General features: G+C 47.2%; 1 protein-coding gene and 1 long non-coding RNA gene across 4 annotated transcripts; both read right to left on the bottom strand.

Moving 5' to 3' along the window:
* Positions 1–5,007: 5,007 nt before the first annotated feature.
* Positions 5,008–107,187, bottom strand: HS6ST2 (heparan sulfate 6-O-sulfotransferase 2). The gene is made up of 2 exons (XM_052672904.1): positions 106,616–107,187; positions 5,008–7,660 (listed from the first exon to the last, which is right to left on the bottom strand). Exons 1-2 carry the CDS (start codon positions 107,125–107,127, stop codon positions 6,961–6,963), a joined length of 1,212 nt encoding a protein of 403 aa, XP_052528864.1. The 5' UTR covers positions 107,128–107,187; the 3' UTR covers positions 5,008–6,960.
* A 5,357-nt stretch (positions 107,188–112,544) lies between these two features.
* Positions 112,545–119,420, bottom strand: LOC128075958 (uncharacterized). Of its 3 annotated transcripts, XR_008204168.1 has the most exons (6): positions 119,310–119,420; positions 118,654–118,844; positions 116,878–117,701; positions 116,448–116,496; positions 113,934–114,281; positions 112,545–112,568 (listed from the first exon to the last, which is right to left on the bottom strand). It is a non-coding gene; the product is annotated as an uncharacterized LOC128075958 (long non-coding RNA). The 3 variants fall into 3 exon arrangements; XR_008204166.1 differs by lacking the exon at positions 112,545–112,568 and having other exon boundaries at positions 113,839–114,281; XR_008204167.1 differs by lacking the exon at positions 112,545–112,568 and having other exon boundaries at positions 113,839–114,281; positions 118,654–118,787; positions 119,310–119,401.
* Positions 119,421–126,109: the final 6,689 nt, after the last annotated feature.

Here is a 126,109-nt window from a genome sequence, read left to right as displayed (position 1 = left end):
ATTCCTGGCGTGCCAAAGGGAGCGGAGCGCAGGGCGCAGGGCTCGCTGCTGCTGCATTGGCTTTGCCGGGGCTCCCTCTAGCGTGCGCAGCCCGGAACGTGGCGAGATGCTCTCGTCCAAAGGATGGATTTGTTGCAACTCGAAATAGATCCACGTACCCGGGCACTTTGCTTGTATTTCCAGAGAAAACGCTGCTCCGGGAGAAAATCCATCATTTTTTGAGCTGGAAAATGGAACAACTGACGGCTGTGTGCTGCATGTTCACCATCCTGCAGCTGGGAACCGAAAATTCAGAGGTCAGAAAGATTCCTCTGTAACAGCAGCTCTGGCCTAATTTTCACCTATCACTTTTTCATTTATTCCTATCTTCCTCAGGGACTAATCTACGTATTATTATAATAAGGTTATTTTCTGAGTCTAATCTAAGAAAATAAATTAAAAAGGCTGAACTTTCCATTAGATCTCGGAGAGACGGCATTTCTCGGTCAAGGAGAGTGGAGACACTCAGGAATGTACGGGTGGCAAATCACAGTTATTAATGATGCATCTGCACACACACAGCCTCGTCAAGCTCAGGGAAGGGGCCTGAAACCTGTGTTAAGTAAATAGCTGCTTTGTTGGTCTAAGGAGTCACACAGCAAAGCAGCTCACATTTCCAAGAAGCCGTGGAGCAAAATAATGCAAAAGCTATTAAAATCCAGAGGAAGATAGATTGCATTATGTTGCCTAAATTAAAGCCTAAATTAGTACGGATGTAAACATTAAGGTCCCTTCTTTCCTCCAGTTCTGAATACTAAGCAGAACTTGGCCAGCAAATACAATAAATCTCTTCAACGAATGTTGTTGGCTTTTTTTCCCTGTCATTTTTTTTTTAATCTTTGCATATATTCTAAAGCCAAAGGCGTGACTATACTGGAGAGAGCCTTTGGGTAAATGAAGAGCAAGGAGCAGCTCCCACTCTGCACCCAGTGCTGGCAGCTGAAGGATGGAGACAGAGAGGGGCTCTGAGGGCAGAGAAGCCCAGCACTGCTGCCCAGAGCTGTGGGTGCCCCATATCTGCAGGTGCCCAAGGCCATAGATGGGACCTGGGCAGCCTGAGCTGTGGAGGCAGCCAGCCCATAGCAGGGGTGAGACTGGTGGGCTTTAGGTCCCCTCCAACCCAACTGTTCTATAGCTCCATTAAGGTTCATGTGTGAACCCTTCCCCTCTGTGCGAATCAGCAATGTAAAATTAATGATTTCTTTCATCTCTATCCTTGGCAGCTCGCTGGGGCTGCTTGTTTTACTGACAGCAATGATTCAGGAAGCTGGAAAACATTGTTCTTCATTTACAGTATTAACAGCTGAGTGTACAGACACAGAGATGGCAGTTATCCTCAAGGAAAGGCTGTTCTGCAGCCTGCAAAGGTGACAGGATGAGTCACCTTTACATTTTCACTTCTAATGTTGCCTCTGCAGCTTTGGGACAGAACAGCAGCGGGGTCAAACAGGCTCCTTTGGGGTTAGGATCAGGGCACAGTTCCAGCCTTTCTGGGGCAATTTGGGAGTTTGATGCTTCCATTACGGGTTTCCTCTCCCCCCATCTGTAACGCAATTCTCTGCTTATAGCAAATCAATGCGGCAATACCAGATAATGCCAGCCCTCCACCCTGAGATGGGAAAGAGAGAGAGATGAGCTTTGACAAACGCAGAGAGCCACAAATTGTGCTGCCTTAAAGAGGCATCAAAGTAATTTTCAGATCAATGTGATGCTTGACACAGAGCCGGCGCGACACCTTCCAGATGGGCAGCGACATCCCCACAGAGCCCGGGAGCAGTCACAGCTCACAGCAGCACTCTGTGCACTCGGGAGCCACGCAGCATTCTCTCAGCCATAAGGAAAAAAAAAAAGAAGAAGAAGAAAGGGAAAATATAAAGTGCATTGCAATGTTGTGTCCGGCTGGTGCGGGGCGGTGTGCACTGCAGCACTGAGTGCATCTCTATCGGTGCTCTCGTCAGTGTGAGGTTTGAGCTCACTCACCTGTGTCTTTTCTGCAGCAAACACCAACAGGGCCTCTGCCTGTTTCCCTGAGCACCACGGCTTGCAGCCATCCGCCCCTCTGCCCACCTTCATCTCTCCAAAACTGAGTCTCTTCAAAACTCTTCATCTGAGTTGAGAAAGATCCAACCGTTCTGGGAAAGGACTCAGCGATGACTTGAGCCATTTGCCTGAAAGGAGCCAAAGGAGTTAAACAGGGGCCCAGAGCCTCTGCTGCTCCCCTGCTCCACGGAGAATGAGGAGGTGGGCACTTTGGCTGCGTATCACAGTCCCATCAGGATCTGTCTGTGGTCCCACACAGCTGTGCCGTGCCCCGGTTGGTTCCCATCCTGGGGAGGACAACAACCTCCCCAAGTTGGAAATAGAGCTACAGAGCTGCCCGTGGCACATCTGTGTGCGCAGGTCTGAGAGAGATTTATGATTCTTCACTGCTGTTGCCATTCCTTATGCCTAAAATGGGCAGCGTTTCAGACATTCTTCTACTGAATGAAAATAATATGTCCATAAAATCCTCTGAGGATGACATCAAATGGGGCGATGCCAGCAGCAAACGCACTGTCCAGAGCAGCAGCAGCAGCAGGAGCAGCACAGGTCATCTTCACGGTGTGACTGCACCAACAGTGCTGGGAACGGGGAAAGGGAGATTCTGACATCAGCCTTCAACCCAAAACAGATCTCAGGAAAAGGCAAAAAGGCACCAGTGATGTAGGTTTGTCCCTGCCCCATTATGGGATGTGACCTGGTGGTGTGCATAGCAGGCAGGGCACACGGAGTGGTGCTCAGCTCTGCAGGGTTGTTGCCTCCTCCTGCAGCAGAGCAACCCCTGCTGCCATGACCTGTGCTGGCACTGCCCTGCGACAGCAAAGCTGCGTTGATGCTGTGTTTGTACAAGAGGACGGCTATGCAGGAGGTCGGGATGAGCTGAGATGAGCCTGGAGCCCCATGCTGAGCCTCAGAACCCTGTGCACAGCACAACACAGAGCTGCACCTCCCCGGGGTGCAGGATCTGGTCTGCACCCTGTGCTGCTTCAAAGAGGTTTGGCTTCAGAGGACGCAGAGAGCTGAGGGTGCTGCGACCATTCCAGCTGCTTTATCCTTTAGTAATTAGGCAGGCATTGTCTGGCTTCGAGATTAATCCCACTTTTAATTATTTTGAAACTGCGTGAGATTTCCCAGGCATTAAAGATTATGTACACGCTTGCTGATTCCATGGCAATTATTCTAATGTAATGATGTCTATTAATACGCTTCCCAGCTTGCCATGCCCAGAGGGAAAATTCCCAGTTTTCCCCTCCAGATCACACATCTCCTGCATGGTTTAGGACCATCCACCTACCTGTTCAGAGCGCCTGAATGCTGGACTCCAAGATCCCAATTCAGATATTCTATGTTTGAATTCTATACTTGCTTTCTGTGCAAGTAACAGCACAGAGGTGCAGCTATGGCACAGCATCACGTTACAGGATGGAGAGCAAAAGGAAATGAAAAGCCATTCTGAAATCTCCTTTTGTTTGCTCTAAACATCCCTTGAACGCATCCTTACTGCAGCTCTCATCAATTCTAAACTTCATTACCAGAAATCTTGTTACTCACTGACAGAATGGATCTTGTGCTGCTGGTCCCCAAATCCATGCTGTGGGGCTCACCACTGCTCACAGACATCCTCACAAGACTTTATTTGCAGTCCTGTGAGGGAAATGTGAGTTCAGAGAGTCGAGCTTTCATATTTTGAAAGTGAGCACTCAGTCCTCACCATACACGCTTTGCTTTGCATGCATTTTGTTGCAGCATTTCATTGCTCATAGTACGCACAGACATCAAACTTCACCTGTCTGTCCCACAGCACCATGCAGAGCTGTGCTGCACACAAAGCTCCTGAGCAGAGCCCACAGGTCAAAGCTCTCAAAGCTTTGAGCCAAATTTGGTCTGAACTCATCACTCGGGTCCCTGGAGATGGCTGAGCAGTGGTGCTAGCATTGAGGCAACGAGGTTGATTCTGAACTCAAGAAATGGATTAAGAGAGACGATGCTTTCTCCTGATGAAGCTGCTGGAACGGGGGAAGCACTTGAGGAAACACAGAGCTGAGTTCCACAGGGCAGTTTGGGTGCTGTGCCACAAGGGAGGAGAAGCAAGGAGCTCAGCAGAGAAGGGGCACTGACTGCAAGGAGAAGGTTGATATCCATCACCCACTTGGAAGTGGTCCTTGGCAGTTCGGGTCCATGCATGGCCAAGCCAGGCTCCTGCAGTTCCCGCATGGTTCTGCCTGCAGTTGGATGGATGCATTGCTTTTCTTCTCATTTTCTTGGTGATTTCGTGATCTGCTGCACTGCGTCCTTCAGGTCCTGTTCATGTCCCATCAGTTTTGGTAACCCGAACATTTCAGGGGTTAGATGAAATAGGAAACCAGTTCACTTTTACTCAGAAAAGACTGGAATCAAGTACATGTTATGCTGTGCTAAAATACACAGCGATGTTGTATGAAAAGATTGCAAAGTTCACTGACATCCATCAGCAGGGCCCAACAACCCCTGTGTTGAATCACAGAGTCATTAAGTTTGGAGAAGACCTCTAAGATCATCCAGTCCAACCCCCATGCCCATAACCACGTCCCTCAGATGCCCACGGCTCTGGAACACCCGAAGGGTCGGTGCACCCACTGCTCCCTGTGCAGCTGTGCTGCTGCAGCACCACTCCTCCTGCACAGATCAGTGGCAGAAGTCTTTAAATCAGCAGAAAGCACCGCTTGTTCTCCTGAGCAGCTCAGAAAAGCAGTAAAAACTGAACCTATCACTGAAGCAGAGAGAGTTCAGCCCTCAGAGGCTGCAGTTCAGACACACTTCAGAAAAGCCACGATTATAAATTCACATATTTGCCTGTCAACAGCTATTGCATTTGTGTCAAGATCAGCGTTCGCTGTGAACCGCACCGTTCCCAGCACATCTTCAGATAAGGAAATAATCACAGGGAAATCAGAAGACTGCTGTTAAGTTTTATTTATCGGTTCTATTGTTCAATTACACAATCAAAGTCAGTGGATTGTAAATCTACACGGTAAGACAGCATCTACAGTGGGAATCAGCAGAATTTGATATGATTATGACAAAACGGTATCCTTATATTGGTACATCCTCTATATACAACTGACAGTATACACAAAGGAAATGCAACTAGTCGCTGTAAACCATGCACACCACAGCAGGATAACAAAATGCACCTTCTGCAATGGGCCCTCAGCTCGCCCCCGGTTCAGCCCCGTTTACAGCAGCGCCTTTCATTTTAAAGAGCGACTTATTTCCCCCCTGCCAAAACCAAAATCCAGCCGAGACTTCATACTGGCAACCGTGGTTCTCATTAAAACAATAACAATTAAAAACCAAACACAAAGAACTGCTGTATGCGACGCGGCGCTCTTTTCCCCGCTGCTGCTGCAGGGTTGGGCTGTGCCCAGGCTGTGGCATGGCACGGAGCACAGAGCTGGGCCACGTTCCTACAGCCTCTGTCCTCACTCTGTGCCCCTCTTTGCTCACCTACTGTTACAGGAGAAAGTGCAAGAGAGCCGAGAAGCACGGCGCACACCGGGGCTGAGATGGTGCGAAGCTCGAGAGCGCCGCAGCCCACGTGCAGAGCCTGCGACCGCGCTGACTCCAGGACCAAAGTCTCACAGAGGTGGGTTTCTTTTTTTGTTTTGTTGGCTTGTTTTTTTTGCATAGAGATTACAGGAGCCCCTCACCTCCTGCTCCAGCAGTGCCCGCGTCCCGCCTTGCCATCCCGTGCAGCTATGGCTGTGGAATACTTCTTCCCATCGTTCCAGTCATCGCTAACCTGTCGGCACTAAGAAGGGCTCGAGAGCGTAGAAAAAAAAGCCCTATTTTTACACTGTGTAGCAAAGATTTACTGGAAGTAAATCCTAATTCAAGTTTAAATCTACTTCTTCAGTCGAGCGATTCTCTTTATAATATTGCTGGGATTAGAGAGCTTTATGACTTCTTATAGGCGCCATACAAAGAGCCGCAACACGATCTCATCTAGTTTATATCACCAATTATTAAAGAATGATAAGCTCAGCATTATGTACTCTAATGGGTAAGAAGGACTTCCAGTCAGATACTGTCATAAGATTGTAATTTGGAAAAGGCTTTATGAAACACGAGGATGTAACTCCTCCAGAATGGCTAAAATCACAGCGCCCTGCAGGCTCTGGAAGCTGTGTCTTCAGTGTTGGCACTGAGCTCAGAACAGCGTGATTTGGGTTGTAAGTATGAGACAGACAGAGCTGAAGACTCTGAACAGTGGTAGGTAGAAAAAGTTTAAAATTTTTAATATTTATATAATGAGAGAAATTACTTCTATACCTTTTTGAAAGCCAATATTGTTCATAAAACCGGTCGGTATTGTTTCCCAGACCTTTAACGTTCCCTTCATTGTCCACTCATTAACTCAGTAAATACCATAATCAGTCGGTGCCCTTCGAAAGCCCATTAAAGAAAAGATAAAACCAAAAGGAAAAGGTTTGGCTCGTATACTGCATTGTGAGAGTATGCGAAATGCCCACTGTTAGGAAATGAGATTGCTTCCCAGATGGATTTCAGCAGAGCATCATAAACATATGCCAGCATCCCGTTTTGTATTCATAACTAATTTAAGGATTTTGTTTGTTTTAAATGAACGTCCAAGCAACCATTTCCGATGAGCTTCCTTGGCTCCCGTATCCCATAAATAATCCAACCAACCTAAAAAGGACAACTTAATTACACACTAGGATTAAGTGTTCCACGTACAGTACGACATTTACTGCAAAGGCAACTGCAAAGGCAACGTTTTCACTTCTTTTTGCTTCCAGAAGCATCTTCCATCTGGACCACTGCCGCCTCCCACGTGGGCGCTGGGTTCCTCTTTGCTTTCGGTGTCCTGAGAGCGTTCCCCTACCGCCACCGCTCCACGTTCCCCAGATAGTCCGTGCTGGAGCTGTTCTCTCCCTGCTCCCGCAGGTGCGCCTGCTTTGCCCGCAGGATCTTGCGCTGCTCCTGGCGTTTCCGCCGCGCCTCCTGGTGCTCCTTCTGCCTCATGTACTGGTAGCGCTGCAAAAAGAGGTCTTTTGCATAATCGTACAATTCCATGTCTAAAAAATTGAGGGCCTCGATGCGCTGCTGAGTCTGCTCGTCTATCTCCACGCTGGAGGCCCTTGTGCTATTGTACTGCGTGAACGGCGAGATGAAGTTCATGTTAAAAGTCTTCTCAAAGAGATACTGAGTCTTCCTTTGAAATTCGGTAAGGCCGAAGAAGGCCATGCGTTTCAGGTTCTCCTTGGCACTGTCCAGCAGAACCTTGTTTCTCTGCTCCTCCGGCATGACCGACAGGTTGTAGCATCCCACCAGGCTGAGGTCGGACAACATGCGGACCTGGCGGTTGTTGGCGAGGTTGTAGGGGCAGTCCATGAACTCCTGCAGGGAGCAGCCCGACCAGTCGTCCCCCGTGTAGCAGCTGGGCAGCTCCTCGGTGGTCGGCGAACGCCCGTCACAGACGTGCAGGGATGCCTTCCACGTGGCTCCTCGCTGCACGTGCCGCCATTCGCTCAGGTACCGCGAGACGGGGTCACGCAGGATGGTGATGTAGTAGAAATTCCTGCAGAGGGGAGAGAGGCAGAGCGGTGAGTTCTGTGCTTCTCGAGCACAAGTGAACACCCAAAATCGACAGAAACTCGGGGCAATCTGCCCAAGGGAGGTGATGGAGTCACCGTTCCTGAAGGTGGTCAAGAACAGTGGAAATGTGGCACTGAGGGACGCTGTGGGTATGGCGGGGGTGGGCTGGGGTTGGACTTGGGGATCTTGGAGATCTTTTCCAACCTGACCACTAGAGAAGTGAAGGGAACCCCAGATTTCCCTGTGAGGCTGTCCACGTGGCAACAGGCCCATGCTGGGTGCTTCAGGAGATGACCTCGATAGGAGAAGCGGAAATGGTTTCAAACTAAAAGTTGGGAGACTTGGACTGGACATAAAGAAGAAGTTTTTTACAATGTGGGTGATGAGGCAGTGGCACAGGTTGCCCAGAGAACTGGTGGGAGCCCTGTGAACACCCAAGGTCAGGCTGGATGAGGCTCTGAGCACTGATGGAGCTGTGGGTGCCTCTGCTCAGTGCAGAGAGTTGGACCAGATGGCCTTTCAGGGTCCCTTCAAACAATTCCATGATACAACGACCTCAGAAGCACTGCCAATATAGCTCCTATGGTGGAAGCCCCAGGCCATGCAGGGCACTGGTTCTGGCCATTCCATGGCCACTCCACACCACTCACACCTCCAGGAGAGCAAGCTCAGGCTGCTCCCCAGTTACACGGGAGCTTCACGTGACAACAAGCTGTGGTTTCATGACCAGTTTATGTTGTCTGCAAAATGCTGCTTGTTTGATGTTTGTGATGGGCTGCTGCACAACCCTTACAGCAGTGCTACATCAGCAAGGAGGGCATTTCCTACAGGACATTTCCTTTCTCAAGCCAGATAAATGATGTGCCTGCAGATACCCCAACCTCCTTACAATGACACGCAGAAAAACCCCAGGCAAATCCCAATGCATCCACCTGCTTTCATCTGATACAAAGACAAGAGAGGAAAGATAAGTGAATAACAGGAAATTAAATATGCTGCAGCATTTTGTAACAGAAATGCCCAAGGGAAGTGGTGGCTTTTGTTTGGTGCACGGCGGCACACGGGGAACTTGTATGCATTGCTGTGATATGGGAGACCCCACCAGGATAAGGGCAAATTGCTTAATTAAACTGAATTAGAGTGGCTCAATAAACAACTGCCCTGCCTGGGAAGCCCACTCCTCCAGGACAGGGATGCCAAACACAGTGATGGCCGTGTCCTCAGTGCTGTGGAAATGTGAAGTGTTGGTTTGCTCTCTGAGTGACATCACAAGCGGCCACCCTGCAGCTCAGCCTCTGATCCGCGCCGTTTCCTTCAGCAGAAAAGCCACTAGATGTCAATGTTTTACAGAAAATTGTCTCTTGGATGGACTCGAAAGTGAATCACAGGCACCGAACGCATGCAAGAGCACGAGGAAAAAGGAAAAGCAGAGAGTCACCGTTCCTCTTCCCATCTAGGGCACTGAGCTTATAAATAAAGGAGGAAGCACAATAAACTCACCAAACCAAATAAAGCCAAGAAGCCCAGGAAGGCATCAGTGGCTGGTCATGGTGGCACCTGCTGTCTGGAGGGCGAGGACACAGCCATTAGCACAGCCATGTGCCTGTGGGCTCACCTGGCTCCCAGAGCTTTGACTGGGGATGTAAACACACCAGATGAGCCAAAGCCTCAGCCCATGGCCCAGAAGAAAGTACTTCTGGTCCAAAAGTGCCATTGCAAAGAGTGGGGACACAGGGGAAAGGCAAACCCAAACCCCTTCTTTAACACCTGCCAGGACTTCTCACCACTGGACCCAGTTTGTTGGACCCTGCACTAAAATAATGCCTCGATTCTTAAGCAAGGATAAATTGGTGCCATAGCTGAGGCATGCCCTTTGTGTAACACACAGCAACAAACTGCAAAAAAAGAGGCCACAGCAAAGCTCTGCTCACCCCTCTGTACAAAGATCGTGCTTCTGGATGGAGCCACGGGGTGCTGCTGGCAGAGTGAGGTGGCCACAAACCCATGCTCTGAGGTCATCACAGCAATTGATGGAGAGTTCATGCACAAAGGGAAACAAATCCTGAGCCAAGATTGATGTACCGAGCATCTTATCATAGCTCCTATTCCTCAACTTCTCTCCTTTTGTGCTCTTTGGTCATGGGCAGTGACAAAGTGCCCCACTTGGCTGCTGCTGTAAAAATAAAATGTGTATGTTGGTGGAAAAAACCGTGCTGTAATGGAGCACCGTCACTCTGGGGGGCTGACGGCCTCAGCCAGGCAAGTCTCTCCATCAGGAGCTGTCAGAGAAGTCAGAGGAGAGCAGCTGAAGGCAGCTGCACAGTGCTGCTCACTTGGCTCTGCAGAGAGGTGGCAGTGGCTGGGCTCCCTGCAGCACCATGTGCTTATGGGATGCCCCACACAGGGCTCCTGCCTTGCATGGGCTGAGCACAGCATCCTCGAGAAGGTCAGGGCTGTACTTTTTCCTTGTGCCACACTCCCACTTTTCCCAGCTGAATCCCACTTTCAAGACACGGGGTCAATCTCAGATGTTTTGAGCATTTCTCCTCTTCTTCAGTTTCGCCGTTAAAGTTCTACTGGAAGAAGCAGCGTCCCTTTTGGGAACACCGGCTTTTGGGTCAGCCCCAAGCCACGCTCATCCAAGTTTGAAATCACAGCAGATCCCGAAAAGCAGCTCTACCGCTGTGAACTTATCTGAACTGAGCTTCAAATAGTCCTGAAAGCTTTAATGTGTCACCAAGCCAGGGCTGGATTTGGCCATCAGCGCCCAGAGCATCCTCCTGCTGCAGCTGGGAAGCAGATTCAAAGCCTGGCAATTATTTTTAGCTCTGTGCGTAACGGCTTGTTCCCTCTGCTGCCTTAACGAGGGGGTGTGGAGTTCCTGCCCATTCCTTGAAGCTCTTGCTTCAGAGCCCCAGACTGCAGGTAGAGCTCAGCCTTCGCTGCGCATCGCTCCTCTGCCTTACGGAGCTGTGCTCACTGCAAGCACAGCGTTCTAACGGAGTTGAGCTGGGTGCCCACACAGCACAGAACAAAAGCTGGCAGGCAACTCAGAAAGCAGGCTGGCCATCAGGAATCTGAGGTGTGTGACAGCCCTTTGCTCCCGGTACCCCCCTGCACACAGCTGTTTCCCAGCTCCACAGCTCCCTGTGCATTCAGCTGTCTGCTCCCTCAGGAAGATGGCTTTGTGTTCACAGCGGTGCATCTGTGCCACCCCTCCCACACCTCTGCTCAGCACAGGGGCTGAATAACAATTTTTTTTCCCCCAATCTAACGATTTTTTTTTTTTTTAAAGCTTCTTAAAACAACATAAAAAACAAAACAACAAACTGAAGCCAAACAGAGGAGGTGTGACAGCCTGGGGGGATGACAGCACTGACAAAGCCAGAGATCTGGGGAACTCACAGCTCCCTCACTACTGCTTTGCTGTGCCACGAGAGCCCTGGCAAACCCACCATGGCCTGAGCACAGCAGCTCTACCTATTATACTTGCTCCTGGGAAAGGAAAAGGATGACTTAACTCCAACAGAAAAGCTTGATCCCAGCAGACAGCACCTCCACAAGGACTACACCAAGCTTCAGCTCCGCTGGTGCCAAGCAGAGGGGTATCGATCCCCACTGGAGGACTGAGGCTGTTTAATTGCTGGTGGAGGCAGAGGAAGAGTGGAGGTCAGTGCTGGCAGCTGCCATGCCTTCAGCCTGGAAACCTGAGCCTGGCCCGATAGAGCTCTGAGCTGGGGGACTCGCAATGCAAGCTGAAAGCCAAGCATTCACTCAACATTACATCCATTAGCAGATGGGTCACGGGGGGAGGGACTGAGCAACCTTTTCCCATTTCCCTTAAGAAATGAGGCTGAAGCAAAAGGGGCTACAGGGAGGGAGAAACCTGCATCTACACACAGGGAGCAAACAACCTGGGGACAGCCCAATCTCCTGCTGTGGTGGAAGATAACACCATTTTGACACAAAGCCGAGGAAACAGAGCTGTGACTTCCAGGGGACATGCTGGGACAGCCCCACTCTCCCAACAAATCTAAGGCTACCCTAGAAATTTGCTCAAGCACATCAGTTTGCATCTAGGTCAGGCTCGTCCAGGTGGCAAGGGCGGTTGGACACACAGATGGGCTTGTGCAGTGAATGGGAGGCAATTCCACACGGGTGTCTCCGTGTTGGCTGGAGATGGGGGAGGAGGGGAAACTTGAGAACATTCCTCTTCTGGGAGATTGCTTCCCCAGAGAGGCCCATCTGGGGACTCTGTGGCTAACAGCAGAGTGTGCAACCCATTTACACTGCAGGTGAGGATGGACGTTCTGAAAGACATTCAGATGTGGCACTGAGGGACGTGGTTATTGGGCACGGCAGGGATGGGCTGATGGTTGGACTCAGTGATCTCAGTGGTGTTCTTCAACCTTAATGACTCTACCGAAGTTCCCTTTGAATAGGGCAGAGGGACAGACGAGATCTGCATTGTGTCCAGTGAGAAAGCAAATAAAATTGAAATCAAACCCTGCAGCAGGGATGCTGCATATGGTACTAACAGTGAAGGACTGAGATACTCAAAAAAGAGAAGCACTCGCGTGCTTGGTGACCCGGCCCCAGAAGCACACAATCAGAAGAAGTGACCAACAGCACATAGATGGCCGGCGTCCTCCCCACCGTCCCCATATGCTGCTCATACTCTTGAATTAAAGAACAGAGCTCATGGATCAGAGCACATTATTTTTGTCTTCTGAAGCAGAAGAGTTTGGGTTTCTTTTTCCTCTCCTGCAGCACATGGGATAAGAGGCATACAGCTCCCTTCCTCTGCACAGCTTCACAGCAGCTCCAAAGCCACCTGACCCCTGCATTGGTGGGTTTTAATTTTCAGTAGAAGGGGCACGAGGCCGGTGTGGGTCTCCCTCATCCATCCATCATCCCCAGCACGTCTCACAGAGAAGTCAAACTCAATTACACCAGGACGGGTGCCCAGCGCTCCTGGCTCCCACTAGGTGAGGTTAATTCCCATAAAGAGCTGCTCACAGAGAATTTGATTTGCTAATACCTCAAACTGCTCCTCAAAGAGAAGCACTGCTAATTTGAGGGAGGCAGGCATCTGTTCAGAGGTCGTCCAGAGAGAAGCAGAACGTTGATATATAACACTGCAACTCACACAGAGGCTTTACCACCTATGGACACAACTGTAAGGTAGGGGGAGAGCTGCAACTGAGTGTGCTTGGGAAGCCCCACCATTGGTAAACCACCAAAGGGAGCAGCTCTTCAGGTTGGGAGGTGCCCAGGCCGGATGCCCTGCAGCGGTGAGCCCAAAATATTTGCTAAGCTCACTCTCAACAGAGCATCGGCTCCAGATTGGCCCCAGATGCTTCACATCAGCGAGCTGGATGACAGCAGCAGCCAAAAAGCATCCCACAGTGCCTCCCTGTGCTCCCAGAGATGGCAGGGAAGGAGGAACAAACACCACTTTTCCCTGCAGCAGCAGACCTATACACATTGGGATTTCTATCCCTTTGCTCTGGTGTCAGCATGGCGCTGGAGAATCATAGCATGCATTAGCTCAGAACAAGGGCCTATGAGGAAAAGAGATAAGTATTTCAGAGCTGTGAATTAAAGCCTTTAGCAAATGTAAATTTACATTTCCTCTAAGTAATCATTATGTTTTCACTTCTATCAGCACCCAATGACTCACAGAGATGTTTTGTCTAGAAACACTAATGGTGGGGGTAGGAAGCCAGCAGCCTGCCCACGGTAACTGCCGCAGGAGGAAAGTGCCAAAGGAACCCATAAAAACGAGCTGGAAATTGCAAGAGTGGCAATTACACCAGCTCACCCATCGCCTGTGAAATTATCAAATGGGAAAGGCTCGCAGCATTCATCAAATGGGGAAGATTTGCAGCATTTTAGGGGCAGAGGAAGCCTGCGTCTTCATATCTTTCAGCTGAAGATGCGCGTTCATGTATGTGTGGGCATGGAACCCGCATGCTAATGTGCTGACAATCAGGCTTTAAATAAGTGAGAAATATGCAGCCTCACACAGGCCCGTGCCCCCAGGCACCCTCACGCACCAACCCATCGCCCACAGCACCTCCTGCGCAGGGGAGAGCTGCCCTGCAGATCTGCCAGAGCGCTATTAATTTCCTAATTACCTATATTATTAAGATCTCTGCAGGACACCCGAGCACGCAACTGATTCAGCAAGAACAGCAGCCCTCTTGTTTGTGCTTATAGATACATATCTCAGTGGTTGTTTGTGGACTCGGCCAACACAAGGTGAGTCGGCGGTGCGCCTGGCCCCAACCCCACTGCTCCACCCCATAGAAAAGGGGATGACGTGCCCACAAACACCCACCTCCCTCCACAACCAGCACTCCCCGCTCTCTCTTTGGGCTTGTTGCTGCAAAGCATGGCAGCCCTCCCATAAGGAGCTGGTGAACAACCACGGTATTTACTACTCTCCTCACCCTGTCTAAACGCCGTCGCAGGAATTGGTTTCTGCTTGTAACTGATATTCCTGTGGCGTGGCAGGCAGAGGTTTGCAAAGCCGACACTCCATAAGCGGTGGTTTACAGAGATGGAATAGTGGCAGTTTTTCATTTTCCAGAGTCCACTCACCCTTCCAAAAATCTTAATGCCTCATTGATTCATAATGCAGTACATAAAGATTTCATTTTTTCCTGCACACAGTGATATATTATGGAGGCAATCTATTTTGCTACTGAAAAGTTTGCTTAGCAGAAAAATTTGGAGTTTTGACATTCAGGAAATTACAGCCATCTGTAAAGCACGACTGATGTGCCAAGGCCAACATTTTCATTGCACCTACGGAGCCAGGATAATGATGCTAAATATTTATCATATTCTAAAAAAAAAAATTTTTTTTAATCCAGATTCTTGTGTATAAAAAGCATGCACTTTGTATGAATGAAAAAGGCTTTATCCTTGCACTTGTATGCATCTTCGCTACACCTTCAGTGTGCTACACCACGCTGTGACTTCCTAATGGCAGTAACACTCCTCGCAGCTCCTCCAGGTACAAAGCCAGGAGCCATGTGAGCAGTGATGGGCTGATGGTTGCCCTGTGTGAGCTCACTGTCTTTCCCAGCCTCAGTGGTTCTGTCAGTCTCTGCTTTACCACACCACTCCCCCCACGTTGGAGGGATCCCAGAGCTTTCGAGATCACCCACGTTAACTTCCAGAACTTCACATATCCCACAGCGGGGAATGAACTCCGGACAGGCATTCATCATGTACCTCAACCAATTCTCTTCAATCCATGCAGGAACGAGGTTTGGCTCCTGTGAGGAAACACACAGCTGCTGCTAATTCCATCTGCAGATACCAGCTATACACAGGTTACACCAGAGTGCTTTTAACAGCTGCACCAAGGACACGCACAGCGCAGTGAAGGCACGCGGATGCAACTCACACATTGCTTGTTGTAACTATCAGACAGATGGAACCCAAGGAAAACCTCTCTCAGCCTTTCTAAAATATAGTCCAAGGAAAGCATTTATTGAAAATGCATCTAAAATGTAATTAACGAGCTGGCACTAATATATTCTCTTTCCTACTGCTGGAAGGGATGAGGACGGACAACGTGCCTGCAGCTGCAGCTTGCTGCAGTTTTCATTTCGGCTTTCATTGATTTCATTTAGCGCCCTGAGACCAAATAATGAAGAAATCTGTATCAATGGAAAGCACCAAGTGTGCTCCTGTCCCACCAGGGCACTCCAGCAATATCGTGGAGTGGAAGGGGATTCTCCTTTAATTGAATTGGAAATGAGACACACATTAGCTAAGAAAACTTAATCAGCGCAATAATATTAAAATGGGCCACTCAGACAAACTATACTGATTAAGTCACTTGCAAACATTTCCTTACTCATCAGCGAGACTTGTGGCGTTAATGATTTAAACTCACTTTCCTACTCCAGGGAACAAAACTGTAATTTCGTAGGAGATGATTAGAGTGCTCTAAGCCTTCCCTCACACATCACAATGCAGTCTCCTGGCAAAAGCACAGAACCCGACCCTGCAAGGACACGTGCAGAGGCTCAGGAAGCCTGCACAGATGCCAGCACGTCATCAGCTCCTTTGATTTAAGCCAGGAGAGCCTAGAAGGCACCTCCCTTACTCGCTTGCTGCTGAAGCATTCCCAGCAGCTCCTCTGCTGCCTTCATCTCTAATTGTAACTCGCTGCACCGTAAAGCTGTGAGCTCTGTGTACCTCCCAGCACACTCGGATTTTAACAATCTCACTCACCCACAGTTCACATAACTGGATTTAAAATGTTTGGGAGATAGCAGAATGCATTTCTATTAAAGCTCTGCCAATGCATTTGTTGTGCCAGAGCTCAGCTGGGAGGGGTTTTATTTCAGCTGAGCAATCAAGGCTTTGCAGGTATTACAAGAAGAGCAGAGCACCCCGTTTCCCACATCCATTCGTTGCACCACATACACTCAGCTGAAGAGCACATCACTCAGCCTGAGCAGTGCTACACTTCTGCCTCTCCCACAGCCCTGACCCAACACTGGGATGTGTCCATCGTGCTCACAGGAGACCAGCATGCCAGGACTAAGCTGGCAGCCCTTCATCCCAGCTTTCCTGGTGGCTAGCAAGAGCACAGCTATCAGCTAAGACACATTGTGCACCTACGGATCTCAGCAGCTTCCTATATTGTTAATTAATCTATAGCATTACGATGTTCAACATCCTATTTCAGGACAGACAAAACCAAATCCCATTTTTGCTTCTTTTCAGTGCCATGAAGGAAGCTTCAGCCAAATGTCAGCTGCTCTGAGGTCACTGCAGAGAGGAGATGCAGCCACTAGGCCAGGCAAGACCAGGAGCCCCTCTCCCTTCTGTGCCAGCTGAAGGGTGACGAGCAGCATCACCATGCAAAAAGCACAGAGATGCACTGCCCACACACAGCACTGCTTGCTTCAGCTTTTGCCCAGCTCTCCCGCAATGACAACGACACAAAGATGGACCAAAGCCTGGCCTTTCTCTCCACATCCTCTTGCCGTGGTCCTCGAGCCGGCTGCACGCACCACCCCCAGCTTCACACTCACAGAGCTGACCAAAGGCTCTGCGCTCTGAGCCGGCTGGAGGAAAAGCCTTGCTTACGTTAGCTGGAAATCCTTACAAACGAACTGATCTCAGCTGAAGCCCAAGGTAAGCTACAGGCCTGCACAAAACCAGGAGAGGCACTGCCAGCCCCAGCGTGATACAGAACAAACCCTCAGCCAAGGAGCACCTGTATACGAAAAAGACTGGAAGCCTCCACTTGGGTGTCTCTCTCCAGGCTGCACGCAGCCCTGCTGGTGCTCAAGGGAAACAGATAAAGAGTGAAAAGAACAAAGCTCAGGAACTCCAGTTCTCCACTCTGAGGAGACAAGAAGCAAACCCAAGCACTGAATGAACACACTGAAACCACAACAAACCACAAACGCTCAGGGTTATTGGATGAGATTGATGAGCTTTCAAAAGGAGCTGCCAATGATCCCATCTCTCTGCCTCACTTCTCAAAATAAGAAACAAAAAAAGGCAAAATCCTCTCCTTAAGCAGCAGGAAATGGTTCAAAACAGCACTGCTCTACCTGTTAGCATCTTCCAAATGATTTTCATAAGACACAGCTCCACTCCTGCATGGATTATGCTGGCTAAAAATGTGTGTGACATTTTAATTATCAAGTACAAATGTTACTGCGAGCAAGCAATGAAACAGATGGTGTCCTGAATTTTACAGTACAGCCACATTTTCCAGCTCAAATTTCCAGTTCACCAATCAGTGAGCTTCAAGTCCTGCCTTTGCTGTGTTTCCCCCAAACATCTGAGCTGTTGTAACCAAAGACACTGGGAGCCCAGCTCTGGGAGCAGAAACACAACGCGAGTCATCCTCCTCCAGGATGATACACGACGTGTTTCCAACAAAGCACAAACACTGAGCATCCATACACCCCAAAAACATGGGGTGCGTGAAGTGAGAGAGCACCGTTGCCCTGGAAAAGAAGTACAGGGATAAAGGAATGACCATCCTACTCAAGAGGGAAAAGCAGTGACCTCGCTACTTCCATCTCAGTGAAGGGCTTCACCTGTTTAACTCGGTGAATCCTACCTGTGTCAGTGGCAGCCCCTCATACTGCCTTCTCTTCCCTTCTGTGTGCTCTGTCCAAAAGGGGAAGGGATGGGAATGGATGTGCGTTCCCTTGGCTCCTGCCAACGGAGAGTCTCACAGCTCTGGGGATCAGAAGGGAGCAAAGCCAAAAGCTTTTCCATTCCTCCTTACTGGTCTAAAAAATGGAACTTACTGCTCCCTGTGTAGGCTGCCCTTTTGTGTGTTTCTTTTTCCCTCTGCCATAAAAAAATAAAATACAAACAGAGAAACAAGCCACAGAGGAGCACAGCCACGAGTGCTATGCAACATGGGAAGGGACAAGGACCTGGAGCCCCTTCCAGCTGACCACAGCTCCACAGACATGTCCAGCTGTGCCTATGCATGACCCATAATGGACACAGCTGCAGACTACAGGAGACCCAGCTCAAGCTGGATCTGTCCTGTGGCTTGCACATGTCTTCTGCAAAGCCCTGAAGAGTTTACAGCCCCCTGGCAAACAGGAGGAGCTTGCTGTCCTGCTCAAGCATTGCACGAGGAGAGGGAGCTGTGTTTTTGGCTGTCATCGTGCTGTGTGGGCTATTTCCCCTGTCAGCCTGAGCTGCCCTCTCCAAAGGGGCTCTTCATTTAATAAGCTGTGGCAAAACTTCATCTCAGAGAGCTTTCCTGATACTCTGCACCATTCATCTTCACTACCACAAGCCTGAAACACTGAGGGGAGATGCTGCCCTGGCTTATGGCATCATTGCTGTAATTACCACAAAGAAACATCTCTGGGAAGGTGTCCCAGAAAATAACACGCTGAACATTTCCTTGCTTTGGAGCACAGGTGCCCTCCTGAGCACTTCTCCCCTGCAGAACAGGGAAGCCCACCTGGGCGTTTAGTTAGCAGGGTGGAAGGCAAAGCACCAGCCTTACTGCAGACCCTGGGAGCAGCCTGGTTTGCAGCAGACGTCTGCAGCAGGGTGGAGACGTGCATGGCAGCAGCATGGGTTCTGCTCTCAGCCACGCTGGCAGCTGGAGCGCTCAGATAAATAAACCTGGAAATTGACTGCTTCTGAGTGACAAAGGGCTCCCTGCTAGGTGTTCATCCCTGGAGGGGTTAATATAAAACAATCTGATTTCTTCCCCAAATTGCACAAAATCCAATAAGCGCCAGGCAGCGGTGTCTTCTCCCATTTAGAAGATTAAGAAACTCTGTCCTACCGACTTTATCGGAACAATTCATTCCCACAAAATTACGCTGGGTTTTGAACCTGAGGTTGACACACTCCATTCAAGCTGCAGGCTGAGCCATCCGCTGCGGTGCTGCATCACAGCTCTGCCAAGTGCCACCTGAGCCGGGTTTGCTGCCAAAGCACCTGAGCAGGGACAAGGATGAGAGCAGTGGGGGGGCAAGAGGCTCCCCCTGCCCCCAGCTGCCATGATGTGGTCCAGCAGCAGCACCTTCAGCCACATCCCAGCCATCCTGTTGTTAAACCAGCAGCAGCCACGTAACTCATTTTGACACACCGAGACGGGGCTTCTCTTGGCTTTATTTGAAACAAAATGACACTTTCTCTCGACACCGAAATGCATCCTCGTCTCATCGTATCAGCGGAGGAAGCATATTTTTCCTCTTTATGTGAAAGGTGATATTGGGTGCATCATGCATTGAAATCGTTTGCTGGCTCCCTCTCTCAACATAAATAAGGGAAAAGTAAGTCAGGGAAGATTGATTTTAAAGATGTATACATATGCATGCCGTTCTCTAACCCAGAACATTATTAAATTCTTTCATATATTCACGCCAAAGATTGTGCAAGTGGAGATGCTATCACTAGTACTCTCCCAGAGTGAGGATTAGGGAGCTTTCCTTCTACTGAAAGCAATGTGTTTAAACCACCTGTGCTCAGCCAAGCCGTCCTGAGCAGCAGTGTACCCTGACCAGAATCCCTCTGGGCTGCCCAGCAATGCCTGCAGGGAGCAGCAACCCAAGGAACCCAAGGCCAGGCTGAGCACGAGCTCTCTTACACCCATCAGAGCACTGAGTTTTCTGATGGCTATGAAATGCCTTCTAACCTCTGCAGCCTCCCCAGTACGCATAGCAGCAGCCCCATCCAGCAGAGCACAGCTGAACCCCACTGGGGCAGTGCTGCCCAACGGCAGATCGGGATTGCAAGCCATGCTACATCCAGCCAAACATCCAGCTTTATTTACGAGCAGTGTGACATCCTGCTCCCCAGACAGGCACATCCGCCACAACACTGCCCTCCTGCCTGCACAAACTGCAAGTTTGCAGCAATGTTGCACAATGACCTTAAAGATGCTATTCAGACAGCTCTGTGGTAACGGACACAAACACAAACCCCAGTCCTGCAGGACTTGCATAGCGGAATTTTTATCGCGCTTCTTAAAGATTAATAATTTAAGGCAAGTTGTAACTGTGCTAAGATTTAGTCTTATGTTTTCATCACGGCTTTATATTCTCATAAATATCCAACATTCCCAAGTATATAGAAACGTGAAATGGTATTCAAGAGGAAAAACTGCACCCAATATATCTTCCATTTATGGAATCGAATGTAAGATCACATTCAAAGCGCTGCATTTACTGTCTGATTTTGAATACATAAAACACATAGCCATTACAAATTCACCTTTCATTGCAAAGCTTTGTTCTAGCACTGACACAACTTACGGCCGGATCAGAGCCCTAAGAGCAACTCGGCCGTTTTTCTTCTCCTCCGCTCCCACAAACACGACTCAGGGAGACAGGTCGTGCTCTCTATCAAAGTTGCACTTGCCACACAGCAATACTGCAACACGTCCCATTATAGTTATGTCTGCAGAGACCGTGAGCACAGACTTGGCTGCAGGCACCTCCTAATGGAATTACATAATTGGAGGCATGTCATCTAAATCTGAACAAATTGGATTCTCTTGTCATGCACTATTGAATCAAAACGGAAGGAACACTCCACGCTGTTATCTACGGTAAACCAAAGGCGGCAAATCCGGCGTCACTAATATTTTGGTAATGTGATGTGTGTTAAAAATGGGGCGGGGGGAGGAGAAGAGAATGGGTTCACGTAGGGCACGCCAAAACCACGCTGCGTGCAAGAACAACCCATCCCTGTTTGGCTGGGGAGTCACATTAATGGCTCATAATGCCCGAGAGGAGAGAACAGCAGCAGAACCGTGCAGGGCTGGTGTCCTGGCGGAGCTGGGGAACGGAGATGGGGACCTCAAGGCTCTTCCATCACCTTTGTTCTGGGAAAAGCAACAGCCACTAAGGCATCTCCCCAGCCCTGGTCCTGCTGCTCCTTCCCCCCCAAACCCGCTGCTCAAATTAACATTCACATCCCCTGTGAGTTCTCCAGCCCTCGTAATTCGTAAGCGTGCCCTGCTTTACGTTTACAAGTACATGGACTTTCATTTGGAATTACTGAAGGAATCATAACTAGGGAGCGAGAGCTGAGCTTACCCAACTGTGCATTCAGGGCAGATTTTCACTGAGCACTCAGCTCGACCTCCAGCTCTGCACGTATGAGAGAACAGAGGCATTAATTACATTACCAGAATCACTAATCAGCTCACTGCATCTTTATATTTCATCAGCGAACCGCCGGTGCAAAATCAGAGCCTTTCTCTTCCTTTAATTTCTTCAATCCTCACTACAGTATTTCCATGCATGCACACAGAAGAAAAACACAAACACACGTTTAAAGAACACCGAAGCAGCACAGAAAAAGGCATTCTGATGCTATGTGGAATTCACAGCTGCCTCAACTGGAGGAGTCACACTGCTGTGCACCACTGGGGAGCCCTGAGGACAGAGCAGGGCACGGCACAGGGAGAAGCACAGGGCAGCATCCCACCAGCAGCCATCCCGATGGTAAGCAGGTCACTGCTCTGACAGCAGCAGGGGGTATCTGCAGTACAGCTCGCACACAGCTAGCACACTGCAGAAAAGCAATTTTTAGAATGACATCAGCACGCTGCACTTTAACTACAGAGGTATCAGCTGCTCTGCCCCCCACCTCCAGCACCGCCGCGCTGATGCAGCAGGTGTGCAACACGCCTGTTTCTATTTGGTGTGAGGGAGAAATGCTGTCACATCACCCAATACCACAAGTTGTGAGAGCACACAACAGGGGAGACGTGATGACTGCCCTACCCTCTGCCTGCAGCGCGCCCCCAGAGGAGCTGGCTCAGCACTCACCTTGTGCTGGCAGGGGCTCTGTGTGGGCATTGGGCATCCCCAACCATGCAGCCCTCTGGCAGCACTGCAGGTTGCCACGTGTGGAATCCTGGTCTGCAGATCTGTCAGTGAGTGCAACTGCTCACTGCTGGAAGGAGCCGCTCATCAAGGAAGCACATGAAGAGCATTATGGAACAGAAGGAGTGGTGAGGTACTGGAACAGACTGGTGCTGCAATCAGCCCTGGAGGTGCTCCAGAACCATGAGGATGTGGCTCTGAGGAATGTGGTGATGGGAACGGTGGGGTGGATTTGGGGACCTTATGAGTCTACTCCAACCTGAATGATGCTATGAAAGCAATGCGTACTGTGGAAATGGGTACTGATTTAAACGGCAGTTTCCCAGGGCAGGCAGAGGAGCAGTGACAGGAGGGCTGAGGCTCCACCTGGGACCGTCCCACCACTGCTTCTCAATGGCCACATCACTGCACTCAGATTTAGTGACGTTTCTAAATCTAAGTGAGGGAGAAGGGAAAGGAACCACCCCTCACTAGCACAGTACCTTGTGAGAGCTGCAGAATATTCCACCGACTCCTTGTTCTCTACTGCACCTTCTCCTCACTAAAAGGGTTACTTTGGATATTTGTGTGGAGCCAGGAGCTGGATTCAGTGATCCTTATGGGTCCCTTCCAAATCAGGATATCCTATGAGATGGTCTGCTTTTGGGTGGCCCTCTATGGAGCCAGGAGTTGGACTCAATGATCCCCTCCAATCCAGAGTATTTATTCCATGTTTCTATGGTTGCTTATTTGATTCAGCTTAAACAGAGCCAGGGCAAACACACAGGTTACAAACCTCCTTCATGCACTCAGCCCCCTTAATGTTAGCAATATCCGTTCATAATTAATATATTACAACTAATTAATATCACTAATTAATGAATCGGAACAAGGGCAGGGAGATAGGAGAACATTCCTTCTGATAGCTGTGAAATGCACTAATGGGAGCCAGTCAGGAGTCAGCTCTTCTCTTTGGGGAGTTTTGAACAGTTTGATTTTCAATCAGAAAAGCTCTAGTGAATATTCAAAGAATGAATTATAAGAATAGGATGAAGAAAAGCTATCAAGCATTTTGCATCTCTGCCTCTAAGAATAACGATGGGGGAACCTGTGCCATCCTGGCCGGGTGGGCAACCCAGCAGTGGAGTCACTGCAGGGGACCCCAGCCTGGGGATGGCTATGGGCAGTGCTGGGGTATGCATCGTTAACAGCCAGAGGGAACAATAAATTAGCACCTAATTAACAGGAGCGCTGGAGGCATCTGGGAAGTTGGACATGAAAGGCCAAGGTAAGCATTTGGGATGCAGAAAATACGTTCAGGACAAATATTTACTGGGTCAGTAGTTGCTTGCAAGGAACAGAAGCAATAAAGTGGAGATAACAAGGAATAATGCTGCCACGATGGGAAATTGCACTAATGACTTAACAGCTCTTTGCACCTCTCTCTAAAAAGCTCCTAAGGGAAATCTCTTATTCAGCGCCGAAGTAGCAGTGGTGTAAATCTGCTGTCATTACATCTGACCCCCTGCACTCACAGCAGCTGCTGAGCCCAGCGCTGCACTGCCCTGCTGCTCACCCACTGCCCGCTGCCACCTCCCTGCCACCCAGTGCAGGGCAGAGCAGGACAGGCATCCCTGGGATGGGGAACTGCCCAGGCAAGGCTAAGGGACCACCAGCAAAAGCTGTGTCTCCCAGCAGCTCAGCCCTTGCCTGCCACGGGATCTCACACCGAAGGGCATCGCAGAGCGAGCAGCTCCACCAGGCAGGAGAGACTGCAAACACAATTTTAAGAAACGCAGCTTAACTGTCTTGTTAATTAATATTCCAAACTACGTGCGAGCCTTTAACACACAGCAGGATTGCGGTGAAAGATTTATGAGATTGGTTCACCTTTCCTGAGCACTGCCTTGGGTCATCAGCAGAAACTTATCAGCCCGTGTACCAGCGGAGAGCGAGTGTGAGGGGAAGGGTAACATCTGCAGAAGACGATGTGACCTACTTTTACAGTAATTTGAATGCATATCTGGGAGAAAAAAAAAAGCCTCTAAAATTTTAAGGGAGAATTATAAATCAAGGCATGACAGTAAACAAGTAATTTGTGAAGTCGCACTGTCTACTCCGTGCAAACAAGGGATTCATCAAATAATAAAATACTACTTTAGAAGAAAACAAGCACAATTATTTTATAATTACAGCTGCTCTCGCCTTCTGAGGGCAGGAAACCTTCCTACCTCCATAGAATCATAATCAAGACTCATCAAAGTCCTGTAAAAGCAAATCAATATCTGCTCTTGGCAGGACGAGTTAATTAATAGCGGAGCGCTCTGCTGCTGTCGTTCTGACCGCAGTGAACACTCCATGCAAAGCACCCAGTGCTGCTGCAGTGGCACTGCTGCTCTGCCCCATCTGGGCATGCAGATCCCCCATCAGCATGTGGGCTGTGCATGGTTTGAAGGGCTCCACGCTCACCTGGTCTGTGCCCAACACACTGGAGGGAAGACGGCTCAGGCAGCACCAGGCAGCTCATCTGCTGGTTTATCTACCAGCATGCATGCATGGAAATCAAAGCCACATCCTTTTCATCACTGCTGCACCAGTGGAGCTGGCTGGTTCTGTGGCACCCACACTGAGCAGAGCTCCTTGCTGTCCAGCCAGCGGTGTGCACTCTGTCCCTGGGAGGGCTCACGCTGTGCAGATGCCTCTTCAAACATTGGCAATCAGAGCACAGGCTTCCATCTTCCCCAGGTGAACCCTGTGCTATTTACAGGATGCCTGCTTCATTTTATTTTCTTTTTCCCTTCTTAGGAGACCTTTACAGCAGAGGTCTGCTCAGCCCTCTGTGATTAGCAAAAATCTCACAGCCCTTCTGAAAGAGCAGGGGCTCCTATGAGCTGGGAAATTATAGCCAAGAACATGACAGCAGTCAGATGCACAGAGCAGGGCGGAGTGAGACGCACTCAGCAGACTGCTTTGAAGCAAAAGCTCAGTAAAACATTATTAAATTTATTTTTAGCCTTATTTGCTAAAGAAATCAGGCTCTCCTGAGCACGCTGTCTGTCCGTCTCTCTCCCCGCCACCAGCCTCCTCATAATTATTTAATCAGCCTCTTCATCTGAGCATCCCCTGTTCTGCTAAAGTGGGGCACAAACAGGCACAGAAGGGGCACAGGGACCCCCCTGGCAGTGAGGTGCCTCTGTGCTCACATGCTGGTCCTTCCCACATGAAAGCAGAAGAGGGAAAGAGTGGGGAATAACACAGCAGAAAAGGAGACAAACTGCAGAAACCCACAGGAAAGCGGGGATTCGTGTATTGCTTTGAAATTAAACACGTGCACCCCACAGAGAGCATCTCCAGCCATGTATTTCATCTTCCCTGCCTATGTTACATTTCTCAGCCTCCACCTGATCTGCAGCTCTCGGAAAACTCTCTGCGACCCAAATCTGAGCTGTTCAGCAAAACAACACAGACTCAGGGAAGTCACAGCTCTGCTGGCACACCGGCACCCACTGTAGGAAGGGCAGCAGGCAGGAGGCATGCTGCACACTTCTCAGTTGGAGGCGATCCCTCCCTCTCCCCACGCTGTCTGCCCTTTGGCTGTTTACTTTAATGGAGCTGCAGTCATTTTTAGCACAGAACTGTCAGCTGCAGCTCCCACTCGATGGCTCTGCAGAGTGCTTACCATGTCCCAGGAGCAGCAGCGATGTTCCAGAGACCCCACAAGGACTGTGCCCTTGCCAACAGGAGTTGATGTGCCACCTCAAATCAGGCGTAAAAATGGAACGAGACCAGGAAAAGCCATTTCTGCAGAGCAACACTATTTAACTGCATTATTGTTTAATGCTTGGCAACACAAAGCCAGCAGGTTATGAGAGCAGGAGGGGAGAAAAGGGTGAGAAAAGGCCCCCAGGGTACGGCGGTGCAGAGGACAAGCACCTCCTTGTGCTCCCCTGCCCCACAACACTACCATCACACTGGAAGAACACTCTGCTACTGTAATGAAGATGCAGGTCCTTGGTGCTCTCATACACAGACTTTGCATCCTTGCAATGCCAGGCACTTCTGCTCCCAGCAGGCAGAATGCTCACCAAGCACTCAGTGCCCCTGGACCCAATGCCCTGACCGCTGCCTGAGGCGGGCTGGGGGGATGGGAAACGCTGCAGGTATCCATCTTCTGCAGGGCTCATCTTTCCTGAGGATTTGGCAATTATTGCAAACAACACAGGACAAACTCAATAGTAGGTGAGTGAAAAATTGGATCTGACAGCACTAATTGGGACTGAAGTCCCATTTTCTGAAAATGATCTGGCATAATTAAAAATTCACAACTGATGACCAGTTGCGGCGAACACGGTACGTTGTGGTTAGTCTGAATGACTCCAGGAAAACACCCTCCCCAGCTTTGGACTTGCAGCCAAACCAGCTGGTGCCACACCAATGCAGTCACTGGGAGGTGCAGCTCCAGATTCTGGGTAATGATGCCCTGCTCACACCAAGCACAGGTCTCCAAATACCCCTTTCCTTCCAACACTCCTCTTGATGCACTTTGTTGCCGTCCCTACACTAAAGATACCCTACTACCAGTTCAGGCAGTAACAGGACAGCTGCTGCTCTTCTATTTTAAGTTTTTTGTTCTCCGAGTATACAGCAAAGGGACAAACCAGCAAGCACCAGAAAGAGCTGCTCTGCATGCACAAAGGGGCTCTCAAACCTTTGCCCCATGCTAACCACAGCTAACAACTTCCCTGTAGCTCTAGCATAGACACACATGTACTTTTGCAATTGCCTTTTCCTTATTAGCCTAATTGGGATTTAATTCCAGCACGTAACTTGCAAGCTTCACTTAGCCTGTGACAACTTAGAGGGAATGCAATTGGAAACACCTTCACTTCTACTTTTAACGAGTCACTCTGGTAAACAGTGTCTTTTGCATAAACTCATGACAGTCTTCAGCAGGGCAGGATGCGCTCGTAGGGATATAAAGCCTCGAAAAACAATGCACATTCTGCTCTGCATACAAACATACCAATCACAGCTAAATAACAGGCCTTGGATCATTTATAATAACCTATAACTTTCCATTTTTAAGTGTTTTTAAGAGCTGCCCTCAACCAGGAGATTTAGCGGAGCACTGAAGGTATAATCAAATGCTCTGTTGCTGTGCCACACTCAATAGGTAGGATGCTCGCAGGAGAAAAGGAGTAATTACTTAATCATTAGCATTTTTGAAAGCCAATGTACCCACAGTGGTTAACGCTGTTATATTTTTATCTAGACAAGGCTGCTGATCCTCCCATCCAATACCTAAGGCTGAAATGGAGATAGCCTTGTGGCCCTCCTCCTCCGATGGGTTTTGTTGTCTTTCCCCCCCTCTGGCCCTGTCAGTTGCTCAGAAGCAGCACAGCAGCCCAAACTCTGCACTGAACCACCTGGGCAGCGACTTGTGCAGAGCCCTCACTTCCGAGGAACAGTGAGCCATCATCTCAGCAGCACTGCGGTGTTCGTTAGCAATGAGACGCCGCGATCCTAAAATAGGCCATCCTAAAATAGGCCCTGCAGGTAGGAGAGGAGCAGATCTGCACACAAAACTGGCCCTGGCTAGCACTGCAGGGCAGCTGGATCCCTGCTGTGATGCTCACCTGAGCACTGAGGTGTGAGAGCAGCAGCACTTTGCCCATCGGATGCCAGCGGACAGCAGAGCATCCCCAGGGCTGACCCTTAGGGTTCTGCCCAGCTGTGATACCCTAGGACCCCTCCTTTAAACACAGACAACTTCCCCAGAGGTGCTGATGGATCAAGTGCCTCCTCAGCAAGGAAACCCCGTGCTCTCCGGACTCATACTCCCCTTGCAATGGATGGTGAAGGGGAAAAGCAAAACAAATGCCCTCTTACATTTCCTCTGGGATGTTCACCATCTAAGGGCACCTCGTGACACAGAGGCAAGGTGAAGTGATGGGAGTGGGGCTCACACCGCCCAAGGGTCTGTGAAAGGATTTTGGAACACACAACCTGTTAAGAACATGTTCAGGTATTCTGCCCATTCCCTGGGCTTGCTGGGGGCTCTGCAGAGACAACAGCCAGAAGCAGCTCTGCCTTCTGTAAAGGACCATTCAAGTGTGGAAATGCCTGACTTAGTACATCCCCAAACCACAGTGAGCAAGGCACATGGGAGTCCAGAAGATCCAAAAAAAAACCCCAATCAGAGGAAAACCAACCAATCAAATTTGCTCAGCACAAAATACTCTCCCTTGGCATCTTACAACTACAGGTTTTCATTACGGTTGCTGCTGTTCCCTGGCACAACATTCAGGACAGTGGAAGTGACTGTTCTGCATAGCTTCTGCCATTATCACATCTGCAGTTTATAAGCTTGAGTATGGTTTATTGCTTATATTCCTTCTCTTGGACAAAACCTCCTCCTGACTGAGGTTACTGCTGCCTCAGCTAAGCTTTCATGTTGTCCTTTAAGATGTCAGCAGATGTTGACAACAAAGTACCCTCCCAGAATCACACGGCCTGTCCTCATCAACTGCTGGCAAGGATGCTTCTGAGTTTGCTCAGGAAGATCTTGCCTTAAACAAATCCATATTTATAGGCTCCAGATATATTTTTCAGCTAGAGTTTATTACAACCAAGGCCAATAAAACAAGAAAATTTAGGTCTACGCGCATGTTGGATCTGATGAAGAAAGCAAAATTTGCATAGCTTTGAACCATAATCTCCCACAGTAACAACTAATCTGCCAGTGATTATCTTTCTATTTGCTTATCACTGGCTGTATTGACAGGGAGATGAAACAGGACAGCTCTGCATTAGCAGAGGGAGAGCCGTGCCAGAGCTCCCATAATCCGTGTGAAGGCAGCTATCCAGGTGCTTAGTTCCAGTTAGGCTGGAAGCTATTCCCTCTCCCAAATACCTGCCCTTCCCCAAGCTGCTGGGTACCAGCATGCTTTACAGTCTTGGAAGAACCTCCAGGGTGCCCGGTTGGGCTGCCAAGTGATCAACTTTCTATCTATTAAGCATCTGAAAACGAGCTCAAATCTGGCGAGCAGCCACCTCCCAAGCCCACAAAATAACAAGCTCATTGTAAGTCCTTTTAGCATGGATTAATTGATGCACGGTGCAAGCAATGCGAAGAGGGCAAGAAAACAACCCAGCAGCTCCCCCTTGGAAAAGGCAAAAAGCTCATCAAATTTCATTTGCTCCAGATACCAGACGGGTAAAGACTTCCGTACGACACAAGCAGGCACAGGCTGTCGGTGAGTCTGGCATTAGATTTGCATTGCCCTGCTTCTCCACTGCTATTTGAACATTTCCTGCCGTTCCAGCGGTTGTTTAGGAGAGGAAAGAAATGTAAAAGCATCTGGAAACGCTGCAGCTATCACTGAGGTAATTAAAAGAAAGGAAAACAGCCTGAGGTGCATCCGTAAAGACAGGGAAGCAGAAAGCTGTGCTCCCGGGGGTGCTGGCCAAGCCCTGAGGCTCTGTGTTCCCCACCTCATCCACGTGCTGGAAAGGTGTCAGTGGCTGAAAGTACAGTGGGGACACAGGGAAGAGCTTTATGGAGGTACCTGCAGAGTTCTGTCTGTCACTGCCCTTTTAGGAGTCCCAATTGTGCCACGCCAAACCCAGGAGCTACCAGCTGTTCTGCAACTCACAGAAACAAACCCCAAGCGTGCTGCCAACAGTCTCCTATGATAACATCAGCAGTACCATCATCCATTTTTGGTTAAACCTTCAATAAAAACTTGAACATCCCTTCCTAAGAGCCAGTCTGAGCTGAATACACCCACTGCATCCCTCCAAGATGCACTCGCTATTTTCGTGGCCTGAATATGGCCAGATGAATACCTTCAGCTCAGCAGGTCGTATCTGTTAGGAAGGGCAGATCCATTCCACACCACCTGGGGCACAGGGTTGGACCGCCAGAGCAAGACCTGTTCTTTTTGGATATGCAAAAGCCCCCAGTGCACTCACATGGGCACTGCACAACTTGGTGTGCAATCCCAGCGAGCACTGGAGAGGAGAAAGCGCCGTGATGAGAAACAGGGCAAACATTTTGACATCCTGAGATGCATTTTTCCTGACAGTTCACTGGGCAAAGGACAGTCAAAGGATTGTGTTGTCTAATGAATCAATACTTTTGGGGAGAATTTCATTAGCTGTGACACCTCTTCCCGATACAGGGGGAACTGGAAGTCATTCAAGTCACCAGACCCCGTGATAGCATCTGCATACTGATGGAGGGCTGATTGTATTTGGGACATTAAAAGGTCATAAATCAAACCGCCTTCCTCCTGGGAACACAATAACTTGATTCATACACGAAGGACTTTTTAAATTTAAACTCATGATCAAACAGGGAACTACATTTATTAACACTTCTTCCACTGTGCTTCAACCTCTCAGTCAAGTGGCTGAATTGTCCAAATGGGCTTAAAACTACAGTTAATCAATACTGAATGTGTTATTAAGCAGCATGCGGCCAGCAAACTGCCTGCTGCTCCATGTCAGCCCATTCTTCTCCCAGAGAACAAATGATGAGAGCCGTCCCTTCATTTCATGCAGACAACTGTGAAAACCCAGCACCAAACTTCAGTTGGTTTCATGCCTCTGCCTGCCTTCTCGTCCAGAAGCCTTTGGCAGAGGTTGGCCCTGCTGCACCCCATAGGCTGGAGGGAAGAGGAGAAAGTTCTGCTCTACCAAGAGGTTTCACAGCACGCCAAGGATGCTGAAGGTCCAGCAGAGCCTGCCTTGGGGATAGGATGGGAATTAACTCAGGAGTGTGGCAGGTGAAGTTTTAACATCAAGAACAACCCCGGTGTAAGGCAGCCCTCGAGCTTGCACATCCATCTGCCCACGTGCTTTGGGAAGACCCTCCTGCTGTAAAGCAAGCCCCGCTAACTGGCTTCTGTGCAACACCAGCTCTGCAGCTGCTGCCTTCCCCTGCAGGGTGCCTGCACTGTCAGCAAGCAGCTCTCACCCAGGGGTGCTGGGAACAGTGAGCACACAGATATACAAGGTGCTGTGCTCTGCATGCTCCGCTGCCTGGTTTAGGGCTGAATCAGCTGTCATATGCTGTCTGTATCACAGATGAGTGCCCCCTCCCCTACCCCCCCTTGCAGTAATCTCTTTTTCACTATGCTGAGCAACAAATATGGCCCTAAATACAGCCTCATAAGGTCACCGATCCTCTTCTTTGCTCACAAATCCAAAGGAAAATTCCCACACTCTAATGACAGCTCATTCAGTTCACCCTCCTGCAGACACCTGAGCAGGAGTGAATTGACACTTCTGTGGTTACAGCTCTGCACACCCAGCACGCCCAGGGCAGCTCCAGCATCGCCTTGCTTTGGGGTACAGCAGGGAAGCGCTCCACAGAGCAGCAGCTTCTGCCCTGCAACACTGGGCAGGATCCTTTCCTCCCATCCAATGTATCACTGCTAGCAGCCCAAGCACAGGGCAGGATGCTGGGCTTGATCCTGGAAGATCGGGGTGAAGGTGAAAGGAATTAAGCCTGTAGAAATGTACACGTTGCCCTCCCTTTCTGCACAGGAAGCCTCACTGGGTAGACTTTAAATTCCAGGCAGCTTCTTGACACCGAAAAGGTCATGGGGATGAGCTCCTCCCACTCACCTGAGACTGCCTGGGGAGCAGCATGTTTATCTGAAGTGCTGGAGTAAACTTGCACACAGAGATTGTGACACCTGTGCAAAGTGTGAGAGCAGAGACAGCTGCGTTCCTGCAGCACAGCCTTTCTGCAAGCAGTGGGAGCGCACGGCAATAGATGCAGTCTGTGCTGGCAAGCCAGGAAGTGGAGCTGTGTCTGGAAAGGTGAATGCCCAGAGCTGCTGAGCCCAGCAAGTCCCTGAGCCGTCTAAAGCTCTTCCTTGCACTCTCAGGGTATGCTTTCAGAGCAGAAATGTTGCAGCCACAATGCAAGCAAAAAGTGCATGGAAAGTGATGCTCGATTCCTGTCACCCGCTCACCCATCAAGGACCCCATCCCTGAGTGCAGGTGACAGTGCAGGGGACAGAGCACAGCCCATGAGCTGCCCTCACTTCCCCCTTCCTTTGGATCCACATTGCAATCATAGCACCAGCCTTGTACAGCTTCCACGAGAGGCTCTGAGAAACACTTTCTGTTAGCTGCTTTATTGCAGACTGGGTAATTTATCTTCTCCCTCTTCATTTTTTAATTAAATCAAACTCATACAATCTAAATAACAAACTCTTTTCTTTTTTTTTTTCTTCTTCTTTTAAGCAAACCATCACTTCTTGATGTCAATCTATGCAATGACTACTTCCCCCCTACACGATAACACTGTCTGAGTATTCCCAGACCATCCCTCCATATTTTTTAACAGCCAGGGTAGTCAGCAGAACATGAATTTATTATTTTAATGGTTTCCAAATGGGCAGGTGCTAATTTGAAAATCACAATCAGACGGATAGCAGAGAAGCTGCAGGTGCATTTACCTCAGTGGCTCACTTCCAAGCTCACACAGCTTTGGAAACCTCATCCTGCTAAGGGCAGGGAGGAGTGAGCACAGCTCTGTGCAGCGTGCACCTTTTGGTGGTGCATGCAAGCTGCAGGCCAGGTTGGTTTGCAGAGGGACTGACACAAGAGGAATCAATTGCAGCTCGTTCGCTGTGCACTGCTCTTACTGCTGGAAACACAGCCCGCTTATTCCACTGCCTTATTCCTCGTGTTACCCCCAAGTTCTCTAAGATCAAAGCAACATCTGACATCGATAAGCTGCAAGACTCTAAGCTCACACGATGCCTTCAGCATCTGCAGATTGATAACGTTAAAGAATAAATGGTTGGGGTTTTTTCGGGCAATCTGTGGAGAGCCCTGCAGAGATGAGACACTGGCTTATGAGGCTCATTACGATCATACTGCAGCAGTGACCTTCAGCATGCAGCAAAGGAAAGCAGGATTTAGTGTTCATGTCAACAGCATAATGAAACAACTCAGAGGAAGGCCAGACTCAGCCACAACTTTCATCCTGCTAAAGAACTCACAAAGCCACGGCGGCGTGCAGGCAAAAATAAGAGGAAGCTTTCAGCCTTTTTATCCCAGGCTCCCACATTACGGAAGAAGTCATAAATAAGGCAACAAAACATTTTGCTGGATAAAAAGGCATGAGAGGAAACGATTCACAGCTTTCTGGGGCCCTGTGCTGCCCTGCAGGGTGAGCCTGGTCCCACAGCACCTGCACTGAGCCAGCCCCGACCTCTGTCTGCCAAAGAGGAGCACTTCTGTTTGGAAATTTTGTGCACAATGCCTACTTCAAAATTATCATCTGAGTATTAATGCTTGTCCAAACTTACACAGCCAGAAAATGCCAACCTCCCTCCAATGCCAGTTACTGTCACCAGGCAATGAACAAGCCATGGCAGGGCCAGTGACAATCCCTTTTAACTGTGAATTAGCATCCAAATTAATCAATCCTAACACAAGTGATTTCAATAATTTGACAGAATAGAGTCAAATCTGCATTGCTGATTTGCTCTGGCTCTGATAGTGATTTCCTAAGTGTACTGCAGAACGAGGACAGCAAGGAACCATCTGCAGAGAAGCAATGGTATCCTCTGCATTCCCTTACTCAGGTGGGTCCACTCATGGCCAGATCAGTCACAACTATGAAGGAGAACAAGAGGAGACATTGGATGACAGCTTTTGTTCTTCTGTCAGTCTATGGATGAAAATAAGATGCAAGAAGATGGAAACTGCAAGCTTGTCATGAAGGTTGGGATGACCAGAGATACTGCCAAGCTTGGCTGCAACTGTGAGATTTCCTTTCCCTGCCAACGCTGAGGACAAGAAGCATGTTTCATCAAATGTACTCATTTTCCTTTATATATCTTCCACCTTTGGAAACACAAATCCCAATTATCACAGGAATTTAACAGCCAATTTTGATTTAAGACCGGCTCACTGAGGTAGATGACTGGCAGCACTGGGGACACCAAGCTGCAGCCCATCCCTCAGCTGCAGCTCCAAGGGAAGTGGGTCCCCTTACCGCAGCTGAGTCTCTGTGTTGGGTTTAGTGGTCAGAAACCAGTTCTGAGCGCCTGCCAAAGCAACAGTGGCAAAGCTGCAACAAAACAATGACCCAAGCAGTGTTTTTTAATTATACAGATGACACAATCCAAGTCTTAAGTAGTTTTAAATGCTCGCCTTGGCCGTCTTCCCTCTTGTATAATGAGAATCTGCCATCGAAATGGCAAATCATTTATTGGGTGAGGGGGAACAAAGAACCTGTTGTGTCTGAGTGGCTGGCAACCCCTTTGCAGCCAACAGGCTGCCTGGAGAAGAGAGAGATATGCAAAAGAAGACTAATAGGCAAAGGAATATCTTTATTATCTCATCTACGGTCCTTTATAAGCAATTATTAGAAAAAATATCTCAAAAAAACATAGAACTTTTAACATTAGGCTGGACTGAGCTCCGAGCACCTGACCAAGCTGTAGGAATCCCTGTTCATTGCATAGGAGTTGGAACAGATGGCCTTTCAGGGCCCTTTCCAACCCAAAATGATGCTATGATCTTTATCTCTACCTACACGGACTTCAGAGCTGTTTCATAAACCCACAGTGCTAAGAGGCAACGATTTCCACTGCCACAACACCACATGAGCATCCCACAGCTCCTTCCAAGAGAACACTGGTTTTACCACACGTCCCCATACACCACTTTCATCTTTGCAGGACTGCACTTGTTTGGTGATGCTGATGCTCCCTTTCAGTTTGATTAAGGTGCTTTAATGCAATCCAGTTAACAAAGTATTATGACTTCCAGCATCACAGCTCTCACATCCTTTCCGAACTAGGAAACATCTGTGCCATATGATACAGCCATTAGAAAGAAGCTGATAGCTTTCACTTCAAATGCTTCCCAACACCTGACCCAGAGCCAGACAGGGTCACTGCAAAGACATGCACTGACTCCAGCAGTCATGGTTCAGGCATCAGAGAGGAAACCTGCATGTGCCCTTCCTCTGGCAAGTCACTGAGCATGACTGCCTCCAGGGCATCAGAGGGGAAAAATATCCTGGGTAAGAGCTGCAGTGTTTACACGTGTAAATGAACGATTCCACATCTCTGTCTCAGATACAAAGAAAAGCTCTTGGGAATTGGAGGTGGGGGGAACAGGGACTGCAAATGACTTTAAAAGAATTACTGTAAGACGGATTAGCTGGAGCACCAATAGGCCAAAGCTGCACAGGAACATTAGACAAGGAGCACTTGAAAGCTAGCACAAAGTCTTCCCTGGATTAAGTCCTTCCACTGTTCTTCCTTTCAGCATCAGTAAAAACAAGGTAAGATGAATTCCTTGTCAAGCTTGAGAAGAACAGACTCCAGCACAGAAATAAACACAAATTGAATTTACTTTTGTGGCTTCAGATAGGTCACATCGAGCCCAAACTAATGCGGTATTGACCCGGCCTTACTTCAGACTACATAACAAAGCAGCAAACAAGATTGCAGGCGCTGCGAATTCGTTTCATTTAATATCGTCTGGGCAGCCAAGTCTGTGCTACAGGCTGCATTCAATAGACACCTATCTGCCAGCAGGAAGCAGGATGAATGCTAAAGTTGGACGCTGAAGCAGTGCCTGGCAGCCAGCACTGCTCACCGCAGCCCGACGAGCTCTCAGACATCTCTGCAGACCTCAGTGGGAACCAACCACAGCTGCCAGGGCTGTGCTGGGAGCCCATTCACTCCTTTGTGCCCTGGGAAGGAGGTGGCCTTTGAGTCTGGGGGGTTTGTTTATTGATTTTCCTATGAGGCAAGGAAACATGCATGGAAAGATCTGAGAAAGCAAAGCACTGAGTGGTGTTGAGTTGACAGCAGGAAGTAGTTCTGAGCAGCCTCTCCTCCACCCTGCCCTTGTACCGAAGGTGACATGGCACCAATTACACAAGGGATCTCTCATATTTTTCCTCCTCCACTCGTAAAGCACCATAAAATATTCATCATATTCCTCACCTCCTTTCATGGAGCCATGAGCTGTTAGAGTGAACGCCACAAAAACACCCGAGGTGCCCTTTGGTACCAGACACAGCTCCGTGGGCATGCACCTTCTTGCTCTTATCACAGAATCATTGAATGGCCTGGGTTGAAAAGGACCACAATGATCATCTAGTTCCAACCCCCCTGCTGTGTGCAGGGTTGCCAACCATCAGACCAGGCTGCCTAGAGCCAGAGCACTGGCATTATTTTAGCCACGGAATGGAAACCACAGTTTGAAAATTGTAACACACCGATGAGCAGAGTTACCACCATACCTATAACATGTCTGTGTTGGTGCAGATGTTAGATTGATGTTTTCCAACTCATTTCTGCCAGCTGTGACTCCACCAGCCAGCCCTCACGCCGTGGGCTGCCCCACTCCTAAATGCAATGGTGGGTACCACCAAAGAGTCATTCCCACGGGTACCACCAAAAAGTCACTTCCACAACTCATTCACAACTGCAGCAGCTTCCAGTGGAGTCAGACCATACAAAGGGCAAAATAAATCACATCTGTGTGTGCAAACAAGGGAGAAGTGAGACCAAGGATGCATGTTACTATGAAGTTTCCATCGGAGCGCTTTTGAAGGAAAATTGGGTTTCTGACAAAACTATTTGTCACCAAGAGCTCCCTTTCCTCGGGGAGCTTTGGAGTATTGGTGAAACAAACACTGGAAATAAAACAACCAGGGAGCTTCCAGCCAAGGGGAGCTTTACATGGCACCATCCCTCTGCCCAGCCCTTGAGCTGCCTCCTGCTCTTCCCTCTGGATGAGCCTCCCCAGTTCGAGCTGCATCCCTCACAACCTGCAGCAGCAGGCGAGCAATGGGGATTCCTCTTTCTAATTCTCCTCAATAAAAGCTAGATTTCCAGGAGGAAAACCACAAGTTTTCCCTGCCCTGGTTATTGCTACACTAAGATGCTAGGGGTGCTCATTTCTCCCCTTTGCTAAAACCACAGCACACCCCAAACAAACAATCTCTGTTTTGTCCTTATTCAATCCACCACCCCTATAAAGTCCATCTGTTCGGGCATTCAACCTTGTAGGAGAAAAGGCTCCAGAAAAGGAAAGAAAAAAAGAATTGACAGAAAAAAACCCACCACTGATTACGGCCCCATAATACCCACTTCAACCCACATGGTCAGAGCAAGCCCTGCTTGCAGAGGAAATGCAGTGCCAAGCTGCCAGAAAAGCACCTCAAAGCCACGCAGAAAACCTGCCTGACGAATCACCTGGGTGCCCTGCTGAGCTGGCTCTGATCAGCACTGCAAATACGTGGCCTTGCAGCATTGCAAACACAGCCTGCCTGCAGGACTGGATGGCAGCCCCACACACACAGCTCTGCAACCTCGTGCCTCTGAAGAGAGCATTATTTATAGGCTCACACTCAACCTGTAATAAATAGGAATCCGATTAAAAACCCGTTAATAGTTCATATTTATTAGCAGTGCATAAAAATAAGTAAATTACGTTGGTGCCAGCCTGCACATTCACTTCTTTAAATGAGATTTTGGGTTGATTGCATATTAAATCATTCAGCTCTTAGATTACACAGTGTTATCGTGTTTCAAGCTCTGCCATTTCAGTGAGCATGTGTTCAGGCTCCTGGGTAGGAGCACCCTCAACCTTCACAGAATCACAGCATCGCATGGGTTGGAAGGGACCTCAACAGATTGAGTCCAACCCCCTGTAGCAGGTTCCCTGCTGTAGGCCACACAGGTTATCTCCAGAGGAGACTCTACAACCTCTCTGGGTCGTGAAGAGGTTCTTCCTCATGTCTGTATTTCCTTCATGGAAATGTTTGGAGTCTAGACATGCTAAATATCTGCAATAACATGCAACATGTATTCCACTGGGTCCTAACAGCTAAACAACCAACACAGCTGGGCTGTATGCAAGGAATCATTTTAGGAGACATTCAGAAACAGGAAAGTTCTCACAGGTAAGGCTCACACCAATGCATCCGTAGTTCCACCTTGCCAACACAGCCCTACATCACAAACTCAGGCTGTGTGGCACAAAGCAGGACTTGCCTAAGAAGGACATTTCAACAGCTTTGCTAACAAGCACAACCCCTCAGACTGCTCAGAAGGGTACATCTCCCAAGTGCAAGCACAGCACTTGCTTTGTGCAACACCACCCTGGTCCTTCACACGTGCCAAAAACCAGGACCACGTGTGCAAAGTTCCTCTGCCAAAGTACACTTTATCTGCTGGAAGCTGTCGGCAGACACAGAAAGCAGGGGCAGATCCCCAGGAGCAGCTACCTGCAGCGCTGCCTGGTCCCTCAGCTGAGCCTTTGCTTGGTGTGACAACAAGAGATACAAGGAGCCATTGTTTGGGAGCTGAAACGCAGCCCTGACTACATACATTTACATACATTTCACTGCTCAGACAGAAGCCTGGGAAAAGGGAAGACTATGGCTAACGATACACTGCAAACACAACAAATACAATCTGGTTACAACCAACTGCAGACTTCATGATACTGCTGGCTGTGGGGAAAGAGAGGCACTCTGAGAATTAATGTTCTTCCAGTCTATAGAGAAACAAATGAGTTTCTGGTGCTGAACAATTAGTACTCCTGTTAATTATGCGTGCGGGTTAGAAATAACACCAAGCTTTTGGGACTGCTTCCATTTTGATTGTTTTCTTTCTGCACCGGATAACAAAAATACATTCAGACAGCTAAATAAATCCTTCATAACACTGATGGGACTTCTTGTTCACAGCAAGCAGTTATGCAAATTGCTAATTATGAGGCAGAGATAATCATAATCTAGCACATTTATGCAACTGCATGTACAAGAGGGGAAGCTAAAGCAATAGTTGCCTCCTTGTCCTCGCTGCATGTTTTTAATTTTGATGTTTTCTAAGCCATGCTGATGAGCCAACTCGCTGCACACCATCCCAGTTCAATGCAGCTCCCCCTTGCACTGAGCCAGCAGACACTCACCTCGCTTCTTGTCCTGTTTCCCAGCCCTGTCATTCCAGCTGAGAAAAATCAACGTTGTGCCACTGTGTTTTTACTTCAAGTTCTCAATTCAGAACCTTCCACGCTTATTGCAGAGAAATAAAGATAAGAACACAAGCTGCTGTAATGCTGGGGAAAGCACGTGACAACATCCCAAAAAAAAAGGCAAGAGCCCAGAGGACGGCCAGCTTCTGCCCCAGTTTGCTACTGCTTTGGCAAGAGGAAGGGAGATGCAGCACAAAAAACCCTGTGACTTCACGCACCCAAAACTCAGAGAGAAGCTCCGGATGGGCTCTGAACTGGAAATGATGGATGTAGCTCACTTGCACTGTAATTACATCTCCTTCCACGGAATAAGAACAGCAATCTGTGTCCTGACGAAAAAACCTGCTGCATCATGGAAATGGGAAAAGAACGATCAGGCGGACCTGGAAGAACTGCCAAGGAACTGAGGTGAGATATTAAATGCAGAGAAAGAAAGAAAAGCAGCTCCTAGGCCATCACAGTGCCCACAGGACCATCTCAATGACTTGGAGAGGGTGCAAGGCAGCAGCAGGGAAGGGCTGCAGAACCACAGAATGGCCACGGTTGGAAGTGACCTCAAAGATCATGAATCTCCAACCCCCTGCCACATGCAGAGCCACCAACCTCCCCATTTAATGCTAGACCAGGCTGCGCAGGGCCCCATCCAACCTGGCCTTGAACACCTCCAGAGAAGGGGCATCCACAGCCTCTCAGGGCAGCTGTTCCAGCACCTCACCACTTTCACAGCAAAGAACTTCCCCCCGACATCCAACCTAAATCTTCCCTCCCTCAACTTAAACCCATTTCCTCTTGTCCTGCTGTTATCTGCCCTTTCAAAGAGTTGGCTACACCTAAACACAAGCCCTGGAAGACCAAAACCAGCAACATTCCAAAAGTGAATGCTGTGTAGGGGAGCAAATGAAGAATGGCATCCAAAGGGAAGCCAAGATCAAGCCTTCAAAAGCTAAGAAAAGCCCCAAGAATCCTCAGATCTTGAAAACAATCATTCATGTTTCACTTCTGCTCTCAGAGCACTTAGACACTTATCTTAAAGTTGTCCTTAGGAGCTAGAGAATTAAAAACCTTGCTTGTTCCTGGCAGAAGAGCGATGCAAGCAGAACCTTAATTCATAGCAAAGCCCATCAAGAAATACCCACACCAATTCCAAGACATGATGGAATCCCGGGAGCTGGAAATGTACAGCAGAGCCTGTTATGCTGTGTTTAACTCTTTAACATGGCACACTAAGCTGAATTTTAGCCTGTTTGGTGAGTGCTTTGCAGCATCACTGTCTAATCCTAGGGAACTGAACGGAGTATGTCACAGACTGATCAGTTCCAGTTGCTGGCAGTTTTCTTCCCAAGCTGTAATGTAAATTCTAGGCTAGACCAAAGACACAGATCCAAATGCTGCCAATAAAAATGGCCTTACCTTGGAGCAGGAATTTCCATAAGAAGAGTTAAGATGAAGAATGCAAAATGCCCGATATCCAGCGATTTCAAGCATTCCCAATCATTGCAGGTGAAAGACATTAGGAGAGAAACAAAAAGAGACTGATTAGCATCACGAGGATAGCGTTTGCAGAACAGATTTTTATCACTCTTAATTGTAGCCATAATTCCACTACAAACCAAGAGTTCTCATTCCAGTTTTGTATATCTTTTTTTAAAGGCTTGCTTGTATTTAACGTTGGTTTATACACTGCTCAGAAGGCTGGGCTCTATCTTACAGCTCTTAGACAAAGCTCCCATAACAGCCATGGCAATGCACAGAAAGCTTTGCCTGAAGGCCCAGATCTCCCAGCCAAGAATCCCCCCCCCCAATAACCAGTAAGGGGGCAGCTGTAATTTATACCCCGTGGCAAGCAGAACTTCCAATTCAGAGTCTGCTCTGCTTCTAATAAGATTTCTATCTGCAGCTGGAAGGTGCATTTCAAATTCATTCTTTTTTCCTTGTGGAAATCAAAACAAAGCCATAAGAACCTCATTTCAGCACCAGTCTGTTGGCTGCCTATATAACTTTATGCGATCAAGCCTCACATAGCCGTAATAAAAAGAACTCTGTAAAACATAGTTTTATAATACTTGAGCACACTATTAAACAGCTGAGGGGTTCCTCCAGCCTGATGGAACGTTCTGTTTCCCATCTATTCCTAGGGACAACAGTATGGGATGGCTTTCATGGCTTCTCCTCTAAGGAGAAGATAGACAGCCATTTCAAAGGATCCAGGACAAACAGGTCGCTCATTGCAGGGTTGTTATCTCTATGCGTTCTATTAAGTGCCAGGCAGCTCTGCTCTGCAGTTGGGTGAAATGAGAATATGAACTGCCATAAAAAATTACTAATTTCCACTCCCTGATAACTGGGAAAAGCTTGAAAACACGATCCCTGAGTGCTCAGTATAAGCAACTAAAGCAAACTCAAGTTTGGCTCTGATCCTACAAAGCACTTAAGCACATGCTTAATTTTGTGAAAATCAATGGGACTTGGTGAGCTTCTGGAGGACTCCAAGCACAAGAGAGATTTGTGGGATCAAACTGAGGAGAAAAAAAAAATGACAGCCTTAAGCCTTCACTTAATGGTATTTCAGATACTCCAAAGCCTAGCTCATGATTTTTAATTTAAATGCGGAGGGCTGAGCTTTACATGCTGGCATAAAAACATTTACTCAGAAGGCTTTAGAAAGGTGAGAGGTCTTTGCAGACCTTAAGAAGGTGAGGGAATCTTAGCAGACGCTCCCCAAACCCCCACTGCCCCTCTCTGTAATCACTGCCATGCATTCCGTGCGCTGCTTCAACCCTGCCAGGCTTAAAATGGGAAAAAAACAGACAGGATTGTTAACGCACTTCATCCCAAGGCATCACGGCTTCAGCTACAGCCCTGAAAAACAACAGCAACTCTCTACATTATGAAACTTGGGGAAGTAAAGAACGTGCAAGATTCCATTCAAACGTCTGACCGGCACAGTAGGCCTGCAGTCAAGGTTGTTGCATTCATAGCAGCTAACAAGGAGTCATTATGAACATGACCTCGGAATTAGCTTCAACACTTAAAAAACAAAACCAACAAACAAACCGCACTTCTCTCAGAACTGCCACGCTTCTGACGCCAACTCTATGTTTTGTTGTCTCCCCAAGGGTCGTTCCAGCCAGATACTGACAACTGAAGACTCAATGACACTCAATGCCTTCTCCCATTACTTCTCATTTTTAATGAGTTCTTCCACAGGGTTCTTTAGTAGATCAAATGGAAGTTGATATGGTGCAAGGAGAGGGAAAACAAAACAAAACAGACTGCACTGAAGCAGAGGAGAGACGAAGAACAAGCAAACAAGAAGAAGTTATATGGTACGTGCTGAAGTACTTTCCAGCCATAATGAAGTAGACTAAACCTCTGCTGTACCCTTTTTTTTTTTAAACCTATCTGCAATCAAAACCAGGAGAGAGCAGACAGTTAAAAGCCATTAACAAACTACGTTTTGAATTATTGCTTTATCATAGCCGTTAAACTATAAAAATGCATTCTACTAATGCTCATTTCTCACTTCTCCCCCAAATGTTATTTTTACTGCTGGATCGCTGCGATAAACACCAGCGACTTTGATATTCCTGCTACTGACTCGGAGAAGGAGAGGAGCGTTCCCCCAGCAATGCATTCACCAAGGCACCAATCACATCTTTTAAAATAAGTGGATTTGATGATGAGAACTGCTGAACAAATCTTCAGCAAATGGTGTTTATTGCTTATGCGAATGTTAAGCACGCCACGCTCGCTGATATACGGGTCCTTAAAGCACTCTGCTCCCTGTATTTATAGGTACAGCTCTGCCACTCTGGACTGCGAATTAGCTGAGCAAAGCCTGGTGTTCCCAGGCCATCCCAGCACCCACCAGTGTTCTGGTGTTCTTGCAGCCTGGGGCCGGCACAATTTGCATTGCAGGCTGCTGCTCAGCCGAGCACCTTTGCTGTGAAATTTGCTCCCGCCTGCAGCTTTGCAAAGATTAAAGTCTTACGTGCAGAAGTTGGCTTACCTCAAGTGCTTCCACACTACCTTAGGAAGATACCTGCCTAAGCAGACAATTCAGATGCCTTTTCTGATGGCAGACTGTGTGACTTGCCCAAGTGTAAGATGCATATCTGCACATGAATGCATTTTCCCCAAGAAATGCAAACTGCCTTGCATTTTCTTCAGGCGAACTCATTTAATTTTGAAGCCGGCCCTGCTATGAGCAAATGGTCAGAAAAGAGACAGCAGACATCCCTTCCAATCCAACCCAGCCAACGTCCCAACCTCAACCAAGACCCAGCCAAAAGCCAGCCTTCAAAGCACTCTGCTACGGCAGGAACCACTCTGTTCCCATGTCAGAGGCAGCTCCCATATACTGAGTGCTTGTTTTACCACCACCAGCACAGAAATGGAGCCAGCAGTATGGTCTGATTGCCACTGGACTTGATCTTGAAGGTCTTTTCCAACCTGAGCAATTCTGTGATCCTAAGAGCACCCACTGCCACATTTGCTTTGGGCATGGGACAGAGCATGCACTTTCCTCATTTCCTCCACAAAACCAGTTTCTCCAATGTTTGCACACTGCAAGTTAGGAGGAAAAAAAAAATACTGAAAGGACATCTGAATATTAAGAATTTTGAAATTATTAGCTGAATGCTATCATTTAAAAGGATTTTTTTTTTAAAGCCTGGATCGTGGAACCATTAAGATTGGAAAAGAGCTTAAGACCACCAAGTCCAACCCTCAGCCCCTCCTCACTGTGCCCATAACCCATGCCCCTCCAAAAAACCTCTTTCCCAGCCAACTGGTTTTCTCCAACAAGAGCCTGTGCTTGCAGCAATCCAAGACAATGCAGAAATCTCACACAGTAAAAATAAAACAAGCCAAGGACAAAGCTACAGACCTCATCTCTGATGCGGATTTTGCAAGAATTTGGGAGATTTTTTGTTTAGTCAAGCTGATTAATGCTATTTTAATGCGCAATAGCTTGCGTTCAATAACCCTGGCCTTCCTTCTGAAAGGAGGAAAGCATTTCACAGTTCAGCTTTTTACAATGGGTTTTGCAAAGGGCCACCACTAGATTGCAGCTATAATTTTTTATGCTGACAATTCAGACGGCCGATGGCAAGCTGCCATGACAGAATGCAACCACTTCCCTGAAACTGTAATGTTTTTGGGTAAGAGGGGACACAACACAGCTGCAAAAAGAAGAAATGTGAGAAAAGCAAAGAACCTTAACTTGGCCAGGGCTGCCAATGGGAATTACCCAAGTACACAGTTATTTCTGAGCTCTCCATCCCTTCTGAGCTCCTTGGTCCTCTCGCTTCTGCTTCCTTGGAAGCTGTTCACAACGCATCAGCAATTGAAACCAAGCTCCGAGCAGACATGCTGAAGCTGCACATCAATCTAAAAATGGCTGGCTTTAGTTAACACATCCCTGGTTCTGAAAGGAGCAAAGCAAAAAGCAAGGGTTTTCTTAGGATAAATTCCTTCCACAGTGAGGGCTTCTCTTTTAATTACATCACTTTAAGGTTACAAATTGTTTTCCGGCTCTTATACATTATTAAATATAGATGTTCTCTGAGCTTAACGTCTGCTTAAATTCAAGGCCAGAGAAAGTAATTTGTTTGCATGTTCAATGAACAAACCACTTCTTGCAGGTTTCAAAGAACGATGCTCATGCATCATGTATAAAGGTTGCCTTTCTCCAAGCTGAAAGGTCAAGCAAAGCAGACCTGAAATTACACTCGGTCCTCTAAGGAGGAACTGAAGGCCGCCGAAAAACAGAAGTTAAACTTTTTATCTAACTATCTTAAAAACAGAGCAGTTCCAAATTTCCCAGGCCAGCTAACGCCAGAGTTGGTAGCATGATCCCAAATTCTCCTACCCAGGCTTGTGCTGATGTGAGCTGCAGACAGCAGGATAATCAAGTTTGTGCTGCATCTATCAGGACAACTGTGCAATAGTTAAGCAGGGCCCTGCCTGGACTTACAAGCACCCCACACCGAAAGATGCTGCCTCAAAGCTTCAGAGAACCTGCCTGCTCCCCAGTGAGCATCCCTTCTCCAGCACAGGGCTGCCAGATCATCCAAAGTCAGCCCTGGTTCTCAGCATGCAAAAAGGCACAAGAAATGCTTCTCCTGCTGAGTTATTAATCCCAGGTTTCACCCACCCTCTGCACGCACATCCTTTCCTAAAAGCATTGTTCGATCCCCCTAGAAAGAGCACTGGAAGGACACCAAAATCGCTTGCTTCTCACTAATTGCTACTGCTTTTGCATAGCTTACATAAAAGATCTTATTCTTTTTATTTCAATACCACAGCAAAAGTTAGCTGGCATTTGACAGCTTGGCTCATTTCTTCATTATTTTGCATCATTGTTGGAAACAAATGTTTTATCACTCAAGCCCTCCATCAGGGCAACACAGGCAGCCTGTCTGCACTGTTTCCTGCACATGGATTACAATGTCCCTCAAGATCAGCCCCTTTTGCCACCCAACCCCTAACAAACCAGGTCTGAAAACCACAGTGAGCTGCAGCAGACCCTGACCTGCCTTCCACCTGCAATGCTGCTGCCATTCATTACCTGCTGCCTGCTGGCAGCTTCCCACATGTACCAGCCTGACGGTGAGCCCACAGTTTTTGCCCTTTGCACAGCACAGGATGCATCACTCTTTCTCCCTATGCCTGCAGCTCACCTTTCCCTGCTACCCAGCAGATTTTTGACCACCTCGCATTGCCTGCTGAGTCACACTGCTAACACCATCCGCCCCGGCTCACTGCTCCCTCCCCTCACTGCCCTGAACCTTTGCATTTTATCTATTTCGAAGCTGAAATCCTGCAGCTGGAAGCACGCTGACAGCTGTGATGCTACATCAGCATTTCTTCCAAACGTCCAATGAGAGACACCACAGCCTTCCAAGCTAGCAGGAGTTTGACAAAGAGAGAGGGGCTCCTGTCCTGTGTAAAAACCAGCAGCATTTCTCTGGTACTGTTATTTATTTATTATTTCCTAGCTGGCTGCACTGTAAAGTTTATGCCACACCATTCGTGATGTAATACTGGCAACATACCTTAACTTAGGTTGATGATGTCAATATTTCACTGTTCTGAAGGCGCCGTCACGACGTCAATGCCAACATTTAGTCTGAACATGGAGCTTCACTCACAGCAAAGACTTCAGCACTTTGGATATTAACTTTAAGGAAAAACACTTAAAACATCCCAGTGAAACCCCTCACTGCTGAGGCATTTCAGAACCTGTTCTTTTGTAAGGGCTCCAGGGTCTGCCACAGTTGAACCATCTGGGGTTAGAAGGGAGATGATGGAGGAGCACTACATCTTGCTATCAATAGTTAATCTACTGTGTCACATTTCTTAGAGAACTAAATGAAATGCAGCAAGCACTGTGTAAAATCGGAGCTAGGGAGCAAAATGATTTTGTAGAGCAAATAACTATCTCATACTGGCTGTTTTATGCCCTATTGAACAACCAGCAGTTTATGAAAACAAAGTTCCATAAATATCATAGCAGGTTCCTGGTGGAGGTTTCCTTCTCATGCAGGAAGGACTCCCTGTGCTTGCAGGGCTGGACACCACCAATACTGCATTCACAGCTCAATCTCAAGGCTCTACCCAGAGCTTCAAACACTGACCCATCTCTTCAGACCTGCATTTGTGTCAGACAGCATCACCTTAGAACTTAGGTGGCTCAGGAACATGGGCACACGGTGCCTTCATCTCAGACAGAAGCCCACCACCTCCAGCAGCAGTCAGTCTGCCTCTGCTCACCAAACCAGGAGTTCTGCAGGATGCTAGCAAAATTAGACATTCTATTTTAAACATCACAAGTGCGGCCAATTTATTTTGTGAACCTAAATTAACATCTATCAAAGGTGTTGGAAACAAACACCCAATGCAGCAATCAAACGCTTCCTCCGCTCCTCTCTCCTGCTCCTCAGCATTGCACACACACACAACACTGTCACACAACAACTCCCCATGTGGATCTGCAAACGATAAGAGAGCTAAAGAAAAACAAACAGTTACTGTGAACCACTTTGGAAATGCTACAGACAACCCACTGCCAAATCGGGATTGAAGAATCATTCACTCCAAAAGCCATTTCACTGCAGAAAAAAACACAATCTGAACGTCAGCCGGTCTGAAGGAGAAACGCTAACTACCAAAGTAGCAACAGCCCTAAAAGCAACCCTATAAAACGCAGCTTTTATGAAGTTTCCTTGCAAAAAGTCTTTATTAATCACAGGCCCCGTGGGCAGTGGCAGATGGCCAACGGGAAGGGCCAGGTTCTTGCCATGCTGTGCTGATGCCAGCTATGTTTTATAGTCTCTGGACGACACGACGCAATCCCAGCCCTCTGCCTTGCAGGACGTAAGGCAGGCATTAAGCATAATGCCATTTTCAAGTCTCTCCAATAGAGCTGCAGAATGAACTCTCTTGAATCCTTTCTGTCAGCATTATTAGAAGACCCCTGGCCCACCTGCTGCAGCCTGACCCCGGCATGGGGCTGCTGGTTTGGGTGCCAGGACAGAACACACTCCAGTGCATAATTCGGAGTGTGCCCCATGGGGGTCTCGTGCCCCACAAGGGTCTCTGCAAACACCCTTTGCACTGCAGCAATGAGCAGTAAAGCCCAGCGCAGCCCTGGGCACTGAAATCCAGCCCCATTTCCCCAGAGCTACGGCCAAACAGCCCACAACTCTCAAATGTGTGCCTGCATTGGAGAGGGGACCTTTGCTCAGCCCCATTCCCAAAGAGTGGGACGTTAGAATATGGGCAGCAGTCCTTCACTGTAGTCTGCAGGCTGCCGTGCCTGCAGGATGCTCGTTGCTGACACATTTGGGATGGAGGAGGGCGAGTGAAGGAAAGGTAACTGTCAGCAGCTGACTTTCTTCAGTTGACCCTTTGACAGCTTTTTTTTGCTTGTTTGTTTTATTTAAACGATGTGATAAAAATCAGCAATGAATTATGCAGCACTGCTCACTAAGTCCAGCCCCAGCAGCTCTTGAGAATCCCATTTTAAAGTTAAATTTAAGTTCAACCCTTTATCTCAAAGCTTTAAGAAACTCAGCCAGCTGCCTTCTAAACAGGTACTGCTCTCCTTGCCATGATTCACCCTCCGAGTGCCCAATTCCTCCTTTCCCAAGCACATGGGAGCCATAGGAAGCTCTCACAACCACAATCCTACCCATCAGCAGCATTGTCATGAAACACCTCCAGGACCATCAGTTTTCCTTGGCCTTTGCCCACTTTTATTGCCTTTTCCAAGACATCTTTGCTGTGTCCAGGTCAGCAAACCTCACACCTGATTCATGGCTCAGCTTCATGCAGGTCATGCTGAAGATCTCCTGCCCCAATGCTGCCACATGTGAGGGACACAGCTGCCTAATTGATCCCAGGGCAACTGGCCACCCTCTGCTAGGTGGCAACATCAGCAAGAAAACAGCTGTAGCCATTAGCAGGACAAGTATTTTGATGGATGAACTGTCATGACACTGCTTGCCATAATGTTTCATACTGCACCCACCTCGTTTCTTGCCAAACGATGGAAGACCAAATCAGCAGAAATGTTTTTTTTTTTTCATTTGTCCATCTGCTTTACCCACTACAGGCAGCACTTTAGAAGTCTTCAGCCTTAAATGCTTTAAGAGCTCAGTTTCCAGTCCTCTGGGTCTGCTGTGCAAGCACCTTTCAGAGACAGGAATGTAGTGATTCAGGCAGGATTACTGGGCCAAGAGGTGAGCTACACCACTACAGCAGTGATGCTGCCTTCTGGTTTCATATCAACAGCTGGGAGCCTGAGGGACAATGCATACATAAGACATTCTCTTCTCAAAAGAAGCCAGCCTTGTGCATAGGGTTAAGTGCAAGAACAGTGTGACCACAGGGCTCAGCAATGCAGCACAGGGCCCAGGAAGCTCAAATGTTGTATTCTGAAAGCTGAGCAGAACCTTGCTGGGGAATGACTTCCTATTTGGGAGCTGGAAACAAGAACACCACGTAGCATGAACCTTACATGCAGAATGGGAATGCTTAACTCTTCGTTGCTGCAGACCAGCAGACTTAATGGAGCCACTCCAGAGGGGAAAACAACAACCCATACCTCTAACAAAAGCCTTTTCCAGATGCTAAAAGGCTGCATGCTGCAAGCAAGCCAGGCTGCTCTGCTGCGGATCCTGGCTTCCTGTGCCCTGCCACTGATGCAACATAAATGGACAATTTAATTAATGAAATTCAAATGCATTAAGCAATCCAGCAGGAAGGCAGGGCTGTCTATTTCAGTTCTTCTGAAGCATCAATTATTACAGGAAGGGGAAAGAAAGCAGCCATCATCACAGCCCCGGTGGCATTAAAAATAATATCCAGGGAAAAAAGTGAGAGCAGCATGGGGACAGGGGCAATGCAAGCAGAGCTGCTCTGGGACAACATCAAAGCACAGTGGTGAGAGGCACCTTGCACATTCCCAAAGACCAATAATGACCCAATTCCACCTTAATTTGAAGCTAACAAATCATTCTGACAAAACCAAGGAGACAACCTGGCAGGGGGAAGGGACCAGCCTCCTTGTTGAGAAAAATCTGTCTCTATGTCAAGAGCATTTTTAAGGACAAAAATACATTTGGAAACGCCAAACGAAGGCACTCTCACACATCCCAATCTGAGAACTCAAACATCACCCTCCACCAACCTGCTGTCTGATCTGCCAACAGATGTGAAAATAAAACACATCCTTGTCAGCTGATGTTGAACGCAGAAAGAGATTCACTGGGCACAAAGAAACAGCCCTCAAGTTAGAGCCAGTGCCTTGCAATAGAGCTATTTGATCTCTCATCTAAGCTGCCTTCAGTGCAGGTGCTGGGAGCAGTGAAACTCAACAGGAACCTGAATGAAGATGATCTCCAGAGCAGAAAGTCTCCTCCCGAGAACATCAGTGCAATTCTACTGAGCTCACTGACTCATCAGTGCAATCCTGTGCTCCCTCTCCTCCCTGACCCACCATGTTTCCCCTTCACTCTGCAGGGCTCCAGCAGGGCACAGTGAGGCAGACGAGCACACTGCTTTTATTGCACTCAGCTTCCCTGCTGCGCCTGGAGATCGAGGTGCACAGCATCCATTATTAGAACATTTATCTTCTGGTGCAAGGTGTGTCATACGTATCTCCATGAGAGCCACAGGCAAAAGATGCAGGCACGAGGAAGGAATACGTTGCTGATATTTTACTTTTTGCAAATAAAACAAGAGAAGAGACTGCAAATGCAGGATGCCAAGTAGGAGCTGAAAGGATGGATGTCGACTGACAGCTATGGGCTCCTGCAGCCACCAGAGAGAAGTTGGGGCACCAAAACACTCTTTAAGATGTCATTTTATAACAGGCACCTGTACTATTATTTTATATTTATAATAGGCACCTGCACCATCCCATCACCCCTACCTTTTTACAATAGTAATAATAATAAATGGTTTCTCCATTATTTGCCCATTTCTCATCTGGCACAAAGCAACACCACCACCAAGATCAAAAAGCAGCTGCAAGAGATCGTAGAACTGATTCTTCTCCTGTGTCCTGCAGACTTCTGATGGAACCTGCAGAGCCATTATCAGGGCTGGCTCCCATCAATGAGCCTTTCATCTCCTAAAGCCTCCTATTGACACTCACTTATTTATAGCAACTGCACTGCACCATTCATTTCAACACATCAGCGTTTCGAATAAAAGATAAAGTGGACTTTGAAGGATCAGCCTCAGAACACACCACCCTGAAATGGGATACCGAGCTCTCTATAGGTAAAGCTGCCACCGCCTCTCGTCCCCCAACTCTCCTGTGAGCTGACCTGTATCTGCAGAGGGTGGATCTCCACCATGCAGGCTTCCATCTTCCCAGACAGTTGGTACAGCAGTGAAGGGCTGCAATGACTCCAGTATTTCCTGGCTTCGGCTTGTTCACCTTTACATGACAACTGCTTTTATATACTTTTTAATATATTCCAGATATGCTTGCCACAGACTCTTCTGCCATTGCGTTCAGCACTGCCAGTCAACTGGTCTGGGAAAACAACTCTTCTCCCCAGAGCAAAGCAGCCAAAGAGAGAAGGAAGAGCTCTAATCCCCTCCAGCTGCAGCAAACATAACTGTAAGCTATGAGAGCGCAAGAATAGAACAAAAACATTGAGAAAATCCAGGGACAAATGGAAGCAAGATTTAGAGACCATGGCCTGGAGGACCTGTGCTTTCCATTACTGCTCATGCATTGGGGAGGTCAGTTTCTAACCAAGCAGAAAGCAGTGCTGGAGCTCTAAACCAAACGTCCGAGTGGCAGGAGGGCAGAATTGATGCTGAGGACATGGGGGACGAACAGCACTCAGATGGGAGCACCCGAGAGTCTGGGGTCTTTTCAAAACCCCTCTCTGCAAACATGAGAACCTTCTCAATGCCACAGTCAAGGCTGGTCTCATGCCAGCTTCCAGCAGCTGAACTGGGGTTAGTGTGGATTTAAGTGAGTGCAAAGGAAAAGATAATCAAGTTTCATTGACTTTCACGTGACCTCATGACACATCTCACAACATTTTATATTCCTATAGCCTCAGCTTTTGGCATCTGAATTTTCACTTAGAAAAACATTTGGGTCTTTGTCATTCTGGAAGCAAGTAAGAGGAAAACTACCAAAAACTCAGTTAACCCAAGCGCATCCAAAAGTCCACAATATGAAAGGAAAAAAGCCAGAGCAGCATGATTTCTATGTTTCAGTCAAATATAGGCAGAAGCTGCCACGTGTCATTTTGCTGCTGCAAAAACTTCAGGAGAGCAAAGCAGAGGGGGAAAAGAGACCACGTGCATGAAACATGCATCTCATCTCCACGGTACAGAGACCCCAATCTCACACTCCGTCAGGCTGTGTTACACAATCTGGTGGGTGTCACTGATGCACCACACGAGGAACAGTCCATCAGGATCAGTTCTCACACATACATCAGCAAAATGGCCACACTCACAGGCACTGTGTTTCAGCGGAGCTGCCTTGCTCACACCATAGCAGGTTGGGAAGCACTTCCCTTTAGGATCTTGTTCTTTCATGACTAGTACCTTGCTATTGCTGGGTAGCTGACCAAATCCATTCCTGCATGTAGTTGACTAGTTGTAAGTGTTCTTTTTTAATTCTTTTCCTGCAGCACCACAATATGTGATGTAATGCTATGCTTTAAAAAGAAGGCATTCTTTTCATTCATTGGAGGCAGCTGTCAGCACAAAGACCACTGGTAAGCACTGCCTTTCACTGGGGAGGGCTTTGTGCAGGAGCAGAGCAGGTCCGAGTTCACCTGCTTGGCTCTGCTCAGCAGCACTCTGGTAGCTAGCATAAGGGGCATCAATGCTGTGAGCTGCTTACCTGGCACAGACAAACAGAAATCTCCCCTTTAATTCACTATCAGAAGATGCTTAACAGTCTGCAGTCTACACCCTCGTTCACTGAACAGTAAGTGCACTACTTTGTGCTAATGCACAATCCTGGGTGCACAAGAGAGCCGCGATCCTGCGGCCAAGCATAGCAAGCAACTGCTGCCGAGATCGATATTGCTTATCAATGAAGGGGAAAATACATCCAAGCCTTTGAAGACATCTAAGCCTATCGTAATGAAGCTTCTTGCTCTAATCTAGCCTGTGCACACAACAAAACCAGCCAGGCTTCTGTTTGCAATTCCTGCATTTTAAATAATTCACAAAGAAATCAAGAGAGCTTATCACAGTGTGCTGGGAATCGCAGCAGGTGCATTTCGCTGCAGCATTCCTCCCCGGGATGCTTGTTGCTCATGGTTCCTGTGTGCCACTCAGCAGCCCCTACCAGACCACAGGCTTTGGGGCTGACAGCTCACCTGAAGGTCTGGCTGCTGCTTGAGAGTCCTGCAGCACACCACCACTGCCGCCTGATGCACAAGGACACAATGCTGGCGGATTGGTCCCCACATGGGGAGACGTGCAGGAACGCGAGGCAACACCAGAAAACCCCCCCAAGGAGATACAGCCCAACCACACACTGAAAACACATCTTAAGCGCAGTGTTTTCCCTTGTTCTCCTGAGCGTTAGCACTGCCACTCAACCATGTCCAGCCAAGCTGTCTTTACTGGCCACGGCACTGCTGCCCTAGGGCTGAATTAGTGCATGCACTGCAGCCAGCTCGCTCTTGCCTGAAGGGCTGCCAAGAGGGGGTGGAAGAAGGCTCCTTCCAGCAACCACCCTCCCAGTGTGGACGTGCAATGCTTGCATAATTCACTTTGAAGTTCCCAGCCTCCAGGCACGAAGAAGCAACCAACATAGAGTCGCATTCTACATTCGGTCAACAGAAAGCATTTCTCAGCACAGCCGTCCTCCCTAGGTTGGCAAACTCTAGAACTGCTTTGCCTTTCTCAAGGAGTGGCTTTTGGGGAGGTAAGGAGGCAGCCAATCTTTCTTGCTGGTGTTCTCGCATGCTACAGAGGTGGGTTTGTAGCTGCAGGAGGCCTGGCCCACATCTGCAGCTCTTGCATCTTTATGTTTTGCTTTCCCATGGCATGCTCTTGCAGCCAGCAGCTATTTTTTAAATGTAAAAACTGGAAGAAGAAAAACAGGAAAAAGTGTGCTTGCTTTCCTGATAACAATCAGAAAGCCTCAGAAGCAACTCAGCCTAAAGGATCTGCTTTTTCTTTTTCCCCAAATGATGAAGAACTGGAAGAAATTGTTCCCAGCAGAACATCTCACCTAGCTTGGAAACAACTTTCTGGTTCCTCTTTCCCCAGAACCCCTGAGTATGCTCATCACACGCACTGCAGCAGCTGAGTGGGACAGGAACAAGGCACAAAGCCTATGGCCTCTCCTTCCAAACTGCTGCAGGGGCACTAAGCCTCAGAGCAAGCTGCTGACGTTGTGCAACCCATGTGCGTAAATCTCACATGTTATCCCCTCCCTTGAGAGCCACAGCACCTCTCGGCCCCAGCCTTTTAATCTGCTGTTTGCATTTAAGCATTCTGCTAATTAACAAATCCATTGTGAAGCTGGGCTGTGATGCCTCTCCCTCACGGCCCAAAGCAGCGCAGCACCATTAAGTGACACGAGCAAGCTGGCAGTGCTAATAGCTTTGGGAATAGGATGGCATCAGCCCCCAGAACACCAGTCCCCCACAGCTCGGGGATTATGTTACACTTCAGCTTGTCATCCATCAACCCCCAGAAACCGATCTCACTCGGTGGAACTAAAATCAATAGCTTTCTCTCCCAGCGCCAGGGGATGTATTTTGTCTCTTCTCCCAGGGTCTTAATCAAGGGACATGATCCCAGATAATGCATCAGGGTGGTTGTGCAGCGGCTATGGACATCTGGCATATCACAGTAGGCTTTAACCACGGACTGCTTCTCTGGGTCAAAATCCCCTCCTGCTGAGAGGCTGTGGTCCTGCCATGAGAGCACAGAGCAGTGCAGGTAAAGCCACGCAGGGCAAAACAGCTGAGCTGCAGGCAGCACCACTGACACCTTTAGTTCTGGAGATGCAGAGAACTCCTTGGCAGGAAGAAAGCACTCGTAACCTACCACTGAACACCCCGGCGAGGCTAATTGCTACATTAGACATCTGAACAAACAACACTAATCACCACATTAAACAACTACAATTAATGCTGTGCTGACAAGCAAAGTGCCACGCTGCTGCACGTGAGGCCTCCATCCCCAGCACCCTGAGCAGCAACCCCTTCTGCAAGTCACATCCCCTGTTACTGCCCATAGCCTGCACAGCTCTTGTCCTGCTGCTGGTCCTGGCACTGCAGCACTGAAGGCAACGCACTCACAGCTCTGTCAGAGCACCACAGAACAGCTGAGCCTCCCATCAATGGGGAGATTCCAGGGCTGCTCTCAGGGCCTGGGGCTCAGCCATCGGTTTCACTTGGTTTGTTAACAAAACCAGCGTTTTTATGGCGAGGCCAGGTGAAAAGCATAAATAAAACATTTTATGTCATGTTGGATTTTCACACAAGGAATCAATAGAGTTTTGATTTAGTAATAATGAGTAGGAGAGCCCTGTTTATTACTTGTCAGCAAGGCAACAAAAAAGCACCAAAGGGTCTTGCTCACTCTTTCAAGCACTCATTTCACACTGGCAGTGTGCCTGCTATCCCTCCACATGGCGAGGAAAACACCCCATGCTAAGCAAGCAGACATGCAACTTTCTTATCCTTTTTCCTCCCTTAACTTTCCCCCATGTGCTCGATGGTTTGAGGTCTCCAGCCTTTTTATATCATGTTCTACTCATGCATGGATTAGAGATGAGCAAAGATACTTAGCACACAGCCACCCCCACCACAGCGTGCCATAGCCACAGCCTGTGCACACTGCCTTCTCCTGCACTCCCCAGTGCCTGCAGAACCCCACCTCTGCGACTGGAAGTTGTGCTTCCAACTAGAAGATGTCCAGATGCAGGACAGGTAGGCCAGACAGATGTTAATTTGTTCCATTTACTTCATTCCCCAAAAACACATCTGTGAGTTGACCACTGAACCCAACGGAGAATCATAGCAGACCTGCAGAAAAGGAACCACGGGGCTGTAAGGCCACAGGGTGAGGCATCAGCAGGCCTCCTGGCTCTGAGCACCCCCGTTCCCCTAGCGCTGCTACTGCTGGATAAGGCAGAAAGACAGGGAAAAGGGAAAAAAAATAAATCATGGTGCAATCCCAGAGCCACGGCCGTGCAGAGAGAGGGACCTGCAGGGACCGAGGGCTGGCTGCAGCCAGAACCAGAAGCCTCACTGCTAATTAGACACAAATCACAGTTCTGCTGCGCTTCACGCTGCCCTGCTGGCAAACATCACCCAGCGAGGTGTGGGTGCAGGGAAGCACGAGAGCTGGCACTGTTGTATGAGTGCAGAGCAAGTCCGAGCTCTGCACGTCCTCTTCCCCGGGAGATGCTTTTAGTTCCCAATGCATCTCATCCCATCCCTGCAAGCATTCAAGGCCAGGCTGGATGTGGCTCTGGGCAGCCTGGTCTGCTGGTTGGTGACCCTGCACACAGCAGGGGGGTTGAAACTAGGTAGTCCTTTTCAACCCAGGCCATACTATGATTCGCTGCATATCCCTCACCAGGGAGCAAAAACACGAAAGCTCTCACACATGGATAATTTATTTCCTCCACTGAATGTTTCTAGGAGAGGTTGACGAGGGTGGAACCAGCAGATGCAGGACAGGCACCAGGACCCTGCTCAGGGCTGCTCCAGCTCCAAGCAAAAACAGGTACCCAAAGACAACACCCCAAACCCCTCCACTACCCCCAGAGTGACTTGCAAGTCAAGTTTGCTCACACAGCCATCATCAGGTAGGTACATGGCACTTCCAGTTAATTGGTTTCTAACGTTTTTAATTACCTGTCTAGCAAGCGTTTTACATCAGACGTACAATGTTTAATTTCATCCATAAGAACCCAAAGCACTCAACTTCCACTATTAATCGGGAGGACTTTTTTTAATGCCTGTCTCATTTTCACAGCACAATGCCAGTACTCACGGAAGAAAAGCTCTGCTACACCCTATCATCTGGCACTCTCTTATCATCCAGCAGCACAAGAACCACATGCTGTTGCTTAATTAAGTCCCCGTAGCACAGGGGGATGTGGGGGGGCTGTTTTGTTTTTTGTTAGGAGAGGGACCCCTGGGGGCTGGGCTCCCTGCAGCGCTGCTCCTGCAGTGCCCTGAGCCCCTCCGCACAGCGCAGCCCTCAGCATTCAACAGGCAGCCTTTTCTTTCTCCCTCCCCTTCTTATTTTTCTCAGCCTGGAGTCAGGTTTGCACTCACTGCCTGCCCTGAGCGAGCTGCTTTACAGTTTATTTTGCAAGTCAGAATGCTGCACACGGAGAGCACCTCACAAAACACTTGTATTCCCCTTCCTCACAGACCTCGGTGCCCTGTCCTTCATTAACTCACTCAAAGCCTGAAAGGAGGCAGGAGGCAGCGAGGCTGTGGGACAACAACGCATCTCAGCACTGTCAGTAAAGCAAGAAGTGCAGCTCTCCATGGGTGCAATGCAATGAGATTTGGGGGGCTCAGCCCTCACCAGGACTGCACAGCCCAGGCTCTCCTATGCTCGATGCTCACTCCAGCTCAGTTTCATCCTTGCCAACTTCAATGGAGAATCCCTACAATATTCCAGCCAAGGGCTCTCCACTGCTTACAATAGCACTACAATGGGGTAAATTATGAGAGCATTGGCACAATTTTGACTATGAAGTGCTATGAACTACGTTTCTATGGCAACATCATATCACAAAGCTATCTGCATGTTCATTAGGATTTTTCTAATTCTGCTCAATCTGCTTGGTTCATAATTCCTATTTTTTCCCAACATAATCTGTGTGATCGGTGCAAGCCGTGCAGCAGCCACTCACTATGAAAGGCATCTCTCCCTCCCTCTAGAGAAGAAACCTTCACTCCACCTGTGGCAGGACTCATGACCCAAAATTTTGCTCAGTATCTCAGCGAAGGAAGTGAAGAAAATAATGGCATCCTGCAATGCTCTATGAAACTGTGAACGCTATGAAACTATGGCACACAAAACAACTCAGTCTTCAAACAGACTGAGAACAAAAGGCTAAGATCATTAACAACAACAAAAAAGGACAGTAAAAGCATGAATCAGGAGGACAGAAGAAACGCTCATCAAATCTACAGCACATTCAGACAGTTATCAGAGGACAGAGCACAGCCAGCTGCCGGATGGGTCCCACTGAGTGCAGTGGGATGGTTGGACTGCATGGTCTTAGCAGTCTCTTCCAAGCTTAATGAGCTTCCAGGGTGGGAGCTGGCACTTGGCTGGCTCCTGTCAGCTTCCTGCCTCAGGAGAACCCTCCTAATTTCATGTCACAAGTAACACTAAGCGTGCATAAGTATAAAGAGTGAGGTCCATAGATGCAAAAAGGGATGCAGATGTGAACAGTAGGGCTGGCAGGGCGCAGTCAGAGTGCTCCATGCCAGGAGACTGACACCATGCCAACATCCGTGGCCTGGCCGCCCAGATAGGCCTCACCTGAGGAAGAGAAGCCAGCTGTGATCCCAAGAACTTTTCTTCCTCCCACATCAGGGCCCTGGGAGCAACCTCAGAGATGAATTTCGGAGCGCACAATGCACTGGAGATGCTGAGAGCCAGGCCTCCATGGGGCCGTGCTGCGCCAGAACAGCTTGCGTTGATGTGCAGCCATATCAACAAGAGAAAACACCATCTGACTGTGAGGAAGCAACAGATATTAACAGGGAAACTAGATCCACAGATTCTATTTCTCTGGTCTACATGCACAAAATATCAGATACTTGCTTTTAAAACGCTAAGGAAAAAGCCTTTCCCTTGCAACACATGCTGCAACTGCGGAGTGCAATGCTGTAGAGCAGAGGTCTGCCACACATGGGCAGGACTACCAGACCATACAACTACCAGCAACAAAACCCATCATTTTCTGGAACAAAGAGCATGGCCTTGAACCTTGTATATAACTTATCCTCCTCCACTTGGGTTATGGTCTATCAGAGTTCTTCTGAAGTGTCTGGAGCTCAAAGACCATGAGACCAATTCCACCACTGGTGGATGGCAAGCTGGATGTGAGTCAACATGTAAACAAAATGCAGCTGGATATTCCACTCAGGAACATCTCCAGTGCCATAACAGAAGTTACTTGAAGTTAAATCTAATGCAACGTACACATAAATACGCATGTACAAAAAAAGAAGAAAGCAAAAATATTTGTGCAGCACCTTAAGCACAAGTATTACTGAATCCATACATCTATTACTTGCTCAAGGCATTGGTTTAAGAACAGATACAAAAACAACCTCCCCAAACAAACTGCCCACTGCTAGTCTTCTCACCAACAGTGAGAACTTTACAGCACGTACTGTAGCTAGGTGTCCTAAGTTAGAAGAATCACTGTGAGCTCACGAGATACCATGGAAATGTGTCACCACAGGAGCACATTTCTGCAGGAGCAGAGAATGATGGAAAGATGTTTGCTTATTTTTAGCCTCTAGAGGTCACAGCCTCACAGCTAAATCCCTGAAGTCAGACAGGCAGTCTCTATTTTTGCTCCAAGACATCATTTATATATAAGACATTGCAATCTTTTAAACAACCCGATTTAAGGTCTCAATTTTGTGGACATCAGAAGAAACTATGTTTGGCCTTTACAGCTTCGCATCACCCGCTGGGCTGAGCACACAAAGGGTGTGAGCCATAATGCTTCAGCTTCTGCAAGTTGCACGGGTCCCATTCGCGACCCGCAGTGCTGAGATGACAGAACTAGGCAGAACTGCCCAAGCATGAAATTGGTTTAAAATGATGAAGCGAAGATCTGTTTTGCTTTGAGATCAAATCACATCTGAGAACACCGACAGCAGTCTATTTAGGTCCCTTGAAATCTGATCCGTAGCCTTGTTTTTTCATCTCTCTGTTTCCCGTTCAGAAGCCACTGCTGACCTACAAAATACTATTACCTTGGAGCTTCTGACTTCACCAAATGTCACCAGGCAGTTTGGCAATACGTCCTTGAAATGGGGAGGAAGAAACACCTCCCCTCAAGTTCCTGTGGACTGCAAGAAATGAAGCTCAGTGACCTATGCTGTGTCAACCTCGGAGATGCTCCCAAAGCCACTGTAACACAGGGTCACCCAGCACAGCAGCAGAACCAGCTGGGAGAGCAGTGTTTCTACCAGCACTGACTCACAGGTATAAACAAACTCAAGCCAACTGTTACACCTGGCAACTGGTTCAGCCCAAGCACAGCTCCTGCTTGGAACCACCCTGACACGCAGCATTTGAGCATGGCAGGAAAGGCTGCAGAGAGTAGGATGCTCAGCAGAAGAGGAACGCTGGGTTCCACTTGGTTCCAGGTTGTTTTTCAGACTCTTCAAGCAGTAGATCCATGGGTGTCATTCCAGCTAGGCATCACGTAGTCAAAATACATGCTGCAAGACCTTACAAGGACCTTCTTCCAGAGACGAACAAGCCCTATTTCTTCACACTGCTCCTTGTATATAAATAGTTCAAACTCATTAATTACTTAAGAGCAGGTGATGCTTGGTGCGGTTCAATTACAGCTGGAGCATTTAGTGTATTACCACTCTTTAGCATGCCTCAGCCATGTATTATCTTGTAACCAGATAACAGGCATCCCCCTGGGGACTGAAACCTTTACTTCTAAGCAGGCAAACCATTTTTTGTCTAAAATAGAAGTATTAACATGACAGCACTGTTGCAGTTTCTTTTTCTGGACACTGCAGAAAAAGCAGAAACCCAACCCAGACCAAATCAAACATACAAAATGAAGTCTCTATTTCACAAATAACACCAGCTGGGCTTCCTCCTTCCTGCCTCAGTGCCTCTGCCCAAATTAAAACCCCTCATTACAGAAGTCAGACTTTGAATCACACTTTAATGGATCTCTCCAAGCACTCACACATACATCCAGCTACATTCCTTACTGTAATGCTTCCCTTCATCCTCAGTCCTACATCAGGAAGAAGTCTTGTGGGCAACAGCCAAGAACAAATCCTGAAGGAGTAAAACTCAGCCCCTTCATTCCCACCCTCACCAACAGAAGGTTTTACTGTTTGGCTCTTAGAAACAAACACCAAACACCCGCATCCTTACCCTAACCAGCAACACCATGACTGAGCGCATTCAAGAAACACGTAGCTGTGGTACAATGGCACACAGTGGGCAGTATTGGTGGTAGGTGGACGATTGGATTAGATCATCTTAGAGGTCTTTCCCAACCTTAATGATTCTGTAAGCACTTGGCTCTGGCAGGAGGCAGGCATACGAACACCCACAGCTGCCAGTCATTAATAAATCCTGGCCTGGCACCAGCAGTGTTCTTCCTCTAACAAACTCAATCTGCAGCAAGAAGAGGCATTGCTTGCAATTAGCTGGTAACCACGCTCTTGCCACAATGTGACCACAGGCCAAAAATAAAAATATTTAAAAAAACACCATAGTTTAACTCAGCCTGCGTCACCCCACAGAAACCACAGAGGCTTGAAGTGGGGAAATATTAACACCAGGGGACAGATTCTGGATCTTTAAGGCAGCTTAAGCAGGTAAAAGCCAAATGGCACTGTTTAAACAACATATTGGTACTTCAAGCTACTATAATGAAAAGTGCAGAAACGCACGTAAACCTGGTATGTTTGTCTCCAGTCACAAGAGGCCACATTCCCAAGATTTACTTCAGTGTATCTAACGCTCAGAGGAATGTTTCCTAGCGAGATCAACTGCAGTTCACTGTATGATTTGATTAGGTGCTCGCTGCAACTGCTCCAGGAGTCCTCAAGTCTTCTGATATCAGAGGGGGAACCTCCTGCTTCCGTGCCTTACAGTGGGGTCACTCCTGCTGCTGCTCGCTTTCACTGCCCCAAAGCTTTCAGAAGGGGCTGACAGAGGATTATACGTCACCACTACTTATTCCCTCTTCTTTTCCAGCTCTCGGTCAATTTCTCAACTTCAAACAAAAATCCAAACTAGAAAATATCCTCTCTGTCCCTGTTAGCTAAGTTGACGAAGGTAATTAAAGCAATTGGCTTTCTGGTACGAAAAGAACAGAACACATCCCACCTCCATGTTCTCTATAACCACAGAGATGCAAAACACTTCTATCATATTAGCATGGAGACAGTAAACAGAGCAAGGCTTGATCAACCCACAAGTGCTGCTGGTACCCAGCCACCAACTCAAAACATAACCTTTCACAGCAGCCCTCTGTACCTGCTGCTCTCACCAGCTTCTCACCCAGCTTACAGCCCAGCCATACAGTACAAACCTCCCCCGTTTGGCTACAAGGATACTGCAGAAAACTTGCAGGTATCAGAGCAGTCAAATTTATCAGCAAGAGCACAGACTGCAACTAGGAGGCTCCCTGGTACTGGAGTAAGCTTCATTCACCTCCTCCCCATCATCCTCTGCCTACTGCAGGCATTCTCCTTGTTGGCCCAACTCATGATCCTGACTCATCAGCTCTTAGCATGCATGTATGCTTTTATAATCCTCAGTGGAAACCGAAAATAACAGATCCATCTGCATGTGACATCCACTTTTTTTTTTTTGTTTGAGCCTGCCCACAGATATTCACCTGTTTTCCCCCTGAATTTTTGTTTAATTAAGAAGTAGTACCCCTTACCTGAGTACCATAAAAAGGGCACACTGTCAGCTTCAATCATTATGAAATATTACAGTCAGTTCAAGATTGCCAGCTCCAAACCAAGCTGGGCCATGCTGGTGTTTTTGGGGGATGTTGCAGGGATGGGTTTTTTGTTGTTAAAAAAATAAAATCTCTAGTAATATCCATAAACAAAAACCTATAAATCCTGACGGAAGGAGAAAAAAAAAATACTTTAAAGAGATGAAAATCATCCTCCTGCTGCCATTTTAAACCAAACTGCTGTTATTTTTAAACATGCACGTGAATCAGCACTCATGTGTGTGCTTACCAAGGAAGAACTGCACGCGGATGGACTCCTGGGGAGACTGAGTGCTCATTCATTGCACTGTGCCTCCAAACCAAAACAGCCCTCTGCTCAAAGCTCCTCAGCTGAGCTCTACTGTTCACTCGGAAAGACCATGCCATTGTTAGGAAAACGCACTAATTAGGATTCCTGTGTTAGTTTCAGGCTGTTTTTTCTCTTCAAAATCTGCCTCTAGCAAATGCTGAATGCATTGCTTTTGTTTAAGCAAAACAGGCTTCTTCTTTTTTTTTTTCTTTCAGGATACTTTAAGGCTCAGATTTTAGTAACAATTCCAGTTCAGAAATGAAAGAGTTCTTGCCAAGAATACATTCCTTTAACATTGCAATTTGATGGTACACGTTGCTATTTCTCCCCACTTGGACATTTATTTGGAAATGATTAACCATGCTGTATACTGCACACAATGCAAGCTATCAGTTTTCACCTACCCTTTGTCTGCAAGGGCTTCACAACTCTGAGCCAACCTGCATATTTAATGTACTTTAAACCAGTTGTGTTTGCTGCATTACTGCTGCGGAGCTTTGGATGACATCCAAGCCTACTAAGTTTAGCTCCAAAATTGGCTCTTCCAAAACAATTCCCCTGTTAAGGAGCTGAATGCAGAGCCTCTGGCCACGACTGGCAATGCAAGAATCCAGCTTGAGCAGTACTCATGGGCGTCCAGAGAGGAGCTGAAGGCCTTTGGGAGACAGTCAGGTCACTGGGGAAGCTCCAGGGGACCCTCATTTTCCAGCAAGCCATTTTCCAGCCCTACAAGAAGTGTGAACAGAGCTGACACTTCCCTTTGACAGACCCCCATTCATCAGGTTGAGATGCTGCAGGAAGCAGGCCCACACCATATGGGCACCCCAGCACATCCCCTAAGATATAACTGGACTCAGAGGAGCCAATAACTTACAAGACAGCGTGCAGCCACACAAAAATAAATACAGATTTTCTTTAATGAATTACAGTCAGTGTTGCCTTTATTAAATCTATCTTTTGATTCTTTTGATTTAAAGTACTGACGTTTCAAAAATACCCCCCTTCTACCCATCCTTAGATGTGATTCTGGCAAAAACAGAAGAGTTTCCAAGACTCACCCACGGCCCACACTGGGGTTTTGTGCAGAGATCCCAATAATGTGGTACCATCCCAAAGCTGTAACACAGCTCCACATTCAATCCTTTGCACCCAGCACAGCCTCACATCCCTGGCTTCTACACTAACTTTAATCAGCATTTACAAACACATTTATAACTACATTTGACTTTTACACAGATCACACACTAAAAGCAGAACTGAACATTGTACTAATCCCAATTAGACTTGAGTCTATCTCTTTATAATTATTATGAGAATATATTCAATTTGTACTTTCATCTAACAGCAATTACAACTGTTTACGGGTTCTAAGGCACATCCTTTAGGAAGCCATGAGTCGTACTTCATGCTAATCACTGTTTGTTTGGTATTCTCTTCTGAAAATAAAGGGCTTGGATCACAAACCCTTCAATGGGAGTGATAAGAAAGAAAAAAATCAAATGAAGTGGTACATCAGAAAGAGATAAAAAAAAATTAAGATCTTCTACACGCTGCATAGTTTTACAAAGCACCCATTGTAAGAAATTTATCCCTAGGACAAATGCTGACTGTAAATACGAATGTTCAACGCAGTTCTTTGAAGCAACTTAGCGAAAATTAGCAGCCACCCATGCAACATAGACCTCCCTCCAAGGAGATTTAAGCTGAGTTTTACAAGAGGAACAAAGAGACATCCCACTACTGGACCACTGCAGAGCCCATTGCATCCTCCTCGGGCTCCCAGCACAGCCCCAGCTGGAATCATGCACAGCTTGGGGACAACATGACAGCAAAGCCCCCTCATGCTCCTCTGCACTCCTCTTGTTCTCCAAAGCACCAGGTAATATCCCTCATGCCATATAAGCACTTCTTTACTACTGAACTTGCAATTTACATTTGCAGGCATGAGAGTACCACAGAACCTCAGTCTGAGCAAGAGAAACATTTATTATCATCCAGAAGTGCTACAAGGAGGAGAACCCCTAGAGGCTGTGAACCCTGCAATACGGCAGTCAGCCCCAGCCCCTATGGATTATTGTATGTACAAATGAGAAGCTGATCGTTTATCTTCCTCTCCTACAGCACTGCTCCCGTGCACAGCGGAGCACAGAGCCCTGAAACACAGCTGCACACAGCACCCTGCGTACACACAGCAGCACAGAGCCAGCCCCTGTCTATTCCTATTGGTGCATCCAAAGCTAACGGGAAGCAAATGCAAGCTTAATCCAATTATTTGCGCTAAATTAAAATCCCTCACTAATCCTTTATCGATGCTTGGTTATTTTACCAAGGAGAGAAGCTTGGTGCTTCTGCAACTGGTGGAGAACTGCACAAGGTAATAGGAGCATGCTGCGAGCCTTGAGAACCTGCAGCACACCACGCAGGAAAGCTTGCGAGCCCTCAGGTACTTTTCACCTGCTGCTGCACTGCAGCCTGGCACATGGACATGGGACATCACTTGTGCACCACCACCCACAGTGCCCTGCTGTCTGAGCACAGCCCTGCAGCCCTGTGCTGCCATCTCTACCACCTTCAGTAGAACGAGAGGTAATGGTCTTAAGTTGCACCAGGGGAGGGTCAGGTTGGTTATGAGGAAAAACTTCTTCTCAGAGGGAGTGGTGCTGCACTGGCACAGGGCTGCCCAGGGAGCGGTGGGGTCACTGACCCTGGAGGCGCTCAAGGAATGCAGAGATGTGGCACAAGGGATGTGGGTATGGGTGTGTTGGGGTTGGACCAAATGATCTCAGAGATTCCTACCTGGTAGCAGAAATCTCACAGTCCACCCCAGTTCCCCCATCAACCCACAGCGCTGAACAGCCAAAGCCCAGCAAACCATCATAGCACCCCAAGGGTGCTTTGGCTGGAATAAAGCAAAGAGCAGGCTTTGCTACATTGCACCCTATGGAAAGAGAAGGAAAAAAGGGTCAGTAAAATCCTCCAGCCCCTACTAAAGCGTAATGTGAGTTCTGTTTACTACACCATCCCAAAAAGTGCTTTTCTGCTTTAGGAGGCTTCAGCAAGGACACGATCTCTCATGCTGTGTGCTGGAGCAGGGTGAGTTCGGTGTCAGAGGTCCATCTCCTATGGAAGGAAGCAGCTACAGCTCTCATCCACCTTGCGGGGACTGTTCACCATGAAAATAAACGAACAGTTGACTACAAACTCACATGAAACATCTTGAGATTTTGTTCTGACCACCCCGGGTGTGTGAAGAATTAAGTAGTAGCCTTATCATCATTAAAAAACAGCCACCAAAAACATCAGGCTGCAGTACAACAGCTCATTAAACTTTTTAATCTAGCTTGGGAGGAGAAAAAAATGCTTCTTTCCTACTCATCAGTAAAGGCAGGTTTGGAAAGGTCATGGGGTAAAATCCTGAAGTTAAAATGAGATCTCACACAAAACCACCAAGGAAGACCATTAGCAGAAATGTATGCATTCATCTCTCCCTGAAAACATGGGGGCTTTTTTTTGCATACTTACAAACATCTGCAGTCAAAGCATTGGCTCCCAGAGCTCCTCTTCTCCTCCCCACACATCTCAGGGCGGAAATCAAATATTTGGGATCTTCACAATTCAAGCTCCTTAAATTTTTAATATTAAATCAAGTTTTCTTAATAAGCCACACATCGTGCACTTCTTCTAAAGGGCAGGTTGTTCTTGTTGGCTTTGTTTTTGCTTTGATTTTTTTTTTTTTTTTGAAAGGTTTAATAAACCCTCGATAAATAAATAAAAAAAAACCATTGCACATCAAGAAGTCATAAAGTTCAAATAAGATAACCTTGAATTTTGCTTCCTACACATGGTAATGAAGCTCCAGAGTATTGGAAATTCCTGCTGCTGTGGAGAAAAATAAATTGGGCCGACGCAGTGAGTGCCATCCCTTAGTACAAATGAACATAAACAAGATGCAAGAATGCAAAGCCAGCATGTGCGGCCAGCTATAATTTTCTGTGATTAGAGACTAAAACGAAATGTAAAACAACATCCCTGAGTGTCAAATTAGTGAGAAAAAGAGTCACGAACAACATAAAAAGAGGGTTTTTTTAAAGTCTTGTAGCTCCTTGTCAAAATGAGGAAAATCAAAAGCAGATCCATCTTGGTATTAAATGAGTTTCCTGCTACACCCATCATAAGAGGCGAAGTGGCATTAGCCCAGTGCATATCGAATATGTGTTTTCTAACAAGGACAAAGCACATCCAAGGGCAAAAGCACCCAATGGATTCAGAAGAGGAGCCAGGTGTACCCACAGCATGTGAGCAATTCAGAACTTTAGGAAAAGGGCAATCAAAAAATCCATCAATTGCACGCAGAGCAAACACTACACAAACAGATCCAAGTACATAACACACATGCACAAGGAAACAGGTGACATCAGATAGTGGCATATCATCTGGGCCATGCCATTATCAAGACATCACCTAGCAGACAATTCTACTCCACTTGAAGAAAAGCCTGACACCAAGGAGGAACGTCCTACCATTGGGATGATCAATTCCTTCCCTGTCCTTTAAGAACCACTGGGTTCTGGATCTCATTCTGCGCCAGAACACTGCAGCAAGGCCAGGACACCAGCCTGGAAGCAGCAGCACCACTTCATCCCACTCTTAAAAGCTAGCATGCTCCTGGAAATGATCAGGATTTGTCTTCCCCAAGAGGCTGCAACAACCTCTGGCTCTAATAAACATTTCAGCCTCAGTTTCTAGCCAAAACGCATTTCAGGCCAGCTCATCTCCTCAGCAACACGCTGCCCGTAAGCATCCAACTTCAGGTTTCAAGCCTTGCTAGCCTCTGAAGATGCATCTGCTTCCCTGCAGATAAACAACTCTGCTGAGAAGGCTCCAGACAACACGTTAATCCTTCTAAAGTCAGTTGTAATTTCAGGTCATTAAAGAAGCTTAAATTTAACAAACTCCAAGAGGAAAGCTGGTGTGGGGGTGTTCCTACGCACTGTCACATCCATCAGTACAGGGCTGCTTCCCAGCCCAGCTCTTCACTAGCACGAGACCAGGAGAAAGAACCACTGAGCTCTGGAATGAGGGCCAGAGAGAAGTGGTATAAAGAGGTGTGCTCTCTCACTCTGCCCTTCCATCCCTCTCACCTGCTGGCATCCCTGGCACAGAGCTGTGCATCAAAGACAGTTTGCCCATACTGAAGCAGGATCCAGAAGAGCAAGGCTGGCTTAAAACATAAGGGCTGTGATGCTTCCTCAGGACAAAGATCTTTCCAGCCTCACATCCTAAGGTGAATTTGCCCAGCCAGTGAGCTCACATTGCCTGTGCTGATGAGAAGTCAACAGGAACCCCCTCCTACAGGTCACTTGAAGCCGCTGCCTGCAGGCCCTGGTGCTGCAAGAGACAGCAAGCAGCCAGCCCTGCCTGGCCCTCAAAGCCACACATGCTGTCTCAGGATTTGCTCACCCTCTCACCCCATCACCTGTTTTCCTAGCAGCATTTGCCTACTGCTCAGCAAGCAGCTCAGTGGTCAAAGCTGACAGGCGAGTCTTGGGAGGGACAGCAGACAGAGGTGGCAAGAGAAGTCTCATTAACTAAACAAGGCTCAGGCTGACAATAGTTAGAAGCAACCAAAAATAATTAACCTAGGAGTAAGTCTATTTATCTTAGCTGCACAATGGAAGCTCAAAAACATGGTTTTATGAGATGCTCAACAACATTATCTGGAAAAAGTGGAAGCAGCACGGTTGTTACCCTGTCCTTCAGATTACTTACTATGAAAAGAATTTCCTCTCCCCTCAGATATGAAAACCACAGATCATAATCAGAAAAAAGAGAGGAAGTTAGGTCTGAGCTCCACCAGGACGGAGGTAGGCAGCGGATGGTCTGACTCCTGGTCAGGAAAGGAAGCACTTTGCACACTGATGCTCTGGCATCAAACCTCAAAACCGATGCCCATAGGGTCTCACCAGCCTTATCAGTCTGAGAATGCCAGGCAGCAAAGCTGGACTCCAGCTGGACTTCCCGAGACCTCACTGTGGCCTTCCAATACTTGAAGGGAGCGTATAAACAGGAGGGGCACGGCTGTTTACAAGGATGGATAGTGATAGGACAAGGGGGAATGATTTTAAACTGAGACCGGGGCGGGGGGGGTTCAGGTTAGATATCAGGAGGAAGTTTTTCACTCAGAGGGCAGTGAGGCACTGGAACAGGTTGCCCAAGGAGGCTGTGGATGCCCCATCCCTGCAGGCATTCAAGGCCAGGCTGGATGTGGCTCTGGGCAGCCTGATCTGCTGGTTGGTGACCTGCACATAGCAGGGGTTGGAACTGGATGAGCACTGTGCTCCTTTTCAACCCAGGCCATTCTATGAAAAGTTGCTCACAGCTCATTTTTTTCCAAAGGAAAACAGAAGGCTGTTTCTGCTCTGATAGGAGATCATGATTTATACAGAGTGGTGGAAACAAAATTTTTAAATAGGATTTTCCATACGCAATCTTGGTTTCTTTCATTTCCACTTTCCACCTCTGTAGGAACACCATCCCAAAGCCAGAGAGGGCAAAGCAGCCTGCAGACCCTCCCAGGAACATCCCATGATGGTACCCACACAGCGCCCACCAGGCACAACTGAGCTCACAGCATGTTGTTCTTTGACAAACTCAGTCTGGAACTATAAATATCCTCATCTAAAAAATATTGTTTAAAAAAGATCTTGAAAGACTTTCGCTCTTCCCCCCCCCCCCCCCCCTCCCCCAGCTATTTGAAGGTCTTCACAGTTGGTTATTCTTTTTCTCCTTCTTTACAATAGAAAGTTTTCCTCAGCCCCCAGGAAATCCCTCTACATAGGATTTCAAGAATAAAGGAAAATGCTTCATGGGCAAAAAAGCAGAATGCAACAGAAGCGTTTTTATCTTCTCTTAATCAAGAAGAATTTAAGTATTACAAAGCTACAACCGTTTGAGAACTGATTTCACACTTTTCTGTCCCCCAAATTAGGCTCTGTTTAATCTCTGAAATAAAGAAAGTAGCATTCTGCATTGTAAATTATTCCCACTGCTGTGCCTTGAAGGCTCCATGAGCTCCAATGGAGTTTTCCAGCCAGCCAGACTGCAGAAACACCCTTAACACAAAAAACCAATGCTTCGCTATGAGCTGGACCACACTCTTCTTCTTTCAAGCCCAAGTTACATCCCAAGTAATTTGGAGATACTTTTTACATGACATTTTCCGGCTAAAAATCCAGCAGCTCATTTCTGGCAGAAGGGCAAGGAGGAAACAGCTGCGTGTGCACCAACTTCCCAAATTAATTGGGGTCCAGGGCCACCCGGAGCAATCAAGGGGAGTGCACACGTGAGCAGAGCTGTCTGTGCAGCCAATTAGCACTTCCCCTCGTTCCTGAGCATGGGGAACATTACCTGCTGCTTCGTTAAGTACAGCACCCAGCATGGCAGGGCTTTGTGTCCATGGGTAGCGTGGAAGAGAAAGGAGATAAGAACCCAGAATGCTGAGTTGTTTCAGAATCAATTTTGCTACAGTATGTATAAAACATGTCCCTAGTGGGGCTAGTTGTATATATATGTGTGTGTGCGTGTATTTAAATCATATGTAAGAAAAATCTATGTAGAGCAGCTACAATAAAGGCAAATAGGGCTAAATTCAGGTACCCCTCCCCCCCCCAAGCTATCTACATAGAAACAAGCAGCACTCTCTGCAAGGAATACCTCCAGATGTACTCTCCTATATGGAGTGAGATGCTCAGGGCAGACTGAAAGTGAAGACAAGAGCACCTAAGGAGAGAAACACATTCTTACATTTTATATGAAAGCCTTGCATACTCTGCAGCATGCCCACTTCCTTGCAGCAAAGCACCTCAAGATCACCCAATTTAGGACACCCTGCTGGGACAGTCTAGTCCACTGGATTCCATGTGCACATCCAAGCAATAACTCTCATTTAAGACCATTTTACTTCAGCACTGAAGACGTACCTTTAAAAACAGAGAACTCCAACAGCAGCACTGCGCATTGCCTGTGGAAATCAGTGTTGACATCTGTACTTTTAAGTTTAAAAAGAAAATGCAATTTACAACTAATGCACTTCCAGATGAAAGAAATCTAGTTATCTTTTATGAAAGCAATTATTTAAGCTATCAGAAATAAGACAAAGCAACAACGTGTCTGACAAGCAATGTGCCCCCAGAACTGATGGAACACAACGCAGAGAATGCCTTTCCCACCAGCCTACGCTAAACAGGAGTGAGAGAGAAAGCACCCATCTCTTCAGGTATAAATTAAATTGACGTGTTCAATATCATCTGCATTAGGAGTACAACACTACCACTGACAAACAATTGGAGCTGCTGAGCAGCTCTTCCCACTGCTCGGAGGAGAGCAAACAACAGGACCACAGCAAACGTGCTGTCCCCAGTCCCACAGCTCAGCCTGCAGCCAGCACAGCAGCCTGGAGGTAGGCACAATACCACCAAAACACTTCACCTGAGCAAAATACGAGGGGATATTAACCAAGCTGTAAAAACCCATTAAAAAAATCTGCTTTACAAGAGATATTTACCTATGAATCAGCAGTTGGGTTAATTCATTATTCAGCAGGCTTGTTATTTACAGTGTATTACAGCTTTGTAAATTATTTATGCGTGCTTGTCTCTGTCTGTGCATGATTTTCCCTTAAGAGAAGAGCAATATTTATAATCTCCCACACAGGGAGGTTGTCTCAGTCAGAGGTAGGACATTAAAGCAGCTGATGCCTTCTTCTAACCACCTCCTGGTGTGTCTCTGTGTTCAGAGCCCGGCGCTGAGCCCTACCCTGATGCAGGACCCAGGGATCCATACAGCAGCCATCAACCTGGAGAAGGCTGCTTTGCACCACGTAACACCAACGGACACAACAGACACCCCAGGGCCACCTCCAGCCACAGCTCCAGGAGGAAAATAAAGCTGACATTTTTTTAAATGTGGGTTATAAAAACGCATCGTCAAACCCAACTCCCAGATTTTGAGCTGCCAATGGCAAATCAGGTTTACAAAATCCTCAGCCTGATCAGCATGCAGACCGCAATAAATCCATCAGAGGGACCAGATGTGTGGTCTTCAGGTGGAGATTTCAAGGTTCAGAGAAGCCACCAAACACAACAGGAGAATCCTAGAATCACTGAATGGCCTGGGTTGAAAAGGACCACAATGCTCCTCCAGTTCCAACCCCCTGCTGTGTGCAGGGTCACCAACCAGCAGACCAGGCTGCCCAGAGCCACATCCAGCCTGGCTTTGAATGCTTCCAGGGATGGGGCATCCACAGCCTCCTTGGGCAACCTGTTCCAGTGCCTCATCACCCTGTGTGTGAGAGACCCCAAGGATAAGCCACCAAACACAAGAGCTCTGCAGCACCTCCACCCAGCAGAAGCCACAGACAGAGGAAACTCAAATGTTGTCTCGGATCCAAACAGCACCAACAGGAGTTCAGTGGATTTTTACAAGCATCCTAAAATCTGTCAGCCGCCCTGATCTCCCTGGTGTCAGCTACAGATGAATACTTTACAGTCCTCACATAGCTATAATAAATAGTTTGACACTCACATTGCTTGAGAAGTGATTCCAGTAACTCATCCAACCCAACCTTTCCTTTGCTTAGTAAATCAACAAATAATGTTTAAATATACTTCTTTTTTTTAAAGCATCCAGCCCACTTAAGACTTTTCATCAATAAACAAAAAAAACCCCAACCAAACTCAGACCATGCTTCTGTGTTAATTAAACTCTAACTACATGCAAATGCAACTGGGCCCGTGTCCAAGGGAAGCAGCCTGTAGTAAACACGAGGTGCGGTTTAAGTACTGATTCAAAACACCTCATTCAGAGACTTTGATCTCAGAAAATTGAGTGAATGGGTCAAAAATAAGGGAGTGGATGAGCTTTCAGTGCAAGGAAAGGCACCGCAAAGTTCACAGAGGGTCGGAGCTGAGACGATTCCAGCCATCACCACGATCCTACAGGACAGCTCTAACATTGGCAGCCAAAGAGCAAATCTGCTTGTCTGCGCTGCAGAAGGACCATGAGGTGAGAGCATGGATGGGGCAGCCCAGACGTGGGACAGCCCATGGCAACGGCAGTGCCCTGGCACACACTGCTGCCCACAAGTGCCATGGTGGGATGGAAAATTAAGTCGTGAAAGAAAATGACTGAGGTTGTGTTTAACTCGATTAAATATTAAGAACGTTTCCATGTAAAGTCAGCATTAAATCACTCTAATCGCATTAACTTTTTTTTTTTTTAAAATTCTACTGGCAACGTCAAGCTTAATTTACGTCAATTCGTGCCTACAAATAACTGTGGCTCTTTTTATATCCACAAAAACACAAAATACGACCTCAAATAAGGCTGTCGTTATTGTTTCTTTCTCACTGTTTACTGATCATGAAAAGTTAATGAAACTGCTTACAGATAGGATGAAAAAATCATGCATCCCTTTTGAATAAAGCTAATGCATTTCCCTGCTGTATCAGGAAACAGAGCGGCCCAGAGGGAGCCAATTCCTTGCTCTAATGACCAGAGTGCCTATCTTTAGGTCTTAAAGAACATTGGCTTGTTGTCCTGTAATCTTGTCCTTAGTAAATGCTCAGAATGGGATTTTTATTTCTTCATGCTTGTTCATTTATTTTTTCACATTCAGACGATGCTATGGTTTCTCCACTCTTAACTGACTTTCGTAGATAAAGATTCTCATTAACAGCAGCTTATTTTCTCCTCAGCTGACAGAAAGGTGAATTTATTAGCAATACTTGCAGTGGCTCAAAACCTGCACTTACACCTCTGCCATCAATTTCCCACTGGGATTCCCAGAGAAAGCGATAGGGCTGCAAGACAAGAATATGCCGTAATGATTTGTGCTGGAAATCCACAGCACTAGGAGCACAGTACTCTCAAACCACATTTTCTCACTCTTATTAATGGCCGAAGACTTCAGGTACATCTATTCATCACTTGTTACCCAGAAACAGGATTTTTGCCTCTGTTTTAAGGAGAAAAACCTCTCAGGTTTGGAAGACCAACAAGAATGAGGTAAAGCTGGGAACTTTGGGGGTCTTCTTGTTGGTGAAGACACAACGGGTCCTGCTCAGCCTCCCATGTTTAGAGGCATGGCAGGAACAGCCCACCCATCCCATTTTTTCACCTTCTGCACTTTCTCATTAGGAGAGCAGTCCCAGTGCAAAGGGTGTCGTGGCATTCTTTGTGTGCATCTCACACGCTTCGGATAATTATGATGCACTGGAGCTTTGCAAGTGCTGTTCTTGTGCACACTCAATGAATCCCAGTTCCCTTCTAAAAAGAGAATCTGGTACAAAAGCCACAACCAAAACAACTGCAATTAAGATATCAAGAATGATACAAATCCTAACACAAACACAAATCCATCCAACTCTCTCAGCACACTTTATGGCTGCCAGCCCATGAGAATCACTTTAATAAACACAAACAGAAAACCAAAACTCAAGTCAGTTATTCAAACAAAGGCTGCTGCTTGTTGATCTAAACTCAAGAGCTTAAATCAAGCCAGTCTCACTGTATTTAACAGTCTGACACAAAGGTGCCCATCCTCACTGTGTTCTCCTTGGAAAACCAGTGGGACTACCAAGCACCAGGGCAACTGCTTTGGCTCTCCTAAACCAATGATGGCACTGAAATAATGCTTTCCTCCTCTCCATTTCCCTTCCCCAAACCCAAACACCTTCTCCCAGAAGCTCCTGTACTGGGACCAGTTTGGGCATCCCAGCCCCGGGCTGGCTTTGGTTTGTCACTGCTCACAGCAGTCTTCTGCTGTCCTTAGAGAAAACCTGGCTTCCCAGCTGTGTGTATCGAGCACATATCTGCAGTGCAGAAGACTGTAAGCTAAACGGAGACCGGTGCCAACTCTTCCCTCTACAATCTGGTGCCTATTAATTTAAAATTATTTGAAAACTCCAATGAAATATTGAATTAAAATGTAATTGCAGGGGTTGGGAAAGGTTGTGGCACTAAAGCTCTTCGGAAGCTGCTTCATCTACATGACATTTTGGCAGCATTTACTGCCAGCTTGCAATTTAAGCACGGAAGCTCAACGCCAAAGGGAGGAAGATCCCAAATCCTCACATTTTGGAGTATCACCCCACTCTATTACAGCCATGCAGAGCACTGTGCTGAGTCAGGACACCTCAAAAACCAGACTTAAGCCTCCCCCTTATCCTACGATGATTCAGATAACAGCATAAAGCCAGAAAAACTGCTGTGGTTCATTTCTCTCTCCCTAACAGCTCGCCATTCAAGACTCAAAGTGCATTCTTGCTTCACCCCGAGGACACAATTGGGCAAGCACTCCATTCAGAGGTACCACATGCCATAGCCACATTCTTGCAGTTATTTTTACCCTGCCTCCCCAGCCTGGTTCCCCACATAGCCCCAAAGAGCGAAGCTGCAGAGGCAGCTCCAGCTGATGGAGAGAAACATTGCAAGCCATGCTCTAAAACAGCGTGGGCAGACACTGAGTTACATCCACATTTCCATACTTCTGCTCCTGCTTCCTAAGCATCACGATCCAGCAGCACTCACCCACGCTCTCCCATAGCCATGTGCTGCATCCCCCTTGCACATAAGCTCTCCCCACGCACCCACTTGAGGCTGTCCCAGCCACAGGCTGGGTGGTTTTATGGCGCCAGCACTCAGAGACGTGTCCTACAGCCACTCCATCACGCACAAGATGGGCTGGCCACAACTCATCTTCCCAGCACACTGGCCAGAAACATTGCAGCTTTTGTTTCATTCTGCCTTGAGGAATGCAAAGACGCCTATGCTGCTGGGACGCTGCAAACGCACTGCTTGTCTGGCTGAATATATGAGGCCCTGTCTCCTCTCAGGAAAATAAAACAGATCCAGAAGCCAAATTAATCAAGCCCAGCAAGCCCCTCAACAACTCGGGCTCCTCCTCTCAGCCCTCAAGAAGGAGGCAGCAGTCTGCAGCCGAGCTGGATCGTTATTTATAGGTGCAGATTAGCACAGAGGACTCACTGTACAGTAAGTCCCCACGAGACAGCGCCCGAGCCGACACCAGCACAGACAGTTATTGATTACCAGTCACAATGAAGAACGGTGTGTTTGGAACTGAACAATTTTATTACAGCCTTTTCTACCAAGACACAGTGGCTCCTGAAGACAGGCTTCAGTAAGCAAATCTCCAGGCGATCTGTCACTGGCACTGCCAACCTGATCTTCGATGGGGTTATTCAAGTGACCTTAAAGGAACTGTACGGACCTCTGATATTTGCGCAGGTCAGAGACTGTCCTCATACATTCCGAAGACACATAGTAGATATATGGCATTGTGTCAAAAGATGAAGTTTGGTGTTTTACTTCTTTTTCTAAGTTTTTTTTTTTAAATGTAATTTAGCCACTGGAAACCTCTAGCAGAGAAGTAGAGACCCCACCAACCCCCCATCAACATACGTGCTTAAGTCACGCAACTTCCCAGCAAGCATCTTGCACAGCTCAGCTCCCTCTCAGCCTCCAAAACAAGTCATTTCACCTGGTTGGGTTCTAATACCGGTGTCAAACTGCTATCACCTTGCAAAGCTAAGCTTAATTCCCAACATGACATGGAAAGAAACACAACGAAGCAACTGCCATATATCATCACTTCTGCTGATGCGTAACTGTAGTTTTAATAACGTGCTCCTGTGCAGGACCAGTATGACAATAGCTCAGCTTCAGCTCTCCTGTCTAGAGCACTTGCTTAATGACTTTCTTATCAGTTTAGTTCGCTCCATACCTACAAACACAACAGCTCCACACGCAACACAAAGCAGTGGGTTTTGCTAACTTGTCAGCCTTCCAAGCAGCAGTTACACCCAGGTAAGCAATAAAGCAATGAGTCTGCTTACCAAGAACTCTTCCCACCTGCCAACAGATGCTTACAGCAGCACGATGAATATCAAACAGTCAACTTGCGCAGCACCATTCAGCTCAGCAGCTGCTTCTCACCTTGCTGATAAAAGCGCCAACAAAAAAAGCAGTTTACAGCTTCCTGGATCCCACAGCAGCACGTGCTCCAAATGCACACCTTTCCACATATCACACCCACTCTGTCGTCATAATACTTCAGCAGGAAAATAATTCACTGCAAGTCTTGCAATTAGTCCTAAGCAGCTGTCCCATACGGGGTGGGGAACACTTGTGTATGTCACAGCTGAGGTCACAGCCAGTGCTTCCCCTGCTGGGATAGCTAACACCCCAGTGGCACTTCTTACAGCAGAGTTCATAGAATCACAGAATGGTCTGGGTTGAAAAGGACCACAAAGATCATCTAGTTTCAGCCCCCCTGCTATGTGCAGGGTCACCAACCACCAGACCAGGCTGCCCAGAGCCAGGGATGGGGCATCCACAACGTTCTTGGGCAACCTGGTCCAGAAACACAGGTGAGCAACTTTCAGCTTCTCAAGGGACAAAGAAAGGTGAGCAACTGATCCATCCTGCAAAAGCACACAAACATCCACCTCCTTGCAAACACTGTAGCCACTTGGTTCTGAGAGGAAAACATTGCTGCAATTAGAGCTCAGAGCTCTCCAGGGCACTGAACAGACCATGCACAGAGGATGCAAAGGGATGCACAGCTCTCATTTAACCAGCACACCTGCCTTTCAAGTTCTTCGCTTGTGAACCTTAGCCAAACTAATTTGATAATTCCATTTTTCTTCTTTGTTTCCTTTGTTTCTCCCTAACATTGATTTTTGCTTTCTCACCCATGACTGAACTTGCATTTAAAAAAAAAAAAAAAAAAAGGGTTTTGGGGGGGAGGAATAAAAATCCATCAGCAATAAGAAATATACTGTTGTTTTGTTTCTACATTTCCCAACCGGTACATTCCCCCTTCTCCAACTACCTGCCATATTCAGAAAAGCAGATGGCATCATTCAAACAAAATTAAAATAGATGAGTGTGTGCTAACTTCTTTATGCCTTATGACGATCATCTTTACGATTTTCATCTGAAAGCGCAAAAACTAAGCCAGATCCAAGGCAGTATAACGTATGTCATGGGAAATGGATTAACAAATGTCCTCCACTTCTACAGTGAATGCAGACCCCACTGAGATTCTGCAAACCTACAGCATTAATACTGACGGAGCTGAGGTTGGCCACTGGTTGGGAAAAGAGATTTTCCTTTTGCAGCAAGCAGTGACTTATATGATTATGCACACAACACAGGGAAAAGCATCCATGAACACCACTCTGTGTCACAAAAGCCTGGAGCTGAGGTGCCCTGCAGGCACCTGGGGGTGAGGTGATGCTGGATGTGCAAGCAAGTATTTAGCTAGAACTGTTTTGCTGTTTTGTTCGTTTCTTTGTCAGTCAACACTGCATGACAAATGGATGGGCAGGCTGTGGCACTTCGCCCCTGCAACACCATGGAAAAAAGAAAAAAAAAAAGTAGACAAAATGGAGAAATGAGAAGCAAGTGTGGGCAGTGAGGTGTCAGGAGATAAATCTTTCCAGAGCAAACAAATCCATCTTCCCCAAAGTTTCATCGCCTCTTACACCAATGTCACCAAGGGTGTATTTACATGCTAAGCCCGGTCCCAAAGCAGGAGCACCCAATGCAAATCAGCAGCACTGCTCCAGTCCCATTTATACCTCGCTCCACAAGCAGCTGTGGCCTGGGGAGGAGATGCAGCGCCTTGCTGCTCCTCCAGCAACTTCACAAAGTCACTGCAAAGACACCCCTGAGAATGTTGCTTTGCCCAGAGATGCTGCGATATACAGAAAGCAGCCAAACGGATTTTCTGAAAGCATTTTTCCTCTTTCTAAAGGTTCCGCTGCCATTCTGGCAAAGTGTATCCTTGTCAGTCAGCGGCTAACCTTGTCAAGGGGAAGAAAAGGCTGGGAAGTGACAGGTTTGACAACCTGTCGGATGCCTGGTGCTCTGCTCTCCTCCCGATCTGATCGCTATCAAACATTAAACCACTGTTCCTCCACACAGGAGTGCAACTCGATGCCTGTGAGCCTCAGCCAAGGCTGATAGCAAGCTGGGAAGCTGCCAGCAGCCCTGCTTCTCCCCTGCCTCATGCGTCCTCCTATGAGCTGATCTCTGAACATGTCACACCACGAACGGCCCCTCAGGAGTCCCAGATAGGTCACCGGAACCGCGATTGGCTTTCAGGAAAACGAGCACTAGAGATGGGTGGTGGAGCTGTAACTGCAAGGAGAGATGGGGGTGACAGCTGCCTGGTTGCCAGCCTGCTGAGCCTCGCCTGCAAATTGAACTCCGAGCTCAAAAACCCTGGATGGACCACAATTTCCCTCTCCCCTCCAGCAAAGCAAGCAGCCCCTCCCATGCCACATGCAGCAAACCCCAGCACATTGCACATCATTCACTCAGTTCTTAGACACCCACTCAGTGAGATCATCTCAACATAAGGAATCTCTTTCCGCGTGTTCAGAAGGGACAGAATATTTTAATTCATCTCTTTCTCCCACACACACATACAAAACCTCTGCTTTCCAGAGCAGTTTGCTTTCAAGATTCATGGGCAGAAGCAGCAGCACTGGCTGCACAACCCTGCTCTTGATGCTCCTTGATTCCACTGACGCTGCAGGAGACAACAGCTGAACAGTCAGGAGGAAGAAGCATCTTGCAATCAGGAGCTTAGCTGCACTAAGCGAAGCAGGAGATGCAGCACGTACCCGAAGAAGCCATTTAGCCAACAGATGCCAAGGACAGACTACAAGTAGCAATTACGTTGTTCTTTCACAGTGCTAATATTAAGCTCATGGAAAGATGGCTCGCACTCCTCCCTGCGGGCTTAAGTCAAAACTTGCATTTGTTTAACATCAATTTGTTTTCCAAAGACCTCAGCAGCAAAAGCAAGGTGCCTGCTGCGCAGCCCAGCTGCTTCAGCCTGACACCCAACAAGCAAGCGGGCTTCAGCAACAGGCAGCTTGGTGCTTTGAGTCCCAGCAGGCTTCTGAGCTCCTCACAACACTCTCCATTCAAATGCAATTGCAAATGGAAAGCAGGAAGGTGAGCAACACCCCCTCCAAAGAATCCATAAGTAGCAGCACATCAGTAAGATGGGATTTGCACGGTGCTTTACCCGTCCTATTGCCCACCAGCCCACCACCAGCAGCGCTTCGTAGTTCTGAACGGAGACAAAAACAAGCTTGTGCCAGGCTTAAAATTCAGCCAGAGATCTGGGGAGAGAAAATGAAGCAGTGAGAACATTCTTCTCTTTAAAAAGCAAAATTTCACATCGCCTGTATACTCCCAATCTCGTTCCCTTGCAGCAGGCAGCTCACCGCTCACTGTAAGGATCCTCCCTCTCTTTTTACACCCCAAGATAAGGTTTCCTTTTAAACAAACAGAAACCAGACTTTTTAAGAACGATTTCCTTTTTCAAAGCAGTAAGGAAATAGATTCCTTTTAGCATGCTTCATGCTTGAAAAGGTTACAGTGGCCTTTCAAAATACCACACGCTGTGCATTCCGTACAGCATTAATGACTTGGAGGATGCACGGATACTTTCTAGTACATCTTAACCTTTTAAAATTGGGCCTTCATTGTCTTACCTTAATAAGCAGTTTGTTCACCTTATGTCATTTGTGTCTCACAAAGGCCACCCTGGCTGAAAATACACATTAGATGTAAAACCACATGTTTTGCGTTCAGCACGTGCAGCAGTGAAGCTTCACCAAGCACAGCATCGCTCCTCTCCTCCCATTATCACTCTCTGCTGTGACTAAAGCTCCTCGTTCCCAGGTGAGCAGCTCTTACCGTGCTCCCTGAACCGCAGGGCCGGAGGGCACCGATAGAGGCAAAGGGATTTATTCACTGCACAGAAGTCGGGCAGTGCGAGCACGTGGCTCCCCGGGAGAAGGGGAGGGCAGGAATCAATGAGAAATCAACAGTGATTAATGCTGTTTGACAATCTTTTGCATTAATCATGTTTCCACGCTCTTGAGAATGTGAAGTGGAAAATCTATAGTCATAAAAAGCGTAATTGGGAACGCTCTTCCCACTTGCACCGAGACGAGGGAAGGGGAATCTTAAAAAATAATAATTATGAAATGCTGAATTTAAATGATACACACAGTAGCATCTGCTTGTTGATAGCAAACGGAGCCAGGTATCCTCCTGCATGCTGCAAAGCACCGTTCTGACAACGATCTCTTCATCTGCTCCCTCAGCTCCACCATTAACAACCTGATAAAGAATTCATAAACACACACCTCGCACAAGTTAAAATACAGCCATAACCAAAGAGTCAATCACTCTTTCTGGAGAACAAGCTACAAGATGCCACAGAAAGCAATGATGTCTTCATTAGCTTTTACAGTAAACATCCCTCTCGGAAAGCAGCCTTTATGACCCACCAAGGGCAATAAAGATGTCTTTGCAAATTGATGAGACAAATACTTCCGAGGCATAGCTTCCTCCACAGCTAGTGTGAAACGGAGGGTAATGCCATTCTCTGCAGTCACAGAGCAGAATAAAGACCTTCCTCCTTCTTGTGACGAGCCCCCACCTGGACAAAATGAGGGTCAAGCACAAGAAGGGTGTTAAGCACACTGCCACTACAGCTGTGTGCTGAAGCTTCCCGTGGAACGGTGAGGGCCATTCACTGTGACAGCTTTTCAGCATGAATTGCAGGGAGTTCCAGAGCTATACAACAAATAGCAGGAAAGGAAAACAGAAAGAAAACAAGGAGCATCTGATACACAACAGGGCTGATCTGAGATTCTCCTTGTGCTAACAAGGTATGATGCTGACCAACCACGTTATACAGAAAAGCCATTTTTCAGCAAGGATTGAATTACCAGAGGTTGAAGAAATTACATTTCCAGGTATAAACTTGTAGTCTTAAAATTGAGTTTTATTCACGTTCTACTGCTAGCATCAAAACAAGACACCTCTGAAGAAAGCACACATAGACTTAAGCACCAGTGCACTGCAGAAGGACAGCTATAGTGTGAAAAAACACAACTTAAAAAAAAAAGGGGGGGAGAAAGAGAGAGAAAATCCCCCCCAGGAAAAACAAAAAAACCCAAAAACTCCACCAGAAATAATGGGAAACAAACATGCAAAACAGAATTCCCACTCCTTCTGTGCCTTTCCTTGCCAACAATGGCTGCTATGGCTGTTTCCAAACAGCATTTTGGTGCAGCTGGACTGAGCCCCAGGGCCAGGGAACCCTCATGGCAGCGATGCCAACCCTGAATTCTTGCAGCGAACCCAAGTGGTCGCTGTTTCTGTCACAGCTTTGTTGCCAAAACAAGTAGGCTGCACCTCAACCCACCACATCCCTCATTAAATCAACTCCTTGGAATCCAGCCCCTGTAGAGAGGAATAGATTCACCTCAGCAGCTCTCTTGCTGAGATCCAGAAGCCTCACACTCTCACATACCCTTCTCCAAAAGCACGGGATGAGCCAATTCAGTTTTACAAGATTTATTGCTTAATTAATAACTTCGATGTTGGCAATTAAGGTGTGTTTGAGAGAAGATAATGAATATTTTTTTCCACGTGAAAGCACCACCTTTTGCGTCTCTCAAACCTCTCTGCAAACTATAATTGATAGTTTGGTTTAACATGGAATATTCCTGCAGCAATTACAGGGCTTTATTGCTCTATGTTACTGCACTTTGCACAAAAAATATTTTTGTTATCATAAATTCCTTCACTAGCAGACTGCTTAGGATGGGAGAAAAAATGAGCACCAGCTTCTCCAGCATCACAAATCTTGGCTTATCCCTTACAGCACCGCAGGAGCGTTGATACAAAACCACTTGTGCCTGGTTCACCACAAACCCATGAAGGGCCTGGGACATCTGTAGGAGCCCCACACATCTCCCAGCTTGCTGTGAGGCACTGCAGCTTATGCAAAGAGAGCAAGTAGGAAAACACACCAATCATCACCTTACTCCTACAGGGAAGACGACAAGCTGAGGCAGGGAGAGTGCACATGATTTAACAGGAGTTGCTTCACTGAGGACGTGAGGTCCAAATCCACTCCAAAACGCCACCCACTTTTCTGCACCAAGGACCCCAGGGTGAAACAGCACAGAGATGGGTGGTGGTGTTCTGAACGCAGAGCAGGAACATGGGGAGCAAAAGGCATCAGCTCAGTGTGAAAGTGCAGACATGAGGCTCGGAAAGTGCTGAGCAATTCAAACAGACTTGCTCTAAAATAAGTCCTGGAGGAAATGCTAAATTTCACTTTATAAGCACTTAAATAAATTTAATGCTATCTATAGCTGCAGCTCTAACTATAGCTACAGCTGAACAGCCCTGCAGAGTTGCAAATTGTTTCTAGTTAAGGAATGTCTTGTAATGCATCAAGCTGTGTAAGGTGCTGCTTCTTACCAAGAACAGAAAGGCAATTTGTGCTCTTCCCATCCTTGCACTGTTTAATTTCCTGGAGCTCAGAAGGCCCACCTGGCCCTTAATGCACCGACATCGCTGTGTTCACAGAAGTGCCACAGACCCCCAGCATCACAGCGGTGCCAGAACAACTTTCTACAGCTCTACCCCAAACCTCTGGCTGTTGCTCAGCACAAGTAAAAAAGGTGCACACCCCTCACCTTATGGCAAATACTGAGGCATCATTCATAGGCTGGAGGAACCCACACAATGACTATGACCAAAAGCCTTCTGCCTGCACTGGAGGGAGATGATATTAGAGAAAAGCAATGGGTCCACGCACCTACTGCTCATCACAGGAATCACAGAAGGATTATGGATGGAAAAGACTGCTAAGATCACCTCATCCACCAAGGAAGGCCACCTCCTTCCCCTGCACGCTTGCTGCTTCCCACACCATGCTTGCTGCTGCAGCACAACTGCAATTCTTCCACAGCGAATTGGGCCCTAATTACTGAACAGTTTGTGAACAACTGCCCTTAAAATGTTAACAGCTGAAATGATGATAACAATAATTCTGTTTGCAGTTATAATGGCCTCTCATTAGAGCTGCTTAATTAAATATTTTCCAAAACTATCCCAGGAAAAAAAAAAAAAAAAAAAGTGTGCTCTCTCAACTGTAGAAGCAGAACCCGAAGCAGCCGCAAGGAAATGGTGGCTTTTTGCAGCTGAAATATTTCCTACAGCCAACCACGAGAAATGACCTCACACATGTCCCCAGCACACCCGAATTTGCCATCATTAACCCGCTCATTCAATAGGAAAAGATGCTGCAGGTCTTGGTGAGCGCATTCCCCTGTGAGCACTGCGCCATGAATTAGAAATGCTTCAATCTTTTACACTTATTTAGCCTTTACGCTCACCCAGCGCCTTCACTGGACAGAACAATGATTTAACATCCTTCCACAGTCACGGGGAACAGCCAGGCCTCCTCCAGCACATGCACAGCAGGGCAGAGGAGCAGTTCTCTGTACAGAAACGCTCCCAGCATCAGCAGCACGTTGTCCCTCCTCCCCTCCGCTCAGGCACATCCATTCCTCTCAGCCACACACAGCTATCTCCCACTCCACATAAATGAGACTGAGCAGAGATCATGTAAATACATTACCATTTGTTAACTAATTAAGATTTAATGGCAAGCCCCGATTGGTTTACTGCAACACAGACAGCTGCTTATAAACAACTGCAGAGAGCTGGCCTACGAAGGCTTGTGCATACAGTTCGTTGCTAAAACATCTTGAGTCCCAGTAATGAAAACCGGGCAGTTCTGGCCATTGTAAGCATTGCCAAACACATATAAAGAGACACTAGCAGCGCCTGAGAGTTTACATTGGGTTGTCAGCTTCAATAAAGTCTACGAGGGAATAGATTTGGATTCTTTTTCATACTTCTCCCCAAGCATCTGCTGCTGGGGACAGGCCAGGGGCTGGACAGGTCTTCGTTCTGACCTGGCAGATGTGAAGATGCTTTCACACGGCTCACATTGCTGCACCAACGCGCCTGGCAATTTAATGGGGCCACAACACAACAGCTGTGCCTCCCAGCCCAGAGCATCCCTGGCACACGTTGCCTGCACAAGGCAACAGAGCAGGCACTGCCATCCGTGCTCCTGTAGTGAGCAGCGCATTTGGGGAGCTGATGAAAGATAACACAAACACACTTTTTTTTTTTTGCTTTTTTTTTTTTGTTGCACCTACTGGTGCTGGAGCATGCAGTGAGATGGGGACACAGGTTAACAGAAGGACACAGCGGGAGGCTATGGAGAACCAGCACTGCTCAAACCACTGAAGAGAGGGCTGCGCAGGATGATAGGAGGATAACTACCTCACTCCTTTGTATGATGCTAATCTTGGGCATTTCTATTCTACACTCACCCTGCTCCCAAATCTGTACAATATCAGGGGAAAACCCAAGTGAGAACCACCTGAGTTGGCTCCAGAAGCAGTGCATCTTCAGTAGCCCACAACTGATGGATTAATTCATCCTGCTCTTCCTTTTTGGGGTGAACTCAATCCATACGAGTTACAGGACTCCTAACCTAAGAGGCAGCATGTTTTTGTCACTGTGCTTACTAGAAGCACATCCTTCTGGGCAATGAGTGGTGTTCCTTGTTCTCCCAGGCTTGCACCCCGCTTTCCTCCCTGCTATTGCAAAGACATTGCTAAAATCCTCCTTTCATGAGCCTTTCCTAGAGTGCTACAGATACCAGCAAGGCTGAAGCACACACTGAATCCTCAGATGGGCACTATGCAAAGCACACCATAATCCCTGCAGGGGATTACGCCTTTGTGGTCAGAACACCAGTTTGCAACTTGATTATGCATCACTAAAAGGTCCACTCTGTTCTACTAATCTGAGGGGAAAAAATGGGGGGAGGAGGGGCAGTTTGCTCGAACAGGTCTGAATTCATTTTTTATTTCTCCTCCAAATAAAACATCAAAATATTTAAGGCCTTTCTGCCACCTACAGAAGAACAAGAAATAATCAACTGTGACTTTTCAAAAGCCATAGCTGTATTATGTTGAATTCAGGCTTCACATCAAAGCCCATTTAATACTCGAAAGTTGTCAAAGCCCCAGTATAAACTGCCTCTAAAGCACAGACACAGTGGGCTGGGAATTTAAATGGAAGGACATCGACGTAGGCCAGGAGCAGCACCGCTGCTTTGGTTTTATTTGGTAAGATCTACATTAAAAGCCTCCACTGAAAGCAGCAATAACTTGCTGAAATCCACATAGCTGAGAGCCAAAAGAATGCTGAGGAAGAAAAAGGAAGGTGGGAGAAGACAGGAAGCTGTGTGTGGCTAGGGGGAAGGCTGAGGGTTCAGCAGGGATCCCAGCACCCAGACCAGCAGTCTGAGCACACTACAAACCTGTTTGCTACCCCTACATCCCTCCCAGTTTGGGACACCAGCACATCCCTGAGCACCGGTTGGATCCCAACAATGCTTCTCCTCCTGTGAACTCTGTCAGGCAAACATCTGTCAGCACATCTCAGTTGTTTAATCACATCAGTGTTTTTTGTTTTTGTTTTTTTCCTTTGGCACCTTATACCAAAATAGACTATTGCAAGATGTCTCTGTATCACGCTCCGTCAGCGTAACGCAAAAGAAAAGCTGTTTATAAATAAAAGAGGCACAGTCTGAGCCAGATATTAGATTTCATGTACTTGCTACCAGCCAAACATACATAATATCAGAGTAATTGCAAATAAAGCACAAACATATGCACGGGCCAGGGACAGAACCCCAAGCGCTTTTGCACTGCACTTTAATTTCCTCAAGCATTATCTTCCTAACGAACTGGCAGTGATGAATGATCACCTTCCTTCCTGTCCGCACTGGGGCCATTCCCAGTGCTTAGTGTTCTTGCCCACCTGAATGCTTTTGGGTTTTGTCTTTCCCCTCCTCAAAGCGGTGCTTATTTAACATTGATCTTAACACCAGCAAAAGAGATGCAGTGAAAAAGGGAAATACATCCTCCCAAATAATACAGCAGCTCTTTATTTCAACTAAAGAGCATTTGTTTGGTGGATCGTATGACTGAAGATCTTGCCAAATACAAACTGAATGGATATGTTACAGGGTAAATTAATAGGAAAGCAGCGAATAAACTCAACTGCTCCTATATTTAGTGGGCACGGTAGGGATGGGCTGATGGATGGACTAGATGATCTCCACAGGCTTTTCCAACCTTAATGATTCCGCAATTCTACAATTCCTATCTGGAGTTTGAGACAGGAAATAACAGCAAAGTTCCATCTCAGTAAAAGAAGCACCAGAAACACCCGGCACGAGCGGTTCCACTAACACAACTTCTTCCAAGAGGCATCTCCTCTTTAAAGTGAGCAAAGTTTAATCAGGGGTGGAAAGCAGGGCAGGGGGAGGATGAGCTGTCTTCCTTCTCCCAGGCTCAGGTGTGCTCCCCTCCCCAGCCGCCTCTTCCCGCTTTCTCTTCATCTCTATGCTCATCTAACACTCCTTTAACAAACCACCTGAGATCCTCCCAGCCAGGCTGTATCTCAGGCGTGCAGATCCTCTCTGCATAACATTTATCGAACAACCTTTCCTCCTCAGCAGCTCCCTCCTGGGGCCCTCTCATCTCACAGCTCAATTACAGCAAATTCCTCTCCCCAGCCCTGACAAACAGACCTCACTCTGCTAAGATCCAGTCAGAACACTGAGGGCAACAGCCCTTCTCACAGCCAGCAACTTCGGTGCCACCAGCCACACATCCCTCTATTCCTGCTTTTCCCCCAGATCAGCTGGACTTGTGCATGTCTCCCACTGCAGCACTGAAGAAGGCAGGAAGACACCCCGCGCTGCCCAAGAACAACCCAAACCACCCAAAGCTCTGCTGTTCTACTTCAGCAGAACTACCTTTAAGTAACTGATAGCCATAGAGTCTCTTCCATCCTGAGATCTTCCAGTAATTTGCACAACTAGTGCAGTATGCGCATTATTTGCACCTATTACTAGACACAGACACATCTCAGCAGATAACACTACAGGAGAGCTCCTTCTCCCAGGTATCTCCCTCCCAAACCACTCCATTTCCTGCTCTCTCTCGGGTCCACCTGTCACATCCATGCACTAACAGTCTCTGTTAGTCCCTGTCCTGGCAGCTTGTTCAGGATGCAGCCAGTTAACCCCATCCAACAGCAGTGATTGGACACGACCAGGTGTACATTGAGCAGCAGTGCCTGAATCAGCCCGCTGTCTGCTTAATCAGCCTGCTTAATTGCAGCAGAAAGGCTCATTCATTATTCCCTTCTCAGGTTTAAATTTTCTACTTTTTTTTTTCCCCCCCTTTAAACCTTAAAACATGAGCATAATCGGGTTAACACCCATGAAGAACAGGCAGTTGGTTTTATGGATAAAATTAACCAAGAAACTCAAATAGGCTTCATGTTTAACTTCCAGCTGATCTGGACCTGTTAAGTCCTCTCCCTGGTCCCTGCTCCAAGATATTCATTACCTAACTGCACACAATTGGAAATTCTTTTAAAGTCATACTTAAAGGACCCCTTAATTATTTGTGGTCTGGCAGAAGCTGTAATGCTAAACTATTAACGTTAATGAGAGAAATACAGCACACAATGATTACCTGCTGCTTTATGTGCACTGAAATGAAAGTGAGCAGGTTAACTTAAGCCTAAGAGACTGTTTAAACTCCGCATTTGAAAATAGAATTTGATGGTGCCTGATTAAACCTCAAATTCTGCAATCAGGCAGGTGTTATTGGAGCAAGATCACATTAACTTTACAACAGGAAGAAGTTTTATGAAATCTTCCCTGGAAAAAAAAAAAATAAATAAATAAAAGGAAAAAACAAATGAAGCTTAAAAAAGCACTCCTTGTAAAACACTGTTATGCTCTCCTTCTACAAATCTTTATGATTTACTTTTGACTCAGGAGCTCACTAAAATTAACAAGCCGAAATTATGTTTTGACAAGTTCCAGTGCTGATGAACAGATTTTCAAATCACGAATCCAGCTTCACCTCATTCCTGCACCACAGCTGACAGTTGAGAAGTGAATCATTCCTTCCTTCTGGTCTTTGTGTATTTTATAGAATGCTACATTGGGAACAACCAGCTTCAATTCCCTCAAGTAATTCTGCAAAATGCCAGGCTTAATGTTCTTTCACACTTTAATAAAATTAAGTTCCATAGGAAGGAAAACATCCTTCTTGCCAAGCTCAACCATATGACCATATGTTGCCATCAGATGAACCTAACCAAAGCTGAGCAAAAGAGATCTACTGTATGAAATCCTGTCACTCTGAATGCATACAAAATCTACCACCGTTCCTTGGCAGCAGGCAAGGTTGTCTTCTGCATACGCTTTGGGTTCCACCTCAATGAACAGATGGGTACGATGGTTACACTTCATTTAGGATAAATAAAGGAGATTATTTGTCCCTAGAGCCAAGAAGCTGAACTCACAGCATCCTCAACCCAGAGGACAGGCACATGCAAGCAGCACGTGTCCAATATCAAATGGAATAGCTTCAAAGCTTCACAGAGAAGGTCCAGAACAACCTGAAAAGCAGCCAGAGCAGTCCCAGAAGACTTGAGACAGTGAGGGGAAAAGGCCAAGGAACATTTCTAGGTTGAACACCTGTTATTAAAAGCACAGCAAGGAGACTGCTGCCTGTTCAAATCTCTCCTACATGGAAAGAAATAAGATACAAATACTACTTATTTAAAAGGACACACATATCTAGCTTTACTGATAGCAATATCCGACTTTGCACTTCATCCAAGGGCATCACAGAGGTCAGGCAGCATGCTGGCTGCAAAGGCACCTCTTCCTCATCCTCCCTGAAGGCACAAAGGTGGAACCTGTCCTTCTGGGGCAGCACCTACTGGAGACAGCAGAGTTAACGGGGCTGCTGCTCCTGTCTGCAGCTGCCAATGTTTTATGCATTCTGAAAAATTCAAACAACACAGCTGTGTGATCTGAAATATGACTCAGTGGAGTTTGCGTCTTACTGCAGGCAATCACATTTATTATAATAAATAACTATAAATAAATAATGAGGTTGCTTAACAGGGACACGGGTAACCTGTCTAGACAATCGCGGAGGTGACGTACTTTGCACTGGAAAGTCCTCAAGATTTCAACAATAAGCCTTGATTAAAATTAGGGTTTTCTTTCAGTTTTGCTTTAAAAAAAGAGCAGGAAAACAAAAACTAAGCAATGATTGCTTACATAAAGATGTTGAAAGCAGCTTCTTAGCATCACCAGCACGCACCTAGCAAGTTCAGCTGGTAACACTTTGCTTGCTTGCAGACCTCCCAGGTCATTTCACTGCCTGCCTAATGGAGAAATGCAATGGCCAAACTAATAGCTAGAACATGTGACCTTAATTAATTAGCAGACCTAGTGGAAAATGCCAACTCTGCATTGTCACTGCCTGCTCTCAAGGACCCTCTGCCTGCGTCAGCAGGATGGATGCTGGGTCTATTAGCGTTTGCTCTGGGATGAGGACAGATGATGCGAGACCAGCCCAGGAGACAGGCAAGGTCTGAAATAAAGGAGCAAGCTCTGGGGAAGCAGATTGTGGTTGGTCTTCCCTCTCCATGAATGCTTCTCCAACAGACTGTAGGAGAAAGCACTGATGAACAAACTGAAGGTCAACTGGGAGAGAGACCAGGAGTGGAGCAGATGGCCACTTGCCACCTCCCCACTCAGCAGCATCATTCACTCCAGCTGCATCCCAAAACACAACCTCACTTTCTCCTCTCTCCCTCTAGCTGCCTTCCTTCCTTCATCCATGCACTGTACTCATTTAGGTTCCAGAATCCTTTCAGCATGTAGTGGGGAACACCTGGGAAAGCAAACAAGAGATATCAATACCTTCCAGTGAAATCCTACCAACAGCTGCAGTGCTCTTCCAGGAAGAACACAGATGGGGGGGAAAAAAAAAGAAAAAAAAGACATTTCTTATTCTATAAAAACATCCCTTTGACTTCAAGCAGAACTGCAGTCACAATCAATTTCAATAACAAATTTTATCAATACTAGGCAGCAGCCTTCAGGAAAAGATCTCCCTTTCTCCCCTAAGCAATGCATCTTCCTTTGGAGAGGAGAAAAAATAAAATAAACAGCACTCAGAACTTTTAAGAAGCAAATTGCACACACAGTCACTCTGCCACTGTTTGCAGAATGGCCACTGGGAGCTCAGTCAGGCTCAGGCACAGATCTGACTTCCACGACAGATGCATGCTCACATGGGTGCTCTTTTGGCAGTCAGGTCCTAACATTTGCTGCAATCTCGTGCATCACAGAGATGAAAACTGCAATCACAGCTGCTCAGTGGAATTTCCATTATTATTTCCAAGGGTCATATTAAGGAATGAAATATGTTGTATTTTAGAATGAAGTACCTTGTTATTGCTAGCACCTCTAAATATGAAGATGTTGTGTCAAGAATGTTTTGAATGTCAGTAATAAATATCCCATACAGCCTAGGTTTTTTTCAAGGGACATGAACTTAAGAACCAATCTTGCAATTTAGCCCAGAATTCTCCCTTGAATTTCCCAGCCTTTTTTTTTTTTTTTTTGGTAAGTTTCCTCAACATCTACTGCACGACTTATAATGCTAATCAAACCTCTCCAAGGGTCTATAAATCAATCCCAGCAAAGTAAATACATCACCCATTTTGGTGCAAACATTCCTGCCTCTCATTAAGCTGCGTTCCAAGAGCCTGCAGCATGCATTTCAAAAGGGTAGAGGAAAGATGCACGCAGACAGCACAGCACATTTCCATCAGTGTGACCTCAGCATAACAATGCCTAGGCAGGTGGGGGGATGTGATAAATTATTATGCTGAAGCATATCTTGCTTTGCTTTCCTTCATGCCTCCTTGCCCAGGCTGGGATCCCCCCCCAGGGCTGGTGGTAGTGCCCATCCCTGTAGGGCTGCAGCTTCATCCCACCACCTCCCCAGGTGCTGAGATGACACAGGATGAGGGCTCCCAGGGTCCTCAGAAGCTCTGAGGTATTTATAAGTGTCCACAAGACAAGTTGTGCTTCCTGCTTTATGCTAACTACAGGCACCTGTAAGGAGCAATCAATAGCAGTCTGTGCCATACCCTAAGAACCCTAAAATACTAAGTGCAGGAACCATCACAGACAGGACATTACATTTATATAGGCTGGACTCCTATATCAAAAGCTATTTATACACTAACTCAGCAGAGCCCCGGTGTTCATCCACTAGCAGAAAAGCACGAGTGGTTTCAATGGATGAGAACTGAGCAAATGCACAAACAATGCTGTTGTCTGGTTTCAGGTGCAACCACTGCTAAAACCTCACCCAGGGAAGGTGGATCTGAGTTCTCATGCAAGGGCAGGAAGTGCACCTCCACCCACTGGGAAGAGGCAATTTCTACCTCAAAATCATCTTGATATGCCCACATTGCTCCAGCTAAGCCAGGCCCTTCTCACCCACGGTCCTCATGAAATAAAACCACAGCGGTCCAAATCTCTGACTACAATTCTCTCTCTTCCACCACGGACACGATATGATTGCCAATTAAAAAGTGAAAGCGGAATGCAATGCAATACTGAAGCAATTAAACTGGAAAAATGTCATGAGAGCAAAATGAACACAGTCTACTGGAAAGAAAAAAAAAAAGAAATTACTCCTTTAAAATCGACAGTAAAAAAAACTGTGTGCACCAGATTTGATTTTAAGAAAATGTTAGCAGTGATACATCTGCTCAGTCGAGTTGCCAAAAGGAATCAGTTTAAAAGAAAAAAAAAGAAGTTTAAAACCACACTTAGAAAGCAATACAGCTCTATTTTATGTCCTGCCACTCCTGCATGCTGCCACATTACGGAATGCTTCAGAGATCACAAAACGGCCTCCCATCACCGAGATGAAACCCAGCTAACTGCTAATTTAAAGCAAGATGTGGAAAACCAGTGCTAAAAATGAAGGATGTCAGAAGCTGTGTGCTTGTTTAAGTGACCCGGCTGGCTGCTGGAGAGCTGTCCTCCCCACACAGCACCCTGCAGGGCCAGGACAAGCAGCAATTGCTAATTGCAGCGGTTTAAGGAGGATGCAGCAGCACTTCTTTGTAAGGCTGGAGCACTCGGTGCCGTATCACACTGGCTTTTAATCTCTCATCCCATCATACGACTCTTAATAGAGTTCTGTGGTCCCAGCATTAACTGTGTGAAAAAGAGCTGACAGGGCAAGAAAGCAGCTCTCATCATTGCAGCTAGCCAGATCCTGCTCTTCAGGAGGATGCGGGGCATGAATTATCTGCTTCCCAGGGATGAGCACCACTTGCAGATGGAGACCTGCTCTGCTCAGGCTGAAGGCAGTGGGGGGTTGTGAGTCAGCACCTGGTGCAGAGCAGAGCCCCAGGATTTGTGCCCACGCCACAGCATCCCTTAGGCCTTCCCATGAACTTGGATGCCTGCAGGAGCAAGCTGAAGGCACAACAGCCAGCACAAACTCCTTCCCCAGCTAGTTCAGACTCCTGGCAACCCTGTTGCCATGCTACAGCTCCCAGAAAACTCAAATTTCAACACAAAACTGAGAGCTTCTGATGTTACCTCCTTCTAAGAGCTCACCTTGTGCTCATGAATGAAAAGGGCCCTCAAAGTCACTTTCTAAAGTAAAGAAAATGAAAGGGATGGACGACGTGTGTTACCCAGTTTTCTTTTTGAACTCTTCAGATTTCTAAGCAGCTGGTAAGAAGAAAGAAGAATCTGACCTGAATTAGGTAAAAAAAAAAAAAAAAAAAAATCCTAAATATTTTACAAGGCTTTATCATTAAATTCAGCTATTGATCAGAGCGCTGACCCTTGTGAGTCTGCACAAATCTTCAATTCCTCCTCCAGATACTGAGGAAGAATCCCAAACCAAGGCCAAGTCTTAACAATCACAACTCGTGTCCTTTTTAAAGCACATTATTAAATCACTGCCATTGAAATATTGGCAGGGAAATACATTCAGATGCCCTCTGGGCATCTCCAGCACCAACTGCTGCAGAAACAGATATACACTGAAAACAAAGGTGGCAGAGGAGCACCAGGATGCCCAACTGCATGAGCTTGCACGTTAATCCCAACTTTGTTCAGAGATGCCAAGGCACACAAATTTGATGTCTTTCTTATACAAAAGTTGCTCCGCACTCCATTTCATTTATTTTAAGCCAATGCAAGGGCTTTCAGATTGCAGGCCATCACCTTGAAATCCTGTGGAATGGGATTTTAATCAAGCAGAAAGAAAAAGGTTAAAACTCTACTAGAAAAACTGCCTGCTGCTGGCTTGCCCTTGACAGAGTTGCTTCTCCAGTATCTCCCTGTCCCCTCCAGATTGCTTTTGCATTTTGCTATACAAAACACTGAGCAGCAGATGGTCTTTATCTCCTGTAGGATGCTGGAGGAGCATCTTGCAGAAAAGATGACCACAACACGTGGTTTTGAAGGTTGGTGTTGAATGGGACACTGCAGCTCCCAAGTAATTGTGACTAACCACAAAATCACCGTGTGTAATGGATTCCTCTGAACATTTATAGCTAACAGTTCCATTATGCTCTAATCTGGAAAGCATCTAAATGACTCTCCACAAAAATTAGACGGGAACATAAACGTCTTGATAAGAACAAGATTCCAGAGGTACTCCACTTAACCACAGTGACTTCTGTAATATAATGTCTAGTACAACAACATCCATTATTAGTGCAGCCATTTGCTATTTGATTTTGAAACTCATGTTTCAACACAGCAATTCAGAGAACGTCAAGCCTATATGAAAGGTGAAAAGATGAAGAACATTCGCTGGGAATCACAAGTGGCAGCCAGCTGATGGCCCCAGGAACCATTCATTGCAGCAGCTCACGGCTCAACTGCTTCCATTTACATCCTAAAGCAGCGATGTCCCAGCTCTGAAGTTTTAGGGTAATAACGCCATGGAGGAAGGTTTGGAGAAGGTGCCTTGCATCTCCAAGCAGTCTGGCTGTCCTCTGCTGTCAGGGAAAGATGCCATGTTGGTGGGGACAGAAGGGCTTAATGCAATCAAAACCCACAGACAATGCTATTAGCTAAACACAGAAGAAGAAAAGAGGGAAGCTTTACTCATTCATTCCATTTTCCAGGAGAAGCCTGAGCTGTGGTTAAGTGGAGGACAAACTGAAATTTTCCATTAGGAAAAAAAAACAAACAACCCAACACAAAAACAACTTGTTTACAAAAAGAAGGGAAGAAATCCCTCAGGTTAGTGCTCAAGTACAGCAGCAGCAGAATTTACCACAAAAATCTCTGCAAGGCAGATACTCACCCTGCTCCCAGGCCAAGGAGCAGCAGAGCTTGCAAACAGGCTGCACTCGTTTAACAGAAAAAGTGAGCAGAAAATAAACACCACTAAGAGAATCTTCAAAAAAGGAAAGGAACAACCTGCCTGTTAGTGTTCTTCCAGCAATTCTGCCCATCTCCCTGCCTCTGGGGCATGCCTGTAGGGAAAGCTGCACCCAGCAGGGGATGGGGCTGCTGTCAGTGACCCCACCAGCTTGAGGAGCACTCAAAGGCGTCAGTCTAGACCAGGGACTTGAAAGCACTTCACCACCACACCTTCCTGAGCTGTGCTGTGCACTCCTACACCGCAGCCGAGAATCAAAGCCAAGCGATGCAATAAGTGGCTGCAGCACTCCCAGCCCTGGTACCTGCATTAAAGTGAAGGCTTTTGCTTTTGTTCTTAACAGAAAGGAATGTTTCATCTCAATGGCCCAAAGATGAAAAGCAGCTTGTAAAATAAATGGATGCTGTCCACACGAGCTAAGAAGCCCAGTTTTTTCTGCTTCTCCTCTCCAAACATCCCAAACCAACTCCAACACACTGCAGAGCTCAGGAACACTGACATCAGTACAGGTTGTGCCCTTGAACCACAGCATGTTATTCAGCATCCACAGCCTTACTGAAATCCACTTTCCAGAAGAAAGTGCATCTCTCAAGCCCTATAAAACAGCCCAAAACAAATTCCCACATATACCAAAAGGCAATGCCTTCTAGCAGCCCAGAACAACAACTGCTGCCTTTAAATCACATCCCAGATGCCCACTTTTCATAGTAAATTAAGTCCGTTCTCTGCCGTAACAGAAGCGATTAGCTGCGTTGTAAAAGATGCAGCCCCGGTTAGGCAAGCCATCTGCAAACGCTCATGTGAGCCATGACTTCTACCTGACCTGTGTTTGCAGGGACACCCCTTACTTGATGCCTAACCTAGCATGGCTTGCTACGAACAGAGAGCAACTGGAAAAATCACCTGATGAAATGCAATGCCTGTTTTACCTGTGCTTTGTTTTTAATAGAAACGGTCACACCAAGAGCTCACACACAGAGATCCAAACGCATTGCCTCACACACTGCAAAAAGGCTCTGATCGCAGGCAGTGCCTCTGCACTGCTCACCATCACCTCCGGACCTCCCACACCACTGCAGCCAGGCAGCGACGTCAGGTGTCCACCTCTAAGCTGCCCTCTATAAGGAAACAAGCTAAGCAAGCTGGACATACGGAGAAGAAGGTCACAGCAGTAACACCTAATGCTCAGAGAGCCCCTTCTTGCTTTATTTTTGCTTGATGATCAGATTTCAGCTGGTATATTGATTATCATGAGGTGTCAGAGCCCAGGTGTAAGCAACTTGGCTTCCATTATAAGCAGTAAGTAGAAGTACTGGGATTCCACCATGTACCATGAGACATATAAGCAACCTTAAGAAGATCTTTTAATCACAGGAGTAAAGAGACCTGAATTTCACTTAGCTTGATATAACTTTATATATAGGACATTAAGTATTTTTACTGTACAGGGAAAAAATAAAGTATGATCTTGTACTTCACACCCATAACTCTTCCCTGAATACACAGGTTTATCGCAGGAATCAATTCACCCTAGGGAGACTGTGACTTCAGGTGATGGATGGGCAGAGGAGAAGCAAAACAGTCCTGCGTTTTCCAGGAAAATAACAAAATGTGGTGGAAAAGGTAAAAATAAACCCTCAGACAAGAAACAAGAAAACCTCAGATTCCTTAAAAAAGAATATAGTGGCAGCCTCCAAAGCAAATTAATTTGCAGCTCAGTACACAGTCAGCCTGAAAAAGCACAGTGCTACAGAGAAGCAGCAGCAGCAGGGCCAGGCGGCCGCTGCCCACAAATCCCCCAGCACCACAACCAAGGCAGAATCTGCTTTTATCTTACAAATAGCCAGATCCTTCCATAATCCCAGCTCTGAGAAATTTTTATCTCTCTGTGAGCTCAGCTATTCTCAAGTCCTTTCTGTGCCGTTTTACCTCTGTGCTGCAGGATACACTGACTGATTTTATAGCAAAGATTGGCTGACACGAGGGCTGAATGTGGGTGAGATGGAGCTTGCCTTTTGGCCCCACTTCCCCACAGGCTGGTGGAAAAGATGTCCAAACTCACACCCTCCTGAAGCTCCAAACCAAACCTGCCCAGCAAAAGTATCTACTGCTGCAGAGGCTTCACTGCTATGAGAAGCCTGGAACTGCTGCTGCTCTTGGATCTTCAGGACTCCATCTCAAAGCCCACGTACCACCAGGACAGACACTGCCACATGGATGCATCAGCTTACTTACCCAAACTGCTCTCTGGGCAGTTGGGAATGGGGAATCTCAGTTTTCACTTGTCTCAGCAATCTCCACCCCTACACGCTCTGCTCCTCATGGCACACTCACAGCTGCAGCTCTGAGCAGCTGAAGTTGTAGGAAAAGGAGGATTACAGCAAGGAGAACCAGAGCAAAGACATCCCCAACGCATGAAACCTTAACTCTGCAAAGCAGGAACCACCCTGAAATGTCAGCCCTGTTCTCAGCTGCGTGCCTTGGGTTAAATGTCCCAGTAAAAAGATGGAGGGCAGGGTTTTCCAAACGCCATCCTCTACCAGCTCACTTCAGGCCCAACTCACTTCACCCAACCCACAGATGAGGACATCTACGCACACACTTTTGTCCCTGAAAGTAACAAAAGAGCTCAGTAATCCAAACACAGGGCAATGCACAAAAGCATTTCCTAGACATTTTCTGGTGACTCTATTTTCTATTTCCAGAAAAACTGCAATCTCTTCTTGCACGTGGCAGCACGTTGGATATCCTGCAAGATACAGGGTGCTAAGACAGCTTGCCAAACTATTCCTCAGTTAAAATTCATTCCCAGCCACAGCCCCGTTCTACACCGCTGCCAGCAAGATGCAGCCTCCAAAATCCAGCAGGTATTACTGCTGTATCTCAGCTCCACCCTATAAATCTAACTCTATCCATAACATTCTGGGATCATATTCCAGTCCAGAGTGCTGCTGACATACAAAATTCGACTAGCAGAAGGAAAAGCAAGCCAGCAACTTCTCAGGGGAAGCAGCTGCAGGTGCAGCTCCTCTGGTTTCATTTGTGCCTTCCCTCCCCTGTAAATGGGGTTAAGAAAAAAGGCATTTACAACTGTAGACTGCAAAATGCATTAGTTATACTCAAGAAGACGGACTCACCTGGGCTTTGCCTCACTCATTCCAGAAGGAGTGGTTTGATTCTATAGGGTACATTTGGAAATGAACACTATTCAAGAGACAAGGATATTAAATTATCTGCCCTGAGTGGCTGTGGCAGCCCGTTGGGAGCAGACAATGCACAAGCATGAAGCAGAAAAGCAATTCCACGGGCCTGATGGCTTTGGCCATCAATGCCTGGTGTTACGTACCCAAACTTTCTTATCTAGCAGTAGAGAGAGCAGACCCTAGCTCTTCTCACCACTCTTTTCCATGAGCCAGTCCCACGGATGCATCGTTAGGACATGCTTAGACTATACTTCAGGACAACTCTATGTGCTTCTGACTCCTCCAAGCTGTTCTGCCCAAAGAGTGAAGCCTGAGACAGCTTCACCCACGGAAGTGGGGGGAAACCAACAACTGATGTAAGAGCTGTGGTGTGAAGGCAGTGAGCAGCGTGACCACATGCAGCAGCTGTGCAGTCAGAAAGCTTCCCTCTTCCCTTCATGGGAAGGGAACCAACATGACAGCTTCCCACAGGGCAGAAAAACAGAAAATGTAATGGAGGGGGGGGGCATGCCAACACAGATGCTTTTTGTCTTACCAGTGACCAGCTGGCAGCATAGTAAGAACTGAAAGAGTTAAAGGCTAATTTATGCCATTTATGTTTTTGCAAATCACTCAGCAGTCATCAGGAAGACACATCCTGTTGCGTCTGACATTTCCTTGAGCTCTTTTGTCTTACTTCTCTGTGCTCCCACTGCACTGATGGGATCCAACACCCCCACAGAAAAAAATAAAAGCTCTGCAAAACACAGAAGCTGTGCAGCCCCTTCCTCCCTCCCTCTCCACAAGCAGTGGCATGGGCTGGAGGTGGAAGGCTGCCTGAGGGACAGACAGACAGACAGCTGCCTCTGCCCACAGCCACTCCACTGCAGTCCTCAGTCTGTGCAGCGAGCACAGAGGCAGGACCCAGCAGCATCTTCCCATAAAAATACAGCCCCAGAAGAGCTGAGGATTGCTCCTGGGAATAGCTTTCCCACGGGCAAACGGACAGCAAACAGAAGGCAACACATTAAGCACTTCCACCTAAGTCTCAGTTTCTTTAGCAGCAGAGTTTTGAGTATCACATAAATTAGATTAACCTTCCCTAGACCCGCTTAAAGATGCTCTCTCCTCAGTTAACCTGAAAAAGCAACATGAGAAACTTTTGACAGGTGAAACTTTGCTTTTCTTAACAGAGGGTTAAAACAGCTGCCGTACAAGGAAGAATACAATCATTCCCAGAGAGTGCTTCAGCAATTTGATTTGGCTGTTTGCTGAAGGACCCTACAGTTCAAACTGTACTTTCAAAGGGCAGATTCCTGCTGCTGGGAGCCTTGCAACGTTCTAATTTACCAATGCAAAATTGGAATAAAGGAAAAACTGATCTCCCAGTTACTCGGACCTTTAAGAGCATAAAAACTTCACAGTTCTTTTGATTATGGAAAATTAGGAGCATTTGCTACAACGACCTCATGAAAGGCATCGTCATCTTCATGCTTTTATGTAAATGCACAAAATCGTTCAATGCTACAAGATCCTCTCTCTCTTAGCTGCATATATTTAGTGCTCTCACATCAAAAGTTTGGCTCCTTCAGAGTTGCATAAGCCGTCGAGAACCAAGAAGTAATATGATTTGAGTCTCATCACTAATGGATCTTATGACTCGTAGGTCCTCTAAGCACTAACGATTTTTTTTCAAGGCTAAATAAACAGAGATTCCACTCAAAGCTGTAAACAAGCAATACCTCAAATGGATTCTGCCTTTAAAAGCATGAATGGGTGATGGAGAAGACTGGGGTCAAGGAGGAAGGAAAAAGCTAATCCTAATTGTCACTCATTCAAAAACTTTAGCTTGCTGTATGAGTATATATACTGTCCAGCCAGATACACAAGTGTATGGAACAAACAAGTGTGCTACGTGTTTACAAACTCCTTATTTCAACCAAAGCAACAACAGAAAACAACCACCAAAACCCACCAAACCACTGAATGTTAAAAACAGGTCGCACCCAGTGCAAATGTGCTGAAGGAATTCTACATTTACTACTTACACCAGCAATATGAACTTACATGCGGGTAGATACACATATATATAGCTTTGGCTTCTTAGTCTCACATTAGAAAATGCAATTATCTTTCATTAATTTTACAGAGCGTTCACAGTACAAATTAAATCATTTTTTCATGTCTGTTTAAGAAAAAACTTTACTGTGTTAATTATTCATAAATACGAAAGTCTGCTACTTATTACTCATCTCAAATGTGATTCATTTCAATAATGCCTGAATAATTCGGCACTACCCTATTAATCCAGGAACACACTGTACAATTGCCAGCATCAGCAAATCAATCATGAGCAGTAAACCATGCTGGCTTGCTGGAGGAGGAAGGCAGGAGCGTGCTGCTCCCATACCAAACCCCTCTCGTCCATAAACCCCATCCGACACCTCCATCCTCCCCAGCTGTGCCCAAGCAGGCTTCCAGCTGCAGACAGGGAGCAAGGAAGGGCACCAGGCAGCAGTCCAGCAACGAGGAACAGTGGCTGGAGAAGTGGGAGGAAATTAATCCCCTCCAATACGTAAGGAGCGTGCATGGGTAATTCCAAAAAAGGCTGAGAGTCAGGAGGGCTGCTCAGCCCCAGCAAGCCCACAGCATGACACAAAGCAGAGAGCCATGCCTGCAGCTAAGCGGTTAAATAAGGCACTGCCCAGAGTTGTGCATCCTCACCCCCAGCTGCTCAGGCAGCAGAGCCCAAGGCTGCAGCTGCACAGACTGGATGTTACAGGGAGTGGGACAGAAAACTTAACTACTGCAGTCACATATTTTCTATCATTACAACAGCTATTTTATAAAACAGATCTGGCCACACACACAAAATTCATTATAATTGCACAGATTACATCTACACTTCTTTCCCCACAATAAGGTCAGTGCCTTGGAAAGACTTCTCTCGTCCTTACACTTGAGTGCTTGCAGAAAGGTCCAGTCCCACACTCAGTGGTCAGCCACATATTATTATTTTGCTTTCTAGCAACTTACGTGAGTTAATTTGAGCTGATACCACACAGAAACACTGCCTTTATTATTATGGTCATGGAGAAAGTAAATTAAAGCAAAGGATTGCACACAGAGGCCTAATCCATTTGAGGTAAATCAATGCATTGCACATTTAAATTGCTCCACTTTCCTTCAGAAAAGTACATTGAAGTGATTCATTAGGCACTGAACTGTTCACAAGAAACAGACCAATTCTCTTAGGCATGCCAGTGCATCTCTGCTAGTTAAATTTAAAAAGCAATCAAATCTACTAATAAGTCCTTTTTTCTGACATTTACATCAGTAGAGAACATGATTCCTGACAATTCAGATTAAATAAATGAGGGACAAATTATCTCAGCTAATACATAAAACCAATGTAAAACTTGACAATTTGTCTTTTAATAAAAATAAATAACCTATCGGTGATGCTCGATTTCAAAGTGCCTTCAATAACCTTTAGCAAAGGTTATCAAGTTATGAAGAAGAATCACATGGCACAGTCCGAGTCTATTTTAATACAACTGAAGCACATATTTATAGTTTCCTTTTAATATTTATCTATTCCCAGAAAAAAAGAAAAACAACCAAACCACACATATTTGCAGAAAGGCACCTTTTCAATACAAAGAAATGGTATCTCTCAGTACAACTGCACTGTGCTACGGTGCTCCCATCCCCACTCAGCTCTTCAGGGAGGGCTGACCTGGATAACAAATGGAACAAGCAGCACAGGGAACCCTCACTGCCTCGCCTCTTGTTCTGCTGCCATCCCTGCTTGTTATTTATTGCACAAGTATATTCATCCCTCACCCCCAAAGACCAATTTTCCGAATTTAAAATAAAAGGCAACAGGAAATGCGCACGAGATTGCCGCATTTAAATCACCAAAAGTCACTTCGTGCTTTATTAAACGGTTAGAGCAGAACCGAAAAGGCCTAATAGGGAACATGAATTTTTTTAATCCCTTTAAGATGGTCTTAAATCCAACGCCATCTGCAAACAGGCCTTATCCATTTAGGGAGCTATCGTGCAAGCTTTAAAAACGTGAATTTAAGTTCACGACCAAGGCCTCCGAGCTCAGGCCTTGTAAGGGGAATATGCCATGCAGCCTGCAGTATGGCAGTGCTCCCACCATCCCCTCAGGGCCCCTGGCTGCAGGCTGCACCACTGCTCCATCACACTGCATCAGGCCCAGCTCAGCCCTGTGACAGCATGGGAACCCCATGGCCACAGCAGGCTGCTCCCTGCCCTTCTCCTTTTGCTCACTTCCAGCCTTTAGGTCACCAACACTGTGGTTAAGCGATAGCCCTGCCTAATTCAGGCAGCATCCAGACTCAGGAGCGCTCGCTACCAGCCTCACAGCATGAGTAGCAACAAGAAGCCAGCACCTGACATTGCACAGGCTGCGACTGCTCCCCAGGTGGAAGGCACCTGTGCAGAAAGGGTTTCTGCTCCATCAGCATCCAGTGGTTTTTAATCGTCCACCTCCTGCCAAAGCTGGACAGAATCTCATCATTATCAGCCCCGTGCATCAGAGCACCTTGGGACTCGCCGAAAGCCCCTGCAGACAGGGGAAACACTACACTGGTGCAAAACCCCTGCAGCGGCTTCTGCTACACGGATTTTCCCCTTTCAAGCAGAAGCTGCAAAAAGCCAAACATGGGGAACACCCCAGGAGCAGCTGAGAGCCAGAGCTGATGGCCACACTGCCTGCAGTGAGCTGCCTTCCTCCAGGGCTCTACCAGCAAGGAGCTCCACATGCGGCCTCCTAGGAAAAAATTGCTAATGTAACTCCCATCATATTGTCTAAGAGTGAGGTGATTAATCTGTTCAATCGAAGGAGCCAAACACCATAAATGTTTGAATGCATCTTTTATTTAGATTTTCGTAAGATGCCCCTTGATGTTAATTAAACTCTTCCAAATCTTCTTACATGGCAAGGACACCCATGCAGTGCCAGGGCTTTTTTGCCACAGAATACAAGGACATGGTGCCAGCATCAGATTCTCCCAAAGCCAGCAACTTTCAGCCCTGCTGCCGGCCCAGCAGGCTTACATGAGCTGCCTAACACTGCCTCCAGACTTGCTGGCTCCAGACTTCTGAGAGCTCGTTAAGGACATCTCCTCCTTCTTTCAATACCAGCCAGAAGGGACATCAAGTACAGCCTGACCCCTATCCACTGCCACAACTCACCCAGTGAGGGTACAAAGTCATGACATCACTTAAAAACACAGGTAACAGTATTTGCTCCCACGTCTCATTACATTTTCCAGCCTAACCCCAAGCCCTTTTGTTTCTCGCAGCGGTGCCACTGGATTTATTGCTATAGACAAGTTCAGTAGATACCTCCCATAATAATTAGCCAGAGCCGAGTGGAATCTCAGTCGTGGGATGCTCTCATGCACAGTTGCTTTGAATGCTGCTTCAGTTCAGCGTGCCAAAAGCTTTGAAGCTTCCACAATCAATCAAGTGACCCAAGTCAGTCACTCATGACTAGGAAAAGGCACATTTCTCCTTTCTCACCATCGATGCCAAGTGTTTGAGACAGCCCCTTCCTTTCCACCACTGCCATCATCCCACTCTACCAGTCTCCCAAGCAGCAAATCCAGAGCTCTCAAAGCACCAGCTCTGCCTCTGCTTTCCCCCTTTGCTTTTTTGACCTTTCAGGATGCTGCAGCGCTGCTACTCCCTTCTATGCCCATTTGCTAAGGCCAACTAAAGCAAAGTCAGCTGCAGGGACAGGCTGCCATCAGTCAGGAAGACGAGGCAGCAGCTCTATTTATATACTTAATTCATATTAAGGAGCACAGGCCGCCACTACAAAGAAGGGCAAGTTTTGGTAACTGACATGCTCAGAGGCAGGAAAGTACTGTTGTGATAAATCCAAAGTAAAAAATATATATATACCTATCACTAAGAGTCATCCTGAGTATTTATTTCTACAGCTCCAGTGCAGGAACTTCAACTCTGTGATTCCCAAAGAAAACACAGGCAGATTACTGATGGGATTAAGAGCAGTGCCTGAAGAAGTGATGCAGGCAACTAGATTCTCCACAGGCAAAGCCCCAAGACTGATCCCATCAGGTCACATCACGGTGATGCTGAACCTTAGAGATCCAGGACAGGGGATCTCCTGGACTTCCTAAACAGAGGCTCAACTTTTATTTAAAAGCAGATGCTCTTAGGGAATGGTCCAGCTAATTGCCAATCTAACCATCCTCAAGCAGGCACCCCGTGCTCCTCAGCACAAACCTCTGCAAACTAATGACATACAGATGCAAACCAGAAAGTTCGCCGGAACAACTATTTCTCATTTCTATTCCCAGACAAGGCTAGGCAGCTAGGATACATTAACTACAAAGCACCAAATGCAGCTGCTGAGCCATTCAAAACACCCTTACAGCAGGTTCACTTTTCACCACTCTCATTATAAGCAGGAATTCCCACCCTCACCGAGCTTCACTCGAGGATGCCGTGCTCCCCAGCTCCTGACTGAATCCTGCTCCATGCCCTGATGCACCCACCCTGGCCTTGCACCCCTCCAGCCCCCTCCAAAGACCACAGCACAGGGACAGCCAGGCTGGCCCCGCTCAGAGCCGCAGCCAGCACGGCTCCTCCGCTCCGCCACCTCATCCCACACCTCCACCGCTCTGAAAGGAGCGATTATCTGCCCAGAACGCGCCTGGATGAGTGTCCGTTCCCGGCACTCCAAATAGGAGCTAATTAACTGGTTGTCAGCTGAACGTTGCTAAATCGAGAACGCAAAATAAAATTAAAGACTGGACGTTACAATGTGTAGAAAGACCTGAAGAGATTATTGTTCATTTAAGAATGTCTCCCTCTGTATTTTTAAACATTTAGAAGTTGCAGTCCAAATAATTGCTTGTCAAGACATTATTTGGGAGAATAACTGTAGCTACTAAGCAAGCTGTGTAATTAGGTTATTAAAAATGTAACATAATTTCAAAGGCTTTTAGAGAGCAGACCTCTACCTAACACACAATCATCACAGCTTTACCTTCTTCCCCTCCCTGGGTTTCCATCTCAAGTCAAGAGGCCTCACAAAGCCAGTTCTGATGGTACACGTGGCTTTGCTGGACAAGGAACCATCACTCTGTGCTGCTGGGAAGGTAGATGTAACACTTCTGCTTTGACTCAGAAAAGCACGTTCAGTAATGCAAAAAGAGAAAAGAAAAAAAAAAAATCCATCAAAGCCAAAAGCCACTGACAAAAACTCAGCTCTCCAAGTCCAGAGTTCCCTTCTGCCTCACACAGCCCAGGACAAGGGCTGCCCCATCTTTCTGACTAACCCTGAGCACCAAGGGGACCCAGTGACTCCGGGGAGGGAATGTAATCAGTGCCCCAAAGCTTTGCAGGGCAGAGCTATCTCTGGGGCGGGGAAAGAATTCTCACTTGAAGGTGTTCTGCAAAAGAGACAGCAGTTATGCATTTCCATTTCTGCTGATAAACAACGCACTCATAGGACAGGTAAAATAAAGTACATAGCCTGGGAAACTGGGGAGATAATATGCCCAGAGGGCAAAGACTTCGCTTCTGGTGCTTGCAAATGGAGCGCCACAAAAACAAAACAACTGAATTTTGAAGCAAGGAGGAAAACAAAAGAGCAAGAATCACAATAGCTGAGTCTCATGAAGAGCTTCATCCTGGCTACAGAAAGATAACGACGCTAACCATTTTTCTACTAGATGGCAGTGTGGTGTCACGCTATATAAAAGGAATTCTAGAAAGAAATCGCACTCTATTTCAAGCAGATCTGTGCTCAGACTTGACTTCAGACAGCATGATGTATACCAGCACCCTCATTGTGAGGGGACCTGCCGTTAATCTGCCAGCACAATAGGACCGACACTCTTAGCTCCTCATTTCCCAGCGAAGCAACGGGAAGGGACACCCAAACCCCAACCGCAGTGCTGCACAGCGCTCAGCCGTGGACGGGCTGCATGTTGTGACCATCGCAGTGTTGTGGAACGAGCTTTGGGAATGCAGGGGCACCTCCGGCCGGGCAGCCGGCTGCACTCCGGTCCGATTGGCAACTTCTATGGAAAGTGCAGGGGTAAAGAGAACAGCGCTGTTAAAATCCTAAACGCAAACCTAAAATAAACAGGTTTAGGGCTGGAGGGCAGCACAAATATTTACAGCTAACACTCAGACGCAAAACAACCTCCGCTTTGCCAGCATTCGCGTAACCTAAACTTCAGCCCTTCCCAGCAGCACTCATCCGAGGGGCACAGGGAACTGCAGCACGGCCAGGGGATGCGCCAGAGCCCCGGGGCAGCCCGAGGAGCCCCACGGCAACCCGGGCCCGACCCACACTCGCCGTCGGCAGCTCGCTAAGCTCCTTCTAATTGCGGCAGCCTGCGGGTTATTATCATTTAAACGCTCAGAGCACAGCGCGGGGGAACGGCTTTGTTCGCCCCGAGCCCGCTCCCATCCGCCGCAGCTCTCACCTGGAGGGCCGGAGCCGCACCTCCTTCTTGCTGTCCACCACCGAGGGCACGCAGTTGGTCAGCTCGGTCCAGTCGGCGTGCAGCCCGCAGCTCCAGCCGGTGGAGAAGCGCGAGAAGAGCCACGTCTCCCGCTTGCCGGGCCGGTGGCAGGTGCACTTCTTCTGCCCGGCGCGGCACTCGCACGGCTGCTCCAGCTGGATGTTGCGGACCAAGTGGCGGCCGAAGGTGGTGCCGCCCGTCTTCTGGATGTGCAGGAAGACGATCAGGTCGTCCCCTTTGATGTTGAAGTCCACCCTCCGCAGCAAATCGCCGGCGGAGAAATTGAAACGAGGCACGAAGCGGGCCGGCGTCTCGTCCTCCGCCCGGTACGGGTCGGCGGCCGCGGCGGGGCTGAGGGCGCGGAGCCGCAGCAGCTGGCACTCGGTGCCGGGGCAGACGTACTGCAGCACGATCACCGCGAAGAGGAAGAGCATCACCAGCGCCAGCAGCACCTTGTGCGACCGGTCCTCCATCGTCGCCGGGAGCGCCGCGCATCGCCGCCGACCGCCCTCGCCGCTCACAGCCGCCGCGACCGCCGCCGGGGGCCGCCCCGGCCGCGCTCCGCCGCCATCGCCCCTCCGCCGCCGCCGCCGGCCCTTCCCGGCAGCCCCCGCGCCGCCGCCCGCCCCCCCTCAGCTCCGGCTCGGCACGGCCCCGCCCCGCGCTCCGCCCCGCCGCGGGCCCGGCGCCGCCGAAGCGGGAGTGCCGCGCTGTTCCACGTGCGCGCCGCCGCGCCGCGGTTGTTACGATCCCGGAGTGAACGGTCCGCAGCCGGCCCGCACCCCTCGGCTCGTCCCGCGCGGTCAGCCCGCACGTACGGGCCTGAACCTACGGATCGCCTTCCCGTCCGTCCCGCAGCCCTCCCCGTGCCCGTGTGCTGTGCTCACCCCCAGCTCAGCTCCCGCTGCGCTTTTTTCCCCACCCGACCCTCAGGTTTTGGTGCCGGGCTCATCGCGGTGCTCCACACGCGGAGTGGATTCCTTGTGTTCAGGTGGCAAACACACACCGTCTCTGTCGGCGTATTTTGAAACCCCTCTGCGCCGTATGAGCTCTAAATACAGCAGTCACAAGGACTCCCTGGGCTCAGCACCGATCCAGCGCTTCGTGTATTCATGCCATGCCAATGATGCTCAGCCCTCGGCTCCTGGCATGTGTGCTGCTTTCCTCTGCTCACCCGATCAGTTAAGAGCTGGATTTTCCAATGCTCACAGCAGCCAGCAAAGAAAATGATTCAAAACCACCCTCCCAGACCGTTATTCATCATAAAAAGAACAAAAAAATCCCAAGCAGCCTCCATTCTGCTCCTCCCATGGGGCAACCACAGGTTACCTGAAGTCCTTTCACCAAAGACGTGGGGTGTTTGGAGAGGATGTCCTCATGGTTTCTATCCCTGAGCAGCCTATCCTGCCCTTCCTGCTTTTTTTCCTGATGCCTCAACTATTTGAAAACATTTACACTCACAGTAATAGGCAATTTCATCACAAAGATTCCAGGCATGAGAACTACTGAGTTAATTTGCTTGTGTTTACATCTGTCTCTCCAAAATGAATGGATTGCAGCATTTAATGAAAACGCTGTGTTCTGAAATTCAAGCTTTAAAATTATAAAGACGTTTTCGTGCTTTATATCCATCACTTCCACACAATCGTTTGTATTAAAAAAAATGTATTTGCCTTCAGCTTTATTTATTTTACACTATGAAATAACAAAGACGTGTGCTGGGTTAAAACTGATCCCGAATGCTAAGACATGAGAATTAAAAGGAGGGAATAATGATGGCCTAATGTCTACACTAAATTAATATATACTATAAAAGATATGATGCATACTGGGTTGGTGTTCCCAGCAGAGCCATTATTCTGGAATGAGCTAAACAAACAATGATCATCCTTTCAGCGATGAGTGATGGCCTCCAGCCTGCTGCCTTCTCACCCGCTGTATGCAAACGATGCTCCCAGCTTTCATCGGGGGCCACTAGCAAAATGAAGACTGCCTCAAATGAAATGAAGGTCTGCTGGTTCCCTATGGGAGCAGGGCTCCTGGTCAGCAGGCACAAGGCGAGGAGCTGCTGGAATAAAAGGAGCTAAAGTGACAAAACGGACATGAAAGCAGGATCGAGCTGAGCTGGTGCAGGAACTCCTCTTGGGCTGACCCCCGTTCACCTGCAAACCTTTCTGAAAGCAGTGGTTTGTGTGTAAAGGCACCAGGTATTTGCCCAGAGATGGATCAATGCAAAGCCTCGTGCCTCAAGCACAAAATTGATCTTTGCAGCTGTGGGAAACTCTTGTTAGCTCTTTGTGCGGTACAGATTATCACACCCCTGTCTCTCTCATAAAGACCTTCACAGCATCTGAATTTCACCACTGTGTTTGGCTGACAAATGGTGACTGCTTTGAAAAGACACGGCAGCCCCAAAGTAAGCAGGCTGTCAGTGTGCAAACTGAGCTTTGCTGGGCATTAACACCTCTGCCTCATAGGGAGGATGATGGTTTCTTGTCAGCAGGAGCTGCAAGCCCCATGGGCAGGGACACAGCAACTGCTGGGAACCACAGCAGCCAAGGTAGGGTTATTCTGAAATCAGAGGAGAAACCATATTTGTACAACGGCACAATTAGAAGAACCTGGTTAAATGAATCATAAGCAAGCCCTTTGCTTTGCTAAATCCCCTTGTAAGATGATGATTCTTATTGAGTATCTGTGCAGGAAGGTGGAGAAGAAAAATGGAATGACTATAGAAGAGCCTCCTATGTTACAAAAACAGCATATTTCTTAAAACAATCATCATAACTGTCACCAGCCTAGCTTCTGCAACTTGCTTTTATGGTATGATTGCTTTTATGGTATGATTTCTCTTGGCTGGAGACAGCCAATGGTTAAACGCATTTGTGGTGAGGGCATTCAAAACCACTCTTTCCCCAGCACATCCTCAAAACGATGGAGCTCATGCTCCAGCTTTGCCCTCCACTGCCCAGCAGGACCCCTCCTGCTCCCACAGGCTTTGTACAAGCCCAGTGCTTTGATAGTCTTTCTTCTCTGTCCACTCTGGGTGAAATTGGATCCTGGAGTCAAGACATGTCAGCCAGGTCAGCCAGGCAACGTGAACACACCACCTTGTTGCTGGAGGAAACAAGGCTTAAGAAAAGCACTGAGCAGAAAGACCTTCTGCAGCCAGGGCACTACATGGGAAGAGGAGAACTGCTGGGAGCAAGGAAACATCCAGCAAAGGGCTGGGGAAATGGGATCGTGGGACAGGAGCTTCCCCGGTGCCTCACAGCATAAGGCCCTTATCTGGAAAAAGGGTATGCAAATGAGCAGAGGCATGGAGCAGCAGGGTGATGAGTAAAACTAATTAGAAAATGAAGCTTGATTATTCATGGACTTGACATATCAGAGAGCAGCTAATCAAATGAATAATACAAGTTTGCATATTCTTTGTAACATGGGCATCAAAGCCCTCAAAGGCTCACTTCTAGTCGCTATGGCATCACCACTGCTCATTCCTAACACCAAGCACACTTGACGAGAGTGTAATGTCTCTCTCTGGATCATGCAATGCTTCGAGGAGAGCCTGGAGTGTGCAAAAGCTCCTCTTTCTTCCAGCTATTGAACTCACCTAGCAGTTACCCCTCCCTGTAGATCTTCACAAATACAAACATTGCTCAAAGCTCTATGGAGCATGGGGAACTGGGCAACCATTGAAGGCTGGAACCAAAGAGCAGGAAACTGGACAACCTTTAAAGGCTGGAGTTAACAACCTGGAAATGGAAAGGACCTATCTGAGATTGGAGGATAATCCTTGATGGTTTCATTCCACTGCTGACTATTAAATAAGCTTTGCAGAAATCACGTGTGGGGTGATGGGCTCAGTGGGAGATTTGTGTATAGTATCTGCTGGGTTCAGGAGGCTTTCAGAAGTGCCTCCTTCTGTACACATGGCCTCAGATGCCATCCATCCAGGATGCTCTTTGCAATGAACCTTGGATTTCCACCATCCATTGGAGCTGGCCAAAAGGCAGGCTAGTTTTCAACTTATGAGCTGTGAGCAGAATTCCCATTTCACACATAGATCTGTGAAAGGTTTTAGAGGATCCTAGGAGGGGCTGGACATACACCAAGCTAGTGGGCAACAGTCAGTATCATTCATTCACTCTCTATCTCATCACCACCGATTCTTATCCCAGCATGAAATTGGCCGGGAAACTGCTGAAACATCAAGTTCCCTTTTGATGAGGACAGCCTGGGACAAGTCCAGGGAACAGGATCCATGGGGATGAAAGGACTCTTTCAAGTATGCCACTGAATCAGTGGGAAAAGTGAGAAGTTGGGACGGCCGTACTGCTGCCACTGTTTGCTTGTCTGAATAATTACAGTGATGGGTATATTAGCTCCATCTGGCATTGGAGCCAAAGAGCAACCAGGCCTTGAAAGAGATTATGGGCGAGGTGTGCAAAGTATGAAGCACCTTCTTTGGAGGGACTTACCAGCAGATTAGCTGGCATTAGAAAGGGGGTGAGCACAGAAGCCATATGGCCTGAAACACATTTTGTGCCTAGTCCTGAGATCAAGTTGGGGCCAGTCTGCAACTGCAGCCTGGCAAAGCACTCATCCTCCCAAATCCCCCCACCTCTTTTTACTTTCTTGAACACCAACTTGCATACATCAGCCTCATGGCTCTGATCTCTTTCAGAACAAAACCTGCAGCATTCTCCCTATTAAGGTAGCTAAAAGCCTAACTCAGGTAATGCAAAGTGGGTTTCAGAAGCAGTTTCACACCTTAGGGAAGACTATAAAACAATATTTGTTGCATCTTTCTAAAGCCGAGAGGGAAATCATTTTGTGTTGCTCTGAAAGGAGCAATGGGAAAAGTCACAATATTACCTAATGTTATTACAATAGATAGTCCTGTATGGAGTAAATACAGAGGGATTTGGTCCAAAGGGACTCAGAAATCCGAGCAGCCTATGAAATCTGCCCTCCATAGTGAAGGATAGAGCAATTAATTTCATTGACTTTGAAAAGGATGTAGGTAAAATGGTATCGCCCTTTTGCCTGGACGCTCTTCGCTCCAAGAGTAGTTAATAATCACTTAACTTGGAGTCATTCTGCATACAGATTGCACCTTAGATGCAGTATTTGCTTCTTAAAACTGACGCTGAATTCAGGAACCACAGAATTGGGGAATTAACCCTGTGTGAGAGGGGAATCACATGGAGGAACAACAAAATCACAGGAAGAAGTCTTAAATTTCCACGGATGGTTTCCTGTGGTTACCTCATTTGCAAAACGAAGTGAAGAATAAATGAATGTGAAGTCAAAAGAACCCTGAGCATAATCAAATAAGGAAAGGAAGCTCTGAGGCTGGCTTCCTATGCCGAGCCTCCGAGCAGCAGCTGATGGATCTGCGGGGAGCGATCTCACAGCCCAGCGAAACAAAGAGCTGCTCTTGTTTCACAGTGAGATTCTGCAACAGCAGATTTACCAGAGACAGCGGATGAATAATTCACCCTTTACATAGATGTGGCGATAAATTTTCAGTCCTTTATTTTCAAATCTAGTCTTGTAAAAGAGCATCCAGCAAATGTTCCCCTCCAAATGAAAAAAAAAAAAAGCAAGAGGGATAAAGCAAGATTTCCACTTTCCTGATGTGTGAAAGACTTCTCAGAGAAGAAAATGAAAAAGAAGAAAGAAAAAGGTCATCTTTCTCTGTATCTTCCTCCTCTGCCATCGCAAATCCATGAGGAAATGCAATATGTATGTTATATTGCAGTGAAACTTCTGGATTTAGGCAAGAATCAACATACAACTCAGCAGACAAACCTCAGCTGGGCCACGTGCAAATGAAGGACATGGAGCACGGCAGCCTGGTTGCTTCCTGAGAATGCCTCGTATTCAGTGTTAACACACTTTGCAGTAGCTAAAAGGAAGAAAACAGGAAGCACAAATCCTTACCTCCTGATCCCAAATTGGAGCCACTGGGGCCAGATGGCCTGGGGCCACGTTTTGCCCTGCTCTGCATTTGCATTCCCAGAAGCACAGCTGCTCTTTGAATCCCAGCTCTGACTGCCAGTCCTGCATGTGCAGTGCTGCCACTTCTCCAAATTAAAACAGGAGCAGCTAGTTTCATCTGCTGCTGGAATCCAGCTGCAGAAATTCCTTGCAGTGCTTGTCTTCTCTTCCCAGCTGACCCAGAAGCATGGCAGGGTGCTAACACATCCCATGTGGGTCTGTCTTACAGGACAGCAGGGTTTGGAAGTTGCTGGTGGTGCTCATGCATGGTCAAGCATTTGCCTTTTGCTTTGTAAAATCCAACCTAAGAAGGCTTTTAAATTATAGGAGCTAACAGAAAACCTCTTTTATTTTGTCTTGAACCTTTGTTAACTGCTGATTGATCAAATTGGGAAATAATTGGGCAAAGAAGAATGGTAATGCTTTTGTTCCTGCTCAGCCACGGGTGGCATGGTCTGCTGGTGCTGTGCACACACTATGCATTGTGCTGTGTTTGCACTAGATTACAGTAAGCAAAATTGCCTGTGCAAGGAAATGGTAAAACAGCTATTATTTTATTGCACTGCACTGATTCTATTCCTTCTGCCTACCTTCCTCTATTAAAGATAAGCAATAGCATGGTACTGTTACAAGCGGCGTATGACAGCACCTCTCAGCATCAACATTCAGCACATCTCCTACAAGGAAATGCATCCTCCATCTTCACACAACTTTTACAGACCTGCCTGGGTCCCAGACTATATTCTTATATAGCAGTGGTAAATTCTTGCAGTTGGTTGTGCCTGAAAATACTCAGGAACAAATTGATACATTTCTGTCTGCTCTCCCAGCCTGCCTGCTTGATGCCTGTTGGTATTTGCAGTACGCTGATCCTGGGCAGCTTCAGACTCAGGGTCTCAGCTCCTACCCAGCACAAACCTCTTGGCCAAGAAATGCTGCCCCCAGCTCTTGGATCAGTGCTGTGGTGTACCACGAGCTGAGGAGTTCCAGAACTCCCTCAGGTTCTGAATTTTCAAGAGCTGCGAGTCTGACCCTGGATAAAATCATCTGCCAAAGACCTGGGACTGCCAATTGGAGGCTGTGACTCTGGGCAGAACACTATCTACCAAAAGAAAAGAAAGAAAAACACACACAAACTTATCAGAAATATTATTTTCTTTCATGCAGAGAATCAAACTTTAAATGATTCCATCTGTCACTTTCATCTGCACCCTGTTCCATTGGCTGGATTTTGCTCATTAAGATAAATTTCAAGCCGACAGATCATTTTTACCTTCAGGGCTTTGCTGAAATGTGTGGGACTTCTTCCCCTCCTCCATTTCTGACAGTGATGACAGAGGAGAAAGGGTATTTCTCCTATGCTGCTTTGCCGTTGTGTGCAACAGCTTTGACCTTCCAGAAGAGAAAACAGTACATTCGGATTCCTCCGCCTTTCTCCCATGGGACAGAAGCTGGCCAAGCCTCTCCAATAAAAGTTTCCCATTCAACCTTGCATCGTAAAACCTTTTGTTCTTTATGACTCTCCTCCTCAAAGCTTCCCCAGCAAGCCTCCAGCCCTTTAAGGACTCATGCTGAAGAGCTTCTGTGTTGTGCAAATGGTTCAAATGTCTTTGTTTCTTCCCTGAAAAGGCATAAAAGAGATTTGCTGGATTCCTTACCTCACAGCCAAACACAACTACACGCCGTGCACTTTGCATGTTACAGCTCCCCATGCCATCAGCCCCAGTGACTTATTTTACTGTAAATGTAATTAAGCATTGGAATGGTTTCGGGAGGAATGGGATCAATCATCCATCACTTAGAGTCTTTAAATCAAGGCTGGGTGTTTGCAGCGGGGTCCTGCTCCGTGCTCAGGCACACAGAGGCTCTCATAGTGCATTTTCCTGACTGTATATAATCACACGGTCATGGTCAGGCTTGGTATTGAGGAATTAGGGGATGGGCGGGATGGCCTTTGTCAAGCAGGATGTAGGATTAGTTGGACTTAATGGCCTGTTTTGGCCTTTAAATCTATGAATAGAGCAAAGGAAAGAGAAAAACAACCGAAAAAAAAAAAAACAAAAAAACAAAAAACCACAACAGAACAAAAGTGCCTGTTATAACCAGCACGTTTCTCCCTTCTGAAAGCAGAACTGGAGGGACTGCAGGCAGCTGGTGTTAGAAAGGAGTGCTGGAGAAGACCAAGGACACTGCAGTGCCCAGGCACTCGCATGCAGAGCTCCTCACTCCCATGCAGTTGCTGCAGCCAACCTGGCCACTCAAACCCAATGGGATCTTCTGAGCTCTCATGGCAAACACTGGGCGTGAGGATGTGCTCAAAGCCCAACCCATTTTCACTTTCTTTCCCCTTCCCCTTGATATCACTTGTGTGTTTCAAAGGAGCTGTAAGTCTAATGCTTTTTCTGTTCCTAAATTAAGCTAATTAAAATTTTAATCCGGTAGACATTATCTTATAGCATAATTAGAAGAGCTTATATTTCAGTGGTTTGGTTGGTACCAATCCTTTTTACTTTAAATCATGTTTCATTAATTGAACAGAGCTTAGATAGGTGCTTATAAGGTAATAAGCTAACTATCTGTTCTTAGCAAAATTCTCCATTTTCCCCAGCGATGTTCCCTCCTCCATTTCCCCTCTCTGACCCCACATGCTTTACACTGGAATCGTTCACCCTCAATGCTGATGACATCCCGTGCTCATGTGGGCATTTGGGGGACTGTGGGCACCAGCAAAGCAAACACTAACGGTCCTCTTTGGCAAATGGCAAACACAAATTCTGCCCACTGACTGGATGATAATATCTGCTTAACCATGGGTTATTGCATAATTAATTACTCTCAGAGCTTTATTAAGTCCTTAAGAATCTTTCTATAGACTAGGCTGGTATTACTCTGCCATACATTTTAAAGAGATTACTGTTAATTAATTTAACTTGTCTGCGTACCTAAAACTCAACTAAACCCTCTATTGTGCCATCTGCTGTCATTTCAGACATGCAGGATTTCCGAACTCCCATTGAAATATAAACAGATTAATGCTCTCTACTCAGATACAAAATGTCCAAAAAAGACACTTTCCAGCACCTCCTGCTATGCACTGCGTGGTGCCTGGGTGCCCACAGCACTGGGATCGCCCTTCCCGTGAGTTATCCATCCCACCAAGAGAGAATTTCCCTCTGGGACTATCGACCCAGAGCTTTCCAAAAGCACTAAATTCCCTGAAAGTGTGAAATAAAACATTAAGCCACAATTTATCTACTCCTGGGGCTAAGGCGCCCAAACCAGTGAACATAAATCGCTCAGAACATTTATGATCTTCTGACAGATTTCTCTCCTGAAGTAGGAGCCTGACACACGTAAATCCTGACAAACACTCCTCCAGAGCAGAGCTGGGCAGTGGCAGAACTGACACACGGAGGTGGGCTGCACGGCTTCCTATTGCACACACTGTGGGGCACGAGGGTTGTTTGCTGAATGCGAAGTGCAGCTCCCTCCCCTTCATTCTGTGTGCCTCCATCCCCAGACATGGCCTCCAAATCAACTCAGCGCCCAAGACCAGTGCAACCCGTGGGCTGAGGGCTCCTGGGACTACCAAAAACCAAACAGTAAGTAATGATGTTCATAACAAGCCAGACCTTCCAGCCGGCCAGGAGAAGATTTTGTCAGAAAACAATTTCAAGTGAGAGAAAAAAAAAAAAAAAGAAAAGAAAAAGAAAAAAAAGCAAGAATAACTGACTGACCCAAGCATAAGAATTCTTGGTTTTCTGCTAAAACACAAACAAAAACTCACAAGAGTTTCTGAAGGCTCTGTTTGTTCATTTCTCAGGTAGAAGCCGCTTCTGAAAAGAGGAATATTTTTAGCGTAAGGTTGTAACTAAGGTTAAAAAAAGAACTGTTTCCACCCAGCTCTCTTTCATAAACTCATTTAGGATGAGCAATGTGACAGCAGCTGGCTCCCACCACGCACATTTCCGGCAGCATCCTCTCCCAGCACCAACCTCCCACACAGGGATGCTTGGCTGCAAGGAGCACACAGCAGGCACACAGCCCTCTCTGGGGAGCCAGACCCACCTGCTGGCAGAGCCATAGTGTCTGCAGGGACCCTGAGCTCACCCCCCATCTGGAGCTGTAAGGCATGGCATGACCAGAGCAAGCTTGCAGCATGGCTGGAAGTTGGGCAAGACCAAGGAGCTGCTTGCCACCTAAGCTCAGATGCTCACCTGCTTGTTCAGATCTTGTTTCAAAACCAACACAAAATTGCTCCACAGCTCCAAGCAGAGTCCATTTCCTAACCAATAACTCATTTCCAGAGCAGTCAGTAGCTCTGCGCAGCAGCCCTGTTTCACCTGCACACCGCTTTGGCTCAGGATGCGCTCCCTGCATTGTAACCTCTCCAACAGCAGCATTTTCCAGACTGGCAGCTAAGTGGGTGCTTAGGCAGACATTCATGGAGACAGAAAGCTAAATCTGCTTTGCATTATGCTTGCTCCAAGAGGGGCTGGATGGAGAGCAGCAGCTTGCAGCTAGGCAATGGGTATGAGCCAGCACCTCATCCAGACAGTTCGTTTGCACTTCCCAACAAATGCTGTTTACTTGCATCAAGCGTACCACGAGGCTTATGGCAGGGAATGGTCCCATCTGACACAATCTCCACCTGTCTGCCGAGGTGAGGTGCATCCCTCAGTGAGGTGCTGATGGATCAGTCCAAACACCCTTGCCAGCCAAAACGTGGGTGAGGCAGGCATAAAAGAGACATGCTCGGTTCTGATGGAGCCTATTCACTGAGCTTGGGTAGGCATTAAAGCAGCTGCAGTGGCTGTAGCTCAACAGATGCTACACAGTGGCATCCCACTATGTCCTAAAGCATTCACAGCCTCCAGCCTGAGTCAAGCCCTCCCTTCCCACTTGACTGCTTGGTTTACACAGCAAAACAGCTCTCCCAAATATTCTTGCATCACACCCAAGGAGCTTGCTGTTGGGCCCCAGATTTCACAATTTCACTGTGATTTGTAATCAGTGCATCAGGAACGGGTGATTAAAATATCTGTCATGAAGAACAATGCAAAATAAACACAGAAATTGTATTATTGTGGGTCATTTAGTTCTAAGTGCAACAGCCTCAGCTTTTTTTTTTTGCCACTTAAGCGATATGCAGCATGAAACAGCACAAATAAATAAAGATGTAGAGAACATTAGATACACTTTGTAAGAGCAAATTGCACACGTTCACATTTCATTCTAGTTAGATCAAAATTAGACGGTTTTCCTCCATTATCTCAGTGGATACGCTAAAAACCAGTGATTTATGAAAGAAACCGGTGTGAATGCCACTATAATTGATTAACCTAAGAGACTGGTGACCTACTTGTAGGTATACAAATATGATTATAATTGTGCAGTAAGTAGTTGAATGTTCCGCAGGACTTCTTTATAATGTGACTGTAATGCATAAAAGCAAGAGGGAAACAAAAGGTTTCCATTTGAGAATAGGTGCTGAGAGCTTTCTGCCCCTCTCAAGGTGGATAGTGGCAGAACCAAGCCCTCCTGACCAGCAGTTCATCCTGTCAATAGGTTGTCACAACAGCTGGGGACAATTTCCAGGTGCTCACAGCCTGAAGACCCCTGCGCTGGAAACCCTGGAGATGATACAGGAGGCAGGAGTTGTTAGGGTGGGATTGAGTTAATTAGCACTGTGTCTGATGAGGGCCATAACAGCATAATAAAAGAAATGAATAAAAGCAGGCTGAACTGACATCAGCAGATGGATGGGTGCTTGCTGCTGGGTCAGGGCTGGAGCAGCACGTGCAGGGCGATGCATTGCTCACAGTGAAGGAGATGGGTGGGGAAAGGGTGTTGGAGGGGACCCTGCAGGATCTGTGTGACATATGGAGGGCAGAAAGAGGAGAAGCATTACAGGACACTCATAATTAAGCTCTACCACAAGTCCACAGATGAGTCCCAGAGAAGAATTTGCACCCCACTTCCCTAGGAGTTACCTCTGACTCAGGCACACAGGTGACAGGACGAAGATGGCTGCTCTTAAGTTCTGCATTCATCCATCCAGACGCTGAGAACCACCCAGGGGTGACTGACTGGCTCTGCTTTTGTATTCTTTTCCATATTCAGTTGTCTGGAAGAAGGATATGTTGGCCACAGCAATGCTGCATTTGAGAGAGGCACTGGCTTCCTGAGTGAATAGTTCAGGAGATTGTTGTAGTCAGCCTGAAGACACTGACAGCTCTGTCATCGTGCCTCAGGCCAATAAGGAAAGTGTAAGGAAGAAATAGAAAACCACAAGTTAAATCTGTACTTTACAGCAATCAGGCTCTGCCTCTTCACTTTTGACCTCAAATTCCAACTTCCACATAAATGAATTGGTGAAGAATAAACACTGTTTAAGTTGCAGTATTTTGAAGCAGAGAGATGACTCCTAGCTCAGCCAGCTATCCTGGCCATCCAACATAACATGCATTAAAGTGACAGAGGATGACAAAGCAGAGTAGCACATAGTATCTTTAGCCCATGTGCAGTCCTGCATCCACATCTGCTATGGGAAATTGAAGCTGTGCTCTACATCCAGTCCTGTGCAGCACCTATCTACCAAAATCAGCTGGGGACATAGTGGCTATTTACTAAGCTGGTGGAATAGTACCTGTAATTGTCCTTAACAGGGAAAGGCCAGCACACCAAGCCCACTTCTCTTCACCTTCTTCATTTCAGACCCCTGCTACTTCCAGTTACAGCTCTGCAAACACAAGCCTAGAGACCAGCCTACTAATATGAACTGTGGGGCCAAATGAATCTCTATGGGGAGCACCTGTGCCCCCCTCATTCCCTCAACAGACAGCAGCTGTTCCTCCTTCCAGAATGTTGCTTTAAGTAAAGATCCTGCAATGCAATAATCCCAGCTTCAAGCCTATTGCAGAAATTAAAAATGACTTGCTTCTGGTTGGATGCAAAGCTTACTAATTACCTACCAGCATTCGAGTGGCAAGTTTGCCACATGAATAATTGTGTATCCACAAAAGTGTTTCACTGGAAGGGTTATTAGCAGGAAAACAGGAATTCAGTTGGAAGGCATTAATAAACCTTGAAGACAACAGCTATTATGGTGATTGATCCTCAATCCAAGTGTACACAGCTCCTGCAGGATGGAGGAGCAGGGGATGCTGTGCAGGAGGGGTGTTCTGAGAGCAGGGAGGAAAGGCAGGGCTGTTGCAGATCAAGGGTAAAAATCGGTACTGTTGCATCCAGAAGGGTTAAGAAAGAAAAACACACTTCCAAGGCAAACTCAAAATTAGATCACTTTAGCAGTCTGCAGAACTCAAATCCCAGTCCCAACCCTCAGGTTTCCCCCAAGTCTCTGCCTGTTTCAGGTGGGGGCTCAAAGAGCTCACTGCCCCCTACCAGGATCACCATTGGATTGGGTGCAGCCCATGATCTAAACAGAGATGCTCACACCACAGCATTCCAGTGCATGCCAAGATGCAGGGTGTTGAGCTCATTGCAATATTTTTCCTTCTGAACGGAAACAAAAACAAACTCTTGCCAGTTTATTATTTCAGCTAATTATATGAACCAACAGTATTTCATCCAAGCCATTTCAGAAAAATAATTGGAGAACGTTCACAAAATCCAAGCAACCATTTTTCTCCTGCCAACGTGGCAGATGCAAACATAAAGAGTAACATGTCCATACATCTCCAATCTCAACTTCTTATGAAACAAAATAAAAGCAATCTGGTTGTGAACTGATCCAAAGCAAATACAATATTTCAGAACACTCGCATTCAGTAGGTGGGGCTGATTTATATGCAATCTAAGGACCAGTGTGCAAATGTGAGGGGAAGACTATGTCCCCTTCACACTTTCTGAATTCACAGGCATTGTTTTTGATCTCCATGCAAGTGAGGAGCCCTTGGCTTGCACAGTAATATCTTTTGAGGGAAGAACACTTGACAGATTTCTATGGCACTCCCAAAAAGAGCTGTTTTATAAGCCTGAGGTTCCCTTTGCCATAGATAACACTTTGACGTTTATTGTGTGATCTCTAAGATCACACACAGTGGTCTTCCAAACAGGAGCTGCTGAACGCATCCCCTGCCTGACTTCCCTTTGCAAGTGCTATTTCTATTCCCATTTGACAGATGGAAAGAGAAGGAAGGAGAGGATGGCATCTTCCTAAGGCAGCTCCAGGCACAATCTGGACATTAGACAGCAGCCGCCACAGCCCAGGGCAGGAGGACACCTGTTGCAAACACCATTTTATGCTCGAAGACCTCATTTGTGTTGGAGTTTTCTGCCACTCCTTTTCCAAGGAGGTGTTGCTCCAGCTGTTGTCCCTTTCTCGTGCTGAGTTTTCATGATTAGTTTCCAAGATTCAGCAGCTTTTCGATAGGCAGAAGAACACCTTGGGTTCGTGGCACTGCAGTCTGACTCAGAGTTAATGGCCAAAGTAAATCAGAAACGAAGGGGAACCTAACAAAAACTGGAAATTGTATGCACTGGAAGTGAAATAAGAGAAAGAGGAAAGGGAAAGAAACACCAAAAGGATAACTGTCATTTTCAGAAAGGAAGCCATTGGTGGATTTCCAAAACCAGTCCCAGTTCTGTTTTCTCTGCCAAACCTTGGTCTATCATTTTGCCATGAGTATTGCACCCAGTTCCTCAGGGACTCTGAATGCAGTCCTCCAAGCTACCACCAGGCTGGGCTGGCTCTGACAGATACCTCCCAAGAGTGAGGGAGGCCAGCAGCAAACATGAGCTCATAAATTTCATGCCCAACAGTTGCATTTGGCTGTGTCTGCACACCGGGAGCGTGAGGAGTGCACTGGGGGGCTGCATCCCAGAGCACACATTTCATAAGCCAGGCAAACCAGTTGCTCCGTGAATTAGTGGCAAATCTTATGGCAATGCCAATAAGCAGAGACACTAATTAATACCCTCTCGTAATTCAATTCATTTAGGGCTCGGCTTGCTAACCAAAGCTCTTCTTCTCCTGCATCTGGCTGCTGCAGACCTTTGAGGAGGGCTGCACGCTTCCTGGCTGCTCCTTGGGAGCTGATTTACTGCTGCTGTGTCGGGATTCGCACAACATTCAGGGCCTTTTCTGCAATGAAATATGCTCAGCATGGAGGTCAGGCAAACTGTGCTACGCTGCATTCATAAGCATTCTTCAATTAGCACTGCAGACCATCAGCAGTCTCACAGTTCAAATAGTGGGAGTCTGGGGGTTGTTTGGGGTTGAGCAGGGGTTCAGCTGGGACCAGGCCCTCCATTTATTTCCCAAATGCTCACTCTTCTGCCATTTTTATTTAGCATGATTAGTACTCCCTTAGTGCAGACTCTCCCTGGCCTTGCTCTGGGATGTGCTGTACTCCCCACCACAGCGTGGCCATGGCTTGGATTTGCAAAGGCACTTTGTTTCTCACGGGATTCATATTATCAGTGCAAAATATCTCCTTCCTTTTCATGGCACAATGGCTCGCTCTGATCCAGATGAAAATGTGGATGTTTCCATAATTGCACACTGACCTGTGCTGAACAAGCCTGCTCAAATGCTATTTCAGTTCTGCATGGCCAGACTTTATCAGATTTATTCTATCTGGAGGAAGTCACATCACAAATAAATAACTTCCACCGTACATTGGCGTATTTTAAAAGCAAATTATTTGGCAGGTATTCTCCCTTTCTTCTCCTCCTTATTCACCCAGTTTATAGCACCATTAACAAGCACGCCCTGAGCTGGAAGAGCAGCCTTCCCAATGACAACCTCAGTGCTCTTGCACTTTGTGAAGTTTTATTTTGAGTTTCCTCTTCCTCTTGCCCCCCAGAGTCTTCATATGCTGCAACATTTTGTGAGTTGCCGCTGCCAGCCCAGGATCTCCATGCTTGGTGCTTGTTCCTTGTGCACTGCTGACCTGTCCCCTCCTCGCGCCATGCTCCTGCCACCTGTCCTTGTCCCCCGTGATCCCCTGTAGCAAATCCATCCAGCCCCGGGCCTGGCCGTGCATTAAGGACCATGTATAATCCCAGCCAGGTCAGCAATTTGTTTTTCCATCTCCAGTGACACCAAATTTGCACACCACTGCCACCAACTCTTCACTCAAGGTTGCTCCTTCCATTGCCCCTGGTCCCTTTCCTCTGCAACTTTGACGAATGACAGAACTCCTCAGCCATTTTCCTCCAAGAGAATTAAAGTTTTAATGATCAACCTTTATAAATTACAACAGTGATGCTCTAAATAATAAATAGTTTCTGGCCAGGTCTAGCCCTCTGAGCTATTATTCTCCAGCATGATATGCTGAGCCCCTATCTGCATATATTTTCCATACTGTATTCAAGTCCTCTTATGTCATTGAGATAAGCAGTCAGGAGATATGTGTTTTCCAAAATGATGTCCTCGTTCATCATTTCTTCCTCACTGCTCAGCCTGATTACATTTAATTCAAGAAGAAAGAAGCCTCGCCTGGGCCCACTGAGCATATAAGGTTAAAAAAGCAATGCAAATGAAGCAACGGCTTCCTGGAGAAGTGGCTACAGAACACAAAATAACAGCATGTCTTATCAGCACCGGGGCTGTGTACTCTCCTCCTCATTTCAGAGAAAACTCAGAGCACGAATGACCCATTCATCAAGATCAGCAGGTACAGTTCTGCTTTAAACACATATGCTCAGCAGCAGCCACCCTCCCGATTAATAGGAAAAGAGCTCTGAGCCTTAATTTCATCTGATATTAATGCAAAGCTTAATTACAAATACAGATAGGGGAGTAAAAGCTTCCTAAATCCTTAGCCCTTCACAGCCACACTTTGCTTAGGGAGAAATATCTTTTGTACCTACAAGTTCTTCTCTGTCACAGTATTTGGCCACTCCATAATACAGCAAGGAGGGGTAATGCCAACAGATGCCAAGGCACAACGCAGCAGTGAATGGTGGAGTGGTGGAGGAATCCTAGTGACGCTGCACACACAACTGTGCCCAGGATGCAGCCTCCAGCATGGCCACTGCTTGTCCCCATGCTGCACAGTGGCAAAGATGATGCTGTCGGGAAGGCTTCATGGCCTCAGCTTGGCTTGGACATCCACATTTGATGCCGTTGGAAATCAGCATTGCGGATGCTGTTGGCTGCACGGCTCTGCAATGCCCCCCCCAAGCCCTCTGCCTCGCCGAGCTGCTGCAGAGCCAGGCTGGCACCCATGGGGTTACGGAAGGAATTTCCCACTAGGAAAGGCAGCTCAAATGTTTGCTCTCATCAGACTTCAAAGAAACGCCAAAGGAGCCAGGGAAATGAAACACATACCAAGCCAGCCAAATGGGCAAACAAACACAGGAGAAAACGCTAGAAAAAATGAACTCGGACCAAAACTCCGGATTTAAAATGGGAATTGAAAAGGTCTTAAAGAGCTGGGCAGCTTCCCAGCACATCCGGAGGGCAGCGGATCTGCAGCTCCAGGAAAGTCGGAGAGCAAGCCCAGGACTGAGCGGTGTCCTTGGCGTGTCCACAGCCTGAAGGAACTGAGCCCATGGGCACATTAAAAGTGTATTTTCTTACTGAAGAAAGTGCCTGCGTTTCACAGGAAGTGCCTATTTTAGGATGAAGGCAGCAGCAGTTATCATCTGTGTAACTGAGTTTGCATTAAATGTGATTAGAGGCAGTTTTTTAGCACTGGGACCATTTTTGCCATGTGTGTATCTGAAAAGCCTACCCAAGATGTTCTGAGTTTCCTAAAGCCCACCCAGAACCCAGCCAGCAAACAGGTTGTCAGCTGTGTTCCCAGCTGTGTGGCATTCTGCTCACAGTCCCCATGAATGCTTTTGAAACACAGCCTCAAAGGGATTGGGATGCCGAATTCCCATTGTGGCAGCTTTGAAGACTAACTCATCCTAGTTTGGTTCCTCTCCAGCGTGGTTCAAACTCAGGCTGTTCTTAGGGTTTACTACGATCAGAGAACTACTGGTTATATACAAGTACAAGAAGAAAACATGCAGAAGATTGGAAAAAAATCACACTCCTCCACCTGGAGCAGGTGAGCATGTTATTTGGCCAGATTGCATGCCTATAAAAACTCAAAACACCACAAAAATAAACACCATAAAAATAAACACTCATATAATAAGCAGTCCCATATAATAGCAGTCATGGGCTGAATGAAAAGCCAAGATGTGGAGCTGGGAGAGAAGCAGCCCATGACCTGTCTCTGCTGGAACCCACCTGGGCGAAGCAACCCTGGGTTCAGTCTGCCCTCACCGAAGCACCAGCAATCTCTGCCCTGCACAGGGAGCCAGGACACCAAGGAAGGGAAGGCATAATGTCCATTTGAAGCTACAAATGCAGGCAAAATGTAATTATAATCACCCAAACTGGACTTCTGCCAGGACATCAGGGCTAATGGTCTTGCTCTTGCAAGAAGTGCCAATGGGATTTTTCTAATGATCACAAGTGGTCAGGACCTCAGTTTCACATCTCATTTGGAAGATAATGAAGAAATCTCCCATTTATTTTGGGTCCTAAGGGAGGTAAGAACAAATCGACCATGTCAAAGGGCGTGAGGACTTAGAAATGGGGATGCTTTTACTGGAGGTGTGACTGAGAGCTCTGACAGCCGGGAGAGATGGCAGAGAGACAAGAAGGAGCAAGGAGGAAGCGTGTGTGATTTCATACAGCTCCTGCTGGTGCCTCCACTTTTTCTGAATGTGCCGTGACTCCGGTGACATTGCTGAAAGGAAGGTGAATCTTTTTTTCATATGAGTTATTCCCGCTGTAAAATGTATTTGGAGGGAATGAGTTTATAAAGCTATCTCTGAGATAATTGGCAAGGATACTCCACTCTCCTGTGAAGGTTGTGAGTGGGTTACAGGAGGGTCTTCAGTTTAAACGTGGAGCAATGAGAAATTAATAGATCTTACAGTGTCAGTCCCAAGGCAGAGGATCGTGATAAACTGGAAATGGGCAGAGAGGCTCTCTTCAACTTATGGGGGAGGGCAGAGAGATGTATCAGACCCCTGGGAGCTACGCAAATTCAAACTGACACCTCTGCAGAAGACAAGGGTGGTGGTTACCAATAGAAGGTCAGTGCAATTGGAGAGGCAGCAGACGTAGCCTTACCCTCTGAGGAGGACAAGCAGGGGTCCCAGAGGCTCCGTGTGCTCCTGGGCTGGAGCAGGGAGCTCTGCCCTGGGAAGATACGCTCTGACAAGCACTGGCTTTCAAAGAGAAAGCTGCCTTACACATAGAGGGTGATTTCACTGTTTTCAGCAATAATTGTTTCTGTATCTACAGAATTTGCAAGGCCTATATTGCCCCCTTTTTTTTCTGCCAGGAGCATAAGAAAAAGTGATCACGCTTTAGATAACAGTAGGGAAAGGCTTGGACAAGAGGAAGAATTGGCAAGGCCTCCTCTGGAAGGTCATCATGTGGACACTGCATAGATGGAGTTGCCCAAGTGGAGA

The sequence above is a fragment of the Tympanuchus pallidicinctus genome, unplaced genomic scaffold (assembly GCF_026119805.1).
Source record: "Tympanuchus pallidicinctus isolate F22 unplaced genomic scaffold, pur_lepc_1.0 scaffold13, whole genome shotgun sequence".
Taxonomy (NCBI): domain Eukaryota; kingdom Metazoa; phylum Chordata; class Aves; order Galliformes; family Phasianidae; genus Tympanuchus; species Tympanuchus pallidicinctus.
Note: the sequence above shows the minus strand (reverse complement) of the source record. Positions and strands in the feature narration are given on the sequence as shown.

What these genes read in the sequence shown, in the direction of transcription:
- HS6ST2 (XM_052672904.1), bottom strand. Translation starts at nt 107,127, where the DNA reads ATGGAGGACCGGTCGCACAAGGTGCTGCTGGCGCTGGTGATGCTCTTC. An exon ending in GTGCGGCTCCGGCCCTCCAG is followed by an intron (nt 7,661 to 106,615) that starts GTGAGAGCTGCG and finishes TCCCCTCTGCAG; the next exon opens with GAATTTCTACTACATCACCA.